This window comes from Cervus canadensis, chromosome 18, assembly GCF_019320065.1.
Source record: "Cervus canadensis isolate Bull #8, Minnesota chromosome 18, ASM1932006v1, whole genome shotgun sequence".
Lineage (NCBI taxonomy): Eukaryota > Metazoa > Chordata > Mammalia > Artiodactyla > Cervidae > Cervus > Cervus canadensis.
Genome location: NC_057403.1, coordinates 14,850,610 through 14,972,505, shown reverse-complemented (window position 1 = coordinate 14,972,505; position 121,896 = coordinate 14,850,610). Strand labels below are relative to the sequence as shown.

Below are 121,896 nucleotides of genomic sequence, written 5' to 3'. Positions count from 1 at the left end.
GGCATGGGTCGACAGTGGCCTGTTGCAGGATCATGGGCACTGACTACCACAGTTCATGCACAAGACCTTTTGAACGAGGTCGCCATTATCTTCATTACCCCTGCCATAGTCTCAGGCCAAACTACACGGAGGGAACACAGGCCTGCCCATCAAAAGAAAATTGGATTAAAGATTTACTGAGCATGGCCCCACTCAGAACAAGGCCCAGTTTCCCCCATAGTCAGTCTCTCCCATCCGGAAGCTTCTATAAGCCTCTTACCCTTATCCATCAGAGGGCAGACAGAATGAAAACCACAATCACAGAAACTAATCAAATTGATCACATGGACCACAGCCTTGTCTAACTCAGTGAAACTATGAGCCATGCCATGTAAGGCCAACTAAGACGAATGGGTCATAGTGGAGAGTTCTGACAAAATGTGGCCCACTGGACAAGGATTGGAAAACTACTTCAGTACTTTTGCTTTGAGATCCCCATGAAGAGTATGAAAAGGCAAAAAGATATGACCTCATCCATCACTTCATAATTTTCATATGAAAGTGAGGCCAGATCAGCGAAGAAGTTCTCATCTCACAGAGTCCCTTCACCACCTTCTCTTCACTCCCTCTTCTCTCTCCTTGCCCCAATTTCTCTCTGCATTTCTTTTCTCCTGCAACACGATCTAGGCCTCACCACTGATAAAAGACACATGGTTTTAAAGACTCATTTTGTACTCCAAGTAGTTTAACAAAATGTTTCATCTCCAAATCAAATACTGTGCTCTCCCTTTGATAATTTCTGGTAAATGAAATGTTCCTCATCTTGGGTCATGTAAAATATTATGTGTAGGTGTGATTCTTTCATTATATGGCTCATCAAATGTAACTGAATACTTACTGTGTTCCAGACCCTGTTTTAGCTACTGGGAAGCAAAAGGGGGGGCCAAGTGTTATGGTCTGAAGTTCTCCCAACTTTTGAATTCATAGCTTGAAGTCTTAACCCCTACAACCTCAGAATGTGACTGTATGTGGTCACATACAGTGGGGCCTTAACGAGGGAATGAAGGGACTTCCCTGGTGGTCCAGTGGTTAAGTATCCAATACAGAAGATGTGAGTTTGATCTTTTGTTCAGACTAAGTCCAAATGGCAACTACTGAGCCCAAGTGCAGCAACTAAGAACCGACATAGCCAATAAATAAATGTGAGACTTGAATGAAGAAAGGGCTTCCCTGGTGGCTCAGAAGATAAATAACCTGCCTGCAATGAGAGAGACCCGGGTTTGATTCCTGGGTCTGGAAGATCCGCTGGAGAAGAGAATAGCAACCCACTTCAGTATTCTTGCCTGGAGAATCCCATGAACAGAGGAGCTTGGCAGGGTACAGTCTATGGAGTTGCAAAGAGTTGGACATGACTGAGTGACTAAACTTCACACTTCAAATGAAGAAAATTATTTTAAAATGAGGTAATTAAAGTTAAATGAGGTCATAAGAGTGAGCCCTAAGGAAATAAATCTAACGTTCTTATACCAAGAGGATATTAGAATGCAGAGAACATACACAGAGACCAAGGGGTGAGAGATTTAGCAAATAATATTACAAGACAGCCAGATACATTGAATTTAGGTAAAGAATGAACACATATATTTTAATGCATATATTATACATGCATACTTTATGCATATTAATTATACATATACTTATTTTAATATGTATACATACACAGGTGCAGTCATATATCATTTTACTATGCTTCACAGATACTGCATTTTTTGCAAATTGAAAGTTCATGGCAACCCTTAGTTGTCAGATAATTGTTAGCATTTCTTAGCAATAAAGTATTTTAAAATTAAGGTATGTACTTTTTTTGGTGGGGGGCATACTGCATGGCTTGTAGGATCTTGGTTCCCCAACCAGGGATCAAACCTGTATCCCTTGCTTTGGAAGGCAGATTCTTAACCACTGGACCACCAGGGAAGACCCTTGTCTTTTCAGTCTCAATTGCTACCTTTTGATCCCAACTATTTATCAACTAACCATTACTTCCCACCCGCTTCCTCCACCACTGGAAATGCAGAGATTTTTTTTTTTTTAAGAACTTTTCCTCATCAACTGTATTGCATAACTCTAAGAGTCTCCTACAGAAAAAAAAGAAAAAAGACCATTTATACCATGTTACACTGCACCTTAATAAAGCTAGAGGAAAAGATACAAATGATCATTTCTCTTTAGCATTATGAAGTGATCTACTTTATTATTATTCTCATTTCATCAAAGTCCATTTTTATAGTAATATAGCCAGCCTAGCTTTCTCATATTGCTGTTGGCACGATGTACACATTCCTTTCCTTTTACTTCCGACACATTTGCGTCCTGATATTTAAAGTACAATTCTTTTAAAAATGTCTTAAAATTTTATTTATTTTTGGCTGTGGCAGTTATGTTCGCTGTGCAGGCTTCTCTCTAGTTGTGGTGAGCAGGGGCTACTCTTCAGCTGCAATGTGTAGGCTTCTCATTGTGGTGTCTTTCCTTGTGGTTCCCAGGCTTTAGAGCACAGGCTCAGTAGTTGGTGCACCAGCTTAGTTGCTCCACGGCATGTGGGATCTTCCTGGATCAGGGATTGAACCCGTGTCTCCTGAATTGGCAGGTGGACTCTTTACCACTGAGCCACCAAGGGAAGCATCAAGGTATTGTCTTTCACTATTGTGGACTCGTTGTTTACTCGCTAAGTCGTGTTTGACTCTGTTGTGACCCCATGGACTGTAGCCCACCAGGCTCCTCTGTCCATGTGATTTCCCAGGCAAGACTACTGAGTTGGTTGCCATTCCCTCCTCCATAAAGTGCAACTCATGACACAATACAGTGATTGAGTTTCTTTCCTATGTGAGTTTCTTTCCTCTTCTTGCTGGAAATAGGCACAAGGAGGAGATTTTTATGTGCTAATTGATATTTTATTTATTCCTCCAGTTCCTGCTTATGTTCTTGTACATTGTTTTGTGAAATTTTATCTTGTTGTATGCTTATGACTTATGGACTTTTCTGTATGTATATTTTTAATTTCTACAACTTTAAAGTCATTTTATCTTCTGTCAATGAAGCTATAAAGGCATGTTGTGCTCACACTCTATCAAGGCTCACAGTGTCCCATGAACAAGCAGAGCCTCAAGTGCATGGAGGGATTCCACACAGCAGCTGTTTCCTGTGGTTAAGATGACTCAGCACCAGGGATGTTTTTGTAAAGAGTCTGGGAGGTGGAGGCTGGTGGCTGTTGCTCATTGTTCTCCTCCAGGCTGTCGGATCCCATATCCAAAGTATATAACATATCCTAGTAGAGAAATGAGACAGTGAGAAGGGAAAGTAGGTGCTCTTCCCACTTACAAATGCCCAGTTGTTGTTTTTTAGTCACTAAGTCATAAATGGCCTCCTATTATGGCATCTGACACAGTTTGCGGATGAAGTGAAAGGAAGAGGTTCAGTCACCCATGATGCCTCTTTAGCCCAGAAAGCAACTTACCAATGGCATTCCAGACTCCCAATTGGGCCCATGTTCCAGACGTTATCTGCATCATCAAGTAAACGTTCACAAAGATGCTCACCAGTGGGAGGACAGGCAGAGCAGGGGCCTGTGGACAGAGTTAGTTCATCCCTGGACACAGCCCAGACGTCTGAAAGGGAGACCCTATCACATGTAGGCAAGAAGACTAGTCCTCAGCCTGTGCGTTAAGTCCCTACTGAGACTGGGTTTTTAAACACTGAGTGTGCATCAGGGACAGGTCCACTGGTTTTAGCAACTCCCCTCAATTCCTTGTCCAGTGAAGGACTTTTAGACCTCAAAGCATGCAGACTTTATTCACTCAGGTGGATATTTTCAGCACGTAAGGTCACCTACCTTGAAGTGAAGAGCAGTGGGGTTCTGGGGCTGCCTCCAGATGATGACTGTGACCCCAGTGATGAGCAGCAGCAGCAGCACAGCCACTGTTGTGAGCACGGGGTCTCCAGAGAACACCTGGCTGGGCCACTGGGCCAGGATCAGGCTCAGGATGGTCAGCAGGAGAACTGCAAGGGTCAAGGTGGAGAACAGGCTGGACCCAGAAGACAAAGATGTCAGGACCTTGGGCCACACCCCTCCCCAGTCTGCCCACATCAGGAAGGGCTATGATATCTCCAAGACTCCTCAACTGACAAAATACACACTCCGATACCATCCTGTCAGTCTCAGAATACTACCAAAAGAAATCCCACTGCTCACCAAGCAGAAAGGCACATCCACAGACAATCTGACCAGATTTCTGGGTAGGGGTGGTGCTGGTAGGGAACCACAGAGTCTTTAGGATGTTTGAGGTTCCTGCTTCTGGTACAGAGTCCACAGGATGTTCTTCAACTTCAGGCTCCATCTCAACTTCCTCCTCTGTTTTCTCATTCAGGTCTGGCTGGTACCTGAATAGAGGTATTACAGCAATAATAGGAGAGCGGAGCCGCCGTCGCCCGAGCGGAGCCGCGCAGCCCGCCCGCCCGCCAGTCCGCCCGCCAGCCGGCCAGTCCGCGCTCCAGTCCGCCGTGCCTCGCAGCGGGGCCCAGCATGGTCATGGCGGATGGCCCGAGGCACTTGCAGCGCGGGCCGGTCCGGGTGGGGTTCTACGAAATCGAGGGCACGCTGGGCAAGGGCAACTTCGCCGTGGTGAAGCTGGGGCGACACCGGATCACCAGGACGGAGGTGCGGCCCGGGGCTCGGCGGGAGCGTCCGAGGCGAGGGTTCGGGAGACGAGCTATTGGCCAAGAGGGGCGGCTGCCGCAGGGGGCCTGGGCAGCTCCGAGAGGCCGGGTCACCGGCTCAGACGAGAGGGCCTGGGAGTGTGAGGACCCGGGGAGCTCCAGGGGTCGGCGAGCGCCACGGGGACCGGGGCCGCGTCGCCCGGACCCGGGTGTCGTCCGATTTGGAGAGCCGGGCCGCCAGGCGCTTTGCCTTCTCTGGGCCACCCCTGGGGCCCCCCCGGAATTTCGCCCAGAGCCTCGCACCCGTGGCCGTGACCTGGGCTGTGGGCCTCCGCTCCAGAGCCCAAGTTCCGCGTCTTCCCGGCTTTCAGCTGGGGGTGGGGTGGGAGGGGAAGTCTCCGCGCTCCTGGGCTGCGCGGTGAGAGGCGTCGCCAGCCCGGCCGAGGGGACCGCCTGCGCCCCGACGCCCCGGACGGGGCTCCGCGAGGCTCCGGGGGAACCGCGCCGCCCCCTCCCTGGCCGCTCGAGGAAGGGGGCCCCGAGGGCCGGGAATGCCCGGAGCGCCACGGTCCCATCTTCTCTCCGCTCCTGGTGCTAGACAGTATCTCTGACCTAGTGTCAGGCTCGCTGGATCTCGTGCCTGAGGCATTTCCACCTTAGTACTCCAGACAATAGAGCCGGTTAAAATGGTCATCTGGGCATTCGCACAGTTGGTGGGGTTGGCCTTTCTTATGCTAGGTGATTTCTTTACCAGGGGTGCGTTCTGGCGGTGAATACGCGTTCCTTAAGCCGCGTCAGATTCTACCTGTCTCTTCTAAAAGCCCTCGGCTGCTTCCTGACGGGGAAGCGAGCATCTCCCCCCCCGCCCTCCATCGCACATTCTCACGCACCGCACATATTTTCTCGCAAGTCTCTCTTCTTACCTAACCCGCCTCCCCTTCCTTTCACCGCCTCAAGCTGCTCTCCTCAGGGTCTCTATTTTAAGACGTGCAAATTAAATACTTTAGAAAAACGGTAGAAACAAAACCATTCTTTAGAATAAAACCTTGTGTTTTTGACGTACTCTGCGTCGTTGTAGTTGTTCTGGAGTTTCATCCTTTCCTTTTTTTTTTTTCTTTTTCTTTTTTCCCTTTCCACTTTTCATCCTGTTCAGCGTTTCTCCTTGTTAGTGCGAGGGTACCAGAGTTTGGATATGAAATAGCAGGATTCTTTTTCAGAATGGCTGTGTAAGGTGAACGGAAAACTTGAGTGATTTTTGTAGCTGTTGTTCTTAGAAGTTTTGCTTACTGTGAAGAAGTCCGTTTCCAAAAAGAAGGGGCATATGTCATTGTGTCATCCTCATTTTTCGTCTTGCCCTGCTGATCCTGACTGAGGCAGCCGAATTCCGACCATTTTTCTTGTTTTTTTTTTTTTTTAGCATCAGGGCCAAGGTCACAAATTTTCCTCTCACAAAATTACTAGAGTTAGCAATTTAAGTTTTTAATGTAAATAATGTGACTGTAGTGAGATTACTTAATCTGATCCCAGTATTTTTTAAAACGAAGAAATTGATTGCATTCCTCTAAGGAAACATGGCTTAATGCCATGCTGTTTGCCCTTTAGTTACATGAAAAGAAGACATTTTTAATGTGTATTTTTGTATAAGTCCTTGCTTAACGACTCCAAAAACTAAACAGATTTCATAGTTAGGAAGAGCTTCTACAGAACTTTCGAACTCGATTGTTTAGTGGTTGAATCCCAAGCCCATCAGCTCATATTATTTTTTTCTCATCAGTTCTTATCAGTGTTAGTTGAAAGATTTGTCAGCTGTTACTTATTAGTATGTAGTATATAGTATCTACTTAAGAATTACTTAAGTAGAGCTATAAGTGACTGACACTTTTTCTTGAGGTTGTCATCTCAAACCGTGTTACTTTTAAACTGATCTCTCTTGTAGAGCTAGGGGGCAGTGTGGAGTAGTATCATGGTTTGGCTATCGGTGAGATCAAGGCATTTGTAATTGAAGGCACAGGTCAGATCAAGAAAGAGCACTCAGATCCTGAACTGTGTGCGTGGTTTACATTTGTAAAATCATTTCACGTAAAAGCTCAGATCCTCAACTGTGTGCATAGTTTACATTTGTAAAATCATTTCAGGTAAAAGCTAACTTTCTAGTACATAGAACCCATCTACTGTTGCTTTTTCTAAAGAAGGTGTTCTTAACGTATAAAAAGAATAATGTGTGAAGTTTAAGATGGGTGAGTGTGTGTGTGGTAATTTGGTGTAACTGGAGGTGTTACAGATAAGAGGAGTGAGGGAAACAGCAAGGCATTAATGAAGAGAAAAGTTCCTGTAAATCTCAAGTTTCATAAAGTTACTCTGTGAACTTTTGTGGTAATTTGTCTTAAGAATTACTTAGCACAGATACAGTTGTTTCTTACTGTAGTATGCTATTTGTTAATGAGGATTTTTAAAGCAGTATTTGTTGTTTTTATTCACTGAATGTTTATCTTTGGTAAGCACAACTTCCTCAGATATTATAATATGGATAGTAGAAACTTTAAAGTGTTATTTAACATCGTTTGAGTTTCTCATTGCTGAACATACTAATTACAGCGAGAACAATTAATATGGCATAAAGAACAATATTGGCAAAATATCATGATTATACTTACTGCTTAGAAAAGTTTCTTCAATATAGTATGCACTATCATCAATGTAAGTTTGTGTGTTTTAAAATGTAGAGGTCTTTTTTCTGAAATTTGAACATCAGGCAATTTTTAGGGTTTAGTTTAAATATTTAAGTAATAATAAAAAAAAAAGAAAAAAAAATAGAGGTATTACAGCAATAATAACAGCAGTCCCTATTAATCTAACATCAGACAGTCTATTTGTCTCTTTCCTGCCTTACGCAGAACAGGACATATAGAAGGCAGCATGAAACAAGAAGAGGATTACCTCTCCATCCACCCCCAGGGTCCAAGACCCCCAGCCCAGGTATAGGGGACTCTCACCTGAGGACAAGCACAGAAATAATCGCAAGGGTGTAAGCAAGCATGATCCCAGTTAACATGAGTTCCACAGTATGACCAAGGTCCAAGAGTAACACCATGATGGCTAGAATGAGGGCAGGAGCAAGGTAGAGAAGGGGGTGAGAAACCACTAGAAAAATCCAAGTTAAGGAAATTGATTGGAGAAGGAGTGGGTTTTGTTTATTCACCTGCAAGGCTTCCAGAAGACATGATGGCCACAACGGGGGTGCCTGTGCGGGCATGGATCTGGGCAAGGCCCCGGAAAAGGAGCCCATCCTTGGCCATTGCACAGGTGAACCGAGACATGAAAAATATGCTAAACAGAAGGCTGGAAAAGAACATTGAAACATGTGTGGGGATGTGGAGAAGAGGGATAGACTAGGACATCTCCTCCTTGGTCTACATGGGGTAAGATGTCTTGCTCTCTTGTCTGTCAATCTCAAGGGCCAGAATACCTGAAAACCAGACAGTAGACAGGGAGAAAACCATGACACTGACCTGTATAAAAAAGAACACAGGAAGAGAACAGCCATGATATAGCTGGCAGGAGCCCACCCTATATGGAGAAAGGCCTGCGGTAAAGGATTGTAATGATGAATCTGGTAGTAGGGCACCATGAGGCTGAGTGCTGCTGAGACTCCAAAATACGTTAAAAAGCCGACAGAGATGGAGATCACCATGCTCAAGGGGATGGAACGCTGAGGATTTTGGGCTTCTCTCCCTGCAGAGTGGGTAGAACTTTTGGGTGAGGAAAACACACCAGTGTGAAAGGAAAAAAAAAAAAAATCCCCTTTCCTCTTGCATCTTCCAAAGCAGGCTGACCATCTATCAACCCCTGTGCCCAAGGGCAGCTGAAACTGTGCCCAAGCCCCAGATGGGATACAAAATGACCATGTTACCTGTAGCGACCACGGCCTCAACAGCAAAACATGGGTAGAAACATAAAGCTGCTCCTCGGAGAATCCCATCAAAGCCAAAGGGCACAAACCCTCCAGAACCGAGAGGGCCCAAGCTATGGTGAGAGAAAGAATGAGGAAGAACATGGGTGGGGTGTGCTCAGCCATCTCTACTGGATTCCTCCGTTCATACCACAAGTCCTGGACTCCGGCCCCCCATCATCTGATCATGTGGATTCACCAGCCCAGATCTCTCTAGTCTCTACTGTCTTCCCAGCTCTGCACTGCCCCCTCCCCCCACTTCACAAGCATTACTCTGGCCAAGGGTCATAGCCTCCTAACCTATAGATGTCACTGGATCTGGATGTGTTCAGTCTGTAGTCCTGTTCTGTGAGCTGCCAGTTGTGCAGGTCTCCCTTAATGAAGCCAGAGATGATCGTGAAGATTGGAACAGAAATTTTGATGACTGTGAACACTTTGATAATCAGGGGTGACGTATGAGGTCCCAGAAGTGTTACTCCTATAGGAAAGAAAGAATATGAAACACTCAAAAAAAAAATCTATATATAGAGAAAGTAAACTAATGGTTGCTAGAGGTGGATAATTGGCAGACTGTGGCAAGGTGGTGGATGGATAGTGACTGCTTAGTGGGTACAGGAAGCAGTCTTCCCTTTTGGAGAGATAAACATGTTTGAAAGTAGATCGAGGTGATGGTTGCACAACATGGTGAATGTACTAAGTGCCACTGAATTGTACACTTTCAAGTGGTTAATTTCTTATCTCATAATACATGTCTATGAAATCATCAGGTTGTATACCTTAAACTTACACAGTGCTGTATGTCATATAGATCTAAATAAAGCTGGGAGAGGATAATAAGATTTTTAATTTTATGCTATGAGGATTTCCTTTAAGTTGAAAAAAAAAAATTACTTTTGGTCTCAGTGCAGAGGAAGAAACTTGTTGGTCTAAGTAAATGATTCTGAGCAGGGGTGATTTTGTTCCCCAAGCAGTTGGCTCTGTCTGGAGACATTCTGATTGTCACAAATTTTTGAGGGGATGAGTGTTGCTGGTGTCTAGTGAGTGAAGGCCAGGGATGCTACTGAATACCTGAAAACAGTTTCTTAAAAACCTTACAGTGGACAGGACAGTCCTCACACCACACCAAGAATGATCCAGCCCGAATTGTCAATGGCGCCGAGAATAAAAAACAACAGTGTGTGTCCTCCCCTCCTGCCACCTTTCCTTCTAGTCCTAACCCCCTTCATTCTGCACCCAAGCCTTTCCTTCCCCAGCTCCTGCTCCACACCCCACTCTTCTCATCCTGTCTCTGTCCCCTTCTCACCAATCATCACCAGCAACAGGGCCAGAGCAACAAAGTCTGGGAACGTGGCCAGGAAAGAGGGCATGTACGGAGAGAAAGTCTCCTCTAACGCCTGAGAGATGTGGTTTCCAATCAGGCTGTCAAAGGTGATGCTCCACACTTTGGACAAACTGGCAGTGGCTGCAGAGGCAGAAGAATATTCACTAACAAGCACAAATTGATTATTGACTATGTGCCATGGGATGTATTAAAAAAACGAAAGACAAAGTATCTAATCTCAAAGAGCTTCTCTTCTTGGGGTGGGAAAAGCAGACCCAGATAACTCACAAAATAGGTCACTATTTGATATAATTAGGAGATCAATGTTATGCAAGAAAATAACAGGAAAGTGGGACCAGGGAGGCTCGGAGATGAGGGTTGAAATTTTATATCTAGTAGTAAAGGAAAATCCCACGAAGACAACAACTGAACATAGACTTCAGTATGGTGAAGGGATAAGCCTGTGCAACACGCAACCCACTCCCTACAGTTCCCTGTCCTTTTAATTCTTGGTCCATCATTTAAGGAAAACAGGATAGACCTGAGTAGAATGAAGTTGTGGAGTTTTCCTGCCACTATTATCCACCTCCACCACAAGGTAGATAGCAAAATGCTTGTGAATGAGAGAAGACCCCTCATTCCTAGTTTCCTGATCTTAAGTCCCAGGCCTTCCTCCCTGCCATCATCTCACCAATGAGTAAGGTCAGGATGAGGTTCCAGCCAGTGATGAAGGCTCACAGTTGACCCATGGTGATGTAGCTGTAGAGATACACAGAACCGGAACTTTGTACTCGGGCCCATAACTCGGCATAGCAGAGAGCACACATCACACAAGGCATGGCGACCACCAAGAAGGAGATGGCAGTCGCTGGTCCAGTTATGTATTTGGCCACTATACCAGCCACGATGTATATGCCAGCTCCCAGGGTGTTGGCCACACCCAAGATCACCATCTGCAGGGTGTTCAAATGAGCCACAGGACTCTCAGACTCTTCTCTGGGCTCCAGCCGCCACCTGCGGACCAGTTTTTGACCAAGTTGGTGAACATACTGACGCAGCATCCTAGACGGAGTTGAGGAGGCTACGATCTGCTGAGAAGATCTGCTGCAAGACACAAGGTCATTAAGAATGTCCGTCCTAAACAACAAGGTCCTACTATGTAGCCCAGGAAACTCTTCGATATCCTGTGAAAAAGCATAATGGAAAAGAATATGAAAAAGAATGTATATATATGTATCACTGAGTCACTTTGCTGTACAGTAGAAATTAATACAACACTGTAAACAATTTTACTTCAATTAAAAAAAAAAAAGTCCCATCTGCCCTTGACCCTGGGAGTCCAATTCCACAGTGCAATGGAATGATGCGGAGCAGGTGGTAAAAGGACACACTGGGCAAGTTCTCTGTCTCTGAGCTTTTGTTTCTTAAACATAAATACATATTTTAATATGATTCAAAATCACTGGAAGGGTTGCTTGAAGAAAAGTGAGATAGAGTGGATTATCTCTGCCCAAATGTGCCTCTTTGGTGGGTAGACTGCTGTGAGTTGAAGGCAGTTAAGACCCAGCAGACTCAGGAGAAGCTCCCTGTCTCTCCCTTCAGTTCCATTCGGTTCAGTTTAGTTGCTCAGTCATCTCCGACTCTTTGCGACCCCATGGACTGCAGCACACTGGGCTTATCTGTCCACCACCAACTCCCGGAGCTTACTCAAACTCATGTCCATTGAGTCAGTGATGTCATCCAACTATCTCATCCTCTGTCATCCCCTTCTCCTCTTGCTTTCAATCTTTCCCAGCATCAGGGTCTTTTCCAATGAGTCAGCTCTTCGCATCAGATGGTCAAAGTATTGGAGTTTCAGCTTCAGCATCTGTCCTTCCAATGAATATTCAGGACTGATTTCCTTTAGGATGGACTGGTTTGATCTCCTTGCAGTCCAAGGGACTCTCAAGAGTCTTCTCCAACCACAGTTCAAAAGCATCAATTCTTTGGTGCTCAGCTTTCTTTATAGTCCAACTCTCACATCCATACATGACTACTGGAAAAACCATATATTTGACTAGATGGGCCTTTGTTGGCAAAGTAATGTCTCTGTTTTTTAATATGCTGTCTGGGTTCGTAACAGTTTTTCTTCCAAGGAGCAAGCATCATTTAATTTCATGGCTGCATTCACCATCTGCAGTGATTTTGGAGCCCCCCAAAATAAAGTGTCACTGTTTCCACTGTTTCCCCATCTATTTGCCATGAAGTGATAGCATCAGATGCCATGAATGTTTGAGTTTTAAGCGAGCTTTTTTCACTCTCCTCTTTCACTTTCATCAAGAGGCTCTTTTGTTCCTCTTTGCTTTCTGCCATAAAGGTGGTGTCATCTGCATATCTGAAGTTATTAATACTTCTTCCCGAAATCTTGATTCCAGTTTATGCTTCATCCAGCCCATTATTTTGCATGATGTACTCTGCATATAAGCTAAATAAGCAGGGTGACAATATACAGCCTTGACGTACTCCTTTCCCAATTTGTCTCTCCCTTAATCAAAATAATTAGATTAGTGGACCTACGGCAGGAAGAGAGGTATTACCAGAGAGAACTTACAACCTCAGAAAGACTTCCCTGCCTGGAGTGGCAAACATTTTTTGACCAAGCACTTGCTCTTCTCATCACCCTATGGGTGTCCTCCTCCCTTTTGAAGCCCCAGATCCTTACCTCATTCTGTTAAACTCATGGTACCATATAAGCCTCCACTGATTGACTGTCTTGAGCCTCAGGTTTTTATGGGGCTCTCAATACACAACAAATTAAATTTGTCTCATGTCAACTTTTTTATTAGACCAGCCAAAAAACCTGGAAAGAAGGGTTTCCTGCTTCTTGAGAAGCCAAAGATTCAAATGCAGAGTTGACACACAGTAGCTAATTAACTGGTATAAGTTGAGTGGATAAGAGGGGCTTTCCAGGTGGCTCAGTGGTAAGGACTCTGCCTGCCAATGCAGGTGATGCAGGAGACATAGGTTCACCCTGCATTGGGAAGATGCCCTGGAGGAAGAAATAGCAACATACTCCAGTATTCTTTTCCTGGAAAGTTTCATGGACAGAGGAGCCTGGTGGGCTACCATCCATGAGGTCACAAAGAGTCAGACAGGACTGAGTGACTGAACATGCATGAATGAATGGATAAGAATATAATTTTTTAATTGAAATCAACCAGCTCTGCTGGTTCAAATCCAGCTCTGGAACATATTAATTATTCTGAGTTTTCACAAACTACATAACATCTTTGCCCTCCTTTCCTGTATAACACAGGGAAAATTGCTATCATCACTATTCCCTTCCCTCTTTGATATGTGTGAAATGACTCTTAGGAGCATGGTGATCAAAAAGCCCAGACTCCATACATTTCTTCAGTAAGGATCCTGAAACCTAACAGCTTTCTGCTTCATTGCTTGTACAGTGACATGAAATAAGAACTCTGCTTTGGGGCAGAAGAAGATGGAATATGTAGGAGGGACAGACTCTAGCCCAGCTCAGTCAAAGCATCAAACCAGAGAGGTCTCGCAACTGCCTGGAGGGAGGGGGACTAACCTTCATTCTGAATCAGAAATGACAGGACTCTGTTTCCTGCTCCTTTGAGGCCTGAAATGTCTCCTCACCACATGGCTCTGCAGGACTAGGATGACCCAGTGACCACGATTTACCTTAAGGGGGCTCTCTCTTCCCATGCTCTTAAGTTCAAATTCAGCATTTTGGTTAAGAGCAAGGATTAAGAAGCCAGGAGAAAATTATTAGAATATTGGCTTCCTCACCACCCCTGTGGCTTTGAAGAAGTCAATTACTTCTCTGGACCTCCATTTTCCTCTTGTTTATGTTCTGCAGATGAATCCTTGTGCATATTAAATGGTGCATCTGCTGTGGACAAAGTATGATAATTTCTCCAAAAACTAAAAGTGGATTGATTTAATATATGATCCATTCACCCTATGGGCATATACCCAAAATAACAGAAAATAGATTCTCAAAGAAATATTTGTACACACATATTCAAAATGTCCGTCTAGTCAAGGCTATGGTTTTTCCAGTAGTCATGTATGGATGTGAGAGTTGGACTATAAAGAAAGCTGACTGCTGAAGAATTGATGCTTTTGAACTGTAGTGTTGGAGAAGATACTTGAGAGTCCCTTGGACTGCAAGGAGATCCAACCAGTCCATCCTAAAGGAAATCAGTCTTGGGTGTTTATTGGAAGGAATGATGTTGAAGCTGAAACTCCAATATTTTGGCCACCTGATGCGAAGAGCTGACTCATTGGAAAATACCCTGATGTTGGGAAAGATTGGAGGAGGGAGGAGAAGGGGATGACAGAGGATGAGATGGTTAGATGGCATCACTGACTCAATGGACATGAGTTTGGGTAAATTCCAGGAGTTGGTGATGGACAGGGAGGCCTGGCGTGCTGCGGTTCATGGGGTCACAAAGAGTCAGATGTGACTGAGTGACTGAACTGAACTGATTCAAAAAAGAATTATCACAGTAGCTGAAAGTTGGAAGCAACCTAAATGTCCTTCCACAAAAGAATGGATAAACGCAATGTGGTCTGTACATACAGTGAAATATTATGCAGCCTTAAAAAGACAGGAAATTCTGATGTGTACTACAATGTGGAAGAAACTTGAGGATATTATGCTAAGTAACCTGTTGAAGACAGTAACAAAAAGACAAATACTGCATGATTCTACTTCTTTGAACCTCTGAGTTATCCAATTATAGGGACAGAAAGGTGGTTTTCCAGGGGGTGGGATGAAGGGGGAAGTGGAAAGTTATCATAAAAATAGGGACAAAGTTTTAGTTTTACAAGATGAAAAACGGTCTAGAGATTGGCTGCACAACAATGTAAACATACTTAACATTAGTGAGCTGTGTACTTAAAATTTTTTTTAATTGGAAGGTAATTGCTTTACAATGTTGTGTCAGTTTCTGCCATATAATAGCATGAATCAGCTGTAACTGTATATGTATTCCTCTCCCTCTTGACCTTCCCTTCCATCCCCACCCCCATCCCACCCCGCTGTCATCACCAAGCACCAGACTGGGCTCCTGTGTTATACAGCGGTTTCCCACTAGCTATCTATTTTACACATAAAAGGAAAAGAAAGTGAAGTCGCTCAGTCGTGTCTGACTCTTTGTGACCCCAAGGACTGCAGCCCACCAGGCTCCTCCGTCCATGGGATTTTCCAGGCAAGAGTACTGGAGTGGGTTGCCATTTCTTTCTCCAGGGGATCTTCCCCACCCAGGGATTGAACCCTTGTCTCCTGCATTGCAGGCAGACCCTTTACTGTCTGAGCCACCAGGGAAGCCCATGACAGTGTATATATGTCTGTGCTACTTTCTCAACTTGCCCCCCTCTCTTCTTCTCCCACTGTACACTTAACATCATTAAGATGGTTAATTTATGTCATGTGTATCATTAAAGAAATTGCTGCCAATGATAAATAACAGAGACAGCTTCACAGAGTTCCCAGGTGTAGCAAACCCAAACGTGACTTAATATAAATTAACATGCAATTGTCCTCCACACTTACCAAAATCCAATTTTTCATGTCAATACAGTTGTCCCAGTATCTGCAGAGGAAGAACCCATAGATTTGGAGGGCCAACAGTATACAGGAGACTGAGATCAGGTTCACATAATGGAAATCCTATATAAAAGTAATCTTTTTTTAAGAGTAATTTAGACTTTTTTTTTTCATTTATTTTTATTAGTTGGAGGCTAATTACTTTACAATATTGTAGTGGTTTCTGTTCATCACAGCACTATTTATAATAGCCAGGACATGGAATCAACCTAGATGCCCATCAGCAGATGAATGGATAAGGAAGCTATAGTACATATACACCATGGAATATTACTCAGCCATTAAAAAGAATTCATTTGAATCAGTTCTAGACTTTTTATTTTGTATTGAAGTATAGCCGATGTTGTGATAGTTTCAGGTAGACAGCAAAGGGACTCAGCCATACATATACATGCAGCCATTTTCTCCCAAACTTCCCTCCCATCCTGGCTGCCCCATAACACTGAGCAGAGTTCCCTGTGCTATACAGTGGATCCTTGTTGGTTTTCCATTTTAAGTATAGCAGTGTGTGCATGTCCATCCCAAATCCCTAACTATCCCTTCCCCTCATCTTAAAGGTATTCTTTCAAATCATTTGAAATCAGTCTGAAAAGAGTCTCCCAACTTTCAGACTTGATCCAACCTCCACCCCACCCTTTCTCTCACAAACACAACAGTTCTCAGCTCCTCCTGCTTTCATCTAGAAACTGGTCTCTCCACCCTCAGTCAGGAGCCGGGTTGACCCCCTGCACTCTGGGGTTGCAGAGGTCTCCTTGGGAGGATGTGAACTCAGCACCCAGTCTCCTACAGAAGAGGGTGACCCAAGACTTACTGGATCCTTGGAGCAGAGCCTGGAGCCCTGGGTCAGTCAGGGAGGCTGAGGTTAAGCCATGCGGGGCTGGAGCTGAGACATCTCCAAGAACCGAAGCAGGGAGTCCTGAGCACAGAAGACAGCACTAACCCACTGGGTTGTTGGGACGAGGTTGGGGCTGGGTGGGCAGGAAGCATCTACAGTGTTGCTATCAGCCCTGACTCTTCCATGGTTACCTCAGGGGATGCTTCTGAGAGGTTTTTGTTTTGTTTTTTAATTGTGGTATAATGTCCATAACATAAAATTGACCATTATAACCTTTTTTAAGTGTGTAGTTTAATTAAGTATATTTACATTTTGGATAACCAAACTGTAGAACTTTCTTCATCTTGTAAAACTGAAACTCTGTACCCATACAACAAAATTCTTCCTTTCTTCTCCACCAGTCTTGGCAATCACCATTATACCCTCTGTCTCTGTGAGCCTGACCACTCTAGAGCTAGTGCTAAGTTGCTTCAGTCATGTCCAACTCTTTGGGACCACTCTAGGTACTTCATTCATGTGGGTTCATACACTATTTCTCTTTTGTTGTCAGGCTTTACTTAGTATAATGTCAACAGAATTCATCCATGTTGTAGCATGTGTTAGTATTCCCTTGCTTTTTAATGCTGAATAATACTCTACAGTATTATGAGTACATACCGTACTTGGCTTATCCATCTCTTGGTCAGTGGGCACTTGGATTTCTTTCATGCTTTAGTTATTGTGAATAATGCTATTATGAATATGGGTGTACAGATATGTCTTCCAGAGTGTGCTGCTTTCCAACTCTTCTGGGTATATACTCAGAAGTAGAATTGCTGGACCCATATGGTCTTAAGATTTTTATCTGCTTGTGATGGAGAAAGTGTTCACATATTGAGAAATGGGGAAGTCATTTTTTCTGTGGTTCAACTTGAATTTTGTGTGAACTAAGATAGCCTGGCTGACTCTCACAGCTCATCTGTCTTAACCATTGAGATAAAGAACGTCTTTTTTGAAAATAAGGATGGACAACTCCCTTCTCATGGTGTCCATGAAAAAACTAGGTTCCTTTCCCAGACACTGGCATCCTGCTGCCTGAAGAACTTGTAATTGTGGTCTCTGCCTATTTCTGCTGCTCACCCAATTGAATCTCTTAAATTCTGCCATACTCGACACTGTTCTGAGTTAACTGGCCTCTTAGGAGGTATGGTAACTCCCTTCACCCAGTGTCACTTTGGCTTGATATAATCATCTGAACCCTGCAATTTTGCTTCCAGCACCTCAAGATGACAACAACCCTGACCGCATGGTGCTAACTGACTAACTTCTTACTCCTATACCTGTGCTTTTAGGGTGGCTCCTAACCCCAAATGACTAACACCCTTCTAAGAAGCGAATAGAATGCAGAGTGAGAGATTTAATAAACAAAAATACAAAACACCTAGATATAGTGAATTTCAGACAAAGAGGGAACATTCAAATATATATTTCAATACACATCTTTTATATAAATGCATATTTGTGCATTTTATATAAATACATTTCTGCATTAATTATACTTCATATAAATACAGTTGTGCATTAATTATACTTATATTTTAAATCTGTACAGATACTTGTACAAGCACTATCATGCAATGATTTATTGTGCCTCAAAGATACTGCTTTTTCTTATAAACTGAAGGTTTGTGGCAACCATGTGATGGCAAATGATTGTTAACCTTTTTTCTTTTTACAAATACAGTATCTTAAAATTGCAGAAGAATCTGAAAGAGCAAGAGAACTTGGAGCCTGGCTGGCTATAGTCCTTGGGGTCGCAAGACTCAGACATGACTGAGCAACTGAACAACAACATAGCAGGGAGCAATTTGCTGCTGGTGGCGGCAGGCACCCAGCCCTGATTCCCGGCGTGTTTCTCGGAAGCTGATGAGGAAGCACTGCTTGGGCGAGGGACATGCCGGGAGTAGTAGTTCAGGCAGAACAAGAGAAAGAGGAGAGGAGAGAGAGAAACACAACTAGGGCTCCTTCACTGAATGGACCTAGATTTAGCCCTGTGCGTCTTGGAAAGAGAACAGAGCAGAGAGGGAGAGTAAGCAAGTTCTCGAGGGAGAGAGAAAGGCAGAAGTCTCCAGCCAGCAGTTTGGGGAGAGCAGTTACCTTGAAATCCCGGGCTTCAGCACCAATGATCTCGGAGAGAGACAACCATGAGGAGTGGCTTAGTTCTCTGCCCAGGAATTGGACCCGGGTGGCTTGGGTGAAAAACCAGGAATCCTAGCCACTAGTCCACCAGGGGCTAGAAATTAGAAACAAGATTCTCCCAGTTCTTGCCCCTAGTAAAAAATGCATTTCTCCAGGAGGCAAAAACTAAAAATAAGGTAAAAGTGCATTACTGCAGACACAGCACAGTCGTGGGGGAGCACACAGAGGTTTGTTTGGTTAAGACAGAAGCCAGGCAGCTTCCTCACACCCAAGAGGAAGGCTGTGGGCGTCCTCCCGAAGGAGGAGGAGCCCCTTAAGGAGAATGTTAAATCAACTGTACAGGGTAGTTCTTCCTGTGTTTGTTTGCCTTTGGCTAATTACCTGCCCTGCCCTAGGACCCTCCCCGATAAGTGTGTGCAGCTTTTTTCCTAGATGGATTCCAGCACACAGGCCTGTGGGGGCCTGGACATCACCGATTATGGGATGGCGCCCCCATCTTTTTGCCCCCCAAGGAGAATTTCTGTGCATGTGCGGTGCCCTCAAGATAGAAAATATGTGGCCTCTTGATATTTTACACACACAGGGTTTAGCCCCTTTCTGTCTCTGCCGTGACTGTTATATTGCCATGCCCACAGCAGGCAAAGTCCAGCTCTTTACTCTGTTCTGTCATTTCCTTTTTTTTCCCCCCATTTATTTTTATTAGTTGGAGGCTAATTACTTTACCATATTGTAGTGGTTTTTGTCATACATTGTTCTGTCATTTCCGTCTCCAAATGGGAACGGAAGGCTCATTGTAAATATCTAGCCTAGAGCCCTCTGGCCTCCTTTCTTAGGAAATGTAAACAGAAGGCTAGTTATAAATGTAGTTCTTTCTCCTGCTCATCTACCCTTTGTGTGTCTACTTTGCAGACTCCAGACAAAGAACCTAAGAGGATAGAGGACAAGATATTCGGCCCCAACAGCAGTAAAGTTTAAATGCTTCAACAAGATGATGTGAAGCATCACTTCCCTGGTGGCTGAGACAGTACAGAATCTGCCTGCCATGCAGGAGACATAAGAAATGTGGATTCGATCCCTGGGTAGGGAATATGCCCTGCAGGAGGGAACAGCAACCTGCTCCAGTGTTCTTGCCTGGAGAAGCCCGTGGACAGAGGATCCAGGCGGGCTATAGTCCATGGGGTCACAAAGCGTTGGACAAAACTGAACGACTAACACTTTCACTTTTCTTTCACTAATAAAATATGTGGCCAAGGAAAAGAAGCAGTGTACAGAATTCATCCACCTAATATTGCCAAAAGGCACCCTAAAATAGTCACTAAAAGAGATATCTAAAACATGGCCAACTTGCACAGGAAAAGATGGCCATCATTCATAATTATTGGAGAAATGCAAATCAAAACAATGATGAGGTACCACCTCATGCTGTTCAGAATGGCCATGATTAAAGAGTTTACAAATAATAAATGTTGGAGAGGGTGTGGAGAAAAGGGAACCCTCTTACACTGTGATGGGAATGTAAAGTGGTGCAGTCATTATGGAAAACAGTATAAAGGGTCCTCAAAAAATTAAAAATTGAGTTGATATAGGATCCAGTAATCCCACTTCTGACTGTATACCCAGACAAAACTATAATTCAAAAAGATACATGCATTCCTATGTTCATAGCAACACTATTTACAATAGCCAAGACATGGAAACAACCTAAAACTCATCAATATGTTAGGGGAAGCACACTGATTGAAACCGCCCACCCTGGTCAGACACCATAGTGAGCATTTGCATGAGCTGTTCTACGACAGGAGGTCCTGGTAAGGAACAGGGAACTAATAAGCCTCCACCAACCAGAAGAGTTAGGGAAAGGTCAAAAGGAGACACCACCTGTCCGCCCACCTCCCAGAATCCTTCTCTCTGGCATCCATCTTAGCTGAATAAGGCATGCACCAGCAGGAAGGACTCTGAGTCAGAATGATTGGCTAAAGACAACCCAGAAACTAATCCCATCGCCATAAAACCCAAGACTGCAAGCCATGTGACAGAGCTGTTCTCCTGGGTTCCCTGACTCTCCTGCTCTCTGCCTGGGCGCCCTTTCCCAATAAAATCTCTTGCTTTGTCAGTGGATATTTCTCCTCAGACAATTCATTTCTGAGTGTTAGACAAGAGCCCAGTTTCGGGCCCTGGAAGGGGTCCCCCTTCCTGCAACAAATAGATGAATGGATAAACAAGATGTGTGTGTGTGTGTGTGTGAATATTTAGTGGCTCAGTGGTGAAGAATCTGCCTGCTGATGCAGGAGGTACAGGTTTGATTCCTTGGTCAAGAAGATCTCCTGGAGAAGGAAATGACAACCCACTCCAGTATTCTTGCCTGGGAAATTCCATGGATAGAGGAACCTGGCTAACTACAGTCCATGGGGTCACAAAAGAGCTGGACAGAACTTAGCAACTAAACAACGACAAATATATATATTCAGACATACAGACAGATAGACAAACAATGGAATACTACTCAGCCATGAAAAATGAAACAATGTCACTTGCAGCAGTATGAGACCTAGAGATTATCACACTTAGTGAAATAAATCAAAAAGAGAAAGACAAATACTGTATGATATCACTTACATGTGGAGTCTAAAATATGACCGAAATGAACCTATCTATGAGACAGAAACAGACTCACAGATATAGAGACTAGACTTATGATGGCCAAGGAAGAAGGGAAAGGAAGGATTGGGAGTTTGGGATTAGCACGCGGAAACTATCCTATATAGAATAGATAAACAAGGTCCTACTGTATAACACAGGGAACTATAATCAATATCTTGTGATAAACAGTCATGAAAAAGAAAATGAAGAGGAAGATATCAATACATATGTATAACTGGGTCACTTTGCTCTACAGAAGAAATTAACAGAACACTGTAAATCAACTATACTTCAATAAATTAAAAAAATATATAATTCAAGTTGAGGCAGCCAAACAAGTGACAGTAAACATTTTTTAAAAAGTACAAGACATGTAAAATAGGCATTGGGGATTTAGAAGTAAGGAGCACTCCCCTCTTTAACAACAGAAGGACATTTGGAATCAAGTCCACATACATATGTTGAAAAAACTTCCACATCGTTTTTTTAAGAGTCTGACTTTTTACACAATTATAATAGGGGAAAACATACAGAGTTTAACATAATGTAAGGACAGACACCTAAGCCTTGAGAATGGCATGTTTGGTATCACATCGTACAGAGTTTTGTTGCTTTCGTTGTTGTTTAGTCACCCAGTCGTGTCTGAATCATTGTGACCTCATGGACTGTAGCCTCCCAGGCTCCTCTGTCCATGGGATTTCCCAGCCAAGAATACTAGAGTGGGTTGCCATTTTCTCCTTTAAGGGATCTTCCTAACCCAGGGATCAAGCCCATGTCTCCTGCATTGGCAGGAGACCAACTGGCTTCTTACTGCCTGCATCGGCTTACCACCTTCTCCTGCACTGGCTTCTCACCACCAAGCCACCAGGGAAGCCCAGCCCAGTAGACAACCCCAGTTGTCAGGCGCTCTCTTCCTGTTATGATTCATGAGAGTCCCTCAGGTCCACCTCTGCTGCTTTCTCCCCACCCTCTCATCTTTTCAGTATAATTTCCCATGTTTTTAATTCATCTCACGGTGACTGAGATATCACAGATATGCTCACATTCCTTTTCTTTTTCCTTTCTCATTTAACAGCCACCCTGTATTTCAAGGTGAGTGTCCTGATCATCACCCCTCCCCTAAATTTCCCAGCCTTCTGACCTCTATCTCTGAAATATTAACACCTTTTCTTTTTCATGTACTTCCTGAAGTATCTGAAATTACTGCTCAATTCTATAACCATGGCTGAGTTTGGGTGCTTTGCGTATACATTATATATGAATATTTTAAATTGATGTTGCATTCATGGTAACCTGTAATTCACTATTGATAATCTGCTCCCACCCTCTCACCACCAGTCTTTAGTATATTAATCCTTCTGTCTTTGCCTCCTCCTCCTGCCTCTTTTGGACTTCCCTAGTGGCTCAGATGGTAAAGCGTCTGCCTACAATCCGGGAGACCTGGGTTTGATCCCTGGGTCTGAAAATTCCCCTGGAGAAGGAAATGGCGACCCACTCCAGTACTCTTGCTTGGAAAATCCCATGGACAGAGGAGCCTGGTTGGCTACAGTCCACAGGGTCACAAAGAGTCAGACATGACCGAGCAACTTCACTTTATTTCACTTCACTTCCTGCCTCTTTTCTACCACAGATGAAAATATTTCTTCATCTCACTCTCTCTCTCTTGCCTTCTGCCCCCTCCCTCCATACATCCTGTTTTTGACATGAATTCATCACTGTGCCTTGGACCAGTAGATTTCCTGCCTTGGTTGCATTTGGAAATCGTCCAAATCCCTAAGCCAGGCTAACCCTGACAGAACGGAAACTAAGTCAGAGGGGAGTTGAAAGAAAACCACGCGACATGAGAAGAGAATGAAAAAATTCCCAAGCATGGTATCATCAAAGATTCTTCCATTATGAGGGGACCCTTGAAAGTGTACACAGTGACAACACAGGTTTTCTCCATTATCTTATAAAAGGAAGCGGTCTAGAAATACATGTAGTCTTTTAAAATTCTTAGTTTTTTGGACTTCCCTGGTGGTGTAAGTGGATGAGAATCTACATGCTGATGCTGATGCTGAAGCTCCAATTCTTTGGCCACCTGATGTGAAGACCTGACTCATTGGAAAAGACCCTGATGCTGGGAAAGAATGAGGGCAGGAGGAGAAGGGGGAGACAGAGGATGAGATGGTTGGATGGCATCACTGATTCAATGGACATGACTTTGAGCTAACTCCGAGATACAGTGAAGGACAGGGAAATCTGGCATGCTGCAGTCCATGGGGTTGCAAAGAGCCAGACAAGACTGAGGGACTAAACAAAAACTGCAGCAACTGCAAGGAGAAGTACGAATACCAAAATGAAGAGTAGCCCCGGATCACTGCAACTAGAGAGAAAGTCCTCCCGCGGCAACAAAAACCTAGTGGAGCCAAAATTGTTTAAAAAAATTTTTTAAATCAAATGTTTTGTAGAATTCACCAGTGAAACTATCTTTTCTGTGTTGAGAGGTTTCTTATCACTGATTCAACTTCCTTTCTTGTTATTGGTTTATTCAGATTGTTTATTTTTCCTTCCAGTTTATCCAATTTGTTGGCATATACTTTTTCATAGTGTAAGAAATGTGTATAAGACTGTGTATATTTGAGGTTCTATTTGTAATATCTCCTCTTTCATTTCTGATTTTACTTATATGAGTGTTCTCTTTTTTCATTTTGTATTGGCGTATAATTGCTTTACAATGTTGTGCTAGTTTCTGCGACACAAAGAAGTGAATCAGCTTTGTTGTTGTTTAGCCCCTCAGTCGTGTCTGACTCTGTGCCACTCCATGGGCTGTAGCCCGCCAGCTCCTCTGTCCATGGGATTCGCCAGGCAAGAATACTGGAGTGGGTTGCCATTTCCTAATCATGGGGATCTTCCTGATCCAGGGCTTAAACCTGTGTCTCCTGCATTGGCAGGCAAATTCTTTACCACTGATCCACAAGGGAAGGAAGCCCAGTGAATAGCTATATGTATACATCTGTCCCCTCCCTGCTGGGCCTCCCTCCCACCCAGCCCCTATCCCAACCTTCTAGGGCATCATAGAGCAAAAACCTGAGGTTCCTGTGTTCTATGCAGGTTGCTATTAGCTATCTGTTTTGCCCGTGTAGTGTATATATGTCAATCCTAATCCCCCAATTTGTTCAACCCTCCCCTTCCCCCACTGGGTCCACATGTCAGTGAGCTATCACCTCACAGCAGTCAGAATAGTCACCATCGGAAAATCTGCAAATAATAAATGTTGGAGAGGATGTGGAGAGAAGGGAACTCTACTGCACTGTTGGTGGGATTGTAAATTAACAAAGCCACAATGGAGAACAGGATGGACATTCCTTAACAAACTAGGAATAAAACTACCATATGACCCAGCAATCCCGCTGCTGGACATAAACCCTGAGAAAACTATAATTCAAAAGACACATGTACCCTGATGTTCATTGCAGCCCTATTTACAATAGGCAGGACATGGAAGCAACCTAGAAGTCCTTAGACAGATGCATGGATAGAGAGGATGTGGTTCATATATGCAATGAAGTATTCAGTTCAGTTCAGTTCAGTCGCTCAGTCGTGTCCAACTCTATGCGACCCCATGAATTGCAGCACGCATTACTCAGCCATAAAAAGGAAAGAATTTGAGTCAATTGTAGTGAGGTGGATGAACCTAGAACCTGATATAAAGAGTGAAGTAAGTCAGAAAGAGAAAAGCAAATATTGTATATCAATGTGCATATATATATATGCAATCTATAAAAATGGTACAGACGAACCTATCTGCAGGGCCAGAATTGAGATGGAGTCGTAGAGATTGGACTTGTGGACACAGCGGGGAAGGAGCGGGTGGATGAATTGACAGGGTATCACTGACACATACACACTCCATGTGTAAAGCGGAGTTAGTGGGAAGCCTCTGCACAATTCAGGGAGCTCAGCCTGGTTCTCTGTGGGGATGTAGACACATGGGATCAGAAGGGGGAGGGAGGCTCAACAGGAAGAAAGTATATTTATAATTAGGACTGATTCACTTTATTGTACAGCAGAAATCAACACATCATTGTAAAGCAATTATCCTCCAATGAAAAAGCAAAAAAAAAAAAAAATTCTAGTTAATTATTATTGACTATCGAAAAAAAAAGAAAAACCAGACTGACCTCCCATGTGCCTAATCTTCATTAGGACTAATGAAGGACTAATCTCCATTCTGAATCAGAAATAACAGACTCTAGTTTCTATCCTTTGGGACATAGAATGTCTCCCCCTTACACTTGCTCTGCAGGGCCAGGCTGACTCAGTGAACATGAGTTAAGGGCAGGGGGCTTCTGTCCATGTTACTCTAAGGTCCGAGTTGAGCATTATGGTTGAGGGTAAACATTCGAAGAGTCGGGAAGCTATGATTAGGATCTTGGCCCCACCTCTCTGCCCTTGAACAAGTCATACACTTCTCTGGACCTGCGTTTCCTTCTTGGTCAAATGCTGCTGATGAAGCTTTGAGCCCTGTTGTTAGGAACATAAAATGGTGCAGTTGCTGTGGATAAAGTATGGTGGTTCCTCCAAAAAACCAAAACTGAAATTACCATCATGGTTGAGCAATCCCACTTCTGAGTGCACACCCAAAAGAACTGAAAGTGAGGTCATAGGAGACGTTTGCACACCAGTGTTCTTGGTGGTATTATTCAGATTAGCTGAGAGATGAAAGCAACCCAAATGGCCATCCACGAAAAATGGATAAATAAAGATGGTAACGATAACTCGATATGCAAAACAGAAAAAGAGACACAGATGTAGAGAACAGACTCTGTGGGAGAAGGTGAGGGTGGGATGTTCTGAGAGAATAGCATTGAAACAAGTATACTGTCAAGGATGAAACAGATCACCAGCTCAGGTTGGATGCATGAGACAAGTGCTCATGGCTGGTGCACTGGGAAGTCCCAGAGGGATGGGATGGAGAGGGAGGTGGGAGGGGGGATTGGGATGGGGAACACATGTAAATCCATGGCTGATTCATGTCAGTGTATGGCAAAAACCACTACAATATTGTAAAGTAATTAGCCTCCAACTAATAAAAATAAATGGGAAAAAAGGATGAATACAATGTGCTCTATACCTACAATGGAATATTATTCAGCCTTAAAAATATGGGAAATTCTGACCCATGCTATAACATAGAGGAAACTTGAGGACAATATGCTAAGTGATATAAGCCAGTCACCAAAAGACAAATACTTCTATGAAGTAGCTAATACAGTCAAATTTACAAAGACAGAAAGTAGAATGCTGGTTTGCTAGGTGCTGGGTGAGGGGGAAAATGGGGAGGCATCGTTAAATGCGGACACGGTTTCAGTTTACAAGACAAAAAGAGTTCTGCGAACTGGTTCCACAGTTGCTGTAAATTTACCCAGTATTGCTGAAGGTTCATTTAAAAATGGTGAAGATGGCCAATTTATTTGTATTTCATCAGTTTTTAAAATTTTATGCTGAGGATAAACTGGAGAGCCAGCTTCACAGAGCTGCTGAGTGTACAAAACTCCAAGGTAATTCAACACAAAACACCACTGAGTCGTCCTCAGCAGAACGCTCCGCTCCTAGAGGAGGCATCAGCAGACACGGAGGGCAGACAGGAGACAGGAGACTGAAGGCAGTGGTACCCGTATCACAAACTCTATGTGAGGGTCCTCTGAGTGTTGAGTGAGCACCAGTCTAAAACCGGTCCAAGAGCCTCTGGACATTGATCCAACCTCTCCCAGCCCCTCCTCTTCTCACACAAACACAACAGCTCCCAGCTCCTTCTACTTTCATCTGGAAAACGGGGCTCTCCACCCTCAGTCAGAGGCCGGGCTCACCACCCCACTGCACTCTGCGGTTGCAGAGGCCTCTTTGGGAGGATGTGAACTCAGCGCCCAGTCTCCCACAGAAGAGGGTGACCCGAGACTTACTGGATCCTTGGAGCAGAGCCTGGAGCACTGGGGCAGTCAGGAAGCCTGAGGTTAAGGTGCTATTGAGGTGAGGTTAAGGGCTGGAGCTCATGGTTGCCCAAAATCCAAAGAGGGGAGCCCCTGAGCACAGAAGACAACGCTTAACCCTGGGTAACTGGGGTGGGGATGGAAGGACCGGAAGCTTGTGCAAAGTTCCTGTCAGCCATGAACACTTCTGTGGTTATCCTTGTGAGATTTTCTAAGATGTTTTTAACTGGGATAACATACACATAACAGGAAATTTTAACCGTCTTTAAGTATTCAGTTCAGTCATTTTGTGACTGAAGGCAAAGTCTGGCTGCCGGCTGCTCAAAAGCCATTCAGGAGGCCAGGTTGGTGGAAGGAAAGTTTGCTTTATTTTGGATGCCAGCAGTGGGGGGGGGAGGGTTACACTCCTGCCCGAGGTCGACTCCCCTCCCAGCCCAACAGGCAGCGGGTAAGAGGTTTATGGACAGAGGGAGGAGGCTACGTGGAGAACAGCACGGTCCGCTCTGACAGTCATCTTGAACTTGGTCATCGATGGTTGGACCAGCAGCATCTTGATTGTTTTAGGTACAGTTACTCTCCAGTCACAAGATCAGTTTGTTCCCGTTTCCTTGAGGCCATTTCTCAGAACTGGGGCAGCTGTTATCATGGCTACATTCCGGTCATCAGCTAGTTACTCTCTTGCAGCTGGTGGAAATGTCCATCTCCACACACTCTCAGAATACTGTCTGTAGCCCTTGAGGAGGAACTAAAGGTCTGTGACTATGCCTCGTCACCACATTATTATTATCTGTTCTCTTTTGACTGTTGTTCTTTGTTTCTGCATGCTCTCACTTCTTGGATTAAACTGATTCTTTGGCTAAGCTTATCCCACAGACAGAAGGCAGGCAGAGGACATGGGGGTCAAGGACCCTAGGGTCCTACCCCATTTCCATGTTAAGTACATTCACATTTTGTGCAACCAAACGCCAGTACATTTTTCCTCTGGCAAACAGAAACTACACATTCAACAACAACAACAACAAATCCCCCTTTATCCTTTCCCAGTTCTTGGCAATCACCTTTCTATTCTCTGTCTCGATGAATCTGACTACTCCAGGTTCTTCATTTCAGTGGAATCATCCAAAATTTGTCCTTTACTATCAGGTTTATTTTACTGAGTGTGATATCCACTAGGTCCATCCATGTTGTAGCATGTTATACTCCTTTCTCTTTAAATGCTGAATATACTCTGTTATTGGTACCTACAACAATGGCTTCACCATCCTTTGGTCAATGGGCACTGGGGTTGCTTTCATGTCTTAGTTACTGTGAATAATGGTGCTGTGAACACGAGTGGACACATGTCTCTTCCTGAGTGTGGCTTCAACTCTTCTGGGTATATCCTCAGAGGTAGGATTGCTGGATCATATGGTTCTAAGATTTTTAGCTGCTTGTGATGGAGAAGATGTTCACGTATTGAGGAATGGAGAAGTCAATCTGTCTTATACACGATTCAGCCTGAACTGTGTGTGAACTAGGACAGCCTGCCCAACCCTCACAGCACATCTGCTTTAACCGCTGAGGTAAAGGAAATCTGTTCTGAAGATGAGGGTGAACAACTCTGTTCTCACGGCATCCGTGTTAATGCTCCCTGGAAGAGAAAGTGCCCTTCTCTGTCACCAGGGTCCCGCTGTCTCACTATGTACTAAGTCTGTCTTTTTTGGAGCCTTGAAGGAATACACTCTGGCATGTTTGATGTCTGTTCTTTGTTTGGATAAAGTATAAGACTGAGCTGAAAACTCTTGCTTCAGTGAAGCGGTTCCTCAGAACTATCTGAGCATCTGTCTCCCAGAGGACAGTCCTCAGTTTGGTTCAAACAAAACCCTTTCATATTCCCATTATACATGGTTGGTTGATTATTCCTCTGGACACTTGAATTCATGGATCTCAAGGGCCCTAAGAAGGGATGTAAAACAGGGGGCCCCACTCAGACTCTGCTCCCTCCCAGCCCTCTTACACACTCAGCTCCCCACAGTCTGTACCTCCCTGAGACACTCCAGTGTGGGGGGACCCCAAGGCCAGCTGGGCCCCAACCAGGAGAAGGGGAGCTTAAGATCTCTGAGGTGAATTCAAGCAACAAAAGCATTTAACGAGCCTCGTGCCTGCATCCAGCCTTGCACAAAGGGCTGGAAGGGGACGTGACTTGGTCCTCTTCTTCAAGGAGCTCTGTTTGCTGGGAAAGCTGAGCGCACAGGCAGAGAAGGAAAATGGGAGATATGAGATAAGGAGCTCTAGTCTTCAGGAAGGAGAATCTGGCAAGAGGAGGTGGAGCAGTGAAGAGGCTGGGGGTCCTGGTGAAGGGTTGACTAGATTCTGAAATCTACCAAGTGACCCATAAGATAAGACCCAGGACACAGGCCATCAAAACAGAACTTAAATGTAGTAGTTGAGTCTTACATTAACTTTTTTTTTAAATTGAAGTATAGTTGACTTGCAATATTGTAAATTTTTTTTTTTAAGGCAACCACACAAAGTGGGGGATTCCCTGGTGACTCAGAAAGTGAACAGTCGGCCTACAATGTGGGCGCCCTGAGTTTTATCACTTTCACTTTAAGCTGTTGTGGAGAGTTTAGATACTATCCCTCTGTTACAGGAATTAACCTCTAAGTGGCGTAATACCTCCACAGACAAACTGCAGTTCTGCTCACGAGTTGTGAAATATTTAGGCCGTTTCATATCTAAGGAAGAATGTTGATTGATTCTGAAAGAATTAAGGGAACCCTGGCTTTCTGAGCTCCCGATCACTCGGGGGATTTCTACGTCTAGCCAGACATTGGGAGGATTAGGTGCCTAGATGTCCCTGCGTTGCCCACGCTCTCTATGCATTACTAAACTCTACCCAACCAGACCCAACTGAATTAATAAAAAGGCTATCAATGCTTTAACATCTGCATTAGCCCAGGCTCCAGCAGTAAGCCATCCTAACTATAAATTACCAAGTTTAATCTTCATGCATGAAGATAGAGGACTCACCTGGGGTATATTAACTCAGAGGCAGGTGACCAGCTTTGACCCATTGGCTATCCCAGCCCAGCAGTTAGATCTGTAGCTGATGGCAGGTTTGGCCACTTGCCACTCAACAGACAATAAATCAAGGGACAGGCTTCCGTAGAGAAGAAAGATGCTTTATTCAGAAAAGCTAGCGATCTGGGGAGAAGGTGGACTTGTAGCCATCTCCTCAGCCAAAACAATCTTTAAAGGGAAACAGTCTCAGTTAATCATTAAGGCGGGAGGTCAGATTCTCTGTCATTCTTCCATTGCTGCAAGCCAGCTGACTTCCCTCTGTCTTCCCTGGAACATTGTCTTGCTCAATTGACTGACCCGCAACTGGAGGTTCTCTTGCCCTTGTGGTCCACTTGCAAATTTACCAAGAGGAAGCTAGGGGCAGAGAGTCAAGCATTCTTAAACTACTTAATTCTTCTTCTTTTTTTCTTTTTCTGGCCACATCCTGCAGCATGCGACCCCATGGACTGTAACCCACCAGGCTCCTCTGTCCATGGGAATCTCCAGGCAAGAATACTGGAGTGGGTAGCCATTCCCTTCTCCCAGGGATCTTCCCAACCAAGGGTCAGACCCAGGCCTCTTGCATTGCAGGCAGATTCTTTATCAATGAGCCACCAGCGAAGCCCCTGAAACATCTCAGTTTCCATTATGGATGATCTCACCTGGACTACAAATGAGACACTGAAGCTGAATAATCACTTACCTCTGTGTCTATCTCCATAGAGATTGTTAAGTCCAGCCGAATTGTTGGGTACAAACCATGCATGTCTAACACATTGCATTTTTTTCTGAGCCAAAAAAAAAAAAAAAGCAGAATTGCCCTTCAGCTAACAACATTATTGGAATCTGGAGTTACAGTCTAAGAACTGCTCATCCTGGGAACCAAGGGAGGTAAAATATTCCCTTTAGGGATTTCCCTGGTGGTCCAGTGGCTAAGACTCCATGTTCCCAATGTGGAGGGCCTGGGTTCAGTCTCTGGCTGGGGAACGAGATGCCACATGTCACAAGTACAGGTCCTGCATGCCACAGCTAGGACCTGGCACAGCCAAATAAAGCAAATAATTTTTTTAAACACCTCTATAGGTGTCATACTTATTCCCCGGAAATTTTTACTTACGCTAACACCGTGTTAGTAAAATTGTGTTCCACTTGAAGATTCATTGATTCCCTTTTCCTTTTAGCCTGTGTTCTAGACCATATCTTAAAACAGATATGCTGCTTCTGCAGCACGGCCATAATCAAGTCTTTTCAAACCCCTATGGTATGAATCACCAACCCTAAAGAAGTCGGGTTCATTTTTGTTTTACTCATTTACAGCATTATATGAAAGAACTCCCAGTTCTGGTGCAGCTCATTAGCATGTGTGTGCCTGCTCAGTCGTGTCTGACTCTTTGTGACCCCATGGACTGTAGCCTGCCAGGCTCCTCTGTCCATGGGATTCTCCAGGCAAGAGTACTGGAGTGGGTTTCCATTGCCTCCTCCAGGAGACCTTCCTGATCCAGGGGTCGAACCCAAGTCTCTTATATCTCCTGCATTGGCAGGCAGGTTCTTCATCACCAGTACCACCTGGGTAGCTCCCATTAGCATGTAGTCAAGTATAGATGGTTTGTCTGGTGATGAGGACCATGAAAATTCACCTAGGCAGAGTAAACTGGGATGGGTGTGGGAGCAGCTGTCCTGGCTGGGTTAGTCCGGAAGTCCCCTCAGTGTTGGAGCTGAGCCCTTGATGAAGTAAAGCATGTAACCATGGTAGGGAAATACCTGAAGATTCACTGGAAGGACTGATGTCAAAGCTGAAGCTCCAATACTTTGGCCACCTGATGCTAAGAGCCAATGCATTGGAAAAGCCCCTGATACTGGGAAAGATTGAGAGCAGGAAGAGAAGGGGGGCAGCAGAGGATGAGATGGTTGGATGGCATCACTTGACTCCATGGACACGAGTTTGAGTAAACTCCAGGAGTTGGCGATGGAGAGGGAAGCCTGGCGTGCTGCAGTCCATGGGGTCGCTAAGAGTCGGACGCAACTGAGCGACTGAACAGTAACAAGGATGGTAAGGAGGCTGGGGGTGGGGAATGAAAGAGATTGATATCGGGTGGGGTGAGGGGAGGTGGATGAAGAAGTTTGGTACAGGAGGTCAAAAGCCCGGCAGGATGCACACTCTGGACAGACTACCCGCCCAACCCCGGCCAGTTCCTCCAGTCCAACCATCCTTCCTGCCCATAGTTTAGACCTTGTGGAGAATTCATGGATCTGGCAGAGTTTCTGAAAGTGATGAAGAGCCATGATGATCCAATCCCTTCGATGAGATTTCCACATTCCAAGTTCTTGCTGAAAGTACAAACCTTCTGGAGAGATGCCTCGCTGAATTCCCCAATGGCATGCCGGATTGAACAAGTGAACTATAAGATATGCAGTACAATTTGAAATTCAGATAAACAATGGATGATGTTTTAATACAAATGTCTCATATATTGAATATTTGGGGCATGTGCAAAAGTTTGAAAGTGTTAGCTCCGTTGTGTCCAATTCTTTTCAACCCTATGGACTGTAGCCTGCCAGCCAGGCTCCTCTGTCCATGAGATTTCCCAGGCAAGAGTACTGGAGTGGGTTGCCATTCCCTTCTCCAGGGCATCTTTCTGACCCAGGGATTGAACCTGGGTCTTCTGCATTGCAAGTGAATTCTTTACTATCTGAGCCACCAGGGAAACCCTCATTTGGGACATTCTTTAGGGAAAAAAAAAAATGAGTTGCTATTGAAGTGAGGAAATGACTTGTTATTTAAGCCTGTAATATATGAAAATGCTTCTTTGAATAGCAGACGATTCATTGTTTACTCGAAATCCAAATGTTACTGAGCATCCTGAATTTTTTTTTTAACATCCTGTATTTTATTCGGTCACCTCTTCTGCCACCCAGAGGTCTGTGAGTGCACTTGCCTGGCAGAACCATCTCTTCACCTTTGTTGATGTGGCCAGATGGCTCTAAGTCCCACATGGGAAGATATCATTTCTGATTGAGAAACATGTGTGGGGGCAAGAAGCTATATCAAACACTACTACTGTTGGGATGGGTGAACTCAAGAATGACATGTGTTCTCAAGGAACTTACGGCCCTAGCAGAGCAGAGAAAATCACATCATGAAATAAAATAGAGACCGATGAACAATCTTCCCTTTTCTGCTTCTCCATCACCCAGACCCTTCCCCATAATACTATATTCCCTTTGTTCTAGTCTATATTGTAGAACTTGAGCGATTTGACCTATAAGGGTGTCCCACGGCCTGGATTTTTCTGGCCAAATCTTCCTGGTCCAATGGTCCTTGGTCTTTATTTCCTGCCAGTTGACAGTAAGGTCTGGAATTGGTTCAGATGGTTATACCTAGTATGCTTCCTGTTCATTTTGTAACATTTTATTTCATTTTTTTTTTTTTAAAGTTCCCATCTTCAAAAAAAAAAAAAAAATCATTACAATAGAAGCTTCTGAGTATGACCCTCCCCACCCTGGAAAAAAAAAAAAAATGTGGTCTGTTTTGCAAAGAAAAAGAGAGGGTACTTTGGTCTTGTCAGGAACATATTTTCTGAGGAAATGGCATTTACCTTTAAAAGGATACACAGGGTGGTGATTAGCTAGCTAAAAGCATTCCAGGCAGAGTGGATCAGGCTGAGAGCCCTCTTCAGAAAAGAAATAATGGACAGTGAGTGGGCTGACATCTAACAAGACAGAAGGGTAATGATGATGCAGAGCTTACAGGGATACAGTTATTTAAGTCCCTGTAAGGGCTGGTAAGAATTTGCCTTTACAAGGACTTTGGTTCCATTAATGTGTTTTTTTTTTTTTTTTTTTGAGCTGGGTTTAGGTCAGGATAATTATGCGCGTTTTGAAAAGAACATTGTGGTCTAGCTCCAGAGCAAATCCCGGAGAGGCCAGAGTGGATGTAGGGCAAGTGCAGAAAGGGATGCTCACAGAGCATCCTCCTCCAGGTGAGAAGCTGCCTCCCAGTGAGATGCAGCAGGAGGAAGCGGCTTGTTTGCAGGGTGGATCCTTTAGCAGCTGCAATCAAGGCCTTTAAGTCTGAAGAATGGGAGTGTGTATGAAAGGAACGCGAGTGTATACAACAGGTTACGGATGCAGATCAACAAGCCAAGTTTGACCGAAGTGACCTGCACACGTCTCTGTGTGGGTGCTCAGTCGCCAATTTGTGTCCGACTCTTTGTGACCCCATGGACTGCAGCATGCCGGACTTCCCTCACCATCTCCTGGAGTTTGCTCAAATTCATGTCCACTGAGTCGGTGATGCCATCCAACCATCTCATCCTCTGTCATCCCCTTCTCCTCCTGCACTCCATCTTTCCCAGCATCAGGGTCTTTTCCAGTGAGTCAGCATTGCGCATCAGGTGGCAAAAGTATTGGAGCCTCAGTTTCAGCATCAGTCCTTCCAGTGAATCTTCAGGGTTGCTTTCCTTTAGGATGGACTGGCTCAATCTACTTGCAATTCAAGGGGCTCTCAAGAGTCTCCATCAGCACCACAGTTCAGAACCACCAGGGGAACCAGCAAATGCTTTTTGGATTTAACTGTCACCATAGTATTTTTCACTTTGAAGTACAACCTCAATGTCTCAGCAGTTTGGTTTCTCACTGTTTTTTTTCCAGCAGAACGAGTTTCACTTCCACGGACTATTTGTTCATATCTTTTGCCTACTTGGGGACACATATTTCCAAAGATATTTGATCATTTGTTTGGGGATGTACCCCAGTCCCCTCTGTTCACAAGAGGCTGATCTGAATGATTCTAGCATCCCCTTATTTTATGCCACCCTCACTCACCCTGACTATAACACCATAAAATTGGAATTTTTTTTTTTTTTCATTGTGCTGTGTGGAATGCTGGATCTGAGGTCTCCAACCAGGGATTTAACCCTGCCTTGATAGTGAAAGCAGAGTCTTAGCCACGGGACCACCAGAGAATTTCATTCCTTTCCTGGTCACCCCCATTTTTTAAAAAATGATTTTTTATTGGAGTATAGTTGATCTACAATGTTGTGTTAGTTTCAGGTCCCAACAAACTGATTCAATTCTTTTTCAGATTTTTTCCCCATATAGGTCATTACAGAGTATTGAATAAAATTTCCTGTGCTATACAGTAGGTCCTTGTTGATTATTTTATATACAGTAGTGTGCATATGTTAATCCTAAATCCTAATTTATATCTCCTACAAAAAGAAAATGCAGTTTTCAATATCCTCATTGGAAAAAAATGAGATTGGGCATAGTGGGAAAACTATGTAAAGTGACTGACATCATGGCTTACTTGTGAAAACCTTATCATATTAATCTTATCTCATTAATTGGTAGGCAATACTTTGGCCACCTGATGTAAAGAGTGGATTCTTTGGAAAAGACCCTGATGCTGGGAAAGATTGAAGGCAAAAGAGAAGAAGGCGACAGAGGATGCGATGGTTAGATAGCATCACGGACTCAATGGACATGAGTCTGAGCAAACTCAGAGAGATCGTGAAGGACAGAGAAGCTTGGCATGCTGCAGTCCATAGGGTCTCAAAGAGTCAGACGAGACTTAAGTGACTGAACGACAATAACAAACCTGAGGCCAAAAAAAAAAAAACAACCCAACAAAAACAAAAAAATACCAGAAGCCTCCAGTAGGTGGGGATAACAACACAAATTAGATCTGGAGGTCTCCGAGTGTAAATCCTGGCTTATAGGAGCTCCATGATTTTTAAGCAAGGGGCTTGACATCTCTGAGTCCTTAAGTCACTATGAGAACTGCATTAGCCATGTCCAGGATAAATAAATGAAAGTACATGATCTTTATGCACTGGGAATGAGGATTTGCTAAATAAAGCCATAATCTGAGCTACTTGCTCAGACTGAACCAGGGCTCAGTGAAATCACTGTGAGTCCATTTCACCCACTCAGCCAGCTTTCTGCAGACCAGCACCCACGCTGAATGATACCAGAGATGTGTCTGCCTTGGTGTCGGCTTTAAGGTGTTCCCATTTTGATGGAGAAGACAGTCACAGCCCAGGTGGCACAAACAACAGATTGCTTGTGTTGATTTAAAAAAGAACGCACGAAGCGAGAGTTGGGAGCCAAGGAAGTGTGCGCGCTTGTGATTGTCGCACAGCCGTGTCCGACTCTGTGCGACCCCATGGACTGCAGCCCGCCAGGCTCCTCTGTCCATGGGGATTCTCCAGGCAAGAATACTGGAGTAGATTGCCATGCCCTCCTCCAGGGGATCTTCCCCATTCAGGGATCAAACCCAGGTTTCCCGCATTGCAGGCAGATTCTTTACCCACTGAGCCACCAGGGAAGCCCCCAAGTAAGTTTATTTGGGGGCAAAATGAGGACCGCAGCTGGAGAGACAGCACCTCAGGCAGCTCTGAGAAACTGCTCCAAAGAGGCAGGGGGAAGGTCAGCTATGTATGTGATTTCGGGGAAGTGTATGCAATCAAGCACTTTTTTTTTTTTTTGCAAGTTTCTACTAGTCACGAGGAGCAGACATCACCATGTAGGATTTTAGTGCTTTCCTAGATATGGGGATATCCTAGATACAAGAACTGGGCTCATAAAATCAACTCCTGGAAATATCTTTCTGAAGACCTGTCCTGCCAGTTTTTCCTGGAGTACAGACTGCCTCCTTTTGTTACTCTGCTCGCCACACAATAGGCCAATGAATCTGAGAGAGGAGGTGTTGAGGCAAGGAAGAGATTTAATAATCCGAATCCAGCAGACGGAGAAGAGGGCAGGCTAGCACCTCAAAATCACCGTCTTATTGGGGTCTAGATGCCAGGTTCTTTTACAGATGTGAGAGAAAGAAGCAATGAGGAACTAAAGTCAAAAGGCACAATAGAAAGGGAGAGGAAGTGAGGAAGTACAATGGAAGGGTCTTCAGTCTTGCAAAACATCTCCAAGGGGATGTCCAGCCTTCCGAAGGGGTGTGTTAATCTGTCCTGTTCACAGGTGGGGAGGAACAAATTATCTCTCCGTGAGCTGAACAAAGGCACTTTAGTTTGCAGACAAGCAGAGGGGCAGGGTCCTCCAGGCAAGCCATTAAGTATGATTATAATAATAAAGGCAAGTCAAAGAAAGAGTTTCCAACCTGGAGTCAGAATTGGCCTCCTCTCTGCAACAGGTTCTGCTCTCCACCCTGAGCTCCTTTCAGGAGGTGTTGAAGGTCAGCAGCTGCAGCAGCATCGGATTTAATCCTTGCAGAGGTAGATGGCAAGTGCCAATCTGTAGCTGACGCATGTTGAGTCACAGATTTCACTCACTAAAAAGAAGTTTTCACTCCAAAATAAAGTCCTGGGGGTAACTGCAGACATGTGTCTTCCTGGGGGCTTACACCTCTTTCTCAAAATTTGTTTCTAGTCTACTTAGCCCCTCTTCTTTCTCCACATTCACCCCCAAATTTGCTTTCCTGTCCAGTTAGCTGATTTGTCAGCTGGGACCACACTTTGCCGGTGTCTCAGGGTACCCATCTGTGAAATGTGTATCTGCTACATGCTAAGTCGCTTTCAGTCATGTCCGACTCTTTGCGACCCCACGGGCTGCAGCACGTTAGGCTTCCCTGTCCTTCACCATCTCCCGGAGTTTGCACAAACTTATGTCCATTGACTCAGTGATGCCATCCAACCATCTCATCCTCTGTCACCCCCTTCTTCCGCTCTCATGGAGCTTCTATTTGAGAAATCAGGCTCCTGGCTATGAAGTTTCAGCTTTACTCACCAGCCCCACCATTCCAGCCTCATAAAATCTGGAAAAACATTCAAGAGGCAATTTCCTGGTGGTCCAGTAGTTAGGACTCCGGCTTTCACTGCCCAAGGTGCTAGAAGCCACAGGCCTTAGCCCCCAAAACAAAGCTTTTCAGATTAAACTTTTTATCCTGCGAATGTGAGTTTTAACAACACCTTTACATACCCCCACCCTACTATGCTTGCCTGTCTTACTTCCCTTTGAAATGGGGGCCCACATGGAATCCCAGAGTTCAGGTAAAATAATCTTTAATTCCCAAATTATCCTTATTTGTGTGTGTGTTGTTTGTTTTTTTGGACTGTGCTGTGAGGCAAATGCAAACCTGAGTTCCCCAACTAGAGATTTCAACCCGCACCCCCTGCAGTGGAAGCAGTCTTTAACACTGGACCACCAGGGAAGTTCCTTTTGTCCCCAAATTATATCTATCCCCAAATAAAAACAATTCAGCTGCTGAAGATGCAGAAAGAAATCTTAGATAAGCTTCATCTTCCTCCCCAGAAAACAGCTGCCCTCAACCACCTCCTGCAAGGGAAGTTTCCTGTAATTCAGTTGCCAAGGCAGAAGGCCATAGCCCGAGCATCAGAAGGCCCCACAGAACTTTCTGTACCCTCCGACTGAAGCCCCTATACAGCCTCCTTCAGTTCAAGTGTTAATTGCCCAGTCGTGTCCGACTCTTTGAGACATGGTGGACTGTGGCCCGCCAGGCTCCTCTGTCCATGGGCTTCTCTAGGCAAGGGTACTGGAGTGGGTTGCCATTTCCTTCTCCAGGGGATTTCCCAACCCAGGGGTCAAACCCAGGTCTCCTGCATTGCAGGCGGATTCTACACCATCTGAGCCACCAGGGAAGCCTTATGTAAAAGTTTCTCTAGTTTCTCAATAGCGGGAGGTCCCTCATGCACTTGTTAATAAGCTTCTTTTCTCCTGTTAATTTCGCTGTTAGTTTTCTGGCCTTCAACTACTAGACCTCTTTGAAAGAGGAAAAAGTTTTCCCTCCCAAAGCTTTCTTTAGAATATCTTTCAGAGGATCTCAAATCAGGGGAGTCACCTGTACCATCCCCACCACCCAGTGGCCATATACAGCTCTTGGCTTTCTCAGGTTCTGAGTCCTTGAGCACGGACCCCAAGTACTAAGGGATTATATCTCCCTTTCTTACCAGTGAGTTAGGACCCAGAAAATAGATTTCAGCTAATACCTAATGAATAAATAAATTGCTCACAAGAAGTCTTCAGGAATAATCAGTGAAATTGGATTTTGGAAACTAAAAAAACTGCCCTTGTAAATCCTAAACAGATAAAAAAGAAAATGAGATTAAGCCCCACCCCAAACCTCTTCAGGATTCTAGTCATCCAAGAGGAATTCCCTGTTAAATGCTCTTTGTTCTATGTGTTAAAAATATCTTTTTGTACCTAGCTTATGAGACTCAGTTCTTTGAAGTGAGTTGGACATCTGAAACCTCTTTTTCAGAAGCTGTAATGCCTTGGAATATTTTCTAGACCTCTTCCCTGTCAATGGAAAGTCAGTCGATCTAAGAAAAAAATGGAAGACTTTATTCCAGCTGAATCTGAGGATCAGCAGGGCTCAGAAAATAAAGAATTCCTCTGCAATGCAGGAGACCCAACTTTGATCCCTGGGTCAGGAAGATCCCCTGGAGAAGGAAATGGCAACCCACTCCAGTATTCTTGCCTGGGAAATCCCAAGGACAGAGGAGCCTGGCAAAGAGTTGGACAGGAACTCTTTAAATACTTAAAGAGTTTAAATATGAACAGAAGCAACTCATACACACACAAGACTAATCTTGGTGGGTCCTGTGACTCCTTACAAGATCTTGAAGGAATTCTCTTTGTTTTGTTTTGTTTGCCTTGCTGCAAGACTCTCAGGATCTTAGTCACCCCACCAGGAATCAAACCCATGCCCCTTACAGTGGAAATGTGGTCATAACCATTGGACCACTGGGGAATTTCCTGAGCTTCAGATTTAACTGATCATCCTGTATTTTGCCTGGTAACTTCAGACTAAGGAGGTGAATTTTTTTTTCCCACCTGTTTTTTTTTTTTTTTTAATTGAAATAAAGTTGATTTACAATGTTGTGTTAATTTCTGCTGTATAACAAAGTGACAAAGCTATACATATATATAAATATTTTAAAAATATTCTTTTCCATTATGGTTTATCTCAGGATACTGAATACAATTCCCTGTGCTATTCAGTACGACCTTAATTCTTTTTTTTTCTTTTTCTTCTCTTGTTGCAGAGTGTCTTCCAATCACCAGATACTGAGCAAACTGGGAATGGAATGGGTACCTCTGCCAGGCTTTCCCTCCTGACTCCGAAGCCGGCAGAATACAAGCCATTCTCCAGATGCGATCCTGGGAGCTTACCTTAATTCTTAATTAATTAAATTTTAAAGAGCTAAGCATGGCTAATGGTTATTGTGTTGGAAACACAGAGTTGATGGTAAAAATGAGTCCAGAGGGCAGATAACAGGACCTAGTTATTGAGATGGTTCCCAGGGCTGAGCAGAGAGGTCCTTCCTGGCCCATCCCTTCCCTCCCTTATCTCCAAACCTTCATCACTTCAGCATGTTCTTTCTCTTTTTTTTTCTTAAAGTACATCATCAGTAAAAACCCATCTGAGTGTGGAATCCTAGAATAAATGGTATGGCTCTGAGTGTTTAACAGTGCAGGTTCTGGAACAAGTAACAAAGAAAAAAAAATCCACTGGACACTTGTTAAAAGTTGGTGAAGACTTGGGAATTCCCAGGTGGTCCAGTGATTAGGACTTCATGCTTTGGTCCTTGCCCCCCACACCATGTTCTCTGCTTGCCTTTTGCCTGTGGAACACTGTAGTCAAAGAATAAGTTTGATCAGAGAAGGGAGAAATGCTGAAACAAAGGAAAACAATCAAAGAGGACTAAATAATAATGTAGTCATTAGACATAGTCAAGGACCTTTAGTTCCCCCTCAAGAGCTATAGACAATATTCTGAGCCATATCCTGTGAGCTGTCCTATAGACACCAAAGCAGCAGGTGGAGAAGTTAACTATAGGGCGACCTGACTGCACCCCGGACATGAGCTGCCACAATTCAGAGAATTGGCTGGAAAGAAGTGGGAACAAACGGACCCTGAAACTGAAGATTAACTGCAACTAACACAATCAAGCTGATTCTGCTCAGACCACTGATGACCAATTTGAAGCTGACTGTTGGAGATGACTGTGCTGTTTCTGCATGTAGCACCACCCCCCATCTATAAAAACTCTCACCCCCTTCTTGATGGGGGGGGGGGTGAAGTCCACCACCCTCCCCCAACCTAGTTGCCAGCATCTGAAATAAAGCCTGGCCTGATTATCTGCTGTTGAGTGGCAGGCAGCCAGACCCCACACACGCTTTCGGTAACACTTTTTGCCCAGGGCCCAGGTTCAATTCCTGGTCAGGGAACTAAGATCCCACAAGTGGCACAGTGCAGCCAAAAAAAAAAGGGGGGGGGGATACAGATTAGTCAACTGCAAATTGGTGCTTGACTCTACAAGGGTTAAATCATGAGCTGCTGCAGCTGTTGCCCTTCAACACGGCTTGAAAGGAGCTCTCAGAAAGGAGGCACGCTGTGCTCAGTGGAAAAACTGGCAGGACAGGTCTTCAGAAATTTAAATATTTTCAGGAACTGATTTTATGAGCCCAATTCTTGTATCTCCTCATATCTAGGAAAGCACTAAAATCCTTCTTGGTGATGTCTGCTCCTCGTGATTAGCAGAAACCTTCTGCAGGAAAAAAAAAAAGAAGTGCTTGATTGCATAACTTCTCTTCCCCAAAATCACATACATACTGACCTTCCCCCTGCCTCTCTGGAGCCATTTCTCAGAGCTATCTGAGGTTCTGTCTCTAGACTGCAGTCATCATTTTGTCCCAAATAAAACTTAACTCGCAACTCATATAGTGCTTTCTTTCTTTCTTTCTTTTTTAAGTCGACAAGAGTTAACAGAAACAGACTAACAGATTTAGAGAAGGAATTTATGATTACCGGGGTGGGGAGGAGGGGGAAAGACAGACTGGGAGTTTAGGATGGACACGGACACACTGCTATTTGAAAACAGGTAACCAACAAGGACCTGCTGTATGGCACAAGGACCTCTACTCAAAATTCTATGATAACCTAAATTGGAAAGGAATTTGAAAAAGAATGTGTGCTGTGCCCAGTTGAGTCTGACACTTTGTGAGCCCAGAGACTAGAGCCCCCCCAAGCTCCTCTGTCCAGTGGGATTTTCCAGGCAAGAAACCCGGAGTGAGTTGGCATTTCCTCCTCCAAGGGGTTCTTCCCAACCCAGGAATTGAACCTGGGTCTCCTGTATTGCAGGCAGATTCTTTACCATCTGAGCCACCAGGGAAGCCCATGGGGATTGAGACTGGGCTCAAATTCAGGGAGTAAGAGTCAACAGCAGAGTGAAGGTGAGTGAGTGGATGGAAAATTACCAGCAGGAGACCTCATGGTGCGGGGATGCTTACTAACTTGCTTAACAGGATTCCTGCTGAAAGCAAGCCAAGGCCTTAGACATCAGGGGTGTAGGATGAGGAACTTGATCAGAGATCAGAAGTTATCAGCTATCAAGGGTGGGGTGGAGACAGGCAGATTTTTTTTTTTTATTTGCGAAGATTGGACGGGAGGGCCACGGGCAGGTCAAGGTCAAGGTGTAGTTAAGAGGCTGGAGGGGAGCCTGACTCAATCAGGCTTAAGTCAGAGTATAGGTCAGTATTGTCCAGAAGGAAGAAATGTGCCTCTACTCTTCTAGGTTCTCTTGTTCTAAATTGACATGAGACCAAGAATTCCCTGGTGAACCAGTAACTGGGACCCGGTGCTACCACTACAGGGGGAAGACTGGGACACGACTGAGCGACTGGACAGCAATACATGAGGAGCCTCAGGGAAATGGAGTAACTAGCCAGAATGGCCAAAACCTTTGCCTTTACAAGCCACCTTCAGCTAAAGACAAAAGAAGATGCTGAGGCTGGTGGAATGGGACTTGAGAGAAGGTCAATTCACATGGAGATGGAAAGCAAATCAAACATTTGCTTGGGCTGGGCTGGGACAATGGAACACAGAGGGGAGTCTGATCTCCAGGCCTCCAGGTTCGTCCCCATCTTGATACACACACACTTGCCACATAGTCTTTGTAGACGTCGCTGGTGGTAGCTTTATTCTGGGAACAGGTTCTCTCTTTTCTTTTCATGTGTAAATTTCTTAATTTTTGGCAGCACCTTGTGGGATGTGAATCGAATCTGTGCCCCCTGCATGGGAAGCTCAGAGCCTTAACCACTGGCTGCTGCTGCTGCTAAGTTGCTTCACTCTGTGGGACCCCATAGACGGCAGCCCACCAGGCTCCTCCGTCCCTGGAATTCTCCAGGCGAGAATACTGGAGTGACTTGCCATTTCCTTCTCCACTTAACCAGTGGCCTACCAGGGAAGTCCCCAGGCTCTCTATCTAAACTCTTAAGGCAGTTCACTTGTGTCCGACTCTTGCGACCCCATGGACCGCAGCCCATCAGGCTCCTAATCTAATCATGAGAAAAACAGGAGACCAATCCCAACAGAGGAAGCAGGTGTCTAACTGACCACATAATCCCAGTTGAAGCACATTCTATACCAGAAGGCCTCAAAACTGTCCCCAAATAAGAAAAGCCCGAGAAACCCTCACAGCCAAGTGGAACTCCAAAGAAAAAAAAAAACCTAAGGAAATTCGAATTAACCATGGATCACAGCTAATAATAATATTGGCTTATTAAATGTAACAAGTTTGTTGTACTAATGTTCTAATAGCAAAACTAAGGAAATACAAATTAACTATGGACTTCAGCTAATAACAATAATGATATTGGTTTATTCATTGTAATAAATGTGTTCTACCAATGTACTAATGATGTATTTTAAATTTATCTTTGTAGGTATGAATTATTTTCAAATTCTTTTACCATCTAGGTTATTATAGAATACCCAGTTCTCTGTGCTCTGTTTGTTACATTTAAAAAGTCAACATTATTATTATTAGCTGCAGTCTGTGGTTAATTCAGCTTTTCCTAGTTTTTTTTTTTTTTTTTTACACCTTAACCTAATGTCATTTTCGGTTCCAGCGTCCCACTCAGAACATCGCATTACATAGTTGTCATGTTTTCTTGGGCTCCACTTCTCCACTTGGCTGCGAGGGTTTCTCAGTCCTTGTTGGAGTAATAATGGATTTATGTAGAGGGGAAACTGGGAGCAGGCATAGTGGAAACTATACACATTGCAATTTCTCTGTAAATCTAAACTTGTTCCAAAAGGAAAAGTTTCATTATTTTATTTTTTTAAAGTTTCTTTTTAAAAAAAGAAAAAAAAAAGCTGTAAATTAAAAAACTGTTCTGGCTCAGTCATTTCTTAGAAATCCAAAGAATGAGAGTAAGCCCCACCCAGCCAAGCCCCCACCCCCAGGGCTTTCATAGTAAATTTGCCATTATTAAACAGATGTTTGCCTACTCTTTGTGTGCTGGTGATATTCAAAATACTCTCTGAAACAGCTATCGAATCTCATTCTTTGTGCTGAATGAGGGTCTGAACATCTTTCCTGAGGAGAAGAAAGGAATTTTTGCCCTCAAGTCCCCTTTTTCTTTTCATATTCCCACCCCTATCCATTGCCATTAGCTTTTAAATCAATTTCTGCAGCCTGGCCCCAAGAAATCTGTCCATCTGCCCCACAGGTAGAATTTGCAATTGAGGGAATAATGAGCTCGACCTTGGCCCTGAGCCTGCCTTCCAGGTCTTAGCAAAGAATCCTGCTAAATCTCCCCCCACCCCCCCCCACACACCCTTGAGAGCTAATCACCTCTCATACCAGATCAAGTTCCTCTCCCCCCATTTAACCTCTGAGTCCTTGACTTGCCTTAATGAGAATCCTATTAGACTCACTTAGTAAGACCCCTCCTCACTTTGATATCTCTTCTCAAGGATTTTGCATCCACTGACCCCCTTACTCAACACTCTGGCTGCAAATCCCCATTTCTCCTTGGAAAAGACCCTGATTCTGGGAAAGATTGAAGGCCAAAGGAGAAAGGGATGGCTAAGGATGAGATGGTTAGAAAGCATCACCAAGTTAATGGACATAAATTTGAGCAAACTCCAGAAGATAGTGAAGGACAGGGAAGACTGGTGTGCTGCAGTCCCGGGGGTCACAAAGACACAACTTAGAAACTGAACATGTAATGAGAGATTCTCTCAATCCATCTCCCTCATTGAGAAAGTTTTCACCCTGAAAGAGTCCACAACAGGCCACCCCAAACTATGCAGCTGTGTTTCTACTAGATAAATTGATTAGTGAAGTGGTTTGCAAGACCTTACAAGATTTGCCTTCAGAGTCCCCCGAATTAAAACTCCTGGGACTTCCTGGCGGTGGTCCAGTGTTTAAGACTCCATACTTCCACTGCTCTGGGCATGGGTTCCATCCCTGGTTAGGAACTAAGATCCTGCATGCCATGTGGGTGGCCCAAAAAGAAAAAAAAAACTTCTGACTTTGCTTCCATCTAAAGCTGAGGCAAACCCATGTCTTCTCAGTGTTAATTAGCAACAGTATCAAACACATTCGAACACCTCTGACACTTGGAAGCTCATGACTCTCATACCTTCCTCCCTCTTATCAATTACATTCATTCCATCACCAGTATTTAGAATGGCCATCCTCACAGGCTTCCCTGGTGGCTCAAGATGGTAAAGAATCTGCCTGCAATGAGTCAGACCTGGGTTCAATCCCCAGGTTGGGAAGATCCCCTGGAGAAGGGCATGGCAACCCACTCCAGTATTCTTGCCTGGAGAATCTGAAGGACAGGAGCCTGGTGGGCTACAGGCCACGAGGTTGCAAAGAGACAGACACAACTGAAAGACTAAAACTTTCATCCTCACAAAGCTTGAATATAGATGGTAGACTAGGCAAAAAAAAAGTCATAAACACATATACTCTTTAAATGAATTTCTTATCCACACGATGTAAAGAACCCTGAAAGAAATGCAAAATAATCAAGGTGAAAACCAGGACAGAACACTTAAGACGCCTGACAAATATTCTCAATGAGGGCTCTGTGACTCGAAGCGCACCCCATCCTAAGTGACTGTGATCAACATTTGAAATGCCTCCCTAAGCTTTCCTCTTGTTTCTCAGTGGGTGTTACTAAAAGTAGAGGTTTGCTTTTTGTTTTTCAAATATAAAATTATCATTACACAGATTCACATTCACAGGGATTCTCGCAGTTTCTAAAGTGTTCTCCCAGACTCATTTTTTTTTCCAGTTGGCAGATTCATTTATTCAGGGAATATTTTCAAAAGTCTGTGATCATCCTAGCACTGGGGACACAGCTCTGAACAAAATAGAAAATGTCCTTCCCTCATCAAGGTTGCATTCTCATTTTGGAAACATGATAAAGAAATAAGCAAAGGAGCTTATAATATCGGCTAATTATGCATACATACCATGTACTCCAGACACAGCATGGATGTGAAAGTCAAAAATTATAATTTTTTTTCAAATATGCACAAACTTTGACACTTTCTGAAATATATTCATGTGTTCATGCTCATTTATTTTTTTTTTTTTGATTGGACGAAAATTGTTTTACAACGTTATATCAGTTTCTGCCATACAACAAAGTGAATCAGTCATAACTGTACCATTTTATTTATTTCCTGTATTTCTTTTGGCCTCGTCACATGGCATGTGGAATCTTGGTTTCCTGACCAATGATTAAACCCATGCCCCCTGCATTGGAAGTGTGGAGTCTTAAACACTGGACCATCAGGGAAGTTCCATGGAATTGCTATTTTAGAAAGCTGGATGGAGGAAGTGTCCTTGAGGATGCATGATTCAGTGAAATCAGGAAAGAAAGCAATTAAAAGAACTGGAAAATTCTGGACAAGTAGACCTACTGTGTATTGTGTCTGTATCATTACAACTCTCAAAACTTTGCTCTATTTCTTTCCCATAGCCTGCGATGTTCTAGGGCTTCTCTGATGGCCCAACAATAAAGAAGCTGCCTGCAACATGGGAGTCACAGAAGACACAGGTTCGATCCCTGGGTCAGGAAGAGCCCCTGGAGGCGGGCATGGCATCCCACTCCAGCATTCTTGTATCGAGAATCACATGGACAGAGAAGCCTGGTGGGCTACCTGTGTCCCAAGTGTTGCAGAGTTGGACACAACTGAAGGGAGGACTTAGCACGCATGTGATGTTCTAGCATAACTGCTTACTTGATTGGTTTTGAAGGCCATACTGAGTATCGCCTATACTCAGAGGTGTCCAACTCTCTATGTGATCCTTTGGACACAGTGTAGCCCACCAGGCTTCTCTGTCCATGGGATTCTCCAGACCAGAATCCTAGAGTGGGTTGCCTTTTCCTTCTCTAGAGGATCTTCCCGACTCAGGCATCAAAGCCAGGTCTCCTGCATTGGCAGGCAGATTCTTTACCATTGAACCACCAGGGAAGCCCAGATATATTAAATGATGTCTAATAAGTCTCAGCTGTCGAACACACAGGTAAGGTCTTCTAAAGTGTTTCAACTAGTCTGGAAATAGTCCTCCCTTCCCCCCACTTTTTCTCCTCAACTTCAGCACAAAGCAGTAACTTTACATTAAATTGTAGGAATCCTTTTAATAAACACAATTATCACCCATTCACCTCCAGGCTGTACCTCATTGTTGAGTAAAGAACTCTGTACATAAAAAGATTTCAAAAACTGTTGAGGATTTTTTTTTTTTTTTAAAAAGCTATTCTTACTGGTATGCAGACCAGCCAGATAAAGGTACGAATTGGGCGGGGAGGGTGGAGAGACCAGGTGATTGTAATGACAACAAGGTCTAGTGATTTGCAAATGAAGAGCTTTCAATTCCGCAGGAAGAATGTTTGACTTAGCAAACATTTTTTCCGTTAGTCTCCCCCAGCCACCCCAGGCTATCAAATCTTTGGAATTTTTGAATCAAAAAAAAAAAGTGGCTCAGCAAAGAGGAAAGGTAAAGAATGTTCCTGCAATGTAGGAGACCCAGGTTCAGCCCCTGGTTTGGGAAGATCCCCTGGAGAAGGAAATGGCAATCCACCACAGTATTCTTGCCTGGAGAATTCCCATGGACAGCAAAGTCTGGCAGGCTACATTCCGTGGGGTTGCAGCGTCGGACTGGACTGAGTGACTAATAACTTCAAAGAGGAAAGATACTAACTTGAGACTTAAGGTTCATTAATAGTTAATAAAATCAAGTATACATCAATAAAACTTTAATAGTTAACAAATCAATTGTACGTCAATAAAGCTGGGGGAAAATTGGGAAAAGGTAGCTAATAAACATATTAACTTGAGGTTTTAGTGGGCATGTTGGTGGTGGTTTAGTTGCTAAGTCATGTCTGATTCTTGCAACGGGTTCCTCCGTCCATGGCATTTTCCAGGCTAGAATACCAGAGTGGGTTGCCATTTCCTTCTCCACAGGATTTATTTAAAATCAACTTTGAATGGAAGTCTTTGTTTCACGTTTCTTAAAGTCAATTGCATTAATAGAATTTTTCACCCTTAAGAACAAATGCTTCCTGCATTTTTACTAAGTGCGGGCCTCAGGGCTGATTTGGGGGTGGGGGGATATAGGTGAATAAGACAAACCACTGTTCCCTGGGAGCTGAGCTCAAAGGACAACTGTGACAAGTGGCTAGTGATTAGACAAAGAAAAATGCTAAGCCCTTGAAATGTGAGAGACACAGAAGGGTCGGCCCTTAATGTGCTCCATGAGGGTGAAGGGCAGGAAGAAAAAGCTGTCAGTGGCAGAGAAAATAAGGTGATGAAAAGGACCTTGCTGGGTTTGGGGACATAGCAGAGAGTCCAGGTGGAGAGGAGTGGCGAGGTTAGATCTGGGTGGAAACCAATGTGTCCATTTTTACCAAAGTTGCTCTCAAAAATCCACATTTTAGGAAATTCCTTGATGTTCCAGTGGCTAGGACTCAATGCTTTCACTGCCACAGGCCCAGGTTTGATACCTGGTTGGGAAACTAAGATTCCACAAGCCTGTCAGGGTGGCCAAAAAAAAAAGAAAAAGCTCATTGTAAAAGAAAAAAATTTTTCTTTAAAGAAAAAACAGGAAATATTTTAAAATGCTCATTCTAACATAACATTGCAAACCAATTATTTGCCAATAAAATAAAAAATTTAATTAAAAATGCTCATTATAGCACTATTAATAAATTATCCTAAATTTGTAAAAATTGAAAATGTCTAACATTAGGGGATTAATGAAATTAGGCTAAAGATATACTCTGTACTGCCATTAAGCATTAAGGCACATGTATTTATTTTTTTTTACCATTTTATTTATATATTTTCTGAACTTCATCCAACCATCTTAAGCAAGCCCCATGGACTTGTTACTCCTTGTCCAGGATTTCTTATAGGGAGAATACTCAGACCTCAATAATACACATAAATTTAGTAAAACTGCACATTTTAAAAAGATACTGAAAATATTTTGAGAAATTGTAATATTCATAGTTGTTAAAAAAAAAACGTTTAAAATACCTTTTAATAGGGTGTTGGATTTAAAGAACTCAGAAGTGATCCCTACATCAATGCTTTATATGAATATGCAGAGATTCAGAGGAGATAATATGAACAGAATTCGATGTGTTCTTGCTTGTTTTTTCTGTCCATCACCCTTCCTCTAGGTCTCAGTCTCTCAGCTTCGACACTATTCACCTTGTAAAGCGCTGTACATAGTTTAGAATGTTTACCAAGACCCCTGGCGTTCTCCACAAAAGGTTGAAGGTACTCCATTGCCTTCCCCAGTTGTGACAATCAAATGTGTCTCCAAACTTTGCCAGATGTCCCCTGGGGAGGAAAAAAACACCCTCAGTCAAAAACCACTGCCCTGGACTATAAAATCCATGGTTTTATTCACCCCAAACACCCCAGACACTAGCAAGCATGCCTTGGGGTGTCTTATGTGCTCAACAAATAATTGCTAAATAGTAAATAGTTGAATGAATAACCGAGTCCCCAGAAGGTACAGTTATGTTCTTGGGGGTACTTCTATGCATTTTCCTAGTTTGTTTATGATTTGTTTGTTCCGGTGGTCTAAACAATGAAGGAGTCAACGGTTAAAAAAAAAAAAAAAATATTGGAGGGTGGGTCTGACTCAGAATGGGGCAGGGTGGATCTGGGTGGAGACCTGTGGAGGGGAGTGGTCTTCCCCTCAAAGGCTGGGTCTTTGGCTTATATAAGAGGTCGGCGGGTCTGAGACCTGACTCCCTGGCGAAAGAAGCAATGAGATTCTGCATCATGTGAGTATCACCTGGACATTCTTTTCCTTAAGTTGTTCTCCCGTTTCTCTTTCCAGGTGCTCTTCTATTTTCAATGTTTTCCTGTTTTCAGTATTATGAAATTGCACTGGGTTGCTACCTCTTTCCGAAGCTACCTTTTTTCATTTAAACCGCCCTTGTGTATTCTAATAGGATTTTTCATTTTTTTTTTCTCCGCCAGGAGGCATGGAGGATATTCCCAAGTTGATCGAACCCACGTCTCCTGCATTGAAAGTACAAAAGGCATAATCAACGAGAATCCCACTCCCGGCCCGCCCAGACCAGTGTCTTCTCAGGTCGCAGAACTTTTTGTGTCCCCAGTTACTAATTGTTTGGCCAGTGACATTTGGGAGAATGTCACTTTGCGCATTTTCTGCGCATTTTTTGCGCATTTTCTGCGCAAATTGAGGCAACCTTTTCACTTCTACCCGCACGACGTGGCATGAGGGGCCTTAGTTCCCAACCACGGATTGAACCTTCACTGCCTCCGTGCTTCCAGTGTAAAGGACTGTTAGGAAGTCCAAGGAAAAGTCAATTATAACCTCGGCATGCAGCGACTTCTCACCAACCTGCATGGCACTTAACTCTCCTTAACTGAATTTTTACTCCTATGGGGATTGCGGAGGGGGGGTGAACACGAGCTTCATAATTTGATTACTTTTGCCTCTTGACCTTTTCGTGGTTTGGGATTAAGGTGGGGTTAGTGCTAACCCTTTCAATCGTTCTGTCTCCTAAATCCGTCATTTGGTGATTCGTCCCACAACTTCTCAGCCTGTGGTACTCAAACTGTGGGGGCACTTCCGTTTTACGAGGGGAAGTGCCGCCATGTTTTGAGTGTTACCGGTTGAGAGAAACTTCCACTTGGTGAAATCGTGTCTGCTCCTTGCCATTCCTTTTTAAAACTCTAGTATGAGTCTGGTCGAGCTGTCTCCTGTGAATACACGTTAACATAAGTATTAACTGGCGGCCTGGTAATGAATGGGGAGGTTGTCTATAGTGCTCCTTATCTCGGCACCAATGACTTTTACAGAGATCACTAAACTTCCAGTAACCCAGACCGGGATGCTCAAAATGGGGGTTCTTGCCGATTCGTGACTGGAAAGTGCTCCCATTTCGAGCGTCCCTGCGTGGGAAAACCATCTAATGGTTGGCATCTGCGATATCTGCTCGCGTTTACCGACAATTACCGACTCCCTTAGGTTTGTCTTAAGTCGAGATTCTGTCAGCAACCAACGCCTTCTGTTCAACGATGGGTTTTACTTCCAATTTCAGGACTTGTCTAATCTGCAGTGTTCAATACGTTGCTCCATTAAAAGCTCTGCCTATTGTAATATTTCAACAGTCATTAAAAGCTCTGCCTATTATAATTTCACTAATCATAACATTGGTTTTAAATGTTAATAAAACAGTATCTATTTTATGTGCTGTTAGTCACTTTATTTCCAGAAGTTGGTCCTTGGGGCACTATGGGAGGTTTCTGGGGGGGTTGCCGGAAAGTGGGTCTATCTTGGTGGCATTTACATTAGCATAATGGGGCCTTTGTGTGAACTGGGTAAGGCCGTCTTTAAAATGTAAGGGGTGCAGGTTTAATCCCTAGTGAGGAAAAATGAAGATCCTAGATCCTGCATGCTGCTCAGGATTAATGAAGCCATGGAGGTAGTTTCTAGGGCTTTAGCAATCTCATTCCCTGGGTTGGGGACTAACCACAAATGTCTTGTCCAGAAACTAGTTTGGGAACCAGGAACTAGTTACGTGGGAGACAGTTTACCATGGGAGTGGCGGCATGGTTCATGTGAGTCAAAAATGGGGAGCCACAGATGAAGCTTTGCCTCTCACACCCTGTGTGACCATCCCTCTAGCCAGGGTGGAGCATCTTTAGGGGTGGCTGCCATGGTCTCATTTTCAAGTTTTGGCTAGTAGCACTTGGGGTATAAAATACCATTGAAGGCTGAAAAGGGAATTTGTAGCTTTCTGACAAGCTCCACAGATTGGCAGTGTTACAAGTGCACAAATGGTGTTAATTTAGGGCTTACCTGGTGGCTCAGGGGTAGAAGAATCTGCCTACAGTAGCAATTATCTGGTGACCCGACTGCTAATTCAGGAGACAGATGTGGGTTTTTAGTCCCTAGAGGTTGGGAAGGTCCCCTGGAGAAGGAGATGGTAACCCACTCAGTCATCTTCCCTGGAAAATGGACAGGCGTCTTTTGGGGTTCCAAAAGAGCCAGACACAACTTAGTTATGCAGTCTGGGCTTTCCAAGTGCACCAGCCCTGAGCACTTGTGAGGGATAGGAGGGGGAATCGGGATGGGGAACACATGTAAATCCACAGCTGATCCATGTCTATGGCAAAGACCACTATAATGTAAACTAATTAGCCTCCAACTAATAAATGAAAAAGTCTGGTGTTAAGAATTAAATATAAGTTTTTTCAGAAGTTCAAGTGGCTGAACTATGACCTTAGAATCAATGGGCTAGCAGTCTGCCAAGATCCATAACCTATAGGTGAATGTGAAAGGTTACTTCCCAGGGCTCTGCTTAGAATTGGATTTGGAGATAAAGCTTCATGTAAGTTTTCTTGGTAATAATTGGGTAATTCTGAAATCTAAAATAGAGTTGATATGATTACTGGTGTGTAGTAATGGTGATTTCACAATTTTTAGCGGGAAATCCTGGCCATTATAATCGGGACATCCCATCTTTGAGAAGTTGTGCTCTGTAGCCCTCCCCAAGCCACTTCAGCCACTGAACCTTGAGTGTCCAGTAAATCCTGGGAGTCCTGTGTTGCTAGTTTTAAACTAAGGCTTACCCAGTGGCTCATCAGTAAAGAATCCACCTGCAACGCTGGAGGTGCAGTTCTGACTACAAAGCCAGAAAACTCATGCCTTTACCTTAAGGTGTAGTCTCAGCTTTTAAGCCCACAGATTCCATTAGCCTTCAGCTTTATGACAGCCTGTACGTGTGCTGAGTCCCTTCAGTCATATCTCACTCTTTGTGACCCCATCCAAGCTCCTCTGTCCCTGGGATTCTCCGGGAAAGAATACTGTTGCCATGCCCTCCTCCAGGGGATATTCCTGACTCAGGGATCAAACCCTCTCCTCCATTGGCAGGCGGGTTCTTTACTACTGGCGCCACCTGGGAAGCCCTTACGACAGCCTAGGGATTGCTGTAAGTGGGTCAGGTTACCCCTAGTTCAGACAGCCTTAAAAAGTCTGCTCATGAGTTTAGGGTTGCCAGAGGGGAAGGATGGGGGGAAGGGGTAGTTTGGGATGGATAATATACTGCTTTATTTAAGATGGATAATCAACAAGCAGCATCAAGCTCCTTATCGGGACCTCCTGTTGTGAGAAGTCAGGCAAGCAGACCTGGCGGAGGTGGGTGATTATGGTCAATAGTTCCCTAACACTTTGTCGTGGGAACTGTCAGTGTATTTTTATTTTCTACGATGTTTATAGCAGGACTTCACAAGATGCCAACAAATCTCCCCAGTCCAGTGGCCTGTGACAATGCTGGGTGTCCTGGGAAGGGGGAGGTTGGGGGGGGGGGCTGGCAAAAATCACCCTCAGTTGAGAGCTTCTGTTCTAGAATCATCTGGGACCCTGCCCTGGATTCTCTCCATAGCACCAACTCTCCAAACTAAAATTCCACCCTCTTGCACAGGGATCGCACAGACCCCAAGCAGCAAAGATTATCCTGCAGAGGATCTTGTCTCTTGAGGAAGTAAAGAGACAGAGATCATCGTTGATTCATGGGTCCTGGATGGTCCTCTTCTGTCCTGACTTTAAGTGAAGAACCAGCAGCTTCAGCCACTCAGCAGCCAATGTCCAAGTAAGGTTTTGTCACTCGAAGTGCCGCCAGACTTCGGTGGGTCATTTTATTCAGGTCCATGCCAAACAGCCTGAGGACACAAGATGGGAAATATTCCAGGCCACTCTGGTGGCATTCAGTCTCATCCTGCTTGGTTAAAATATGTTAATTCCATTAAGTAGTTCTTCATTGTAAATCAAATCCTATTGGGAGATAAGCTTGCTCTAAGTTACACCCCATTTTTAAGAGCCTAGCCTGTGTTAACAAATTTGTAATCATCTTACAAGAGGGCTTCTGGTGGCTCAAACAGTAAAGAATATGCCCACAGTGCGGGAGACCCGTGTTCGATCCCCGGGTGGGGAAGACCCCTGGAGGAGGAAATGGCAATCCACTCCAGTATTCTTGCCTGGAGAATCCCATGGACAGAGGAGCCTGGCGGGCTACAGTCCATGAGGTCACCGAGTCAGACACGACTGAGCACACTGACTCTCCCGACCCCAAGCCCCGGGTCCCGTCTCCTCCAGAGGCAGGGACCATCTCTCACCAGAGGACTCGGAGCTTGCAGCCTGGGTGGCTCAGCCTCTCGCATAGCAGCCTGACACCTGTGTTCCCCAGGGCGTTGTTGGTCAGATAAAGGTCTGTGAGGGTCTGGTTGACGCCCAGGGCGGAGGAAATGTCCTCACACGCTTTGCCTGTGAGGCTGCAGCTGTCGAGCCTGTGGAAGACGAGAAGTGGTTGAAGCAATGTGGGCAGTTCCTGTTGGAAAGTGTCAGCTTCGCAGGGAATCAGGGTGATGTTTTTAGGGATCAGTTTAAGAGAAAAGTAGACTAGAACCAGAGCAGTCCAGGTTAAGGCCGATGTGGTGAGGGAAAGCATTTCATCAAGGCATTTAAAGACACTTCCCTTTGCTGTACAGTAGGAACTAACACGATGTTGTAAAGCAACTATACTCTGCTAAAAATTTAAGGTTTTAATCTTATTTATTTTTAATCTTTGGTTGTGCTGTGTCTTCGTTGCTGTGTGGGCTTTGGTTGTGGTGAGTGGGGGCTATTCCCTAGTTGTGGTGCTCGGGCTCATTGTGGTGGCTTCTCTTGTTGCAGAGCTTGGGCTTCAGCAGGTTCAGCTCATGGGCTCAGTAGCTGTGGCACTCGGGCTTAGTTGGTCCCTGACATGTGAGGACTTCCTGGACCGGGAATCGAACCCGTGTCTCCTGCACTGGCAGGCAGACTCTTTACCACTGAGCCACCACGGAAGCCCCCAAATTAATTTTTTAAAACAAAAGAAGAAAGGAAAAAAAAAAAAAGAGACTTCTCAATTCACAGCTCCATCTGTAATGGATATCCTGATTCTGCAGCCAAGAATATCTCCTTCTAGTCATTCTATCCCAATTTCTCATTGACACCCCCATCTCAGGTATTAATGTCTACAAGCTCTAGCAGTAGATATAGGGTCCAGGCCTAAGCTGGTTGGTTTCCTTGTCCCCAGCCACCATGAGTGGTCCCTTCTGGGCACAGGATCCATCCAAACTGAGTGAATCAGAATCACACTTTCCCTAGAGATTTTTTGTTCAGAACTTACACCTGAAAAGAAGTCATCTATAGAGCTGCAGGCATTTTGCCACCATGTATTGGATCAAGGTTAACCTTAACGCAGAATGGAGTCAATACAGCAATAAGTAGAGAAGATAATGGAGATCAAATATCTGAATGCCTAGATCAAGCCATACTTGAAATCTACACTTCCAGTTACACAACTTGATCAATGCTCTCCCCCACCATTTTTTTTTTTTTTTTTTAAGAAGCCAGCATGATTTGGGCTGCTTCCTGTCCCACCCAACACTATGCCATCTGATTTTCTCTGGTTTCTATTCTGTCCAATTGTGTTTCTTTCCTGTATTCCATGCTGTTACAGTAAAAATAGGTAGCATTATTGAAGTGTTGCTGTAGTTGGGATGTTAGATGGAAATGTTTTCATCTTTGACTGAGGCTGTGAGGCAATATGTGCCTCCAAACAAGGTATAAGGCAACAGTTCAGGACTTGAAATGGAAGAGAAAGACCCAGGTGGGTGATGTATAATTGTCCACCTCACAGCCACAGAAGGGTCATGAGTAGGACATATGGGGAGGGGATTGTGGAAAGAGCTTGACCCAGATCATTCCATGTCAGGAGCACCTCCTCTGGGGTCCCCATGAGAACATACATACAATCCCCACGAGAGAGGTATCATTTGGACACCTGCCAGACTGGGAGGGCGTGGTACTGACATCCCAGAGGGGACCTAGCCGCACCAATGAAGGGAGAGATGGGGCTTCCTTGGTGGTCCAGTGGTTAAGAATCCACCTGCCAATTCAAGACACATGGGTTAGACTCCTGGTCCGGGAAGACCCCACATGCTGAGGAGCAAGTAAGCCCATGAGCCACAACTACTGAGTCCATGCTGTAGAGCCTGTGCTCTGCAAAAAAAAGAAGCTACCGCAATGAGAAGCCCGTGCACTTCAACTAGAGAAAGCCCTCTCGCAGCAACCAAGACCCAGTGTGGCCAAAAATAAATAAATAAAAGGAAGACATGCTGTCCCTAAGCCCTCATCTTCGTTTCCAGTTACCCAGGGCCCCAGATAAGCAAGAGAGTCATGAAGGGAAAAAAATTAAAAATAGATAAGCCCTGGACTTCCCTGGTGTGTTCCAGTGGTTAAGAATCTGCTTGCCCATGGAGGGAGCACAGGTTCGATCCCTGGTCCAGGAAGATCACACATACCAGGGAGCAACCACAATTACTGAGTCAGCACTCTAGAGCTGGTGAGTCACAGCTACTGAAGCCTGCCTGCCTAGAGCCTCTAAGAGATTCTTGACCATCTGAGCCACCAGCATAGACTCACAAGAAGAGAAGCCAAGGCAGTGAGAAGCCCTTGCCCCGCAACAAAGAGTAGCCCCCGCTCGCTGCAACCAGAGAAAAGCACTGAAGACCCATCACAGCCAAAAATAAGTTAATTAATATAATTAATTAAAAAATAGACACAGCCTCCTCTCATTCTAAGTCTTTTGGGAGGAAGGGATGGGCTGGTGTTGGGAGAAAGAGGAAGGAAGAAACATTCATTAACACTTGACTGAAGTTTATTCTGGACCAGACTGAATTTTTAAAAAATTATTTATTTATTATTTATTTGACTGCATCCGGTCTTAGTTGAGGCATGTGGGATCTAGTTTCCTGACAGGGCATTGAACTCAGGCCCCCTGCATTGGGAGTGAGGAGCCTTAGACACTGGACCACCTGGGAAGCCCCAGATTGAATTTTTACTACATAAAGGTTACCAGAAAGCTATAAATCTGCCCAAGTAAATGCCTAGAGAAAAGGGGAGTTTTACAGAATGTGTTTAGAAGCAATGACTGGATGGAAAAATTTAGCCTCTTCTGTTTGTATTCCAGAGGAGTGGATTACTCTGCGACTCGTTTACACAGCTTTTCTTTCCACCTCTGAGCATCTCGTATCTTCCAGAGAGATGGAAGGATGGAAGGATAACGATCCAATAGAAAAAAGACAAGGACAGGAAAACACTCGGTGCCCCCCACCCCGCCCCTGCCAGGGACCAGCATCACACCCAGCAGCCCTGCCTCCCAGCCACTCACCAGAGTTTCTGGAGTCTGCAGGAGGGGTGTCGTAGCCCCTCACACAGCAAGGACATGCCACGGTCCCCCAGGTCATTAAAGCTCAGGTCCAGCTCCCGAAGGTGGGGGCTGAGCCCCAGCACAGCAGAGAGACCCTCACAGGCCGCAGAGCTGAGCCGGCAAATGCCGAGCCTGGGAAGACATTAAGCACAGGAGACAGCTGGCTCATTCCTTCTGAAATTTTTTTGGGGAAAGAGAGGGCTTGGATCTTAGTTCCTCTACCAGGGATTGAACCCTGGTCCTTGGCAGTGAAAGCAGGGAGTCCTAACCACTGGACCACCACGGAATTCCCAGATATCTTCAGTTTAATGGGGTTTAAAATGTTACTGTATTAACTAATGAATATTATGCAAAAGAAGCAGACTCACAGATACAGGAACAAACTAGTGTTTACAGGTGGGGAGAGGGGATGGGGGAGGGGCGAGATGGAATTGACGGTCCTGCTGCTTTTTTTTTTTTTTCCACCCCACCCAGCAGCTTCTGGGATCTTAGTTCCCCAACCAAGGATTGAACCCCAGCCCCCAGCAGTGAAAGTGCAAAGTCCTAACCACTGGACTGCCAGGGAATTCCCCATTTTATTTATTTTTTTAATTTGCTTTTTCATCTGTTCCATCACTTCAAAATATAATCTCTGAGCCAGATCTTATGTTAGTCATTGGAACACGTTGCCACAATGTGTTGTTCATGCACTTCTGGAATACAACACACACACACAAATTTTGATAAGTGACACTGAGGAGAAAAATAAGGTCAAATAGGACCCTAAAAGTAATCTTATCTAGGGGTTGGAGAAGGTGTGCACGAAGAAGCAGCATTTGCTTTGGATCCTAACAGATGAAACAGGTATTATCAGGGTGGAAAAAAGGAGAAATCAGAGCAGAAGTGCATCTCAGGGGGACTTCCCTGGTGGTCCAGTGGCTAAGACTCCAGGCTACCAAAGCAGGGGGCCTGGGTTTTATCCCTAGTCAGGAAACTAGATTCCACATGCTACAGCTAAGAGTTTGCATGCCACAACTAAAAATCCTGCATGCTGCAAGTAAGACCCTGGGGGCAGCTAAATAAATAAATAATAAATAAAATAAATATTAAAAGAAAAAAAAGGAGTGCATTCCAGGAAGAAGGAACCGCTTGTGCAAAGGCCCTGTGGCAGAAAAGCCTTTGACAGGAGGCTGATAGAACTAGAGGTTAGAGAGGAGGGGAGGGAGACGGCCCCACTGAGCCTAGGCAGGAGGGCGGGAATCGTGACTTTGGACTCCTAGGACAGTGAGGAAAGCGGGGACTCACCGGAGGGTCTGGAGTTTGCACTGGGGGTGCCTGAGGCCCTCACAGAGCAGCAGCACCCCGGGGTCCCCCAGGTCATTCAGGCTTAGGTCCAGCTCCACCAGGCTCTGGTTCACGTGGAGGGTGGACGCCAGGTCTTCACATGCAGCACCGGTGAGGAGGCAGATCTTCAACCTGCAGAAAATCCAGTTCAGCATGTGCTCGGGAGGGTTTCCTGTACAATGCTGATGCTATACTCCCTGCCCCCAGTCTTTTTAAAAAATTCTATTACAGGAGACTTGATTTACAATGTTCTGTTAATTCCTGCTGTGTAGCAAAATGATTCATCTTCATATTCTTTTCCATTAGGGTTTATCACAGGATATTGGGTATAGTTCCCTGAGCTGTACAGTAGGACCTTATTTTTTATCCATTCCATTTATAATAGTTAGCATCTGCTAACCCCAAACTCCCAGCCTTTCCCTCCTCCACCATGCCTTCCCATTAGCAACCACAAGTCTGTTCTCTGTAACAGTGAATGTTTCTGTTTCATAGATAAGTTCACTTGGGTCGTATTTTACAGTCCACGTGTAAGTGATACCATTTGTCTTTCTCTTTCTGACTGACTTTGCTTAGTATGATAATCTCTAGGTCCATCCATATTGCTGCAAATGCCTGCCCCCAATCTTAAAACTAATGTTTTCAAATAAACAACTTGTTCGAAATACGGCCAAAGGCCTAAATAGACATTTCTCCAAAGAATACATATAAATGGACACAAATCACGTGAAAAAAAAAAAGTTCAACATTATTAATCATTAGGAAAATGCAAGTCAAAAGCACAGTGAGATATCACCTCATACCTGTTTGGATAGACATTATCCAAAAAACAGAAAACAACAGGTGTTAGTGAGGACGTGGAGAAATTGGAACCTCTCCGAACTGTTGGTGGAAATGTAAAATGGTGCAGTGGCTACGGAAAACAGTATGGTGGTTCCTCAAAAAATTAAAAATAACTGTGTGTGTGTGTGTGTGTGTGTGTTCAGTTGTGATTGACTCTTTGCAAACCCATGAACTGTAGCCTGCCAAGCTCCTCTGTCCTCTGTGCATGGGATTTCTCAGACAAGAATACTGGAATAGGTTGCCATTCCCTTCTTCTGGGGATATTTCCCACCTGGGGTATGAACCTGGGTCTCCTGCATTGCAGGCAGATTCTTTACCCTCTGAGCCACAGGGAAGCCCATATGAGGTCCCTAGAGGAGTCAGATTCACAGAGACACCGGGAGAACTCACCACAAAATCCGCAGCCTACAGACTGGGTGCCTCAAACCTTGACACAGGAGCCTCAGGCCCGCGTCTTCCAGTGCATTTCCTGTCAGGTCCAGCTCCAGCAGATGGCGACTGATGCTGAGCACAGAGGCCAGCTCCCGGCAGGCCCCGGCCTCCAGCTGACACTTCCTCAACCTTGGGAGGAAAGAGAAGAGTTGAAGAGGGCGCCATCTTGCTTTTCTGTATCCTGATGGTTCCTGCCCTGGCCCATCGAATCAGCCGACATGCTTCCCTGGCGGCTCAATGGAAAAGAACCTGCCTGCCAATGCAAGGGACGTGGGTTTGATCCCTGGGTCAGGAAGAACCCCTGGAGGAGGAAATGGTGACCCACTCCAGTATTCTTTCCTGGGTCCTGGGAAACCCCATGACAGAGGAACCTGACGGGCTACAGTCCATGGGGTTTCAAAAGAGCTGGACACAAACCTACAATTGTCGCTAAAGTTACAGAGACAAACAGGATTTTGTCATTTCCAGAAAGGAGAATCCTGTCTATTAAGACAAATGAGTAAGTATGATCCAGTATAGGTGGTCTCTGGAGAAGGAAGTGGCAACCCACTCGGGTACTCTTGCCTGGAAAATTCCATGGATGGGGGAGCCTGGTAGGCTACAGTCCATGGGGTCGCAAAGAGTTGGACACGACTGAGCGACTTCACTTTCTTTCTTTCTATAGTTCTTCTTGGAGAAGGAAATGGCAACCCACTCCACTGTTCTTGCCTGGAGAATCCCATGGACAGAGGGGCCTGGTGGTCTATGGGGTTTCAGAGAGTCGGACACGCCTAAGAAACTAACACACACACACACACACATAGGAGGTCTCATGGGGGCAGTGTACACAGAGTAATAGCTCAGAGCAGGGTCTCTAGGGTTCAACAATCTGTTCCCCACCCCCCATACTTTGACCTCAAGGGAGTTTTTTTGTTTTGATTTTTGGGTTTTTTGCTTGTTTGTTTGTTTGTTTAGCTGCACCTCATTGTGGCTTGTGGGACCTTAGTTCTCACACCAGGGATTGAACCCTGACCCTTGGCAGCGAGAGGACGGAGTCCTAACCACTGAACCACCAGGGAATTCCCTCTAGTGCGTTTTCATCAGGTCTCAGCTTTCTGTTACATGTGCCACCATGTCTCAAGTCACTGACTAAAATAAGGATAATAACTGTGCTGGCCTCAGAGGGTTGTTGTGAGGATTACATAATTTATTAAAAGCAGTGGGTGTAGAACTAGCCTGACACATGGTCAGTGCTCCGTCAGTGTGAGTTACTGTTTGTTGAGCATCCCGGTGGAGGGACCTCCTCACCGAGCTTTGGCAAATGGTGTGCAGTGAGGGAAGGCTCTCTGGGAGGATTTGAGCTGGTTCTCGAAGGGTAAGTAGAAGTTGATTTGGAGGAGTAAGATGAGGGGCAGTGAGATAATAGTAAAAAATACACACACACACACACACACACACACACAGATCTCTGCACTGGCTCCTGGCACAGAGTTCCTAAATCTCTAATTTCCTAAGTGATATAACAAAAACAAAAACATGGGACTTCCCTGGTGGTCCAGTGGTTAAGGATCTGCCTTGCAGTGCAGGAGACACAGGTTCCAGGCAATGAAGCCTTACTCTGATGCCATCTCCAGGTAGAAAGTGCTAGAACCAAGTTAAACTCCAGGACACCCAGTTGGCGTCACATGCCTTGGTGTGGGGATAACTCCACACATAAAAGTGTCAGAAGTAGAGTGTTGGGGGACTTCCCTGAAGGTCCAATGGTTAAGAGTTTACCTTCCAACTAGCGGGGTTTGGGTTTGATCCCTGGTCGGGGAACTAAGATCCCACAGGCCTTGTGGCCAAAAAACCAAAAATACAAAGTAAAAGCAATATTGTAACTAATTCAATAAAGAGTTTAGAAATGGTCCACATTAAAAAAAAAAAAAAAGAAAGTTTTTAAAATATGGGGAAAAAAACGGAGTGTTCTTATGAGTAGTAATGAAGACATAGAGGGGGAAGGCAGGGTGATTTTTTAAAAACAGTGGAACTGCAGAAAAAGGAAGTTGCACAAGAAAAGGATCTTTGCGCAGAGACCCATAGGGTTCTGACTACTCAGGATGTGGTCAATAAATAGGGTGTGGGTTCTGGGTGGGCAGGTGGCCCCAGGGACTCCTCACCATGTGGAAGTGAGTGGGGTCAGAAGAGGCCAGAAACAGGTTCTCCAAAATGCAAAAAGTCCAGGGCGGGACGTCTCAGGTCAAAGGTCTAAGGGCAGTTCTAATTTGAGCTCAGTGGTAAAGAATGTGCCTGCCAAGCGGGAGATGCGGGTTTGAACCCTGGGTGGGGAAGACCCCCTGGAGGAGGAAATGGCAGCCCACTCCAGTATTCTTGTCAGGAGAATTCCACAAAGAGAGGAGCCTGGCGGGCTACAGTCCACGGGGTGGCAAAGAGTCAGACACGACTGAAGTGACTCAGCACACTTGCACAAAGTGCAAAGTCTGGGGAGGGGTGGCATCTCAGCTCACGGGTCTAAGGGCAGCCGTGATGTGAGGTAGGGGTTTGGGGGTCGGCATTTGGGGAGATGCTTCAAGCTCCGGGACACGACCAGCTTGTCCCAGGAGGTCACACAGCTGAAGGACATGTTCCCGGGGGGGACACTCACTGCACCACCTGCAGCCTGCATTTGGGGTGTCGGAGCCCCTGGCAAAGCAGCTGCACGCCCGGCAGCCCCAGGTCATTGCCACTGAGGTCCATCCTCAGTAAGTGCTTGTTGGCGATCAGCGCAGTCGTCAGGTCCCCGCAGACGGAGCTGGAAACTCGGCATCTCTTCAGCCTGGGATGGAAAGAAGAAAAGAGCCTGGTGATTTCGTTTGGGGTTGTTTTGTAAAGGGGCTTCTCAAGTGGCACTAGTGGTAAAGAACCCGCCTGCCAACGTAGGAGACGTAAGAGATGCAGATTCGATCCCTGGGTCGGGAAGATCCCCCGGAGGAGGGCATGGCAACCCACTCCAGTATTCCTGCCTGGAGAATCCCACGGGCAGAGGAGCCTGGTGGGCTGTAGTCCGCGGGGTCACAAAGAGTCAGACACAACTGAGCGATTAAGCACGCACAGTTGATTTACAATGTTGTGTTAGTTTCAGGTATACATCAAGGCAAGGTGATTCAGCTATACTGAATATATACATATATAAAATATATATGAATACATCTATGTATACATATATATATATTTCAGATTCTTTTCCTTTATAGGTTATTACAAAATATTGAGTAGAGTTCCTTGTTCTCTACCATAGATCCTTGTTGGTTATCTATTTTATATATGAGCTTTCCTGGTAGCTCAGAGGTAAAGAACCCACCTGCCAATGCAGGAGATGCGGGTTCAATCCCTGCGTTGGGAAGATCCCCTGGAGAAGGCAATGGCCACCCACTCCAGTATTCTTGCCAAGACTACAGTCCATGGGATCGCAGAGAGTGGGACCCGACTCAGCGACTAAACGACAACAACAAAGTGTGTATATTTTAATCTCAACCCTCTAATTTATTCCTCCTCTCCCCATTCTTTCTTCTTTTCTCCATCACTACAAGAAGGTAATTAAGTTAAAGTGAGGTCGTTAAGGTGGACCCTAGTCCAATATGACTGGTGTCCTTATATGGAAAGGAGATTAGGACAGAGACACAGAGGAAAGACCATGTGAGGACACAGGGAGAAGGTGGCCGTCTGCAAGGCAAGGTGAGAGGCCTCAGAGGAAACCAAGCCTGCTGACATGTTGATCCGGAACTTCCAGCCTCCACAACTTTGAGAAAATCAAAGTCCATCATTTCAGTCATCCAGCCTGTGGGGCTTTGTTACGGGAGCCCAAGCAAACATCATCCTATGATTTTTTGGGTTTTTTTGGCCACACCTCGTGGCTTGCAGGATTTTAGCTCCCCAACCAGGGATTAAACCCGTGCCCCCAGCAGTAGAAGCTGGAAGTCTTAACCACTGGACCACCAGGGAAGTCCCACCCTATGCTCTTTCTGACGGAGCCCCTTGAGATGGAACGATAGGGTCCCCAGAAGCTCACAGACCAGCCTGGACTCACCTCAGGTTCTGCAGTCTGCAGTTGGGGTGTCTGAGTCCTTGACATAGCAGCTTCACCCCCCGGCTTCCCAGGGCGTTGCTGTGCAAAGCCAGCTCCACCAGGCTGGGGTTGGTGCTGAGGGCAGCAGCCAGCTGCTCGCTGTAGATGTCGGGTAAAACGTGCCTCTCGGGGCTGCAGGAAGGACAGACGGGACCGTCGATTTACGGAGATGTTTGCCTTTGCATGTGTGCTCATCCCTCAGTCATCTCCCACTCTTTGCCCGCCAAGTTCCTCTGTCCATGGAATTTCCCAGTGAGAAGACTGGAGTGGGTTAGCATTTCCTTCTCCCGGGCATTTTCCCAGCCCAGGGCTCGAACCCACGTCTCCTGTGTCTCCTGCATTGGCAGGTGGGTTCTTTACCACTGAGCCCGAGGGCTTCCCAGGCGGCGCTAGTGGTAAGGAACCCACTTGCCAATACAGGAGATGTAAGACACAGAAGTTTGATCCCTGGGTCGGGAAGATCCCCTGGAGGAGGGCACGCAAAGAGTCGGACATGACTGAAGCGACCTAGCACACACGAACGCACCAGGGAAGCTCTATGTTTGAATATGGACTGAGTATTAGAAGATATTAAGGAATTGTGTGTTTTGGTTGTTGTTTTTTGCTATGCTGATTGATTCCTTTATTGAACCCAGGCCCTTCGCAGTGACAGCGAGAAGCCCTAACCACTGGAAAGTGAAAGTGAATGTGAAGTCGCTCATTCATATCTGACTCTTTGCGACTCCATGGACTGTAGCCCACCAGGTTCCTCCGTCCATGGGATTTTCCAGGCAAGAGTACTGGAGTGGGTTTCCATTTCCTTCTCCAGGGGATCTTCCCGACCCAGGGATTGAACCTGGGTCTCCCGCATTGTAGGCAGACACTTTACTGCCTGAGCCCCTAGGGAAGTCCCCTAACCACTGGACCACCAGGAAATTCCCAGGAATTATTAATTTTGTTACGAATGATGATGCCATGGTGAGGGAAGGGGGCACAGGTTCAATCCCTGGTTGGGGAAATAGGATCCCACAAGCCTAGCAGGAACAATCCCCCTATAAAATTTTTTGAGGGGAAAAAAAAAGCAAGACAGGTAACAATAGATGAAGCACATTTGGCAAAATGTTGCTAACTGGTCATGTATATATATTCATCTACCTATATATACTGTGTATATTTGAAATATTCCATTATAACTTTTTTTTTTTGAAAAGCATTAGCAAGCAACTCAGAGAGGGCAGAAAACCATACAGCTCTGCTCCTTGTTGATTGAGTTACTATCACGGAGCTCTTTAAATTTATTGGTTTATTTATTTTGGCTGTGCCATGCAGCATGGGAGATCTAAGTTCCAACCAAGGACTGAAACTGCGCCCCCTGCAGCAGAAGCAGGGAGTCTTAACCACTGGACCACCAGGGGAAGCCCCAGGGAGCTCTTTAAAGCCTTTCATCTACTTGTGGTTCTCAAGTGTGGTCCCCAGGCCAGCAGCATCACTTGCTCTTCCGGTCTTCATTGTCTTTCAGTAAAGTTCGGGTGTTTCCCCTGCTACGCTGTCTTTTTTTTTTTTTTGGCATTCTTCTTTTTTTTTTTCCATTTATTTTTATTAGTTGGAGGCTCTTATGTCGATTTAATTCTTAGGCCCAGCCAGAGACCCTAAGAAGGAAGACAATTCTTCCCCTGCAGTTCCAAACCTGATGAAATCATTGTGAGACTGCACAAACTATTATTTCATCAGTTTTCCCACATATTTTACTTTCCACAGCTTGCCACCCCGACACTCAAAACCCTTTTCTTTTGTCTTGTCACAGCCCTAAAGACCTATTGTTCTTTTGTTAAGACAGTACATAAATCCAAATTCATTTTGCTTAAAATTTACTTTTAATTGGAGGATAATTGCTTGCAACATTGTGTTACTTTCTGCCGCACACCAACATGAATCAGCCATAGGTATACGTGTGTCCCCTCCCCCTGGAGCCTCTCTCCCGTCTCCCCCCACCCACCCCTCTAGGTGGTCACAGAGCACCAGGCTGAGCTCCCTGAGTCAAGCACAAACTCCCACCGGCTGTCTAATTTACATATGGCAAGGTAATTTACATATGGCAAGGTATAATTTACATATGGCAAGTTCTCTTTGTCTGCCTGTGTCTCCATTGCTGCTCTGCAAATAGGTTCATCAATCCCATCTCTCTAGATTCCATATATATATATGCATAAGCCCAAATTCTAAGGAGCCCTTTGGGTTAGTTACTTCTGGGTCCATCCACATGGAAGTGGGAACGAACCTGCCAGTAAACTTCTTTTTTTTTAGCTTGTGAATCTGTCTTTTGTAAGTCTAATTTATAAGCCCCCAGTTTCACAACCTAAGAGAGAAGAAGGAAAAAGAATGTTTCCTTTCCACTCCACTTACGTTGAAATCCTTGCTTCTAAGGTGACTCTTCAGGGAACCCAAATCAAAACAAAGTCTTAGCCAAACACACACACAAAGAATGGCACTTGCTCGGAGTTTCCTTCACTGACCACTTCCTTTCATGTTGCCTTTCCCCCTCCAAGTCACTGTTATATAATATTACCTGGTTTTACTTTCCTCATAATAGTTAACTCTGTTTGCAACTACTTAATCATCAATTTCATTTCATTTGCCTATTTCTTTATTTACTATTCTTTGTCTATTTTCCTTCTCCATTGGATGTTTGCTCTATTAGGGGCACTGGCTGGCTTATTCATACTGTCTTCAGTCTATATATATATATAAAAAAAAATGCCCAGCAACAAGGACCTACTTACTGTATAGCACAGGGAACTATACTCAATATCTTGTAATAACTTATAATGGAAAAGAGTCTGAAAAAGAATATACATTTATATGTATGTTTCATACATTGTATGAATATACTGAGGGACTGAGTCACTTTGCTGTACATCTGAAACTAACATAGCATTGTCAATCAGCTACACCTCAATGTGAAAAAAATTTTAAGAAAAAAAAGACCATATAGTAAGTTTAGAAAATCACTGGGAATTCTCTGGAGGTCTAGTGCTTAGGACTGTGTGCCATCACTGCCAGGGGCCCAGGTTCCATCCCTGGTCAGGGAACTAAGATCTCCTAAGCCTGTCAGGGCAAGGACAAGGAAAAAAAAAAAAACCTGGAAAAAAAGGGAGTGTGCAGTCCACAGATATAAGGCCCTGGATAATATATGTTGAGTGGATACATTCTCCTTGACATGGGCCGCTATTTAGTTCCGATAAGTATTGCTTAGGGCTTCCCTGGTGGCTCAGTGGTAAAGAATCCACCAGCCAATGCATGAGACCTGGCTTCTGTCCATGGGTCAGGAAGATCCCCTGGAGAAGGGCATGGCAACCCACTCCAGTATTCTTGCCTGGAGAATCCCATGGACCAAGGAGCCTGGCAGGCTACAATCCATGGGGTTGCAAAGAGTTGGACACAACTGAGCAACCATTAGTGTTTTTGTTCTTGTTGTTTAAGAACAAGAAAACGACCTGGGCACTGTTGACACTTTGGAGCCAAATCATTCTTAGTGATGGAGGCTGTCCTGTGCATTGTAGGATATTTTTGCAGCATCCCTGACCTCCACCCACTAGACCCTAGCATCTGTCCGATCTCCCCTAACTGTGACAGCGAAATCCTTCTCTGCATTTTGCCAAGTATCTCCTAGGATGGAGGAAAAAGTCACCAGCTTTGAGAACATGAACGTGGCTAAGGGCATGAACTCTGGGAGTGAACCCCAGCAAATACTTACGACGTTGCCAGGGGCCACCTCACCCCGTCCTCTCCATCGGCTTGGTAGGCAGCCCCGAAGAGCTGCAGCACCTCGGCGTTCCTGCAGCTCTTCACACAAAAGGAGGACACCATGTGCTCCATCTTGGTGGTGATGTTGTTGACCACGACCACCTGGAAGGGGCTGAGGGCTTGTTGGATGAATTCCTCCTCCTGAAGCTCGTACAGGCAGCCGAAGACCTCCAGGGCGCCCCGCTTCAGGGTGGACCCCTCGCTCAGAGCCTTGCGGCGGATCCACTCGAGCAGCTCGGTCTTGACGCCAGGCGAGACCTTCCAGCCCAGCGTCTTCTCCAGGTAGCTCCTGGTCTCCTCGTTCAGGAGTCCAAACAGGAAACGGACCGTGAGGGCTAAGAAGCTCCTCTCGGAGAAGGCGTACTCGGTCAGCAACCTGCTGAGGTCCCGCTCGGGGCCGGACCCGCTCGCTCCATCATCCAAGACGTAGTGCATGGCCGCGAAGAACTCCTGGAAACTCAGGTGGATGAAACTGTAGAGCGTCTCGCAGTTGATGTCCTTCTGGAAGATGTTCATGTTGAGGAAGGAAGAGACGTCGGCCGCGTCCAGGCCGTGCTCCCGGAGGTCGCGCTCCGCAAAAAGGATCTTCTGTTCCCAGAGGCCGTGGGCCGCCAGGGCACACAGCCCCCTCCGGTTGGGCGGGGACGGCAGGGTGGGGGTCCCCGGCTTGGGTTGCATCAGACTCAGGAGGTAGAGCAGGTACACGGCCGTCGTGGTCCTCGACCTCCGTCTTAAGAGCCCCCCGCCCTCCAGCTGCTGCTTGAGGCAGGTGCAGACCACCCAGCACACCATGGGGACAAAGCATAGAGTGAAGAGGGGCTCGTTGTCTCTCACGAAGCTGAAGACCTGGCCGGCCTGCTCCCCGTCGTGGAAATACCTGTGGAAGTACTCCTTGCGCTCGGCCTCGGAGAAGCCCAGGATCGCCACATGCCTGGGATGCTCGAGCGAACGCTGGAGCTTGGCCAGAGCGGTGGGCCGCGTGGTGATGAGCAGAGACAGCTCGGGCAGGAGCTTCTTACGAATCAGGCTGCCCAGGAGGACCTCCGCGGGCACTTTCTTCTCCCAGCAGAGGCACCAGGTGCCCTGCGGGTAGTGGAAGGAGGGTCTGAGCTCGTCAAAGCCATCCATGATGACGAGGAGACGCTCGGGAAGGCGGACGAGCTCATGGAGAGGCGCGCAGGGCTCGGGCCAGCAGCCGGCCAGGAGGTCTCGCGCGCTGCGCTCCGCGGTGCCCAGGTTCATCTCCCGGCAGTTGATGTAGCAGACGTAGTCGAATCTGTCTTGGAAGAGCTTCCCGTCGGCCCAGTCCAGCATCACTTTGTGGGCCAGCATGGATTTGCCCATGCCCGCCGCGCCCTGCAGAACCACGGTGCGCGGGGGCTCTGGGCGCTCTTCATCCGGCTCGAAGAGGGCCTCGATCTGGATGAGGCTGGCCGGCTGGCTGGCAGTCCCCGCATGTCCCCGGCCCGTGTCTAAGAGCTTCTGCTGGGCCCCCCTGGGGCTGGAGTGTTCCTTCGCCAGGAGGAGCCGCGTGTACCGGTGGCTGAGGTTGACGCACTCCCCCAGGCGCGCGTTGCGATCTTCCATGAGCCGGAATTTCCTGCGGACGTAGTCCCGGTAGGTTTCCTGGGGATCTAACCGAGAGGAATGAAGGACCGTGAAAGATAGATTGGTCAGCAGCCTTTAATGAATGCATGCATCAGTGCAAACCGTGGTCTAGTGAACTATCTGCTTTGAGATGACCTTGGAAGTCTTTTCTAGATGGAGCCTGGGAACTTTGGTACTTTGGTACAACAACACAGATCTTGCCTCCTTGTTGTGGGAAGCAGAAGCATCAACATGGGAACTTTTTTTTTTTTTTTTAAACTTCCCAGGTGGCTCAGATGGTAAAGAATCCGCCTGAAATTCGGGAGACCTGGGTTTGATCCTTGGGTTGGGGAGATCCCCTGGAGAAGGGGACAGCTATCCACTCCAGTATTCTGGCCTGGAGAATTCCATGGACAGAGGAGCCTGGTGGGGTACAGTTCATAGGGTCACAAAGAGTCAGACACACCTGAGCGACTTTCACACTTCACTGTTAATAGGTGGCCCAGCGGTAAAGAATCTGCCTGCCAGTGCAGGAGATGCGGGTTCACTCTCTGGCTTGGGAAGATTCCCTGGAGAAGGAAATGGTAACCCACTCCAGTATTCTTGCCTGGGAAATAGGATAAGGGGCAGAGGACACTGGGGGGCTGCAGGCCATGGGGTCTGGAAAGAGTCAGACATGACTGGGCACACCTGCACGGATAGTTGATTTATTTTACAATGTGGTACCAATCTCTGCTGTGCAGTGACAAGACTCACTTATACACATATAGACATTCTTTTTCTAAATATTCTTTTCCATTATGATTTATCACAGGATATTGAATATACTTCACTGTGGTACAGTAAGACCTTGTTGTTTATCCATCCTATATAGAATAGTCTGTATCAGCTAATCCAAAACTAGTCCTTCCCTCCCCCCTCCCTCCTCCCCGTTGGAAATTAGGAGTCTGTTCTCTAGGTCTATGAGTCTGCTTTGTGGATAGGTTCACTTGCGCCATATTTTAGATTCTACACGTAAGTGATATTACATGGTATTTGTCTTTCTGACTTCACCTAGTACGATAATCTCTAGTTGTATTATGTTGTTGCAAATGGCATGATTTCATTTTTTCTCATGGCTGAATGGCATTCCAGCTCCTTCAGGCTGGAATGGATAAAGAAGACGTGATATATATATATATATATCTTTATCCATTCAACTGTCGATGGACATTTAGCTCATTCCCATGTCTTGGCTATTGTGAATAGTGCTGCTGTGGGCAAAGGAGTGCATGTATCTTTTTGAATTAGAGTTTTGTTTGGGTATATGCCCCACAGTGGGATTGCTGGATCGTACGGTAATTCTAGTTTTCTGAGGACCCCCCTTGCTGTTTTCCATAGTGGCTGCACCAGCTTACATGGCTCGGGGCTCACCTTTTCTTGGAGCGGCAGGTAAGACTTCCAGAGAACATGCTGACTCGCTGCCCAGTGAGGGTGGGCCGCCAGGTGGAGCGTCTGGAAGAGAAATTTCACCAGATCAGCTGGCATGTATCTGACTAGCCCTCCACGACATTAACTTCCATTACATCAAACTGTCTACATGATAATAACTCACTGCCCACGTGGGTATCGATCAGAGTGATTGGCACCTCCATCCATCTGATTAACCCCTCAGCCAGGGAGTTCTGAGTCAGCTTGGATTCCTCCTCCCCTTCAGCTCCAGACCACAAACTAGCATTCTTTGAAATGTCTTATATACATGCATATCTAGCATATTTTTTGATTCAATACTTATTTATTGAACATCTATTCTTTCATGGACTCCAAAATATATATGTGTTAAGCACTTAGTATGAAAAGTGGGGTTTCCAAGCCAGCCAGGGTGATTGAGGATGACGAGCAGGGGGAGGGAAAAAATGAGTAGAGGAATCACAGAAAAGATAGTGCCTTCAGGGTTCTGACGGACGAATAGGAGTTTCCCAGGAGCAGAAGATAGAGGGAGGTACTGCAGGCAGCGCGAACAAAGGCCAGGGGGATGGGCTAGAGGTGGTTCTTGGGAGCCCAGCGATCATCAGGAAGGAGAAGGGGGGATCTTCCCCAGTGGTCCAGTGATTAAGAATCTGCCTTCCAATGCAAGGGGCACAGGTTCAACCCCCGGTGGGGGAACTAAGATTTCACAGGCCTCCAGGCAACTAGAGTGAGAAACTGACATGCTACAAGAAGGACCCCACATGCCACAATTAAGACCAGGTGCAGCCAAATCAATTAATTAATTTTAAAACAGGAAGCAGCAGAAAAATCTTGAAAAAAGCACAGCAAAACAAAAACACAAAAGAAGGGAATTGGTGGGTGGCAGCCTCAGCCCAGGCCATCATCCTTACCCCTCCCTAGGTCCTCTCTCTGGCCTCTTTCCCACAGGTCCTTCCTGTTGATCCGATGAAAGACGCCGAGGGTCAGCAGCCAGGCCTCCCGCGGCCCGAAATGAGCCGCCAGCAGCTGAGCCATTTCCAGGGGACCCGCCGGTTCCATCCGCCCCCAGGGGATCTTGCCCTCCCCCATTTCTGTCGCAGTCCCCAGGTATAACTTGAACTTCTTCAGCTCTGTGGCCTCCAGTTCCTCCAAGTAGGTGCAGAGGCGACCCAGGTCACTCCTGAGCGGGGTTGGGGACATGGGCGTGCCGTGGGCCCTCTGGGAGAGAGGCTGGAGGGTGTTTCTATACCCGGGAGGACCGTGTCCACATGCCCCGCACTGATCACCGCAGGCAGAGAGGTGAACGTCCGGACTGTCCTTCTGTTGAAATAGCGCCTCCTCCCCCTTCGATTCCTTCCCACCCCCTCCCCACCACATCCCCACCTCACCATCAGGTCTGCTTTGAAGAGGAGGAAGTGGAGACAGATTGGGACATCGCAGGAGGCTTTGAGTCGTAGTGAGAAAGAACTTTCACTTCTCTCCCTTCTTCCCCGCTCCCTGGACCAAACACTCTTTGTCCTGTCTACAGTCTTCCTTGCCTCACTGGGTCTGAGGTAGATCCGTTATCAAAATAGTTACTGCCCTTGAGAGTGAGGGGATGTTTCCCTGGTGGTGCTAGAGGTAAAGAGCCCGCCTGCTAATGCAGGAGACAGAAGAGAGGTGGGTTCGCTTCCTGGGTCGGGAAGAACCTCTGGAGGAGGGCATGACAACCCACTCCAGTATTCTTGTCTGGAGAATCCCGTGGACAAAGGAGCCTGGGGGGCTATAGTCCGTGGGACCGCACAGAGTGGGACATAACTGAAGAAATTTAGCACACATGCTTCCTCATGGGAGAATTAGACCTGCTTTCCGATGATATCAGACTTGGATGTGTCGCTTGCTTTAACCAATGTCATGGGAGCAAATGTGAACATGAGCTGTGGGTGAAGGTGAGCAAATTTCTCTTCCAGGTATTGATGAGGGAGGCAGAAGCTCAGAGGGGGACATGGATTCTCCACCATCACACAGCTAAACAAGAGCAGAGGCAGATATCTCATCTCCTTCAGACTAGGAAGCTGCCCTCGGGTGAATGAAAAGGGCATAGTCGGGACTTCCCTGGTGATCCTGGGGCTCAGAATCCCTCTTCCAGGGCAGGGGGTGTGGGTATGATCCCTGCTGGGGGAACTAAACCCACAGACTCTGGAGTCAGCCTGCCACAATTAAGACCTCACGCAGTGCACCCTCCCACCCCCAAGAAGAAACAGTCTGGAGAAGTATGTAGCTCAAACAGCTATCAGGTGTTAATGGTGGGGAAAGATTTAGGTTGGATGAGGAGAAAGGAATGATCTTATAATTGGATATTCTTTTTTATTTTTTTTTTAAGATGTATTTATTTTTGACTGTGCTGAATTTTCGTTGCTATATGTGGGTTTTCTCTCATTGTGGCGAGTGGGGGTATTCTTCCTTGTGGTCCTTGGGCTTGTCATTGCAGTGGCTTCTCATTGTGGAGCAGAGGCTTTAGGGCGATGGTCAGTCGTTGTGGCCTTGAGCTTAGTTGTTCCGCGGTACATGGGATCTTCACTGATCAGGGATCAAACCCATGTCCCCTGCATTGGCAAGCAGATTGTTACCCACTGTGCATGCCTGCATGCTAAGTCACTTCAGTTGTGTCTGACTCTTTGCGACCCTATGGACTCCTCTGTCCTTGGGATCCTCCAGGCAAGAATGCTGGAGGGGTCTGCCATGCCCTCTTCCAGGGGATCTTCCTGACCCAGGGATTGAACCCACATCTCTTGTATCTCCAGCATCGGAAGGCAGGTTCTTTACCACTAGAGCCACCTGGAAGCCCGTTATTCCACCAAGGATGTTCAGGGAGACAGGGAGTGGTTTTGAACACGGCAACAAGGTGAAGAAGAGGTTTGGGGGAAATGCTTTGGTTTCTAGGTCTTTCCAGGGACAGTGATGCAATGTGGACACCCTCTACGGTCTTCACATTCCTCTCCCCTGACCGCTTGCCCTGGGGCTTTTTCTGGAAAAGTGAAAGCCTGAAAGAGCTTTCTAAGCTTCACCCCAAACTTTTACAGGCTTATTGAGGAAATGAAGAAATAGGACAAAGCCTAAGTCCTTCCATGGTCTATGTAAAGTGGGAATTTCAGAGATGCGGTGTTTGGCTCTGATGCTTACATGTGACATGCTTTAATTGTCCTGTTCCCACTTCCCTCTTTTCTCAACCACCATCCACACTGGAAGTCTGCCTCTTCAACTGCTAGTGCTTCTAGAGGCAAAGACAGGACCGCTGTGCTTAGCGGAAAGGGGAGGGATTCGTGAGGGCCAGTCACGTTTTCTGGACTCAGAATAGAGCTGGATTCATATATAAACAATATGGCTTTTTCATGTAATAAACTACAGTGAAATAGAATAATATATATGTATTATATGACTGAATCACATTGCTGTATACCTAAAATTAACACAATGCTGTAAATCAACAATACTTCAAAAAAGAAAATTTTAGTGGTTAAGAAATGGAACTGGGGTTAGTGAAGATTTCTGGGTACAATTGCAAAATCATGTCTCCAGGCAGTGATTCTCAAACCCTAATGTGCATCACCAGGAGACCTTATTGAAATAAAAATTCTATTTTAGAGGGTGTGAGGGTCTACATTTCTTTCTTTCTTTTTATTAATTCTATTGGAGTATAGCTTCTTTACAGTGTTGTGTTAGCGTTGACTGTACAGCAAAATGAATCAGCCATATGTGTACACAGATCCCCTCTTTTTTGGATTCCCTTCCCATGTAGGTGACCATGGAGCAATGAACGGAGTCCCCGTGCTGCACTGTAAGCGCTCACTGTTATCTGCCGTGCACATATGTCAATCCCAGCCTCCCAGTTCATCCCTGCGTTCCCCTTGGTATTCGTACGTTTGTTCTCTACATCTGTTTCTGCTTTGCAAATAAGTCCATCTGCACCATTTTTCTAAACTCCACACATGGGCAATATTATACATTTGTTTTCAACATTCAGCATGTAATAGTATATATCAGTACTTCATTCCTTTTTTTTTTTTGGCGGGGGGGCTTCCCTGGTGGCTCAGATGGCAAAGAATCTGCCCACAATGCGGGAGAGCTGGGTTCAATCCCTGGGTCGGGAAGATCCCTTGGAGAAGGAAATGGCAACCCACTCCAGTATTCCTGCCTGGAGAATTCCATGGACAGAGGAGCCTGGTGGGCTACATTCCATGGGGATTGCAAAGAGTTGGACATGACTGAGCAACTAACACTTCATTCCTTTTTATGGCTGAATAATATTCTATTGTGGGACTTCCCTGGGGGCTCAGTGGTGAAAAATCTGCCTGCAATGCAGGAGAGCCAGGTTCCATCCCTGAGTCAGGAAGATCCCCTGGAGGAGGAAATGGCAACCCACTGCAGTATTCTTGATGGCAGTTCTCATGGACAGAGAAGACTGGTGGACTATGGTCCATGGGGTCGCAAAGGAGTGAGATATGAGTTTTTTACTAAACAGCAACACTATTCCTTTGTATGATATGGAATGGTTTTGAGCATGGGAGGGATGGAGTCAGACCTGCACCAGGAAAGATGATTCAGGGTGATAATAGACAATGAACCAAAGGAGGCAGCCTGGAGCTGTGGTGCAGGCTCTGAGCCGGGACAGGGAATGCATTCAAGGAATTCAGGGGTTAGTCACACGAGTTCTCAGGCAGGGGGCGAGAAAGAAGGTGGTGCTAGGCTGCACCCTCTAAAGGTTAGACCAGGGCTTCCCTGATGACATGCTCATTACCTTACCTCTTCCCCTCCTTTCCCAGGAGGGAAAAATATAGTTCTAGGAATTCAGAGGGGAGGGAAGCTGAATCACTAAGCTGTTTCCTAACACTCTTTCAAGAAAACCCTTCTTTCTCATGGGAAGGAAGAGACTTGGCAATTTCTGGGCCTTCTGGGCTCAGCACTGTTTCTGGAAACACAGGAAAGGAGCCATTCCACTGCGTGACTTCAACTTCTGCTTCTACAGAAAAGGAGGGACAACTTTTTTTTTTTTAAAAGCCAATTCAGGAGACACCTAAAATGCTTCTAGAGACTTTTCCCCTCTCACCAAAAAGATGTGATTTTCTGATTGTAGACAATGACATCTCTGTCTCTCTCTCTCTCGTTTTTGGCATGTGAGATTTTAGTCCGCCCCCCCCCCCCCCCCCGGCATGGAACCTGTGCCTCCAGCAGCTCATTCTCAACCTCTGAACCTCCAGGGAAGTCCCAGCAATGCCATATCTTTATTTGTAAATATGCTAGTGTGTTAATAAGTGGAAAGAAATGTAAGGAGGTCAAGAAATTTGGGGGCTTCCCAGGTGGCTCGGCAGTAAGGAATCCGCCTGACAATGCTGGAGACGCAAGTTTGATCCCGGGGCAGGAAGATCCCCTGGAGGAGGAAATGGCAACCCACTCGAGTATTCTTGCCTGGAGAAGCCCACGGGCAGAGGAGTGTGGTGGGTGACCGTCCACAGGTTCGCAAAGAGTCAGAGAGGACCGAGCATCTGAGCATAAGCTGGATAAAGTATGATGAAGAATCTCTGGCAGAAGTCTGAGACACGATTTTCATGTTGACTGTAAATCTGAATTCCCTCATGTAGGGGAGACATATCCTAGTTTTTTTAGACATATCCTTGCTTTTTCTTTAAGGAGTTTTTTTTTTTTTTTTTTAATTTGGCTGTGTTGGGTCTTAGTTGCACTGTTGGGTCTTAGTTGGCACATAGGATCTTTGTTTCATTGTGATGTACAGACTCACTAGTTGTGGTACTCAGGCTATTTTTGGCATGAGGGCTTAGTTCCTCCTCGGCATGTGGGATCTTCAACCCCCAGGGATTGGACCCATGTCCCCTGCATTGTAAGGCAGATCCTTAACCACTGGACCACCAGGTAAGTCCCAGTGATTAAAGGGAATTTTTAATTTTCTTACTCTATGCGATATGATGAAAACTCTCTCTTCCCCCATTCAGCGCCATCATCGGTATAATCTACCTTACTCACGAACGCATTGTAAGCTGGACTTGCTTTTACATGAGATGTGACAAAATGCTGAGTTCTTAGCAACTGAGTGAGATGACAGGCTGCTCCATGGGCTATCACAGTGGTGGCCTACACACACTCTTGTTGTTGTTCAGTTGCTAAGTCACATCTGAGTCTTTTTGAGACCATGGACTGTGGCACGCCAGGCTTCCCTGTCCTTCACTATTTCTGGGAGTTTGCTCAAACTCATGTCCATTGAGTCAATGATGCCATCCAGCTGTCTCATCCTCGGTCACCCCCTTTGTTGTCACATAAAGAAAACATCAAGCGCTACCCGCCCCAAACATGCTCATCACCACCAGCATCCCCCAGCTCATAACCATCTGAGCCAAAAGAGAAACCATCACTCCCAGCTTACAGATGGGGAAACTGAGGCTCCGAGGGAGGCCCAGAGAGTGTGACCTGTACAGCAAGTCTAGAAGATAGATGACCTTCAAGCTCAAGTCAGTCTGGCTCCAAAGTTCAAGCTTTTAAAGGCTTAGCAGCTGGAAGGGCACTTATCACCCCAGCAGACCGATGCTCCAGTTTGAAAGAGGCCAAAGCAGTGAGGTGACCTGCAGACATCACACAGCTCCCCAAGCTGCCACAGAGTCGGTCCTCCCGCTGCCCAGGGCCCCACTGTCGACTGGTCCCAGTCCAGCCTCCTGTGTCCCGCGAGTCTGAGCCGCTTCCTCCGCCCTGTCCTCACTCTCTGACCGCAGACCCCGGCAGGAAGCTCCCAGCCTGACTGGTCCCTCCCCCACCGGGTTTGCGGAACAGTCAGATGTTAGCAGATCACGGCCCCAGAGGCTCCCACTGCTCCTCCCCGGGACCACCACTTGCTGACGACATTGAAAATGAACACTGAGGGGGCTTCCCTGGTGGCTCTGTGGTAAGGAATCTGCCTGCCAGTGCGGGAGACACGGGTTCAATCCCTGGTCCGGGAGGAGCCCACTTGTGGAGAGGTACACAAGCCCGTGGGCCACAGCTACTGAGTCCGTGCTCAAGAGCCCTGGAGTTGCAACTACTGAGCCCACAGGCCATTGCTACTGAAGCCCGCACTCCCTAGAGCCCGTGCTCTGCAACAAGAGAAGCTACTGCAATGAGAAGCCCGCGTACCGCAACTAGAGAGTTGCCCCCAATGCAATGAAGACCCAGCAGAGCCAAAAATAAATTTAAAAATAAAATTTATTTCAAAAATTAACATAGAGCAAAAATGGGTGGTACTTAAAGAAAATTTGCCAGGTTCTTAATATCACAGACTAGCTCATGTCTCTCTCTTAGAAGCTCTCCTAGGATCTCGGACTTATCCTTCAGGGCACACGGCGTGGTTTGCACCTATTGATATGTATTGCTCTTGCCCAGTTAGCCTACGACCACCAGGAACAGACCTGTAAGACTGACAAAACTAAGTTTATTCCAAAGGAAACAGGGTGAGACCTGAGAGGGGACGGGGAGGGAGGCAGTGGAGAGCTCTCACCTCCGCTCCAGTTTCTGGATTCCTGAACAAGTGTGGTCCCTGGAGCCCAGCCTGATTTGTGCTGGAATACCCTCTCCACCCCAGAGTGCACACTTTTTTTTACTTCCACAGCAGTTCTCTCTCCCACCTTTGTCTTCCTTCCTTTCTTTTTTTTTTTCCCCTTGGCTCTGCAGCCTGTGGGATCTTAGTCCCCTGCCCAGGGGTTAAACCTGCACCCACCCGCAGTGAAAGCAGAGAGTCCTAACCACCGGACGGCCAGGGAATTCCAGGTTCTGTCCCTTTATCTTGGCTTCTCCAGCCCAGGTTTTACTCTGAGAATTTTCTTTTATAGCCGTATTACCAGGGAAGTTTATGGTAAGCTGATGTAACCAAGAATCCTAGTGGTGAGATAAAATAGTCCTTCATTTTCGTTTACAGAGGATGCCTGCGGTTGATGCAAGCCAGCAGGCGGCGCTGTTCCGCATGCTCATCCAGGGTCCCAGACTGATGCGGTGTGTGTAGTTTTTCGGTGGCTAAATTGTTTCCGACTCTGCAATCCTCTGGGCTGTAGCCCGCCAGGTTCCTCTGTCCATGGGATTTCCCAGGCAAGAATACTGGAGGGGGTAGCCATTTCCTCCTCCGTGGCATCTTCCCGACCCAGGGATTGAACCCGTGTCTCCTGCGTTGGCAGGTGGATTCCTTACCCTCCAGCCATTGGGGAAGCTCGATGGAGTCTCTGCTATCAACAGTTGCTTCCACCTCTTGGCCTTCCACAGAGGTCATATTCCCCAGGCAGCAGGAAGATGGGAGGGGGGAAAAATGGAGAGAAGGCAATTTTCTTATGAAATCACAGTCCATGAAACACACAGATCATTCCAGTACACCCCATCCTCTAAGATTCAGTCATGAGAGCAAAAGAGCTGCAGGAAGGATGGGAAATGTCCCTAACTGGACATTATGTGTCCGGATAAAATTCAAAGTCTTCTGTTACTAACCTGGAGACTGGATAAGCAGAAGGACTAGCAGTCTCCATCAGTTCAGTTCAGTGGCTCAGTCGTGTCCGACTCTTTGCCATCCCATGGACTGCAGCACGCCAGGCTTCCCTGTCCATCACCAACTCCCGCAGCTTACTCAAACTCACCTCCAGTCTCAATGGTTACTGCCAAAGGACTGTGCTTTCTGAGCAGAGGAGCAATCCATTTCATCTTCTATTCTGCTAGAATGCAGAAATATAACCACCATCAGCTTTCCAACTAGCAAACCTTTTCTCCAAGGCCTTCACTGGAAAAAAGAAATGGATTAAATACCGAGCAGCCCCTCTGGAAGCCTTGAGTTTCTTAGGAGAAAACCTCAGCTCCCCTGATCATCAAATCCCTGCTAACTTTTTGGACCAGCTCATTCCTCAGGCAGCAGACGATGGGGTTCACCAGGGTCGACACGATTGCGTGGCAGAATGTCCCTCCTTTTTAGAGCTCCAGCCACGCGGTCTGCCTGGGGCTCAGGTACAGAGAGAAGGGGCAGGGCGCGGGAGGCTGAGCAGCTCGCCGCGGTGAGGGAGATCAGCAGACGTGGGAAGAGCGGGTGGAGAAGGCCTTGCGGCGGCCCCTCAAGAAGGGCAGGTGCAGGCCTGTGCCAGTGATGCAGATCCCTAGGACAGACCGGGCCCCGCCACAGCGCCGGGCAGGGTGCGCCCGGCCACCAGGAAGGACGCCAGCGGCAGGGGCCGGGTGGCCACGCGCACCCGCTCCAGCAAGGGCGTGCTGTCGCAGAGGGAGTGGTCCAGCATGCTGGGGCCACAGACGGAGAGAGGACATCCAGGTGAGGGGCCCAGTGAGGAAGAGGAGGCCGCCCGCCCAGCCGCCTGGTCCGAGGACCTGGCAGACGCACACGCGCGTAGGGCGCGGGGTACCACTGGGGCGGCGTGGCCAGGCAGCGGTCCGCGGACATCCCCGCTGCAGCAGGGGCTCCACGGGGCCCAGGGTGAAGTCGAGCCCCGTCTGGGCGAAGCATCCGGCTCGGGGGACTGTCCCGCGTCCCTTGAAGAGGTGGGCCGGCAGCTGCGGGGTCACTGCCGGGGTGAAGCCCACCTCCGGCAACGAGAAGGGCTGCAGGAAGGAGTCCCTGGCGGATGGCCAGGCGGTGGTCGGCCAGGGCCAAGGTGATGATGAGCAGGTTTTCCGGAAGGGTCAGTGCCTAAGTGACAAGGAGCACCACGAAGTGGAGGAGCTAGTGACCCCCAGGAGCATGAACCGCACCCCCCATCCCGGCCCCGCCTGGGGGGTCCTCTCTGCGGGTTGCGTGTGTGGCCCGCGGTCCGAGCGCCTGGTTTGGTTCTGGCTCTCTAGGGCTTAGCCTCTTTGGGGTCTCCTCAGTAATGCGGGGATGGGAAGAGTACCCACCCCACGGGGCAGTCGTGAAAAGGAAATGAAGGAAAACTTCGAACAGGGATCCGCTGGTCATAAACACCCTCCTGGATGCTCGCTATTTTCGGTATGTAGTGGAAGAAATATTTTATCAGGATTTTCCAGGACTTCCCTGGTGACCCAGTGAATACGCAGGAGAGGCAGGTTCCATCCCTGGTCGGAGAAGAACCCACATGCCTGGGAGCAACTAAGCCCTTGTCCCACAACTACTGAACCTGAGTACCCTAGAGCCCATGCTTGGCAATAAAAGAAGCCAGCACAATGAAAAGCCTGGACACGGGACAAAAAGTAGCACCCGTTTTCCACAACTAGAGAAAGCCTGCATGCAGGAACAGAGCCCTACGGCCGCCAAATAAATAAATACAACTATAAGAAATTTTTTCCTCTTGCCTCCCACAAACCCTGTTATTTACATATTTATTTGACTGCCGTGTCTGTTGCTGCAGGTATGTGAAGTCTACTTCCCTACCTAGGGATTGAACCCAGACCCCCTGCATTGGAAGCAGGGGTCTTAGCCACTGGACCACCAGGGACATCCCCAAACCTGTTATTTACTGAGTAAATACTTTGTTAATCCATTGAGGGGTGAGACCTGTTACTTGAAGGACTTTTATTGTCTACAGAGTGAGTTCATATAGATTGGAACCAGAAAAAATAATATAGAGGACTGGGGTTTTGCTTTTCTCAGCTATTTAGCTGTTTGCTTATGTTTATGAGTGGTAATGTCATATACTTTTTCAGAAGTGCATGTGTCATTTCCATTTTTTTTTTTTGCACTGCTGCATTTTCTCAAATAGAGCATACAGTTGCAACCAGCACCCAGATCAAGATGCAGAGTAGGAACAGCACCTTGTGTCCCTTATAGTCACAACCCCCCTCCCAAAAATTCTTCCCTCGTGGCTCAGTGGTAAAGAAGCCGCCTGCCAATGCAGGAGACCCGGGTTCCACCCCTGAGTTGGGAAGATCCCCTGGAGGAGGAAATGGCAACTCACTCCAGTATTCTTTTCTGGAAAATCCCATGGACAGAGGAGCCTGCAGGGCTACAGTCCATGGGGGCCCAAAGACTTGGACAGGACTTAGCCCCTGCTCGTCACAACTAGAGAAAGCTCGTGTGCAGCAACAAAGCCCCAGTGCACTCAAAAATAAATAAATAAATAAATTTTAAAAAAAGGATTCTACTGTTCGAAAATAAATAAAAAGAGAAAAGTGCACCTGATTGATTTAGGAAGTCTGTATAAAGTTAAAATTTTTAAAAATATATATATTTTTGACCCATGCACCCTGCAGTGGAAGCACACAGTTTTAACCACAGGACTGCCAGTAAAGTCTCAAACCAAAGTAAATTTTTGCTCCCCTTATCACTGATCTACTGTGGCAACCAGTTTAGGGTAGCCAAGTAAAATGTAGGGGGCAAGGTAAACTTGAAGTTCCAATAGACAATGAATAAGCTTTATTTATTTATTAAATGTGCATGTGTCATGTAATTTAGGATAAATTTGCTGGGGATATGGTTGTGCTTAGGGTAGTGAAGTAGTCATCCTTACCCCTTACCTCCTCTTTCTCTTCTGCCTCCGTACTCATCTCTCCCAGCAAACAGAGCTGCTTGAAGAAGAGGGCTAAGTCGCATTCCACTTCATCTTCTTCCATCCCTTTGTGCAAGGCTGGACACAAGCATGATGCTTGTTAGCTGCTTCTGTTGCTGCAGCAGAAGTGAAGGGGAAAAAAATGCTTTTGTTGCTAGCATTAACATCAGAGATTTTAAACTCCCCTTCTCTTGATTCAGGCACAGCTAGGCTTGGGGTCCCCCACACTGGAGTGTGTCAGGTCACCTGCAGACTGTGGGGATTCGAGGTGCAGAAGAGGACTGGGAGGGAGCAGGGTTAAGTGGGGTCCTGAGTCTCACAGCCCACACTTTTCAGGGTCCTTGATGATCAAATGAGTTCAAATGTCTACAGAAATAATCAATGAACTCTCTATAATAGGAATAGGAAAGAGTTTTATCTGAGTCAAACTGAGGACTATAGCAAGGGTGTAGAGAGTGTCCATATAGCTCTGGGAAGCTGTTCCATTGAAGAACGGTTTCCAGCAGTCTTACACCTCATCCAAACAAAGCGCACACATCAACACGATGGAGTGTATTCCTTCAAGGTTTGAAAAGAGACAGACTTAGTGCATAGACAGTGAGGCAACAGCTCCCTGGTGTCTGGGAAGGGAACCTTATCTTTCAGGGAGTGTTAACATGGACGCCATGAGAAGGGAGTTATTCATCCTTATCTTCAAAACAGACGCCCTTTACCTCAGTGGTTAAAGCAGATGAGCTGTTAGGGTTGGACAGGCTGTGTTAGTTCACACACAGCTCAGGCTGAACCACGGATAAGCCAAAATGACTTCCACATTCCTCACTATGTGAGCATTTCCTCCATCATGAACATATAAAAATCTTAGAACGCTATGATCCAGCAATTCTACTTCTGAGAATATATCCAAAAGAATTGAAAGCACACTCTGGAAGAGATATTTGTAAAAGCCTATTCATTGCAGCATTATTCACAGTAACTAAAGCATGAAAGCAAGCCAAATGCCCATTGACCAAGAAAGGGTAAGCCAAATGTGGTATGTGCCAATAATAGAGTATTATTTATCATTACAAAGGAAGGGAATTCTAACACATGCTACAACATGGAGGAACCTTGTAGACATTTTACTAGGTGATACAAGCCTGACAGGAAAAAACTAATAAATATTCTATGATTCTCCTGGAGTGGTCAGTTTCACAGAGACAGAGAGCAGAAGGGTGACTGCCAGGAACTGTGAAGGTGAAAGAAGGAATTGTTGATGAATGGGTGCAGAGTTTAAGTTTTGCCAGATGAAAAAAAGTCCTGAAGTTTGGTTGGACAAAATGTGAATGTACTTAATGCGATTGAACAGGACACTTAAAGATGGTTGAAATAGTAAATTTTATTTTATGAATACTGTACTCAACAAAAATCATCTTGGAACTATTCCCTAAGGGTAACCACAGAGGAGTCAAGCTGATAACAACATGGCAGATGCTCCCCGCCCACCCAGCCCCATCTCCACCCCAACAACCCAGGGGGAAGGACCGTTGTCTGTACCCAGGACTCCCCGCTTCTGTTCTTGGAGATGTCTCAGCTTCAGGCCTGCACGGCTTAACCTCAGCCTCCCTGACTGACCCAGTGCTCCAGGCTCTGCTCCAAGGATCCAGTAAGTCTTGGGTCACCCTCTTCTGTAGGAGACTGGGTGCTGAGTTCACATCCTCCCAAAGAGACCTCTGCAACCCCAGAGTGCAGGAGGTCAGCCCGGCTCCAGCCTGAGGGTGGAGAGACCTGTTTTACAGGTGAAAGCAGGAGCTGGGAGCTGGGACTGGGTGTGAAGAAAAGGTGTATGGGGGGATGGGGGGGTGAATGAACCAGTGTCCTGATGATCTAACCCTATTTTTTTTGACTTTTGTACAAACTGTATTAATAATTACCCTCATACAGTGAATGGACATGTGGACCCCTGATTTCAGTCTTCTATATACCATCTGCCCTTTGTGTCTGTGGGTGCCTCATCTGAAGATATGGGGGCAACTGTAAGGAACTTAAGCTTCTGTGAATTTGGGTATTCATAAGGGGCAACTGTATGGTGTGTTATAGTATATTACTTTTGGGTTTGCTACACCCAGCGACTCTGTGAAGCTGACTATATTATTCAGCATTGGTGGCAATTTTTAAAATGGTGGCAAAATACACATAACAGAGAATTTACCATCTTGACCATTTTTAAGTGTACAGTTCAGTAATGTTAGGTGTACATTGTAAGAGTTCTGATCTCCAGAACTCTTTTCATCGTGTAAAACTGAAACTGTCTCTATTTTATAATAACTCCTTATTTCTCCCCAGCCCCTGCTGAAGTACCATTCTACTTTTTTTTCAATTTGTTTACATGGCTGCTTCGGGTCTTAGTTGCGTCATGCAGGATCTTGCGTTGCGATGCACAGACTCTGTAGTTGTGTTCTGAGGGCTCCAGAGCACACAGGCTTCAGTAGTTGTGGTCTGCAGGCTCAGCTGCCCCGCGGCATGTGGGGTCATAGTTCCCAGACGGGGAATTGACCAGCCTTCCCTGCACTGCAAGGCCATCTTAACCACTGGACCGCCAGGCAAGTCCCCACCATTCTACTTTCCGTCTCTATGATTTTGACTGCTCTCAGTACTTCATAGAAGTGGAATCATACAATATTTGTATTATATCACTTAGCGTAATGTTTTCAAGTTTCCTCCATGTTGTAGTGTGTATCAGAAATGTCGGTGTTTTCAAGGCTGAATAGTATTTCAATGCATGTATAGACCTCATTACGTTTATCCATTTCTTTGAGGATGGACATCTGGGTTGCTTCCAACTTTCGGCTATTGTGATTAATGCTGCTATGAATATAGGTGTACAAGTATCTCTTTGAGATCCTATTTTCAGTTCTTTTGGGTGTACGCCAAGCAGTGAAATTGCTGGATTATGTGGTAAATCCATTTTTAGTTTTTTTAGAGAACCTTACATTCCGACTCACGGTGCACAAGTGTTCATCAGCAGCATTTGAGCAAGAAGGAAACACAGGTCCAGAGAAGTATATGACTTGTTCAAAGGCACAGTAGTGTTTGAGGAGCCAAGATTCTAATCAGTGTCCTGGCTCTTTGAATGCTTGCTCTGAATCAAAATGCTAAACTTGGATTTCAGAGTATCAGGGGTGGAAGCCCTTGATGGTGACTCGTGGTCACTGGATCAGCCTAGCCCTGCAGAGCAGTGTAGTGAGGGGACATTTCAAGCCCCAAAGCAGCAGGAAATAGAGTCCTGTCATTCCTGATTCAGAATAAATGTTAGTCCCTCTTCCCTCCAGGCAGTTAGTTGGGAGGCTACTCTGGTTTGATGGTTTGACTGAGCTAGGCTTGAGTCTGTTCCTCCCTACAAATTCCATCTCCTTCTGCCCCAAAGCAGAGTTCCTATTCCATGTTACTCTGCAGGCAACGAAACAGGAAGCTAACAGGTTTCAGGATCTTCGTCATGGAAACATGTGGAGTCTGTGATTTCTGATCACCAAGCCCCTTAGTCACTTCATCCCTATCTAGGATGGAAGGAAATAATGATCACAATGACAGTTTTCCCAGTGGTACAGAGAAAAGCAGGACAAAGATGGTATCTATCACATGCAATAGCAACAAGCTAATAGAGCTGGATTTGAAACGGCAGAACTGGTTGATTTTGCTTAAAACCAAGAAATCAGCATTCTTATCCACTCAGACCATACCCATTAAGCAGATATTGTGAGCCAGGCAGTGTGCCAGAAGGTTTTGCTTATGTAGGGACAGAAATTTCCTTTTCTAAGCTCTTTGGCTGGTTTAATAATTAAACTGACATAAGACAGGCAAACAGGCACTTCCCTGGTGGTTCAGTGGCTAAGACTCCGTGCCATATTGCAGGGGGCCTGGGTTTGATCCCTGGTTGGGGAACTAGACCCCGTATTCTGCAATTAAGTTCACCTGCCTCAACGAAAGATCTGTGTGCTGCAACTAAGACCCAGTGCAGCTGATAAAAAAGACAGATTAGGAAATTCAATTTGCTTCATAGGGGAGCCCCATAAAAGTTCTGAGACTCAAGACATTCAAACAATTGAGGCTCATATCCCCCACGAGCTAAGGAGAAAGGAGTAGGGCTCTGGGGCTTCAAATGGGAGGAAGAGAACCCACAGGAAGATGGGAAGAGAAAATGCTTGGAAGACCCTTGTGAGTCCCTTGGACAGCAAGGAGATCAAACCAGTCAATCCTAAAGGAAACCCACTCTGAATATTCATTGAATATTCATCTGAATATTCATATTGAGCATCAGATGCTGAAGCTGAAGCTCCAATACTTTGGCCACCTGATGCAAAGAGCCAACTCACTGGAAAAGACTCTGATGCTGGAAAAGATTGAGGGCAGGAGAAGGGGGTGACAGAGGATGAGATGGTTGGATGGCAGCTTTGACTCAATGAATGTGAATTTGAGCAAACTCCGGGAGATAGCGAAGGACAGAAGAGTCGGGAATGCTGCAGTTCACGGGGTCACAAAGAGTCGGACATGACTGAGCGATTTAACGACAATAAAAAAAGTACAAGTGCTTGGAAAACAAATGCTTGCCACTCCAGGCAGATAATCCTTCTAGAAATGAAAAGTTGTCTTTGGTGATAGCTGTCTTCCTGGTGTAGGTCCTGTGTGAAAGTTGCTCAGTCGTGTCTGACTTTGCTACCCCATGGCTATACAGTCCATGGAATTCTCCAGGCCAGAATATTGGAGTTGATAGCTTTTCCCTTCTCCAGGGGATCTTCCCAACCCAGGTCTCTCACATTGCAGGTGGACTCTTCACCAGCTAATTACCTTATTTTGAGCAGTTAAGGGAGAGGCAAGGAGCTTCTCCTGAGTCTGCTGGGTCTTCACTGCCTTCAGCTCAAAACAGTCAACCCGAAAAGGGGCATATTTGAGAAGATGTATTCTGCTCCCCATCACTTCTCTTAAACACTCTTTCTAGTGATTTTGAAACACATTAAGAGGCTTCTTTGTGTTTGAAGAATCCACAGCTCAGAGATGGAGAACTTGCCCAGTGTGTCCTTTCGCCCCCTGCCCCTTGTCACTCCAATACTTCATGGAATTTAACTCCTAGGGTCAAGGACAGATAAACAATCTTGACAACTCTGTGTCTTGTTTTCTCAGCAAATTATAGCTTCCTCAAGTACGTCTAGGATGCTGCGTCAGTATGTTCGCCAGTTTGGGCAGAAGCTGGTTCACAGGCGAGGGGAAGACACCATAAAGGAGTCTGGCGGTCTCGTGGTTCATCCGAGTGCCATAGAACTGGTGTTCCTGGGTGTGGGCAGGAACCTGGGAGCCGGCCTGTACATCGTGGTTGGTGCCGTGGCCAAGTTCGTAGCTGGACCAGCGATTGTCGTCTGCTTCTTGGTGGCCGGCCTGTCTTCCTTGCTGTCCAGGCTCTGCTATGTGAAGTTTGACACCCGGGTACCAAGCTCCTCTTCTGCGTACGTCTGCAGCTACGTCATGATGGGGCAGCTCTGGGCCTTCGCTGTTGGCTGGAACATCATAGTGTTATTTTTATCTGGTGAGGTGATGGGACCAGGCGACAGGTGTGGGGGAAAGGTGTGGGGCTAAGGTCAGGAAACTGGGAGATGGGACTGCAGTCTCATTCATGGGCACTTTGTTACCTGACTTGTGGGGGGAAGTGGGTAACAGTGTTTGGAAAACCCCACAACTTCATTCTATTCAGCTCTCTCCTGCTTTCCTTAAATAATTGGACTAAGAATGAGAAGGAAAGGAAACTGTAGGCATGGGTGGGAGGGAGGCATGTCCCACAGGCTCATCACTTCATTATATTGAAGTCTTTGCTCAGCTGTTGCCTTCAAGTGGTTTTTTTTTTGAAGGGGTGGTGGTTGCCACTTGATTTAAAATTTCATCCCTCATCCTTTAGCCCTCCTCATCCATCCTCCCTGTTTCCTTTCCTTGTGAAACACTGATGTCCTCCTAACATATTAAATAGTGGACCTATTTTGTGAGTCATCCCAGTCTGCTCTCATCACCCCATGAAAAAAACTTTGAGATTATGTATTTTGTCCATTTTTCCCTCCAAAATACATCCCCTGGCACATACTAAGTGTTCAATTTTGTCTGTGAATGTTCATTCTTCTGCTGCTACAGCCACTGCATGTACAGCCATGGCTTGGAGGTATGCCTTTGACAACCTCATCGGGGACCGCATCTCTCAGGCATTGGAGGGAACTTTCCCTCTGCATGTGCCCTACTTACTGGCCACATATGCAGACTTTTTCACACTGGGCCTGGTGCTGCTGCTTGCAGGTGAGTGAGGGGTCAGATATAAGATGTGATGAGGGGACTCCCCTGGTGGTCCAGTGGTTAAGAATCTGCCTTTCAATGTGGGGACACAGGTTTGATCCCTGGTCAGGGAGCTAAGATCTCATGTGCCACAGAACAACTACGCCCAAGCCCCTAGCCTGCACACTACACCTGGAGAATCTGTGTGTGTGTGTGTGTGTATGTAGTTGCTCAGTCACGTCCGACCCTTTGGACTATAGCCCAATAGACTCCTTTGTCCGTAGGATTCTCCAGGCAAGAACGCTGGAGTGAGTTGCCATTTCCTTCTCTAGGGGATCTTCCTGACCCAGGAACTGAACCCACATCTCCTGTGTTTCCTACGTTACAGGCAGATTCTTTATCCACTGATTCCCAAACTTTGCTGTTTGGGTCACAACAAAAGATCCCACAGCTAAGACCCAACTCGGCCAAGTTACTAACTAAATAAAACACTTTTTAAACAAAGATGGGCTGAGTAGGGTGTGGAGGGAGAGCTGAGGTTGGGAAAGACTTGGGAGTGGGGACTAGGACTGGAAAGGACGGCCTGTGCTATGAGAGACAGGAAGGCAAGACCTGGACGGTCATTTCCCACTCTTGACCCTCTTGACAATTCGAGCCAGTTCATTCCTTGGTAGGGGGGGCTGTTCTCTGCATTTCAGGATGTTTTAAAAAATCACTGTTGGATGCTGAGTGGCATCCCTGGCCTTTGCTCACTAGATACCAGGGAAACTCACTCCCCAGATTCTGACAATTGGAATGTCTCCAGACTGTGCCAAATGTTTGGGGAATAAAATTTAATCCCAGGTGAAAATCATTTACTTAAACCGACATATTTTCATCTAGGTACTGAGACCAGAGGTTTTTTTTTTTTTTTTTATTTCAGAGGAAATTAACAAAGCATAAATTTATCATTTTGCTATTTTCCCCAGCTTTACTGAGATATAACTGATATACAGCACAATAGGTTTGAGGTGTGCAATGTGATTTTTTTTTTTTTTTTTGCTGTACTAAATCTTTGTTGCTGCTCACAGGTTTTCTCTAGTTGCAGAGAGCATGGGTTACTCTTTGTTGTGATACACAGGATTCTTTTTGTGGGGCTTCTCATGTTGCAGAGCATGGGCTCTAGAGCTTGGTCTTAGTAGTTATAGCACGTGGGTTTCTTTTTCTTTGGCACATGGAATGTGTCTGGACCAGGGATGGAACTCTTGTCCCCTGCATTGCCTGGCAGACTCCCAACAACTGGTCCACCAGAGAAATCCCACAGTGATGACCTGATGGACCTGCCTATTGTGAGATGATCGCCACAGTAAGAAATGAACTATTAGGACCTCCCTGGTGGTCCAGTGGCCAAGACTCCTTGCTCCCAGTGCAGGGGACCAAGGTTCCACCCCCTGGTCAGGGAACTACGATCCCACTGATGCAACTAAGAGTTCACACACCACAACTGAAGATTCTGCTATGCCACAGTGAAGACTCAGCACAGCCAAATATAGATAAAATGAAACATTTTTTAAATTATAAGAAAAGAAATTCACTATTTTATGTGGACTGTTCAGGGGCGCTAGTACATTCACAATGTTGCCCAGCCATCACCTGCATCGAGCTTCAGACATGTTCACCTCCCCTGAAGGACACCCTGTACCCACTGAGCAGTCACGGCCCATCCACCCCGCCCCACACCGCCAGCCCCCGAGGCTGCTGTCTGTCTCTATGGACTCAGTTACTGCGCATGTCTCATATTCCCTCTCTCCTACAGTACTACTGGTTCTGGGATTTCGTGAGTCACCCTGGATTTACAGAGTGTTCACGGGCATCAACATTTTGGTTCTCAGCTTCATCATCGTCTCCAGCTTCATTAAGGGAGACCTGCACAACTGGAAGCTCACAGAACATGACTATGAATTGGCCACAGCTGTATTCACTGATAGGTTAGCAGCGTACCCTTGGTCATATTAATGTCTGTGTGTGTGTAGGGGAGTCAGAGCTGAGAATTTGGTGGGGACTAAAGAGACCCAGGCTGGTGGATCTGGATGGTGGGTTTCCTGCAGCCCAGAGTTTGTGGTGTTGAGGGGAGAGTCCAGAAGTGATGCCTGAACCCACCTCAGCCACTCTCTTTCTTGCTCCTTCTCCCACCACAGCTTGGGCCCTGTTGGTGCTGGAGGGTTTGTGCCTTTTGACTTTGAGGGGGTTCTCCGAGGAGCAGCTACGTGTTTCTATGCATTTGTCGGTTTTGCTGCCATTAACCCTAGAGGTAACGAGGTCACCATGTGTCCCATCGGGGGTTTGGACAGAGTTTGGGCTGCCCTTGGGCACAGAGGTTGGGAGAAGGTTAGCCTGCTTTTGGAGGTCCAAGAGGGGAGGCAATTCTGTGTTTTCACCCAAGGTGTTTTCCAGACCTGCTGCTTCTACCCCTTTTGCAGAGAGAGGAGATCTAAGCCGTCAACGATCCATCTCCCTGATCTCACTCCTGATGTGCTTTTTGGTGTATTTTGGTGTCTCAGCGGCACTCACCCTCATGGTGCCCTACTACCAGATTCATCACCACAGCCCCTTGCCCGAGGCTTTTCTCCATGTAGGCTGGGGCCCTGCCAGATACGTCGTGGCTGCTGGCATTCTCTGTGCTCTCACGTCCAGGTCAGTGTCACGGGTTTCTCTCCGTCTACTGTCAGATCTCATGCACCCCAGCCCGTGGGACTGAGAGACAAGAGGGAAAGGCATCTTGCTCCCTGTAGACCAGGGAGCCGATGCTCTGGTCTCCCCTGCTTCTTCTCCATGTCCTCACACGTGTCTCCACTTTCTCTCCCAGCCTCCTGGGTGACATGTTCCCCATGTCTCAGTTAATCCATGCAATGGCAGAGGATGGGCTCCTTTTCCGGGGACTTGCCCGAGTCTATGGTCACACAAAAATCCCCATTATGGCCATCATGTATTCTGGAAGCCTTTCAGGTGAATAAACAAAGCTCACTCCTTCCTTGATCCGTTTCCCTTATGTGCAGGTGCAGTGGTTTCTCAATCCCACCCCCTCCGTTTTTGTCCCCCATTCTAGCGATCATGGCATTACTCTTTGAGTTCAGTGACATTGTAAACCTCATGGCAATTGCGTCCCTGCTCGCTTACTCCATGGTGTCCTTCTCGGTCCTTGTTCTCAGGTGAGACCCCGCTACACCTTGATCGGGGGGCTTGGGGTCATGGGGACGATGGGGAGGTCATCCTGGTCTGTGTCATGCTGCTTTCTGATTGTTCAAGAGAGGAAAGAAATGGAATAGACAACCTGATGTTGTGTGAATAGGGGCTGCTGCTAATACTGCCTTTAAACCTCTAATTCAGGTAGCAGCCAGATCAGAATTTAAGTAAGAATGAGAAAACAGAAGAAGAACCTGAGATGGAGCCTGTACTTGAAAGAAGTCCTTTGGACTCTGAACCTGAAGCAGGAACCTCAAACATTCTAAAGAGTTTGTGGTTCCCTACCAGCCCCATCCCCACCCGGAAATCTGGCCAGATTGTCTATGGATGTGCCTTCCTGCTTGGTGAGCAGTGGGGTTTCCCTTTATTCATGTTCTGAAATTGACTGGATGGAGTGAGAGTGTGTATTTTGTCAGTTGAAGAGTCTGGGAGATATGATGGCCTTTCCTGTTGTTGGTGGTTTCAGGGAGGGGTGTGACCTGAGGTCCTGACGTCTTTGTCTTCTGGGTCCAGCCTTTTCTCCTCCACCTTGACCCTTGCAGTTCCCCTGCTGACCATCCTGAGCCTGATCCTGGCCCAGTGGCCCAGACGTGTGTTCTCTGGAGACCCCGTGCTCACAACAGTGGCTGTGCTGCTGCTGCTGCTCATCACTGGGGTCACGGTCATCATCCGGAGGCAGCCCCAGGACCCCTCTCCTCTTACGTTCAGGGTAGGTGACCTATGTGTTCAAAGTGTCCACCTTGAGTGAAGCAGGTCTGTGTGCTTTAGGTCTAGACATCCTTCGCTGGACCAGGGAAGAAGGGGCGTTGCTGAAACCAATGGACTCTTCCCTGATCCACACTCAGTGCTTTAGAAACCAGGCTCAATAGGCACCGAACACACAGCCTGAATTGGACTGAACTTGTCTCGCCCACGTGGGGAAGGGTCTCCCTTTCAGACGTCTGGGCTGTGTTCAGGGTTGAACTGACTCTGCCCACAGGTCCCTGCTCTGCCTGTCCTCCCACTGGTGAGCATCTTTCTGAACATTTACCTGATGATGCAGATGAGCACTTGGACCTGGACCCTCTTTGGCATCTGGAATGCCATTGGTGAGCGACTGTCTGGGGTGAAGAGGCTTCTTGAGTGACTGAACCCAATCCTCTTCTAACCACCTCTCCCCTAAACTGTGTCAGACGCCATAATAGGAGGCTTACTGGGCATTCATAAGTGAGGAGAGCCCCTGTTTTTCTTCTTACTGTCTCATTTCCCTACTAGGATTTGCCATATATTTTGGATATGGGATTCGACACAGCTTGGAGGAGAACAATGAGCCACAGCCACCAGCCTCCACTTCCCAGGTTCCGAACTAAAAGTGATGAAGCATCTTAGCCACAGGAAATAGATGTTGTGTGGAACCCCCGATGCCCTGGAGGTATCTGCTGGTTCAGGGTGCACTTTGAGCCTCGATGGACTGTGAAGGTGGAAAGCATTTAGTATTTAGTCTAAATATTTAGTATTTATTGCCAGTGGACAAAATGACTTTGCTATTGTATAATTTTTAAGCAAACGTTTTAAAGCTTAGTATGCATACAGAAGATTGCACGCTTCATAAGTGTGTAGTAAGATGAATCTTCACAAAGAAAGTACTATGATGTAACTGTCAATTAGAGGAAGAAATAAAATATTAGCCGACACATAAGAAGCACCTTCTTGTACTTATTTCCAATAAGGACATAGAGATTGCCCCATGGGAAGGAAACTCAGGTAACTATGTATTATGTCAAGAGTTATACTTTAGGGCCTTTCCTGATGGTCCAATTGTCAAGACTCTGGGCTCCCAATGCGGGGGGCATGGTTTCGAGCCCTAGTCAGGGAACTAAGATTCCACATGCCACAACTAAGACCCAGCACAGCCAAGTAAAGAACCAAGTAAGATTTTTAAAAAGAGTTACATATAAATATTAGCCCATGAATAAGCTAGAAATAAAAGAAAGGGAACAGATATTTTGTGCAAATACTAACAATAGAAACTAGGGTGGCTATATTGCTATCAGACAAATTAGATTTTAATCAAAAGAATAGCAATAGATAAAGTTGATCTTTTCATAATGATAAAGAGAAATGATCATTTTGGTATTCTCTCCCAACCTTGTTGAGACAAAGTGTAATATAGTGTAAATGGTTGGTTTTCTTTACATTTCTATCCTAGAGTTCTCGGGTAACACAGTAGTGTTGATGAAGAAAACGTCTTAATTGGAAAAGAAAACTTCCTGCATTGTCAGAAGTGGGGGGAAGGGGTCATATGTAATGGTTGGTTGATAAATGGTTCCAGTGGGGTTGAATTAAAACCTAGAAAGTAAAACTAGAAAGACAGGACAGAAAGTTGCTGCTGCAGAACAGAATGCTTGAAATTGAGATTACTATCATGCAAGAAGTTGGTATTAATGGAGCAGAGGATTGTTTGTGGGAATAACTGAAGTAGAGTGAAGGAGGGATGGAGGTCAAGAAATCAAGTACAAGTTATTAGATGAATTTAAACAAAGATGGAGGAGAATGAATAGAATTAGGAAAATCACTACCTTGCAAGTTCTATTGAAATTACTGACTTAGGAAGCAATGAATGGAGAACGAGACTGTCAGGTGAAACTTTGATGGAAAAGTTGATATCACCTGATTGTGTTGACCCCTTACTGATGTGGGACAACCAGATATCACGTGATGCCTAATGTACTGTGATAGGCAATCCAGAACACTTCCCATACAATAGTCCTGATGAAAAGTTGACTCAGAATTAATCAAGTCTCTACATCAACTGCTTTCCAGGTGGCCCAGTGGTAAAGAATCTGCCTGCAATGCAGGAGACCCAGTTGTGATTCCTGTATCAGGAAGATCCCGTGGAGGAGGAAAAGGCAACCCACTCCAGTATTCTTGCCTGGAGAATCCCATGGACAGAGGAGCCTGGCGGGCTACAGGCCATGGGGTTGCAAAGAGTTGGACACGACTGAGTGACTAAGCATGCACGCCTGCACCCTAGACCACCTAGGAGCTCAGAGCAGACATTAGGGATAGATTCACATTTCAGCTGAAAACCTGGTCACCCAGGGACTTCCTCATTGCAAGGGAGCCCAGGTTGAATCCCTGGTTGGGGAACCCACATGCCTCACAGCCAGCACCTCCCCCACCAAAAGAAAATCAGCCAAACCAGAATGTGGGTAATTCTCCAGGAAAGAAAATGATGCACTTTCTGTAACAATTAAATGATATGACCCAAAGTGGAGAGTTCATACAGGCATGTGAAAGTGTTAGTCTCTCAGTTGTGTCCGACTCTTTGTGGCCCCATGGACTGTAGCCTGCCAGGCTCCTCTGTCCATGGGATTCTCCAGGCAAGAATAGTGGAGTGGGTTGCCATGCCCTCCTCCACGGGATCCTCTTGACCCAGGTATCAAACCTGTCCTCCTGCATTGCAAGTGGATAATTTACTGTCTGAGATACCAGGGAAGTCTTGGAGGTATTACTGATTTGGTTCTACAGAGTTGACATAAAAGAAAGTCACAATTTTTTTTTTTTCAGTTTCCCAGTGCACATAAAGGTTATGCTTATACTACACTGCAGTCTAGTCAGTGTGCTTAGAATTCTGTCTGAAAAACCCCAATATACCTACTGTAAGCCACTCCTTTGCACATTTCTGTTTGCTCATCCCTGTTTTCCTTAGACCTTAATCGTAAAGATGAGATCATTAGGCAACATTTAACTTTCTGCTTTTCTAATTACGCACACACCTCACCTAACCTGCTAATTCCTGGATTATAAGGAGTAAGAATGAAGAATTAAGTAGTTTAAGAATGACTGACTCTCTACCCCCAGGTTCCCCTTAGTAAATTTGCACGTGGACCACAAGGGGAAGAAAACCTCAGTTGCAGGTGGATATCCCAAGTCAGATAGTGTCCCAGGGAAGACAGGGAGAAGCCAGCACGCTTGTAGCAATGGAGCAATGAGAGGGAATCTGACCTCCTGCCTAAAGGATTAACTGAGGCATTTAATCATCTTCCCTTTAAAGATTCCCTTGTGCCTCAGCTGGTAAAGAATCTGCTTGCAGTGTGGGAGACCTGGGTTCCATCCTGGGTTGGGAAGATCCCCTGGAGAAGGGAAAGGCTACCCACTCCAGTATTCTGGCCTGGAGAATTCGATGGACTGTATAGTCCATGGGGCCGCAAAGAGTCAGACACGACTGAGCGACTTTCACTTAAAGATTGTCACGGCTGCGCAGAACCAGCATGGACACAGGTCCACCTTCTCCTGAGACAGCTGGCTTTTCTGGAATAAAGCATCTTTTTTTCTCTGCAGAAGCTTGTTCCTTGCTTTATTGTCTGTTGAGTGGCGAGTGGCTGAACCAGCGATCAGTTACAAATCTAACTGCTGGTCTAGAATAGCCAGTGAATCCATGCTGGTCACCATGTTTCTGAGTTAACACACCCAGAGTGAGTCCTCTATCTTCACGCACAATGATTAAACGTGGCAATTTATAGTTAGGATGGCCTACTGCTGGAGCCTGGGCTACTGCAGATGTTAAAGCATTGATAGCCTGTTTTCCTTCTCTCATTCATTCATTTGGGTCTGGTTGGGTAGAATTTAGTAGCACATAGAGAGGGTGGGCAATGCAGGGACATCTCGGTACTCATTCTCTCAGTATCTGGTTAGACTTAGAAATCCCCTGAGTGATTGGGGACTGAGAAAGCCAGGGTTCCCTTAATTCTTTCAGAATCAATCAGCATTCTTCCTTAGATATGAAACAGCCTGAATATCTCACAACTGATGAGCAGAACTGCAGTTTGTCTGTGGGGGCATTATGTCTCTTAGAGGCTTATTGTTGTAACGAATAATGTCTAAACTCTCCACAACAGCTTAAATCACTTCATTCCACCTTGCATTGATGGCTTTAAGAAAATTTGCAGTATTGTAAGTCAACTATAACTCAATTAAAAAAAAAGTTTTTGTAAGAGTCAATCACTACATTTAATTCTGTTTTGATGGTCTGTGCCCAGTGTTTTGGCTTTCCAGGTGGCTCAAGTGGCTAGGAAGCTGCCTGCTGATTTAGGAGACGCAAGAGACATGGACTTGATCCCTGGGTTGGGAAAGATCCCTTTGAGTAAAAAAATGGCAACTCACTCCACTGTTCTTACTTGAAAAGTCCCATGGACAGAGGAGCCTGGTGGGCTACAGTCCATGGAGTCTCAAAGACTCAGACATGACTGAACACACACACACATGCCCAGTGTTTTAGCATGATAGTCTCTTGATGCAGACCAGAATCTAGTCAACCCTTCACCAGTACCTCTGTCCCCTCACCACTCCACTTCCTGCTCTGATGTTTTCCTTCCTCAAGAGAAAAGCTCATGACCACTTACATTATTTCCCTTCCCTGCCATGGTGCTCAGCTCTCCCAACAAACAGAACTCCTTGAAGAAGTGGATGAGAAGGACACCTTCCCCTTTATCCTCTTCATCCCTTTGTGCAAGGCTGGATGCAGGTGTGATGCTTGTTAAATGCTTTTGTTGCTTGAATTAACAGCAGAGATTTTAAGCCCCCACATTCTGGTTGGCACACAGCAGACTTGGGAGTTCCCCCCCATTGGAGTCTCTCAGGTCATGTGCAGAATGTGAAAGGCTGAGTTGTGTAAGAGGATGGGAAGGACGAGGGTTGAGTGTGGTCCCCAGGTTAACAGCCCGTACTTCTCAGGATCCTTGATGATCAAATGAATTCGTGTTCACAGAAATAAGCAATAAACAATCTATAATAGGAATCGGAAAGAGGGCCTCCATTGTTCGGGATCTAGGACACCATGAGGGGTGACAGAGGCCGAGGTCATCGCGGGCGCTTTGGTTCCAGAGGAGGCCCAGAAGGAGGGTTCAGGCCCTTTGTGCCACATATTCCATTTGACCTCTATTTGTGTGAAATGGCTTTTCCCCGGGTCAAGCCAGCCCCTGATGAAACTTCCTTCAGTGAGGCCTTGCTGAAGAAGAATCAGGGCCTTGCTCCTAATTCTGCTGAACAGGCCTCTATCCTTTCCCTGGGGACAAAGATAAACAATGTGATTGACAATTTGATTGTGGCTCCAGGGACATTTGAAGTGCAAATTGAAGAAGCCTGACAAGTCGGACCATATAAAAAGGGAACTATGACTACAGGACACAATCTGGCTGACCCGGTGGTGATCCTAAAGATTTTGCCAACACTGGAAGCTGTTGCTGCACTAGGAAACAAGATCGTGGAGAGCCCAAGAGCACTGGATCCTTCTGAAGTTTTGACCGTGCTGACCAATGAAACTGGCTTTGAAATCAGCTCTTCTGATGCTACAGTGAAGATTCTCATTACAACAGTGCCACCAAACCTCCGAAAACTGGACCCAGAACTCCACTTGGATATCAAGGTGTTACAGAGTGCCTTAGTGGCCATCCGACACGCCTGCTGGTTTGAGGAAAATGCTTCTCAGTCCACAGTTAAAGTTCTCATCAGACTGCTGAAGGACCTGAGGATTCGTTTATCCTGGCTTTGAGCTCCTCACTCCTTGGATACTTGACCTACTTGGACACTATGCCGTGATGAACAATCCCACCAGACAGCCTTTGGCCCTAAATGTGGCATACAGACGATGCTTGCAGATTCTGGCTGCAGGACTGTTCCTGCCAGGGTCGGTGGGTATCACAGACCCCTGTGAGAGAGGCAACTTCACACAGTCATGACTCTGGAACAGCAGGATATGATCTGCTACACAGCTCAGACTCTGGTCCGAATCCTCTCACATGGTGGCTTTAGGAAGATCCTTGGCCAGGAGGGTGATCTTGCTTCTGAATCTTGCTTCTGAAATATCTACCTGGGATGGAGTGATAGTGACACCTTCAGAAAAGGCTTATGAGAAGCCACCAGAGAAGAAGGAAGGAGAGGAAGAGGAGGAGAATACAGAAGAGCCACCTCAAGGAGAGGAAGAGGAAAGCATGGAGACTCAGGAGTGACCTCCTTATCTCTTCACTGCCCCCTTTCTGACCCAGGGGGAAGACTGGAGCCTAAGCTGACTGCTACTGGGCTTTATGTGGTGGCATTTCTGAGGAAGTAAGGGAGACAGGAAGGAAGATTTTTAAAGAAAGACTATAGAAGGAAGTGTCATTCCACTGGGTTCTGAAACTGTCTTAGTAATCAGAAGTCTCCCGTTTATGACCTGTGCCATCCATCTACAGTGAAGCAAGATACTTAACTTTTCTTCCTAATATTCTAGAATCCCCAGCTCCTGAAACCTCTCTCAGCCATTACTTTGTTGTTGAAATGTTGTGAACTGTTAGTGTTTGGATTTTTTTTTCCTAAGAAAAAGACTAAAGTACTTCCTAGTAGGAAAAAAATAGAATAGGAAAGAGTTTTCTTTGAGTCAAATTGAGGGCTATAGCAAGGGAGACAGTGTAACTGTCTCCCTTATAACTGTCCCCGATAACTCTGACTAACTGCTCTGCTGAAGGGTAGTGTCCAGCATCATCTTACACCTTATCCAAACAAAGAACTCACAACATGATGGGGTGCATTTCTTCAAGGTTTCAAAAGAGAGAGACTTAGTACAGAGACAGCAAGACAGCAGTTCCCTGGTGTCTGGGAAGGGAACCTTATCTCACAGGGAGTGTTAATACGGACGCCATGAGAAGGGAGTTGCTCATTCTTATCTTCAAAACAGATGTTCTTTACCTCAATAGTTAAAGCAGATGAGCTGTGAGGGTCAGACAGGCTGTCTTAGTTCACAAACAGTTCAGGCTAAGCCATGGATAAGCCAAAATGACTTCCCCATTTCTCAATATGTTTTCATCTTCTCCATCACAAGCAGATAAAAATCTTAGAAGTTTGTGATCCAGCAATTCTACCTCTGAGGATATACTTGAAAGAATTGAGAGCATACCCTGGAAGAGACATTTGTAAACTCCTGTGCATTGCAGCGTTATTCATAATAACTAAAACATGAAAGCAAGCCAAATGCTCATTGACCAAGAAATGGATAAGCCAAATGTGGTGTATACCCATACGAGAATATTCTTCAGTGTTTGAAAGGAAAGGAATTCTAACACATGCTATGACAGAGAAGAACCGAGTGGATATTCTACTAAGTATATAAATCTCACAGGAAAGGACATGTGTTACATCATTCCACTTAAATGAGGAACCTAGGGTTGTCAGACTCATAGAGAAAGAAAGTAGAATGGTGAATGTCAGGAACTGGGAAAGGAGAAGGGGGAATTGTTGATGAATGGGTACAGAGTTGAAGTTTTGCCAGATGAAAAAAGTCCTGGAGTCTGGCTGCACAAAATTTGAAGGTATTTGACATGGCTGAACTGGAAACTTAAAAATGGCTATAATGGTCAATTTTATGTTGTGGGTATTTTACCGCACACACACACACACACAAACCCTCTCAGGACCTCCCCCTGAGGGTAACCACAGAGGAGTCAAGGCTGATAGCAACACGGCAGATGCTCCCCACCCGCCCAGCCCCATCTCCACCCCAACAACCCAGGGATAAGGACTGTCTTCTGTGCTCAGGACTTCCCGCTTCAGTTCTTGGAGATGTCTCAGCTCCAGCCCTGCATGGCTTAACCTCAGCCTCCCTGACTGACCCAGTGCTCCAGGCTCTGCTCCAAGGATCCAGTAAGTCTCAGGTCACCCTCTCCTGTAGGAGACTGGGAGCTGAGTTCACATCCTCCCAAAGAGACCTCTGCAACCCCAGAGTGCAGGAGGTCAGCCCGGCTCCTGACTGAGGATGGAGAGGCCCATTTTCTAGATGAAAGTGTCTGTGCTGTGTGTGTGAGTGTGTGTGTAAGGAAAGGTAGGGGAGATGGATCAGTGCTCTGAGGCTCAAGACAATTTTTACTCATGTTCAAATAATACTAGAGGGTACTTATGTGAAGAGTTGGATACGACTGAGCAACTAGGCACACAACACAAACACAACCCTTGTATAGGTCTTATGATGTGGACCACTGATTTCAGTCTCCTGTATACTGCTGGCCCTTTGGGTCTATGGGTTTCTATTCTGTTGACTTTGGGGCAACTGTAAGGGACTTGAACATCCACAGATTTTGGTAAACGTGGAGATGAAGACATGGTGACATATTCAGTCATTTTGGGGTTTGCTGCAACCAGTAACTGTGAAGCTAGTTCTGTTATTTATCATGGGCAGCAATTTATTTAAATGATAGTAAAGTACATATAATGTAAATTTAGCCAACTTAATATGTATGGAGTTGAATAATGTTAAGTATATCTACATTTTTATGTAGCCAATCTCTAAAACATTTTAAAACTGTGCTCTCATTTAACAATAACTTCCTAATTCAGCTTCACCCCAGGCCCTGCTGCTGCTGCTGCTGCTAAGTCACTTCAGTCATGTCCGACTCTGTGCGGCCCCATAGACGGCAGCCCACCAGGCTCCTCCGTCCATGGGATTTTCCAGGCAAGAGTACTGGAGTGGGTTGCCATTGCCTTCTCCAACCCCAGGCCCTGGCCAATCACTATCCTGCATTTGTCTCCATGGCTTTGACTCCTCCTTTGATTTCACAGAAATGAAATCACACATTATTTGTATATTGGTGAATGGCTTATGTCACTTAGCATAATGTCCTCAAGGCTCCTCCATGTTGTTGCATGGGTCAGAAGTTTCTGCCTTTTAAAGGCTGAATAATATTCCACTGTATGCACAGACCACAATTGTGTTTATCCATTCCTTCATGGATGAACATTTGGGTTGCTCCCAACTTTTATCTACTGTGAATAATGCTGCTATAAACATGAGAATGCAAATATCTCTTTGAGACTCTATTTTCAATTTTTGGGGCTGTATACCCAGATGTGGAATTAGTGGATCACATGGTAAATCCATCATTAGTGTCTTGAGGAACTCTCATATTTTATCCATAGCAACTTCACCATTTTACATTCCTACTAACAGTTCCCAGAGGTTCATTAGTAGCATTTGACAAAGAAGAAAACAGAGGTCCAGAGAAGTAAACAACTTGTTCAGAGGTAGTGGAGAAGGCAAGATTCTAATCATAGTTTCCTGGATTTTTGAGTACTTGCTCTCAACCAAAATGTGACATTGGACTTTTGAATATCATTAGGCAGAGACCCCCTCACAATAACTGGTGGTCACTGTGTCAGCCTAGTCCTGCAGAGCTGTGTAGTGAGGAGATATTTCAGGCCCCAAAGAAGCAGCAAAACAGAGTTCTGTCATTTCTGATTCAGAATGAAGGTTAGTACTCCCATTCCTCTAGGCACTTGGGAGTTGTAGGGAAAGAGCAAATTAGCCAAGATGGCATGGTCAGTCTCTCTCACCCCAAGCCCTCTTGCTCTTGCCCCATGTTTTGTAAATAGTGATTATGTAACAGCAGAGATTACTTATAGCACTGCACATGCCTGTCACAAGGTACTCGATTGGCCACCAGTGGCTTTTGTTCTGTAAGTATATATACAAGCTCCCCCTGGAAAGCCCTGGAGGTTGTGTTCTCCTATGGCAGTGTTATGTCCGCATTAGGGCTACGTTACATGATGTTACAGCTGCTGCATCAGCCAGGAGAGAATAAACACGTCTGCAGTTCCTACGGCTCCTTGCATCTTCTGCTCCTGCCTTGCCTACCCTGGGTTCATCAAAGAGTGTGCACAGTGGGATACAGTGAGACAACTGGTGCTGGGAGCAGGTTCAGTAAGACAGGAGGCCAGTCTGGTTTGACGCTTTCACTGAGCTGGGCTACACCTCCTACAAATTCCGTCTCCTTCTGCCCGGACTCAGAGTTCTAATTTCTTTTCACACTGCAGGCAGTGAAGTATAAAGCTACCAGGTTTCAGTATCCTTGACAGCACAATGTATGGAGTCTGAGCTCTCTGATTATTCAGAGAGTCATGGCACACTTATAAAGGAAGGGAGGGAAAAATTATAGCAACAACAATAATAAATTTTCCCTAGTTCTGTAGAAGAAAAGAGGATAATGAGTCGTGCAAAGCTTGTGCAAAGTCAGACAAGTTAATACAGAGCAGAGCTGGATTTGAACCAGCTGATCTGGTTGATTTCAATTCAGAAACAAGCATTCTTATCCACTTGTGCGAGTGTGTGTTATGCATGCTAAGTCACTTCAGTCACGTCCGACACTGGAACCCCATGGACTGTAGCCCTCCAGTCTCCCCTGTCCAATTCTCTGTGTGTGCATGTGTGTGTGTTAATCACTCAGTCATGTCCAACTCTTTGCGACCCCATGGACAGGACCTCTCCAGGTTCATCTGTCAATGGGATTCTCCAGATAAGAGTACTGGAGTGAGTTCCCATTCCCTCCTCCAGGGGATCTTCCCAACCCAGGGATTGAACCCGGGTCTCCTGCATTTCAGGCAGATTCTTGACCATCTGAGCCACCGGAGGAGCCTGGTCTGTCATTGAACTCATACCAATTAAGCATCTACTGTGTGCCTGGCACTGGGTTTGAGGCTTTTGCTTCTGTAGGGGTGGAAAACTTTTCTTTCTAGGTTTCTTGGCTGGTCTAAATAACTAAATTGACATAAGACAGATTAATACATTTACAGAAGCCCCTTAAAAAACTCTGAGGCTCAAAAGCACTCAGGCATTTAACGCTTATACACTCCCCTGGGCTAAGGAGAAGGGGGTAGGGATCTGGGGCTTCAAGGAGGAGGAAGACAACCCAAAGGAGGATGGGAAGAGCGAGTGTCTGATGAACAAATGTTTGCTCCTCTAGGCGGAGGAGCAATTTAATTTTTCCTGAAATTAAAGTTCTCTCTGGTGATAGCTCTCTTCCTGGCATAGGCAGTATAATCTACATTATTTTGAGCAGTTAAGGGAGAGGCAAGGAGCTTCTCCTGAGTCTGCTTGGTCTTAATCATCTTTAGCTCAAAACAGTCCACTTGCCAAAAGAGCACATTTAGAGGAGATAAAAAAAAGAAAGAAAAAAAACCACCACTCCCCCTCAGTTCTATTCAAGCAATGCTTCCAGTTACTTTGAAACATATTAAATGCCTGATTTATGTTTGAAAAACCAAAGCTCAGAGGTGGAGAACTTGGCCCATGTGTCCTTGTACTGTCTGCCCCTCATCACTCCATTGCTCCGTGGGATTGGACTCCCAGGGCCAAGGGTGGATGGATATTCTTGATGACTTTGTGTCTTGTTTTCTCAGCAGACTGTAACCTCCTCAACTCCCATCTAGGATGCTGCGTCAGTATGTTCGCCAGTTTCGTCAGGGGCTGGTCCGCAGGCGGCCACTGGAGCCCCGGGAGGAGTCTGAGAGTCGCAGAGCTCCTCTGAGCACCCTCGGCCTGGTGATCTTGGGTGTGTGCAGGACTCTGGAGGCCGGAGTGTATGTTCTGATTGGTGTCACGACTCTGCTCATAACTGGACCAGCGATCGTCATCTCCTTTTTGGTGGTCGCCCTGTCTTCAGTGTTGTCTGGACTCTGCTATGCCGAACTTTGCGCTTGGGTACCACGCTCTGGTTCTGTGTATCTCTACAGCTACGTCACCATGGGAGAACTCTGTGCCTTCATTATTGGCTGGAATCGCTTACTGTATTTAGTGGCTGGTGAGATGATAGGGAGGGGGATGAAGTGGGGCTTAAGAGTCAGTAAACTAGGAGGGTAACTGGGGTCTTCACTCATTCATAAAGACTTTGTTATGGAGCTTGTAGAGGGAAGCTCCAGAAAGCCCCACAGCTTCGCTGTACTGAGCTATCCTTTTTTCTTAAAACATGGGCCAAGAACCCAGAGGAAAGGGCACTGTAGGGGTGGGTGAGAGGGAGGCAGTTCCCACAGGCTCTTCCCCTCACCATATAGAAGTCTTTGCTCAGTTGTTGCCTTCAAGGGATTTTCCTTTACTACTTGATTTAAAATTTCAACACTCATCTCTCAGCCCTCCTGGTTCCACTTCCAAGAAAAGTGTTCTTTTCTTGCACAACTTTAATCTCCTCTTAACATTAAATAGTTGACCTATTTTTTGAATCATCTGATTCTTCTCTCCCCCATCCCATGAAAAGAAACTATTTGAGAGTGAGTATTTTGTTTGTTTTCCCCATAAATACATCCCAGGGTGCATTGTAGGGGTTTAATTATTGTCCATTAATCTCCATTCTCCTGCCTCTGCAGCCGCTTCCTGCTTGACCAGGGCTTGGAGCTATGCCTTTGACAGCCTCATTGGGAACCACATCTCTCAGGCGTTAGAGAGAACTTTCTCTCCACATATGCCCTCTTTCCTGGCCCCGTACCCAGACTTCATTGCCCTGGGCCTGGTGCTGCTGATGACTGGTGAGAAGGGGTGAGACATAGGATGGGAAGAGTGGGGTTTGGAGGGGGAACTGGTGTGGGAAAGCTGTGGGGTGGCAGAAGGTAGAATTATGGCTGGAAAGAAGGATCGGGGTTATGAGTAAGGGCGGCAAGGCACATAGACCATTGCTTTCCCACCCTGGCACCCTTGGCAGTTTGTGATGCTTCATCTTTTGGTGTTGAGAGCTGTTCTGAACTTCACACTGTAGGGTTTTGTTTTTGTTTATTTATAAATCATAGTCGAATGTTGAGTTGCATCCCCAGCCTTACTCACTAGATACTGGTGCTAAATTGTCATCATTAGAATGTCTCCAGACATTGTCAAACGTCCCTTGAGTGACAAAACCACCCCAGCTCAGAATCATTTACTTAGAGTGACAAATTTCTTCCTCTCTGTTGAGACCAGATTTTTTTTAAATTGAGAGGCTATTCTCATAGCATAAAACTGATTTATTGCCTTTCCCAGTTTTATTGAGATATAATTGACTTACAACATTGTATATGTTTAAGGTGTACAAAGTGATGATTTGACAGCCGTGGCTGTGAGATGACTGGCACAGTAAGAAATTAGCCATCTTAAAGTGTTTGTGTCTGCATGGTTGCTCAGTTATATGCAACTCCTTGCGACCCCATGGACTGCAGCCCATCAGGTTCCTCTGTCCATGGGATTTTCCAGGCAAGAATACTGGAGTGTGATCCAGGGATTTTTCCTGATCCAGGGATTGAACCTGCATCTTCGGCTATATTGCACACAGATTCTTTACTGCTGAGTCACCAGGGAAGGCCCTTAAAATGTAGAGTTCAGTGGGACTTAGTACCTTCACAGTGTGGCAACCATCATCTCCATCTAGTTCCAAACATGTTCATCTCCCCAAAAGGAAACCCTGTGCCTACTGAACAGTCACTATCCACCCATCCACCCCACCCCCACCACCCTCTAGCCCTGGCAACCACTGGTCTGCTTTCCGTGTCTCATATTCCATCTTTCCCACAGGACTATTGGTTCTGGGAGCTCGTGTGACAACCCTGATTTTCAAAGTGTCCACAGGCTTGAACCTTTTTGTTCCCATCTTCATGATCCTCTCTGGCTTCATTAAGGGAGACCTGCACAACTGGCAGCTCACAGAACAGGACTACAGATCAAACACATCCGGATCCAGCAGCACCTTTAGGTCAGGAGGGTCCTCTTGGTAATACATGGGTGGTGGTGGCACAGAGCCGGGAACATGGTGGGGACTGAAGACATCTGGGCTGGTGGATCCAGATGATGGGGGTCCTGAGCCCATGACTTGAGGTATGAAGGGAGGAGCCCAGTAGAAGTGGCTGAACTCACCTCACCCATGTTTTTCATCTCTCCTTCTCTCACCATAGCTTGGGCCCTCTGGGTTCTGGAGGGTTTGTGCCGTTTGGCTTTGAAGGGATTCTCCAAGGAGCAGCTGTACTTTTCATCTCATATTTTGGTGTTCATGGCATGGTCATTGCAGGTAACATGATCATTGTGTGTCCCATCAGGGGTGTGGCCACTGGTTGCGCTGCCCTTGGGCACAGGGCTTGGTAGAAGGTAAGACCCTGAGGCTGGGAGAGATTGAGGGCATAGGAGAAGGGGACAACAGATGATGAGATGTTTGGATAGCATCACAGACTCAGTGGACATGTGTTTGAGAAAACTCAGGGAGCTAGTGAAGGACAGGGAAGCGTGGCGCGCTGTAGTCAATGGGGTTGCAAAGAGTCATACACGACGGAGTAACTAAACAACAGAAGCCTGCTTTTGGACTTGCAAGAGGAAAGGGGATTTTCTGCTTTCATTCCAGCATCTTTCCTGACCCAGTACTTCCTCCTCTCCTGCAGGGAAGGAAGCCCCAAATCCTCAGCGTTCCATCGCCTTGAGCATGGTGATCTCCATCTTCATCGGCTTTCTGGCGTACTCTGGAGTTTCAGCGGCGCTCACCCTCATGGTGCCCTACTACCAAATTTACCCTTACAGCCCCTTACCACAGGCTTTCCTCCAGGTCGGATGGGACCCGGCTGGATATGTCATGGCTGTTGTCTTACTGTGTACCCTTTTATACAGGTCAGTGTCCTGGTTTTCTCCCCATCTACCATCAGATGCTCAGGTACCCCAGCCCTTGTGGTTGAGAGACAAGAGGAAGAATACTATGCAGACAGGAACCATGTAGACTAGGAACCAAGTGTGCCCTGGTCTCTCCTGCTTCTGCACATCCTCACACATCTTTCCATTTTCTCTTCCAGCTTCCTATGCGCCATGGTCTCCATGTTTCAGTTGATCTGCGCAATGGCAGCTGACGGGCTCCTTTTCCGAGTTCTTGCCCAGATCCACTCCCGTACAGGCACCCCCATCATGGCCATCTTGGTTTCTGGAACTCTTACAGGTGAATAGAGGAAGCCTTTTCTTTCCTTTTTTTTTTTTTAAATAATTCTATGTATTTATTTTATTTATTATTTTTTAATTTTTTAAAAAGCATATATATTTATTTTAAATGATTGATGATTGCTTTACAAAATTGGTTTGATATCTGTCATACATCAACATGAACCAGGCATAGGTACACCTATGAACCTTCCCTCTTGAGTCTGCCTCCTGCCTCTCACCCCTTGAGGTTATTACAGAGCCCCAGTTCGAGTTTCCTGAGTCATACAGAAAATTTTCATTGGCTGTCTATTTTGCGTGCATTACTGTATATGCATCCATGCTACCCTCCACTCATTTCACCCTTTCCTTCTCTCCTGCCCTTGTCCGTCAGTCTTTTTCCTATGTCTGCACCTCCATGGCTGCCCTGCAAATAGCTTCATCAGTACCATCTTTCTAGATTCCATATATATGCATTAATATATGATGTTTGTTCTTCTCTTTCTGACTTACTTCTCTCTGAATAACAGGCTCTAGGTTCATCCTCCTCTTTATTTTTTATTTATTTTTTTACAAGTTGACTGCCACAAACCTAACCTGGTTTCATCTCTACAGGTTCTCTGACTCAATGAGGGATGTGTGTGTTTGTACAAAACAAAACAGGGAACTTTCTTTCCTGACATTCATAGAGCCTCTTCGTGTCTCAGGTCTTTTTAGTTTAGTTTTTTTTTTTTTTTAATTGGAAAAAATTACAAGCGTATGGGGGAAAGATTAAAAGTAGGAAGGATAATCAGTGAAAACATTTGGATTCCACTCCAAATCTCTATATAGATTTGTGTACCCGTCCATAAATAGTATATATTATTACACTTAATACACATCTCTTTTTAAACATTAAGTGCTTACACAATCTGCTTATATTTAAGATTGTAACTTGAAGACTGTTCCCTTGCGGGTGGCATTAACCTATATAACTTAATTAAAACCAGTAAGTGCTTACAAAATAAGTTTTGTTTTTTGTTAATGGTACGAAAGGCCTTTGTTTACAATGGTAAACGGAAAAGGGGAGGATACACAGCTCCTGCTCCTGGGGCGGTCCACAGCCTGGGTAACCACCCTCGAAAAGTCAAAATAGGTTTTGAATAACCTAATCTACTGTCCAATAGGTTCTGCCACAATCTAATCAGCTTTCTGTTGCCATTAAGACTTTTACTATTCTATTAATATGAAGCAGTGGTTCTCACACTTGAGCAGACATTGGTATCCCCTAGAAGGTTTACAGAAACAGGCTGCTAAACCCATCTTCAACGTTTCTGATTCAAAGGTCTGCAGTGGGTACTGAAAGTATGTATTTATAGTGCATTACTTTTGCAATAAATTATAAATTACTGTAAAAAATAAATACCAGGCAATGCTGATGGTGCTGGGACCAAACTCTGAGAACCAACCTCTAGTATGAATACTGCACTAGACCCAGTTCTTTCCGCCACCCAGCACCTTGGGAACCTCAGGATCCGCCGGAATGCGCCCACACATAAAATAACTAAACGGATTCCCCATTCCGAGCGGGAACTAAGATAAAACGAACCTACATCCGGCGCCTGGCGCATCCCAGTACGTCATTTCCTACCCATGAGACCCCCCCCCCCCCCCCCCCCCCCCCCCCCCCCCCCCCCCCCCCCCCCCCCCCCCCCCCCCCCCCCCCCCCCCCCCCCCCCCCCCCCCCCCCCCCCCCCCCCCCGCTCCCGGCGCGGTCCACTTCAGGTCCCTGACGTGATTAAGGACCGGCCCATCCTCCTCTTTAGAACTGACTCAAATGCGTTCCTTTTTTTAATGACTGAGTAGTATTAAAAAGCAGAGACATTACTTTGCCAACAAAGGTCCGTCTGGTCAAGGCTATGGTTTTTCCAGTGTTCATGTATGGATGTGAGAGTTGGATGGTGAAGAAACCTGAGTGCCGAAGAATTGATGCTTTTGAACTGTGGTATTGGAGAAGACTCTTGAGAGTCCCTTGGGCTGCAAGGAGATCCAACCAGTCCATCCTAAAGGAGATCAGTCCTGGGTGTTCATTGGAAGGACTGATGTTGAAGCTAAAACTCCAATATTTTGGCCACTTCATGCAAAGAGTTGACTCACTGGAAAAGACCCTGATGCTGGGAGGGATTGTGGGCAGGAAGAGAAGGGGACAACAGAAGATGAGATGGCTGGATGGCATCACCGACTCGATGGACATGAGTCTGAGTAACCTCCGGGAGTTGGTGATGGACAGGGAAGCCTGGCGTGCTGTGATGCATGGGGTCGCAAAGAGTCAGACACAACTGAGCAACTGAACTGAACTGAACTGAGTATTCCATTGTATATGTATATTCCACAGCTTCTTTATCCATTCATCCATTAATGGATCATTCTTTCCTATGAACAATTTCTTTAACATGAATGTTTCCAGGGACTTCTCATTCCTTCCCCCAACCCTCATTCTAGGGTTCACAGCATCACTCCTCAGGATCCTTGATCTGGTGAAACTCATGTCAGCCGGTGTCCTGCCTGCTTACACCCTTGTGGCGGTTTCTGTCCTTGTCCTCAGGTGAGACCCACTAACCTTGGCTGAGAGCCTTGGACTCTCGGGGGTGGTGGGGAGGTGATCCTCTTCTGCCTTCTTGCTGCCTTCTATATGTCTCACTAGGCTTAAGGCAAGAAAGAGGTAGATTACATTGTCTGTGTTGAATGGGTAGGGACTGCTGTGAATACTGCCCTGATATCCCTTCTTCAGGTACCAACCAGACCAGAATTTAAGCAAGAAGGGGAAAACAGAGAAGAGAAATGAGACTTCTGATCTTGAAGCAAGTCCTTCACTGTACCTGAAGCAGGACCTTTAAGGATTCTAAAGAGTCTGTGGTTCCCTACCAGCACCACTCCCACCAAGATATCTGGGCAGATTGTCTATGGATGTGCCTCTCTGCTTGGTGAGCAGTGGGATTTCTCTTTGGTCATATTTTGAAATTGACAAGATAGGTTGGGATTCTGTGTCTTTGGCAGTTGAGAAGGGGTCTTGGAGATATGATGGCCCTTCCTGAGGTGGGCAGCCTGGGGAGGGGTGTGACCCCAGGTCCTGACATCTTTGTCTTCTGGGTCCAGCCTGTTCTTCTCCACCTTGACCCTTGCAGTTCTCCTGCTGTCAACCCTGAGCCTGATCCTGGCCCAGTGGCCCAGCCAAGTGTTCTCTGGAGACCCGGGGCTCACAACAGTGGTGCTGTTGCTGCTGCTGCTCATCACTGGGGTCACAGTCATCATCTGGAGGCAGCCCCAGAGCCCCTCTCCTCTTCTGTTCAGGGTAGGTGACCTTACGTGCCCAGAGTGTCCACCTTGAGTGAATGAAGCCTGCATGCTTGAGGTTTAAACATCTTTGTTGGACCAGGGAGTAAAGAGAGTTGCTAAAACCAATGAACCCTTCCTGGATCCACACTCACTGCTTTACAGACCCAATCTGGGCAGGCACTGAACACATAGCCTGAGTAAGACTGGAGCCTTCCCACAACCGTGGGGCAGGGTCTCCCTTTCAGACGTCTGGACTGTGTTCAGGGATGACTCTGCCCACAGATCCCTGCTCTGCCTGTCCTCCCACCGGTGAGCATCTTCATGAACATTTACTTGATGATGCAGATAACCTCTGAGACCTGGATCTTATTTGGCATCTGGATGGCAATTGGTAAGAGGCTTTTTTGGGTGAAGAGTCCTCTTGAGGGACCGAATCCAGTCCTCTTCCTAGAAGCCCTCCCCCAAACTGTCAGATGCCGTAACAGGAAGCCTACTGGGCATTTGTAGGTGAGGAGAGCACCTACTTTCCCTTCTCACTGTCTCATTTTCTTGCTAGGATCTGTCATATACGTAGGATATGAGATCCGACACAGCTTGACAGGGAACAATCATCAACAGCCACCAGCCTCCACCCCCCAGACTCTGGATGAAAACATCCCCAGTGCTGAATCTGCCTAACCCAAGGAAATTGATGCTATGTGGAATCCCTCCATTCCCTGGAGGTATCTTCTGGTTTAAGAGGCACTTTGAGCCTCTGTGGAATGTGAACATGCGATGCATTTATTGCTCTGTATTTATTGCCATTGGATGTATATTTTTAAAGCAAACTTTTAAAAGCATAATAGACATACTTAAAAGTACATGCTTTCTAAGTGTGTAGGAAAATGAATTTTCACAACAAAATTACTGCAGTGTAGCCAGTAACCAGAGGAAGAAATAAAATATTAACCAGACATGTGAGAGACAACTTCTTGTGACTCTTCCCAGCAAGAACACAGAGACTGCCATTTAGGAAGGAAACACAGGTAACTACATATTTTGTCAAGACTTACACTTTAAACATTACAACACAAACAGACTGGAAGTAAATGTGCAAATAGTCACACAAGAAAGTCAGGGTAGCTGTATTACTATCCAAGTAGACTTTGAGAAAAAGAGAAATAATACAAATAAAGTGAATTATTTCACCATGAAAAGAGAAATGGTTATATGTCTCTTTTCTCCCAGCTTTACTGAGACCAGTGTTACATTGTGTAAATGATTGCTTTTCATTAACTTTCTATCTCAGATTCTTAGAGTAACTCAGTTGAGCTGATGAAGAAAAGTTCTTAATTAAAAAAACCAACCAAACCAAAACTCCTACATTGCCAGAGGTGGGGAAATGGGGTTATAGGTAATGCTGGCTGATAAATGGTTACTGATGGGTGTAACTAAAAGGTAAGAAGTTAAAAGTATAACTAAAAAAGAATTTTTAGTGTAAGGAAAAGTTAGTAACTTTTAGTGTAATGGAAAAAAAGAGTGCAACCAAAGTGCAACTAAAAGGTAAGAAGTTATCTTGGAGAGACAAGACAAAAAGATGTTGCTACAGAACAGAATGCTCAAAATCAAGATTATGGACATTCAAGAAGCTGGTAAGAATGAAATAGAGGATTGTTTGTGGGAATGAACAACTGAAGTAGAGTGAAGGGAGAATGGATGTCAAGAAACCAAATACAAGTTATTAGATGAATCTAAGAATAAATTGAGGAGGATGAATAGAATTTGGAAAATCACTACCTTGCAAGAGCTAATGAAATTACAGGCTTAGGATGCAATTAATGGAGACTGCACCTTTTGGGTAAAACTTTGATAGAACAGGTTGACACCACCTGATTATCATTCTTCCTTATTGACGTGGGACAACCAGATCTCACATGATACCCAATGTGCGGTAAGAGGCAATACACAACACTGCCCATAAAGTAGTCCTGAAGAAAATCTGGATGAGAATTAATCACGTCTTTAGATCAACTACAAGCTCATAGCAGACATAGGGATGGATTCACATTTCAACTGAAAACTTCATCAGCCAGGGACTTCTCTGGAGACTGTGGGTAGGGATGGGAGGGGGAGGGGGTGATGAGGAGATAGGTTCCATCCCTGGTCGGGTAAGCCACATGCCAAATGAAGCAGCCAAAACTAAAAGTCAGCCTGATCAGAATGTGTGTAATTCTCCAGGAAAGCAAAACGGTACACTTCTGTAACAATCAAATTATATAACCCACAGTTAATACAAGCATACCTTGGAGATATTGCTGGCTTGGTTCTACAGAGTTAACATAAAAGAGAGTCAGACAGTTTTTTAGTCTGTTTGTTTCCCAATGCACATAAAAGTTGTGCTTAGACGACACTGTAGTCTATTCGGTGTGCAATAGATTTCTGTCCCCTCCCCCAACAAAAGCTAATATACATACTCTAAGCTCCTTGGCCCTTTTCTGTTCACCTTCTTAGACCTTGATCATAAAGATAAGATCATTAGGAACCATTTAACTTAGCTCCTGATTTCTGCTTTCTTAAATATACACAGGGGCTTCCCAGGGGGCTCAGTGGTGAAGAATCCACTTGCCCATGCAGGAGATACAGAAGACATGGGTTTGATCCCTGAGTTGGGAAGATCCTCTGGAGAAGGAAATGGCAACCCACTCCAGTATTCTTACCTGAAAAATCCCACAGACAGAGGAGCCTGATGGGCTACAGTCCACAAGGTCATGGAGAGTCAGACATGAGTGAGATATGCATGCAAATATATGCAACACCTTAACTAAACTGTTGATTCATCTTCTGGACTAGAAGGAATAAGAATGAAGAATTAAGTAGTTAAAGGGACTTACCTGGCTCCAGTGGTGAAGACCCCATGCTCCCAATGCACGGGGCATGGCTTCAGTCCTGGGTCATGGAAGAAAGAAATCAAGTGCTGCAGGTTGTGGCCAAAAAAAAAAAAAGAAAGAAAGAAAGAAAAGAAAAAGAAAAAGTAGTTTAAGAATGACTACCCCTAGGTTCCTCTTGGTAAATTTGCAAGTGGACCACAAGGGCAAGAGAACCTCTAGTTGCAGGTGGATCACACAAGCAAGACAACGTCCCAGGGAAGACAGAGGGAAATCAGCAGGCTTGCAGTAATGGGGAAATGACAGGGAATCTGACCTCCGGCCTTAATGATTCACTGAGCTTTTTTTCCCTTTAAAGATTCTCATGGCTGAGGAAAACTGGCATGGACACAAGTCCACCTTCTCCCCAGATTGCTGGCTTTTCTGAATAAAGCATCTCTCTTCTCTACAGAATCTTGCCCCTTGAGTTATTGTTGGTCAAGAAGCAAGTGGCCAAACCAGCTATTGATTACAAAACTAACTGCTGACTAGAGTAGGGAATGGCTCAATGCAAGTCAACAAGCCTTCGAGTTTATATACCCAGGGCGACTCCTCTATCTTCATGCACAATGATGAAACATGAAAATTTATAGGTAGGATGGCCTAATGCTGGAGCCTGGGTGAATGCAGATGTTAAAGCATTGGTAGCCTTTTCTCCTTCTGACATTCATTCAGTTGGGTCTGGTTGGGTAGAGTTTAGCAATGCATAGAGAGTGTGGGCAATGCAGGAACATCTAGGCACCTAATTCTCCCAAAGTCTGGTTTGACGTAGAAATCCCCTGAATTTTCGGGAACTGAGAAAGCCAGGGTTCCCTTAATTGTTTCAGAATCAATCAACAGTCTTCCTTAGATATGAAATGACCTAAATATTTCACTGTTTTCACAATTTTGAATTGTGTTGGAGAAGACCCTTGACAGTCCCTTGAACTGCAAAGAGATCATACCAGTCAATCCTAAAGGAAATCAATCGTGAATATTCACTGGAAGAACTGATGCTAAAGCTCCAATACAGTGGCCACCTGATGCAAAGAACTGACTCATTGAAAAAGACCCTGATACTGGGAAAGATGGAAGGCATGAGGAGAAGGGGACGACAGAAGATGAGATGGACATGAGTTTGAGCAAGTTCTGGGGATTGGTGATGGACAGGGAAGCCCAGCATGCTGTAGTCCATGGGGTTGTAAAGAGTCAGAGACGACTGAGCAACTGAATTGCAGTATTTCACAACTGGTGAGCAGAATTGCAATTTCTCCTTGGAGGCATTGTGCCCCCTAGAGGCTAATTGCCGTGACAGATGAACACTGTCTAAACCCTCAACAACACCTTAAACCACTTTATTCCACCCTGTGTAGTTGGATTTTTGAAAAAAAAATAAATAATAATTTACAGTATTATGAGTCAACTATATTTCAATTAAAACAAAGAAGTGAATGTAAGAGTCAACTACTACATTTAAGCCGTTTTGATGGTCTGTGTCCAGGGTCTTATCTTAGGGGTTACTTGATAGATTTCAGAATCTAGTCAACCCTTCACCAGTACCCCACCCCACTCCCTTCACCTCTCCACTTCCTGCTCCCTGGTTTTCCTTCCTGAAGACTGGAGCTACTTACCTCTTACATCCCATTTCCCTCCTTGCCTGTATGCTAAGCAAACAGAACTCTTTGAAGAAGAAGACAAGGAGGACACCTTCCCATTTATCCTCTTCCACCCCTTTGTGCGAGGCTGGACGCAAGTGCAATGCTGATTCAATGCTTGTGCTGCTTGAATTAACATCAGATGTTAAATTCCCTTCCTCCTGGTTGGGGTCCACCTGGGCTTGGGGTCTGCCCACACTGGCGAGTCTCAGGTCATGTGCAGACTTGTGGGGAGTTGAGAAGTGTAAGAGGACTGGGAGGGAGCAGGGTCTGAGTGGGGCCCCCAGTTGCACAGCCCCTACTTCTCAGGGTTCTTGGTGATCAAAAATTCAAGCAGCCAAAGAAATAATCAATAAACAATCTATAATGGGAATAGGGAAGCATTTCGTTTGAGCCAAATTGAGGATTATACTCTAGAGACAGATGCTCAGATAACTCTGAGGAACTGCTTTCTTGAAGCATCTTTTTCAATACAGTCTTATACCTTGTCCAATCAAAGAGCAAACATCATGCATGACAGGGTGCCCTCCTTCAAGGTTTCAAGAGACAAACTTAGTACACAGACAGTGAGACAACAGGACCCTGGTGTCTAGGAAGGGAACTTTACCTTCCAGGGCATGGACCTGTGAAAAGACAGTTGCTCATCCTTATCTTCAAAACAGATTTTCTTGTTTTGTTTTTTTTTTTTAATTAGTTGATTTATTTTAATTGGAGCCTAATTACTTTACAATATCGAATTGGTTTTTGTCAAACATTGACATGAATCAGCCATGGGCACAAATGTGTTTCCCATCCAGAATCCCCCTCTCACCTCCCTTCCCATCCCATCTCCCAGGGTCATCCCAGTGCACAAGCCCTGAGCACCTTGTCTCATTCATCAAACCTGGACTGGCCATCCGCTTCACATATGATAATATACAAGTTTCAATGCTATCCTCTCAAATCATCCCACCCTCACCTTCTCCCACAGAGTCCAAACAACTGTTCTTTACATCTGTGTCTCTTTTGCTGTCTCGCATATAGGGTCATCGTTACCATCTTTCTAACTTCCATATATATATACATTAGTATACTGTATTGGTGTTTTTCTTTCTGACATACTTCATTCTGTATAATAAGCTCCAGTTTCATCCACCTCATTAGAACTGATTCAAATGCATTCTTTTTAATGGCTGAGTAATATTCCATTGTGTATATGTAGCACTGCTTTCTTATCCATTTGTCTGCCGATGGACATCTAGGTTGCTTCCATGTCCTGTCTATTGTAAACAGTGCTGTGATGGACACTGGGGTACACGTGTCTCTTTCAATTCTGGTTTCCTCAGTGTGTATGCCCAAGTGTGGGATTGCTGGGTCGTATGGCAGTTCTATTTCCAGTGTTTTAAGGAAGCTCCACACTGTTCTCCATAGTGGCTGTACTAGTTTGCATTCCCACCAACAGTGTAAGAGGGTTCCCTTTTCTCCACACCCTCTCCAGCATTTATTGTTTGCAGACTTTTTGTTAGCAGCCATTCTGAAAAGGGTGAGGTGATTCTTCATTGTGGTTTTGATTTACATTTCTCTGATAATGAGTGATGTTGAGCATCTGTGCATGTGTTTGTTAGCCATCTGTATGTCTTCTTTGGAGAAATGTCTGTTTAGTACTTTGGCCCATTTTTTGATTGGGTCATTTATTTTTCTGGAATTGAGCTGCAGGAGCTGCTTGTATATTTTTGAGATTATTTTTTTGTCAGTTACTTCATTTGTTATTCTTTTCTCCCATTCTGAAGGCTGTCTTTTCACCTTGCTTATGGTTTCCTTCTTTGTGCAAAAGCTTTTAAGTTTAATTAGGTCCCATTTGCTTATTTTTTCTTTTATTTCCATTACTCTGGGAGGTGGGTCATAGAGGATCCTGCTGTGATTTATGTCAGAGAGTGTTTTGCCTATGTTCTCCTCTAGGAGTTTTATAGTTTCTGGTCTTACATTTAGATCTTTAATCCATTTTGAGTTTATTTTTTGTATGGTGTTAGAAAGTGTTCTAGTTTCATTCTTTTACAAGTGGTTGACCAGTTTTCCCAGCACCACTTGTTAGAGGTTTTCTTTTCTCCCTTGTATATTCTTGCCTCCTTTGTCAAAGATAAGGTGTCCATAGGTGCATGGATTTATCTCTGGGCTTTCTATTTTGTTCCATTGATCTATAATTCTGTCTTTGTGCCCATACCATACTGTCTTGATGACTGTAGCTGTGTAGTAGAGCCTGAAGTCAGGCAGGTTGATTCCTCCAGTTTCATTCTTCTTTCTGAGGATTGCTTTGGCTATTCAAGGTTTTTTGCATTATCATACAAATTGTGAAATTATTTGTTCTAGTTCTGTGAAAAATACCATTGGTAGCTTGATAGGTATTGCATTGAATGTATAGATCACTTTGGGTAGTATACTCATATTCACTCTATTGATTCTTGCAATCCATGAACATGGTATATTTCTCCGTTATTTGTGTCCTCTTTGATTTCTTTCATCAGTCTTTTATAGTTTTCTATTTATAGGTCTTTTCTTTCTTTAGGTAGACTTATTCACCCCACTCCAGTACTCTTGCCTGGAAAATCCCATGGATGGAGGAACCTGGTAGGCTGCAGTCCATGGGGTTGTGAAAAGTCGGACATGACTGAGCGACTTCACTTTCACTTTTCACTTTTATGCATTGGAGAAGGAAATGGCAACCCACTCCAGTCTTCTTGCCTGGAGAGTCCCAGGGATGGGGTCGCACAGAGTCGGACACGACTGAAGTGACTTAGCAGTAGCAGTAGCATTCCTAAGTATTTTATTCTTTTCATTGCAATGGTGAATGGAATTGTTTCCTTAATTTCTCTTTCTGTTTTCTCATTGTTAGTGTTTAGGAATGCAAGGGATTTCTGTGTGTTAATTTTATATCCTGCAAATTTACTATGTTCATTGATTAGCTCTAGTAATTTTTTGGTAGAATCTTTAGGATTTTCTATGTAGAGGATCATGTCATCTGCAAACAGTGAGGGTTTTACTTCTTCTTTTCCATTCTGGATTCCTTTTATTTCTTTTTCTTCTCTGATTGCTGTGGCTAAAACTTCCAAAACTATGTTGAATAGTAGTGGTGAGAGTGGGCACTTGTCTTGTTCCTGACTTTAGGGGAAATGCTTTCAATTTTTCACTGTTGAGGATAATGTTTGCTGTGCGTTTATCATATATGGCTTTTATTATGTTGAGGTATGTTCCTTCTATGCCTGCTTTCTGGAGCGTTTTTAATCATAAATGGATGTTGAATTTTATCAAAGGCTTTCTCTACATCTATTGAGATAATCATATGGCTTTTATCTTTCCATTTGTTAATGTGGTGTATCACGTTGATTGATTTGTGGATATTAAAGTTTTCTTGCATCCCTGGGACTAAGACCACTTGGTCATGATGTATGATCTTTTTAATATGTTGTTGGATTCTGTTTGCTAGAATTTTGTTAAGGATTTTTGCATCTATGTTCATCAGTGATATTGACCTGTAGTTTTCTTTTTTTGTGGCATCTTTGTCTGGTTTTGGTGTTAAGGTGATGGTGGCCTCATAGAATGAGTTTGGAAGTCTGCAATTTTCTGGAAGAGTCTGAGTAGGATAGGTGTTATCTCTTCTTTAAATTTTTCATGTAATTCAGCTGTGAAGCGTTCTGGTCCTGGGCTTTTGTTTGCTGGAAGATTTCTCATTACAGTTTCGATTTCTGTGCTTGTGATGGGTCTGTTAAGATTTTCTATTTCTTCCTGGTTCAGTTTTGGAAAGTTGTACTTTTCTAAGAATTTATCCATTTCTTCCAAGTTGTCCATTTTATTGGCATATAGCTGCTGATAGTAGTCTCTTATGATCCTTTGTATTTCTGTGTTGTCTGTTGTGACTTCTCCATTTTCATTTCTAATTTTGTTCATTTGATTCTTCTCCCTTTGTTTCTTGATGAGTCTGGCTAGTGGTTTGTCTATTTTATTTATCTTCTCAAAGAACCAGCTTTTAGCTTTGTTGATTTTGGCTATGATCTCCTTTTTTTCTTTCCCATTTATTTCTGCCCTAATTTTTATATATTTCTTTCTACTAACCCTGGGGTGCTTCGTTTCTTCCTTTTTTAGTTGCTTTAGGTGTAGAGCTAAGTTATTTATTTGACTTTTCTCTTGTTTCTTGAGGTAAGCTTGTATTGCTATGAACCTTCCCCTTATCACTGAGTCCCATAGGTTTTGGGGTGTTGTGTTTTCATTTTCATTCATTTCTATGCTTATTTTGATTTTTTTTAAATGTTTTATGTAATTTGTTGGTTATTCAGAAGCGTGTTGTTTAGCTTCCATATGTTTGTATTTTTAAAAGTTATTTTCCCTGTAGTTGACATCTAATCTTACCACACTGTGATCAGAAATGATGCTTGGAATGATTTCAATTTTTTTGAATTTACCAAGGCTAGATTTATGGCCCAGGATCTGATCCATCCTCTAGAAGTTTCTGTGTGCACTTGAGAAAAGGGTGAAATTCATTGTTTTGGTGTGAAATGTCCTATAGATATCAGTTAGGTAACTGGTCCATTGTGTCATTTAAAGTTTGTGTTTCCTTGTTAATTTTCTGTTTAGTTGATCTATCCACAGGTGTCAGTGGGGTATTTAAGTCTCCCACTATTATTGTGTTACTGTTAATTTCCCCTTTCATACTTGTTAGCATTTGCCTTACATATTGTGGTGCTCCTATATTGGGTGCATATGTATTAATAATTGTTACATCTTCTTCTTGGATTGACCCTTTGATCATTATGTAGTGTCCTTCTTTGTCTCTTTTCATGGCCTTTATTTCAGAGTCTATTTTATCTGATATGAGTTTTGTGACTCTTGCTTTCTTTTGGTCTCCATTTATGTGAAATATCTTTTTCCAGCCCTTCACTTTAAGTCTGTATGTGTCCCTTGTTTTGAGGTGGGTCTCTTGTAGACAGCATATATAGGGGTCTTGTTTTTGTATCCATTCAGCCAGTCTTTGTTTTTGGTTGGGGGCATTCAACACATTTACATTTAAGTTAATTATTGATAAGTATGATCCCACTGCCATTTACTTTGTTGTTTTGGGTCTGAGATTATACACCCTTTCTATGTTTCCTGTCTAGAGAATATCCTTTAGCATTTGTTGAAGAGCTGGTTTGGTGGAGCTGAATTCTCTCAGCTTTTGCTTGTCTGTAAAGCTTTTGATTTCTCCTTCATATTTGAATGAGATCTTTGCTGGGTACAGTCATCTGGGTTGTAGGTTTTTCTCTTTCATCACTTTATGTCCTACCATTCCCTTCTGGCTTGAAGAGTTTCTATAAAATGATCAGCTGATCATTTTATTACTGACGTTATTATCCTTATGGGAATCTCCTTGTGTGTTATTTTTTGTTTTTCACTTGCTTCTTTTAATATTTCAAAACAGATTTTCTTTACCTCAAAGGTAAAGCAGATGTGCTTTGAGGGTCTGACAGGCTATCTTTGTTTACACAAATTTCTGGCTACACCACAGATAAGCCAAACTGACTTCCCCATATCTCAGTATGTTAACATTTTCTCCATCACATAATATAAAATATCTTAGACACATATGATCCTGCAATTCTACCTCTGAGGATAAACCCAGAGGAGTTGAAACCACACTTGGGGAGAGACGTGTACACTTGTGTTCATAGCACCATTATTCACAGTAATTAAGACATGAAAGCAACCCAAGTGCCTATTGACCAAAGCATGGTTAAGCCAATGTGGTAGGTACCAATAACAGAGTATATTCAGCATTTAAAAAGAAGAGAATATAATACATGCTACAACATGGATACACCTAGTGGACATAATACAAAATAAAGTAAGGCTGACAAGAGAAGACAAATATTAGATGATTCCACTGAAATGAAGTGGTCAGAGTGGTCAGATTCACAGGGAGAAAGTAGAATGGTGATTACCAGCAACTGGGAAAGGAGAAAGGGGGAATTGTTGTTGAATGTGTACAGAGTTTCTGTTTTGCCAGAGGAAACGAATCCTGGAGTTTGGTTAC

At 45.4% G+C, this 121,896-nt stretch overlaps 4 protein-coding genes, 1 non-coding gene and 1 pseudogene across 8 annotated transcripts; 3 read left to right on the top strand and 3 right to left on the bottom strand.

Annotated features, from left to right (window-relative positions):
• Positions 1-1,650: 1,650 nt before the first annotated feature.
• Positions 1,651-27,171, bottom strand: LOC122420174 (cationic amino acid transporter 3-like). Its single transcript, XM_043435015.1, is given in 13 exon segments — positions 1,651-3,269; positions 3,271-3,301; positions 3,491-3,599; positions 3,866-4,032; positions 4,226-4,413; positions 7,683-7,785; positions 7,889-8,028; positions 8,199-8,421; positions 8,600-8,712; positions 8,939-9,116; positions 9,942-10,100; positions 10,651-11,143; positions 26,640-27,171. Coding segments are annotated over 13 exon segments (2,013 nt in total). The 5' UTR covers positions 26,661-27,171; the 3' UTR covers positions 1,651-3,181.
• Positions 27,172-40,257: 13,086 nt separating this feature from the next.
• LOC122421830 lies at positions 40,258-40,393 on the bottom strand. The gene has a single exon (XR_006263639.1). It is a non-coding gene; the product is annotated as a small nucleolar RNA SNORA7 (small nucleolar RNA).
• A 7,391-nt stretch (positions 40,394-47,784) lies between these two features.
• Positions 47,785-72,590, bottom strand: NLRP12 (NLR family pyrin domain containing 12). 3 transcript variants are annotated; one of them, XM_043434946.1, is made up of 11 exons: positions 72,229-72,590; positions 71,282-71,362; positions 68,232-69,915; positions 64,460-64,630; positions 63,038-63,208; positions 60,373-60,543; positions 59,104-59,274; positions 57,781-57,951; positions 54,701-54,871; positions 49,786-49,882; positions 47,785-48,213 (listed from the first exon to the last, which is right to left on the bottom strand). In XM_043434946.1, the coding sequence occupies exons 1-11, from the start codon at positions 72,515-72,517 to the stop codon at positions 48,166-48,168; spliced, it is 3,225 nt and encodes a 1,074-aa protein (XP_043290881.1). In that variant the 5' UTR covers positions 72,518-72,590; the 3' UTR covers positions 47,785-48,165. The 3 variants fall into 3 exon arrangements, with proteins under 3 accessions (XP_043290881.1, XP_043290883.1, XP_043290882.1); XM_043434948.1 differs by lacking the exon at positions 64,460-64,630; XM_043434947.1 differs by lacking the exons at positions 47,785-48,213; positions 49,786-49,882 and adding an exon at positions 53,612-54,247.
• Positions 72,591-90,711: 18,121 nt separating this feature from the next.
• Positions 90,712-94,015, top strand: LOC122421240 (cationic amino acid transporter 3-like). The gene is given in 9 exon segments (XM_043437113.1): positions 90,712-91,064; positions 91,275-91,387; positions 91,557-91,770; positions 91,943-92,082; positions 92,183-92,285; positions 92,464-92,663; positions 92,862-93,028; positions 93,299-93,407; positions 93,574-94,015. Coding segments are annotated over 9 exon segments (1,494 nt in total). The 3' UTR covers positions 93,669-94,015.
• A 4,095-nt stretch (positions 94,016-98,110) lies between these two features.
• On the top strand, positions 98,111-99,673 carry LOC122420197 (annotated as a pseudogene). The gene has a single exon (XR_006263217.1). The product of XR_006263217.1 is annotated as an interleukin enhancer-binding factor 2-like (transcript).
• A 4,857-nt stretch (positions 99,674-104,530) lies between these two features.
• LOC122420180 (cationic amino acid transporter 3-like) lies at positions 104,531-112,997 on the top strand. The gene is given in 12 exon segments (XM_043435026.1): positions 104,531-104,900; positions 105,460-105,618; positions 106,631-106,808; positions 107,008-107,120; positions 107,485-107,707; positions 107,887-108,026; positions 110,486-110,588; positions 110,775-110,854; positions 110,857-110,967; positions 111,169-111,335; positions 111,602-111,710; positions 111,876-112,997. Coding segments are annotated over 12 exon segments (1,875 nt in total). The 3' UTR covers positions 111,998-112,997.
• Positions 112,998-121,896: the final 8,899 nt, after the last annotated feature.

Bases quoted from the DNA above. Each gene is read 5' to 3' on its own strand.
- NLRP12 (XM_043434946.1), bottom strand. From the start codon at position 72,517: ATGTCCCCAACCCCGCTCAGGAGTGACCTGGGTCGCCTCTGCACCTAC. The intron at 64,631-68,231 runs GTAAGTATTTGC...TCCTTCCTGCAG, and splicing joins AGGTGGCCCCTGGCAACGTC to CCCCGAGAGGCACGTTTTAC. The intron at 49,883-54,700 runs GTGAGAGATGGT...TTTCCTCCCCAG, and splicing joins TGCAAGCTCCGAGTCCTCTG to GGGACATCTGGCAAAGTTTG.